This window comes from Erythrolamprus reginae, chromosome 1, assembly GCF_031021105.1.
Source record: "Erythrolamprus reginae isolate rEryReg1 chromosome 1, rEryReg1.hap1, whole genome shotgun sequence".
NCBI lineage: Eukaryota > Metazoa > Chordata > Lepidosauria > Squamata > Dipsadidae > Erythrolamprus > Erythrolamprus reginae.
In genome coordinates, this window is record NC_091950.1 from 131,853,549 (window position 1) to 131,983,247 (window position 129,699).

Consider the following 129,699-nt stretch of genomic DNA (forward strand, 5'->3'; position numbering starts at 1 on the left):
CATAAATCCCGTGTCATACTGTTAAACATGGAGAAAAATGGACAGGGGTAGAAAAGTATTTGTCTATGTGTGAAAGAGAGGGAGCCGTGTGTGTGTGTTTGTGAAAAAGAGAGAGAGGGAGAGAGGGGAGAGAGTGGGGGTAGGAAGACAGAGGGAGAGAAGGAGGAAGGCAAAACTACCACTGGTTTAGATTAGACACTGTCTGTCTTTTTCAGGCATTCCTGGTTATCTCCACCAACCCAGGTAGAAAATTACAATGGGGCAGTCTAGGGGAGAAATGAATAATTAAAGCACGTTTTGATTATTCAAGATGAATTTTCAGCTGGCACACCAAATGAAGTTTCTAGTTGAGGAAAGTCGTTGGGCCATCCAGAGTTTTCAACAGTTTCAAAAATACTACTAAATATCACACCTTCAGGAAGCGGGTAACTTCAAACAGAATAGGACTATGTTTACTTATTCTGAAGTCAATTGATACCCCAAATCCACTATCAATTATCTTCCTTAATTTTCAGTGCATTCCTTCCTATTAATATTCGGTAAGTGTCATGATTTATCTACCATTCATACCTTCCATGGCCTTTCTAAAATTAAATGGTACAGTTATAAATTAAAATTGTATTTTATTAATGTGCTGAATGCATCTCACTTCAGTTCTTTTGAATCTGTTTCAGGTAGATGCTACTATCATCCCAGTTCAGAAGAAGCCCACCATCTAAGGAAATGAAGGCCTACAGACCAGTTGCTCTAATATCTGTAGTTATGAAACCTTTGAAAGGCTAGTCCTGTCCCACTTGAAAACCATCATGGACCCCCTAACCATCAGCTTTTAGATCCCCTGCAATTTTCATCTAGAACAACTGATTATGCTATATGGTTCTATGCTACATTGGGAGTAGTGATTTCTGACAGTCTCAAAATGGGTGAGCAGGGTGGTCGGGCGGTAGGAAAGGCAAGTAGGATGCTTGGCTGCATAGCTAGAGGTATAACAAGCAGGAAGAGGGAGATTGTGATCCCCTTATATAGAGCGCTGGTGAGACCACATTTGGAATACTGTGTTCAGTTCTGGAGACCTCACCTACAAAAAGATATTGACAAAATTGAACGGGTCCAAAGACGGGCTACAAGAATGGTGAAAGGTTTTAAGCATAAAACGTATCAGGAAAGACTTAATGAGCTCAATCTGTATAGTCTGGAGGACAGAAGGAAAAGGGGGGACATGATCGAAACATTTAAATATGTCAAAAGGTTAAATAAGGTTCAGGAGGGAAGTGTTTTTAATAGGAAAGTGAACACAAGAACAAGGGGACACAATCTGAAGTTAGTTGGGGGAAAGATCAAAAGCCACATGGAGATCCTATAGAGTGGTCACCTCCCTTTCTCATTTTTAGTTTAAAGCCTCCCTGATAAGTTTGGGCCAGTCATTTTCCAAAAACATTCTTCCCAGTCTTTGTGAAGTGTAACCTGTCCCTTGCCAAATCCCATCTTGTGGGTAGTACAGTCCATGATCCAGGAATCCAAAGTTTTTCTGGGGTGTTGGCTATTTTTGGCAGCCTGATGTCTGCAAATTTGATGAGTTTCCCTTCCATTCCCTCATTTAAATCATTTACGAAAATATTGAATAGTACTGAGCATAGTTCCCTCTAAGCTGAGCAGTGAGCAATCGCTCACTTAAAAATCATCATCAACTCAGAGTTTTCCAAACCTGCCCAGAAGCCGAGAGGGAAAGAGTGAGAGGGAAGGAGAGAGAGAGGAAGAGAGAGAAACAGATAGAAAAAAGAGAGGAAGGAAAAGAGAAAGAAAAAGAATGGGAGTAAGGAAGAGAGAAAGAAAATCAAAATCTAGTTTGAAACTAGCTCAACTATTTAAATGGCATTTTGATATTGATAGAGTTGCCCTATTATGAGCTCACTGTTATAGACACACAGTACAGTATTTTATTTTGAAATTCTCTGAGGCAAAACAGGGTGGGTTTTTTATTTGTTTGTTTGTTTATTTCTTTCTTTCTTTCTTTGTTTATTTATTTATTTATTATTTCTGTGCCGCCCAGTCCCGAAGGGACTGCCGCTCAGACACTATACTTTTCCACCCACCCCCCCAAAAAAAATTAGAGGGAACACTGGTACTGAACCTAAGAGAGAATCTTGAGGTACTGCACTGCTTATTTCCCTCTAATATGATGTTCTTCCATTAAGACTGCATGTTGAGTTGGTTTTTCAGGCAGTTGCAAATCCATTTAGTGATGATGCTATCCATCCCACATTTTTCTTAACAAAAAGTAGGTTGTAGTCTATTTTATCAAATGTCTTACTGAAATTCTAGTATACTATCTTCATAGCATAATCCACTAATTTAGTCATTTTGATCCTTTTTTCTTTAATTATCCTCCCCCAAATAAAACATTACTCTTAATAAAAGGCAGAAAGACAGAAAGACAAGGAAAAAACAAGCTGCTAACAAAGAACCTGCCCGACATTCATTCCACATTCCTGCCCAATAGAGATAATGAGAAAATGACCATATAGAAAGTGAAAGCCTGACATTTGACACGAGCTGGCAAGTGGATCCCTAGAAAACCCATTCAAGACCAGACATTTTGAAGTTTCCCCATGGCAAAATTTGGCAGCTAACAAAACACAGTAGTAGAATCAGAATAAGCAGCCTCACACTCAAGACGCGACTCAGGACGAAAATCATTTAGCCACAATGGGAATCATTCAAACCCTTTTAGTAACACAAAGCCCATATTGCATAAACCTCAAAATGCCTGCATGTGTAGATGAAAAAATTGGGGACATTAGATTCTTGTCCCCTGGCCGATTGAATGGGAATGGCTGGTTTTTTGTGGGTTTTAGTTTTTATATTTTATATTTAATTAATTGGACCCAAAATGTTATACTGTATATTGTTTTATTATATGTTGTGAGCCACCCCGAGTCCTCGGAGAGGGGCGGCATAAAATTCCAATTAATAAATAAATAATAAATAAATCTCATGCAGGCATGCAGGCACTTGTGTCGGGGGTATGGAGATGCATTCACATCTCAATTTCTGCTGTCAGAACCCTGATCCCAGTCGGACCGAGTGCAACCCACTACTGCATGTGACCTTTGCTACTTGTTGTTATTTTCCAAAGGAATTGTGAAAAATGCTACTCCAAACTTATCCAATTTTAATTCCCTAAACCATCCACTGGACATCCATGTACAGTGATCCCCCGGTTATTGCGTCCCCGACCATTGCGAACAGGCTAATTTGCGATTTTTCAACCCGGAAGTCAAAACACCATCTGCGCATGCGTGCCCTTTTTTCTATGGGCACGCATGCGTAGATGGCGCCGGGCAGATCAGCTGCTGGGCGGCTTCCCTGGGTCTTCCCCCTCTTGCTGGCGGGAGGGCGAGCGGCGGGCATCAGCAAGGAGTTTCCCCACCGCCCACGCAAACTCCTCGCTGCTGCCCGCCCTTCGCCCGCCCACGCCGTTCATTCTCGCCACTTCCCAGCTGAGTCCTGAAGCGAATTCGCTTCAGGACTCAGCTGGAAAGCGGCGAGAGCGAGCGCGAGCGAACGGCTTGTACGCCGCCCGCTCGCGCATCGCCCGCCCACGCCGTTCATTCTCGCCGCTTTCCAGCTGAGTCCTGAAGCGAATTCGCTTCAGGACTCAGCTGGGAAGCGCGAGCGAGCGGCGCCAGCGAACGGCTTGTCCGCCGCCTGCCTGCCCGCTAGCGAGGAGCCGAAGATTGGGGGCAGCGCGGCTGTTTTAAAACATCGCCGCCGGCATGGGGGGCTTGCCAGCACCCCCCGGACCCCCAACCCGGGTTTGGGGGGCTGCTAGGAAGCCCCCCATGCCGGCGGCGATGTTTTAAAACAGCCGCGCGGCTTCCCAATGAGTCCTGAAGACAAACGCGGAAGTTCGCCTTTGACGTTTGTCTTCGGGACTCAGTTGGGAAGCCGCGCAGCTGTTTTAAAACGTCGCTGCCGGCATGGGGGCTTCCTAGCAGCCCCCCAAACCCGGGTTGGGGGTCCGGGGGGTGCTGGCAAGCCCCCCATGCTGGCGGCGATGTTTTAAAACAGCCGCGCCGCCCCCAATCTTCGGCTCCTCGCTAGCGCTGCGGAAGTTAAAACACCATCTGCGCATGCGCAGATGGTGTTTTTACTTCCGCAGCGCTACTTCGCGAAAACCCACTCGTTGCAGGGGGTCCTGGAACGGAACCCTCGCAATGATCGGGGGATCACTGTACATCAATTCGACACTAGCATTCTAGTAAATACTTTGAACATTGCTGATCTAGAAAAATCTTCTGAAATTTGTACAACATTTACTAATACCTCCCCTCCAATATGTATATATTTTTGGAAAGTAAAATTAAGTATGTAATATTTACGGAGTGCATATAAATAAAGAATATCATCAGAGGGAGGACATGGAGTGGGAAGTAAACATTATTATAGTGTTTGGTTCCCACAGTAGCTTTCGTACAGTCAGGAACAGGTTCTGATTTCCTAACACTGTTAAAAGCAAATGTTCACCTATTTATGTAATATGAAGCTGTGAGTTAACTTTAGGTCCATTTTCCAAATGGGGCAATGATTTTGGCATTTGTACTATGACTCAAATATGACTTCTCCTTAGATCATGCAACAATAGAATGGTTGTAAGGTTGATTACAAAACACTTGGCAGTGAAAAGGGGAAGAATTTTATTTCTACTTCCTTTTCAGAATTAGACAAATATGTTTAATGGGCTTGCAAATGAGTCCCAATAATATACAAAGCTTAGCAAACTAAATAATCCTATAACTATATATTCTCAGAAGTAATTATTATTGAAGCATTGTCTATATTAAATATTATATGAATAAACTATATTAAATAATATAAATACAAAAAATTCCCACCCTGTTTGTACACCTGAATATATCATCCCAATTGATATTGTGTGTGTGTGTCTCTCTCTTTCTGTGTTTCCTCCATTATTCTGAAGAGTAGCATGCTACAGTTGTAAAGAATATTTGATGGCAAGCTTATATCGGATGCCTATGTATTTGTCCTGATATTGGGGATAAACCACCTTTCCTAGATATGTTCTGTTTGTCCAAGCTGGAAATATAGAAAATATCTGTTGATTTGTTACCTGATAAAAGAGGTGATCTAAAGCAGGCATTGGGGGGGGGGGGAGAGATATGTCTTCTTCTGAAATTGTTTGCCCTTCAAGGTTAGAGAAGCTCCTAGTGTCATAGCTTACTAACCATTTGAAAACTCCACCTCCCCTGCAAGCTTTTTGGTGTTTGAATAGTGGAGGAAGTAATTAGATCGCAAATGTTGCAAAAAATAATTAGATTGCAAAAGTGAAGTAAAATGTTATTTTGTTATTGTATTGGCCTTGTATTATGTATCTTGTATTTTTATGTTTACAGTTATATTCATTATAAATGGTGTGCCGACATTATATGTTAAACCTATGTTTAAGGTAATTAAATATTGAGCTTTAGACTTAAAAAAAGACTAGATAAAATGAGTGGCTAAAGCAAGTAGCTTAACACTTGCCATGCTTTCTGCTTGAACCTCACTTGCTCTCTAAGCCTTGCCCCATGCTTTGTGTACACAGGTAAGACAACCTGTTTGGTGGGATGTTTTAAAAGAGAGAGAGAGAGAAATTTACTGTCTTGAATTCTTGAAATGTTTGATGGAATCTACAACCCCTTGTCAAAATACAATGCCTTCACTCAATATGCCAAACGTAGTGTCATATCACTGAACACATGATATGGTATTCTTATTGGTTATAGTTTTGGAGAAATTGTTGCAAAGATTCAATGGGCATATCAGTGCTCCACTATTAAAGCAACATTCCTAAGCACTCATTATGATGGTTTAGGAAAGATATCCTCACTATGGCAGGACCAGCAGAAAAAAGCTTTCCCCCCACCATCTTAAGACATTTTGCCATCTTGGGTTTTTTTTAAAAAAAGTTAAAGAGGAACTTTTCCACCCAGAAAAGTCAACTGGACTTTGTTCTACCTTAGTACTGGCCACAGCAGAGCCTCTACCTCTGCAGCTCAGGATACTCTTTTGTGTGGTACTTTTATTTTCCCTGTAATCTGGAAACTTGTTCGACCGGATCTGCTTTACTTCATAATTATTTTCAGAATTTCCCAAAACCTTGACTTCTTGTAGTAGATGTGTATCCAATGTCTATGGAAATTCTCAGTCATCCACTAAGCTTTCTCCATCTCTGAAGTGAAACGTCTTCAAAAAAACCCCCAAGAAAGTCCAGTTGCCTCTTGAAAAAGAGGCAACTTTGGGACATGTACCCAATGCTTTGTCAAAACATTTAAATAGTACTGCTATCCTGGAAGCATTTTCTGACTATTCTTATACATAACTCGAGTGGCCATACGAATGTTCTAAATAAATAAATAAGCTTACCCCCTTGGTGTTGGAAGAGGGGCAACAGTCTGTTGATTTATAATATAGTCTCTAGAGATCAGTAGTAAAATCTACTTAGCATCCCTGCCAGTTTGGAAGCCGTGTGATTTACATTCGCACGCACACTTTGCTTGCCATCATCATGTGTGATTTTTCACCCTCTGCGCATGGATCTTCACCGAACCACTGGCCGCCACCACTACCAGTACACCTGAACTGGGCCAAACCAGTAGCATTCCACTCTTGCTAGAGATTCTATCATGTGAGCATGTTTGCTTAAAGTCAAACTGGGCTCTGCATGCGCCTGTGTTATATTGACCCCAGTGTACGATAACTGATCAGTGCTACCTTTACCGTTAGCAGGGACTCTCTTAAGGCTGCTAATCCAGGCTAGTTTTGCCTTCATTTTCTAAAATGTGCTAAGGGGATGTCTCAATTAACTAGCAATCAAATTAAATCAATCTTTTATTATGGCCACAAGGGCGTCAAATGAAACAGATAATGATGAAAATATAGGAGGCTAAAAAGAAAAGATATTAACACAAATGGGTATATAGAGGCATAAAATTGGGAAATCCAACAATGTATACCTGAACAATGGACAGATGCAGCAAGCATTGGTTGCTGCTCAGTTTCCGGTCACAATTCAAAGTGTTGGTTATGACCTATAAAGCCCTTCATGGCACCGAACCAGATTATCTCAGGGACCGCCTTCTGCTGCATGAATCCCAGTGACCGATTAGGTCCCATAGAGTTGGCCTTCTCCGGGTCCCGTCAACTAAACAATGTTGTTTGGCGGGACCCAGGGGAAGAGCCTTGGGCAGCCCTGGCCCTCTGGAACCAACTCCCCCCAGAGATTAGAATTGCCACCACTCTCCTCACCTTTCATAAGCTTCTTAAAACCCACCTCTGCTGTCAGGCATGGGGGAACTGAGATATTCTTTCCCCCTAGGCCTTTACAATTTACGCATGGTATGTTTGTATGTATGTTTGGTTTTATGATAAGGGTTTTTTTTAGTTGTTTTAGTATTGGATTGTTACATGCTGTTTTTTATCACTGTTGTTAGCCGCCCCAAGGGGCGGCATACAAATCCAATAAATAAACAAACAAACAAATAAATAAATAAATAAATAAGTCATATTTTCTGCCAACAAATTTCTAGGGTAGATGAAAATTGTCCAGGATTCCAAAGACATTCCAATGTTGAAGCATATGGCTCAAATCTAGTGAACCATCTCTTAAGGACTTCTCTAGGGAAAAGATAATATCTGAAGTCAGGCCAGCAAAATGTCAAGATTGTGATAGATATATAACAGACTAGGACCTATCTGAGGGGGGGAAATGTGCTGGAAGGCTCTGGGAACTGAAGTTAGATTGATTTGAAAACCAGTCACCCAAACACATTGTTTAGAGATGCTTGATGGACAGGTCTACTAGTAGTAATTTGAACAGCAAGCTAGAATCAATGCAGCCATTATTTCAATGGGGCTGAGTAAATTTGTTCTGCTATGTGTGCATATGTGAGATCTTCAGCGAGAGGAAACAGCAAAGATCAACCTCTCTGGAAAGTAATGGTTCATTCTTTTCCCTTTTCTTTCCTTTTCAACTTTCTTTGAGGTTTCCGTCCTCCTTACGCAATACTGTAAAACCTTAAATTCTTAGTGAATCAGTGGAGTTCATTCTGGGAAAGAAACCTAGCCAGCGCATGCAGAGGTGGGTTCAGACCAGTTTGGTAGAACTGGAAACAACCCATTGGGGACATCGTGATGATGTCATGGAACCAGTTTGGTCAGTACTGTTGTATGGACACCTCCATCCTTTTTTTTAAAAAAAAAATATTTTTCCTGTTTCTTTTTTCTTCTGCACATGCGCAGAAGCCAAGTTTTTGGCATTGCACATGTGTCGCCATCTTGTTTTTGGCTTTTAAAAAAAAATTGCACCACGCATGCGTATGCACGCAAAGTGCAAGCATACCCATGAGGCATGGCCATGAACAGGGGGAGAAAGCAAACTGGCAGGGAGGTAAGTTAGAACCCACCCCTGAGCACATGTATTCTGGTTAAATCAGGTTACAGAAGAAAAAAGAGGTATGTTATTTAATCTTGGGCATTTGAGGGGTGTAGTGTGGTGCAAAGATAGGGTAGAAAGTCAAAATGGTACTTGCAAGCTGTACAATCAAAGCCCCAGGTCACTTTTTATTTCCATCAAAAAAATTCTCCATTTTTCTCTAGCATAAATCTTAACCATTCTTTGGTCTCTCTGATTATATTCTTTACAGCTATTTTTCTCTATATATATACAATGTATAATGCACAACAGAGAACAGGAAAAAAATAATCACTGGTTTTAGATAAATGACCTTCCCTTCCCTTACATTTACTTTTAATTTCTTTTGCATAGTTTTTCTGTATTGAGCATAGTATTGCTTTATCCAAAAGGAAATAGCATACTCGCTTTGTACGTAGTACTTGACGTTTGTAAAGTATTGACACTTAGAATAAATTGTAATCCCTGATAACACTGCACAAACAAGAAAGAAACATTGTGCAAAGAGACCACAGATACTTTAAAGATACTTCTCAGTCATCACTTTGGTATGAAATCTGTTGATTATGTATGAGGAAGATAATATATATATATGGGGAACTCTAAGAGCAGAATAATTAAACAGGAAATCCTGTTCAGTAATCTGAATCTTTATTCTCATTTTATTCCTTGCTAGTTTCCCTGTCTTTTTTATCATTCTAATAAAAATTGCCTAAGACTAATTATTAATAATTTAAATATACCACTTTCTTCACAATGCTTGGACCCAAAATTCAAGTCCGTGGAAACTCTCAACAAATGCTACTGCCTACTGTCACCTTAAAGAATCCGTTATGCTTATTTTTCTTGCTTCAGTTCACTGATGATTAGTTATGTCTGTTAAGAATTTAATTCAGTTTTGCTGACAGATACATTTAAAACAAGGAAAAAATTACTATGTGCACAATAATGCCAAATATTTCCCAGCATTTCCCCCTCCTCTATTCTGCATATCCAATTTTTGCTTATTACTCTATTGTCATACAAGCAAAAGCTGGTTATTTTTCAACAGAAAAAAAAATGGAGGGCTTGTTTAATTCAACTGAATTTTGGAAAACAAACCTTAACAAAGGATAGACAAAAATTTAAAATAACTCTGTGTGTTCATATAGTCCATATAGTCCATATAGTTTGGTACAAATAATATTTTTTAATTTCCATTAAAGAAGAAAACAATATGTAGTCCAAATATAATTTATGACAATGTGTCAAGTGAAGAAGAAAGTAACAGACTTATGTTTTATAAATATACTAATCAAGTTTACACTCAAATAAAATTAAAGAAAAAGTCTTGGTTGTTAATGGCACTGTTATATCACAATGTAAATGGCTTAAGTTGCAAAAATCTTTGACCCTGAAGATGTGTTCCAGTATAAGTCCAAAAGTTCAGAATACAAAACCACCGGTCCTGGTGATGACTCAGATTGGATCCATCAACATTAGACTTGGAGACATATATTTTCCTTCATTTGTGTAAAATCATTGAACATCATTCCATATTATACTACTCACATTCTCAAAAATGAAATTGTATTAGTGTCCTTGTGATATTTTTTCATCAATACTATTCACATTCAATTATTAACAAACTTATCACCAATTCTCTATTCCTTCTAAAACTTGAGACTTTAATGTGTTCCTCTTTTCAGAAGGTTTTTGATGATAATATGTTAAAATAACATGTTTAGTCATGCTGGCCACATTATCATGGAGACGTTTTCACACAGCGCTGGCTCTTCAGCTTTGAAACAGAGGTGAACACCGCCCCCTAGAGTCAGGAACAACTAGCACATATGTGTGAGGGGAATCTTTACATTTACCTAATATGTTAAAGATCATGGTTTTGAAGTATCATTTCCTTATTGCAATGGTAAAGTTAAGCTTGTGGTGCTTTCATAAAAGATGGATCTATCCATTTCTTGATATTGAGTGGCATCACCAAGATTACTTATGGTGTTCTTCACATCCCCCTAATCATGCTATGGACATATTCTTGGAGAGGGGTGGCATATAAATGCAATAAATGAAAGAAAGACAAAAAGGAATGAAGGAAGGAAGGAAGGAAGGAAGGAAGGAAGGAAGGAAGGAAGGAAGGAAGGAAGGAAGTAAGTTCTGGTAATAATTTTTATGCCAGTTCCTCATGATGTTGCTTTCATCTCATCCAAAGACTTCAGCTAAAACAGTATTTTAGTTTCTTTGTTTTAAAATAGGGTAGACCTGCTTTGCAGTAGATCTGAGCAGGCATGGTGAATTAATGAAGTAGTTGAAGATAGGGCGAGAGGTTGCAATCTGTTCAACTACTTGGAACAGGGCTCCACTATCATTTTGCTCACTCCCATCTTCCATGTCCATGACCCAGACAGGCTATTTTCGAACATAGGTTTAAAACTCAATCAAAAGAAGTGCTAGATGCCTATTCAAAACTTTTTAACAGAGTCAGCATATTGCCCCCGAAATCCGGGTCCTCATTTTACCCACCTCGGAAGGATGGAAGGCTGAGTCAACTTTGAGCTGATGATGAGATTTGAACCGCTGACCTTCAGATCTACCGTCAGCTTCAGTGGCCTGCAGTACAGCACTCTACCTGCTGCACCACCCCGGTTACTCTAAGCACCTACATATAATTGTCCCTATGGCATTAAGGAAAGACTGGTATTTATTTTTCTCTCTGATAATGTTTGGAGGAAAGAAGAAAAAATCAAAGGGATTTTTAACTTTAACTTTCCTTAACTTTTGTCTCATGAAAACATAAGGAAAACTTCACTCTTTGATCTCATTATTGAATCAAAATTGGGCTCAGAGGTGCGAACAGTGAATTCACCCTGGTTTGGAGGAAATTATATCAACACAGCCTTATGGCTGTGCTCTTAGTTACCACTGCCAACTTGTTTTATGAGTGGTATGATGGGTTGGGGACAGGGCCGCCGATAGACCGGTATTACTGGGAGTGGCGTCACGGGCCTGGCCAAATTGGAAAATGGGGGGGGCGGTGCCCGCCAAAAACTCTCCAACCCCGATTGAGACAAACTCTGCCTCTGCGGAGCTTCTCTGACCGCGGCCCGCACCTTCTTCCCACCCCCACGAGGAAAGAAGGCAGGGAGGCCGGCAGACAGGCAGGGAGCCCCGATGGCAGCCGTGGAAGGAGGAATGACCGCGGGGTTGGCTCGGCCCTCCGGAAGCCAAGCTGCGCTGCTGGGGAAGCAGAATTGGGGAAGCCGGGAGAGGGCTGAGCCCGGCCGGTTTCTCCGCTGGGCTTGTGTCACCCTGAGGATTGCAAGGGCAAGAGAGCCGCGCCTTTCGGCCTCCAGAAGTGCTGGGCCGGGGGTTCAGGGGGGCCATGAACACCGCCCGCCGCCCGGAGCCAATGGCTTCTTTTGGGCTTACTCGAATTCCTGCTGCTGGCGCTGGGAGCAGGTAAGCGCGCGTGGGTGGCTGGGTGGGAAGGGCGAGGCGCAAGGGGGAGGCAAGTGGAGAAGCAGAGAGAGAGAGAAGTGGACCAAAAGAAAGAAAAGGGAAAGAGAGGGAGGGAAAGAGAAATGGAGAGGAAGGAAGGAGGGAGGGAGGGGAGGGAGGGAGAGAAGGAAGGAAGAGAAAGGAGGGTAGAAAGAGAGGGAGAGAGAGAGAGGAGAGAAAGGAAGAGGAGAGATAGAAAGGAAGAGAGAGAAAGAAAGAAAGAGGGATAGAAAGAGAGAGAGAGTGAGAGATGCTCAGTGAGCCTTTCTTTGAAGTTGCCTTTCTTTCTTTCTCTCTTTCTTTCTCTTTCTCTCTTTCTCTCTTGCTCTTTCATTCTTTTTTCTTTCTCTTTCTTTCTTTCTTTCTTTCTCTTGTTTTCTCTCCTTCCTTCCCTCCTTCCATTTCTTTCATTCCCCCTCTCTATTTTTATTTCTCTTTCATTCTCTTTCTTTCTTTCTTTATCTCTTACTTGCTTTCTTTCTTGCTCTTTTCCTCTCTCTCTTTTACCTTCCCTTCCTCTATTTCTTCTTTTCTTTCTCCTTCCTACCTTCTTCCCTCCCTCCCTTCCTTCAGTCCTTCCTCTCTTACTCTCCCCTTTCATAAGTTTCCTTGCTTCCTTCCTCTGTTCCTGTCCCTTCCCCCTTTCTTTCTTTCTTTCTTTCTTTCTTTCTTTCTTTCCTTCCCTCCCTCCATTTCTTGCTTTCCTTTTCTTTCCTCCCTTCTTTCCTCCCTCATTCCCTTCTTTCCCTCCTTCCTCTCTTACTCTCCCCTTTCACACCTTTCCTTGCTTTCTTTGCACCCTTCCTCTGTTCCTGTCCCTTCCCTCTTTCCTTCCTTCCTTCCCACCCTCCGTCCATTCATTCACCCATTCCTCTCTTGATCGCCCCTTTTACCATTCCTCCCTTCCTCCCTCCCTCCCTCCTTCCTTAATAGCTCGCCCTCACCTTTCTTCCCTTCCTTCCAGATGGGAGTGCCCCCTCAAGACACCCGCCTGACTGCTGGTACCCTGCTTTTTCTCTCCCCTCGTCCTTTCCAGCTCCTCACCAGTGGCTGCCGGGTGTGGGATCCCCCTCCCCTTTCCCCTCGCTAGAAAGCACATGGTTTTGTCAACAAGGCCTCTTCCAAGAAGGGAGAAGTGCCAAGGAGCCGTAAATAAGCCTCGCTCTGCCTGACCAATGCCAGGAGGATCTTTCTTTCCCTCGTCGCTCACGCTTCTTTCTTTCTCTTGGACGAGTCCACACAATCGGCTTAACCCAGTTCCTGAAATAGCCTATGGCAGTGCTTCCCAACCTTGACAACTTGAAGATATCTGGACTTCAACTCCCAGAATTCCCCAGCCAGCGTTTGCTGGCTGGAGAATTCTGGGAGTTGAAGTCCAGATATCTTCAAGTTGCCAAGGTTGGGAAACACTGGCCGATGGGACCGCCTCGCTTAGCGTGAAGCGGGAAATGATCCCCGGGGGATGGAGTGGCTTGGCAACTTAAAATAGTTTTAAAATGGCGGGGGGGGCAGACACTTAGGCTGTAGGGGGCCCCAAAATTCCTGATGGTGGCCCTGGTTGGGGATAATGGAATTAGCCTTGTAAAATTATAGTACAGTACTACCTACTGTTGGTGTATGTACTGTAATCACAATGCGCATACAGATATATAACACCAATGGTTTACTTTTCTCCTGTAAGAATTGAATATAGTTCTCCAAATTATGTCACTGCTCAGTGAATTTAAGAGCTGGCTTCACCTTTGGTCATATTGTCAGTGGCAATTAATAGGGCATAGGCATGACAGTCATTGCACTTTAACTAGCTTTATCTTAGAATAAACATTCAATGACTCAAAGTAAATCAGAAGAGTCCATATTAATGGTATTAATGTTATGTTACCATAGGCAACGAATGGTGGGGATATATTTGGGTGGATGTGGCTTTTACTTTGGAATATTTTATTGATTGGTCGATCAATTAATTGCCTTCACACGCAGGTTAATTATTTTACATGCCAATGGGGTTTTTTTTGTTCTTTAACCGATCTAACGGCTGCCTCCAGGTTCAGTTTTCTCAATCTTTTCTTCTGCTTTTTTCCACTAAACCCATTTATTTGTTGGTTTGTTTGCTTTAATAAATTCATATGCTGCCTGTCTCATGGTTCAAGGCAATTCTCTCTGGCTTTTTCTCTTGATTCTATGTCTTTCTGTCTACTGAGTGGGTTGAAATTCATTTCTGGATTGAAAGAAAATGTATTAGCAAAACCCCATTTGATCTTGATGTTCTTTTGCAAAGGCTGGATCATCAAATCTTCCTTTGGAATGCCTCGGTCTTAGCTAGTGAGTGCTGGTGTAGATGCTACAAAGTGCTATGATTTGCATGTTGGCATAAATGTGATAGTACTTTATTTTTCTGAGTATAAGATGTACCTTTTACCCCCTAAAAGAGGAGGATATTTCAGTGCATCTTATACACTGAATTCAGCCATTTTGGCTGTCCCGAAGCCCCACCCATACCTGCCATTTTTGGACAGAGTGTCTGGGAAGCCTGCAGAGAGCTCCTGAGGGGGGTGTTTGGTACAAATGGCCCCATTTTTGTGAAAAACAAGCCATTTTTTGCTCGTTTTTTCACTAAAAGGGGGTGGGCCAAAGGTCTGGGGAGCCTGGAGAGAGTCCTGGGGACTGGGCAAAAATGTCTCCATTTTGTGAAAAAATAGGTGAAAATGGCCCATTTTTCACAAAATGGGGGCATTTTTGCCATTCCCCAACACCCAGGAGCTCCCCGCAGGCTCCCAGACCCTTTGCTGTCCCAATTTTTTGTGGAAATATTTTTGCAAAAAACGGGGCTGCTTTGCTTTCTAATTACCCCATCTAGCACCACTGGGTTGAAGTCCACTAGTCTTAAGGCTGTCACACTTGAAGACCCCTGCGTTAGGGATTAGGGGTGGAAGGCTCTTCAAACTTGGTAAGTTTAAGACTTGTGGTCTTCAACTCCCATTCCTGAGCTAGCATGACTGGAGGAGGAATTCTGGGAGTTGATGTCCACAAGGCTTAAAGCTGTCAAGTTTCATCTTTGTAAAAAGTGTACATGTTTGTAAAAGGTATTCTGCTACACTGATATTTCATTCAATAATATATTACTACACTATTTGGTTCAGAATACTTTTTTCCTTGTTTTCTACCTCTAAAATCTAGGTGCCTCTTAAGTATACTCTGATGCATGTCATATTCTGAAAAATACAGTATATTGTCATCATTGAGGGAAGAATTCCACACCATAAAAAGCAACAAGAAGTTCACATTCTTTCCTTGTTGGCTCTGTGGTAAATTTCCCTTATGTCCTGAACAAGTTGCCTAATTATTAAGTTTTATAGTTCCAGCTCTTTATGGGACACATTCTTAGATTGGTTTGAAAGGTTAGTAATCTTGTTCCAAATTGAACTAAACAGGAATTACCTTGATATTTTTTTAACCTTGCAAGCCATCCAGAGTGAGGTGGGTGGCCATATAAATTAAAAAAATAAAGAAATTCAAAAGTCCTGAAATGATTATACTGATATCTGGGAGAAAAAAAATGCCTCTGTCAAATGTTGTGAAAAAGTCATTAGCAGAATTCAGAAAGCGTTACCTCTGTATGCTATTCTCACCATAAGACAACAAAACCCACCCTGAACCATGTCATTAAACACACATTGCAAGTATAAATATGATTTGTCCATTCTCCAAAATAAGCAATGTTGATGAGACAACACTCTTTTATGACATGCAAGATTGGCTCACTGTAGGGACCCGGACTGATATTGACTTTTCCTGACTCATACTGGGAAAGTGAAACAGGATCCAAACTGGGTGGATCACTGGGATCAGAGATTTAGTCTTCTGGACTCATGCTGGAGCCCATCCTCAAGGAACTTCTGTCTAGCATAATATGTACTTTGGGCTATTCTATATGTGATATTTATATGGTGCCTGGTTGTGTGTGGCCTCTCAGTAGTTGATTGGGGTTTTGAAGGTTGATTATTAAGTCATTGACTGTTGTTTCCTTGTGCTTGCCAAATCCTTGCTTTCTAAGTACTTGATAAGCTGGTGGTGAACATCTAGTCTTCCAAAAGCTTAGAAGACATACAAATCCAGTCCTGGTGACCAATCCAGATTGGATCCTGCAACAGGGACATGTATATTTGCCTTCATTCATGGGAAAATAAAGGTTGTCATGGGTTCTACAAGGTATCAAAGGAATTATATCAGTCTTTGATCTGAAAGGGTTTATTTCAGTCACATAGGATCTACTTTTTATTGCAATAAAAATTAAAAAGAACATGAATACACAAAAAACATTTTTGGGGCAGAAGAGTTCTTCCTCTTGATGTTTAATTTTTTAGCTGATCCCCAAAATTGCATTGATGTTGACTGACAGATTAGAGTTCCTGAAAAGTCAAAGAAGGAAAAAAAACTGATTTCTCTTATTGCTCTGAACCCTATCCAAATGTAGCACATTCCCTATGCCTTAAAAGAACACACAGAACACTTCAATGTGTGAGAATTAATGTTCTGCTGAAAACAATATCTAAAAATTTTGAGTACACTCTATGCAGCGCAGTGTATATGCCAGACAAGGGGCCCTATATTGCTAAGAAATTGGTTCATTTCCTAATCTGTCTGGCCATAAGTGATGAAATACTCCATTGCTTTAGATAAAATATATAGATACAGTTTTTTAAAAACTTGGCAATAGGAGGAAAAGCAGTTGGTGTGTTCATTGTTGCTTGGCATGCAGTACTGGGGTTAAATAACATAAGTTAGTATTGCTCATCTACAGTTAATTCATAGAATCAGACTGATCCCCTGAAATTCTAAGCATTCATTTTAGAAGTGAAATTTGTCCAAAAAACTAAGGCTACTTAATGAACATTTTTTTGAAACTTCTGGAACGAACTGTTCTGAACTTCACCTCCCATAGTAATTGCAATATTTTCGGCTAAAGAAAAGACCTATTTGATCAAAACAATATCTCATCATGCAGTTTAAAAAGTAATTATAAAAATTTAGGTTAGGTTCATGAATACAAAATAAAAACGGCTTTCAACGCTTATAGAAACTAAAATTGTGTTTCCAAGAAAATATTTTCAGAATATTTACTACCCACTTGCTAAGAAAGCTCAGAATTAAACAAGTCTGGCTAATATAAATCTCTTATGCACTAAAATTATAGGGAAAGTTTGCAGAGTACACAAACATTTTTTGAAGTTCGAATACTGGAGTTCGTAAGTCCAATGTTTAAAAGCATTTTTGCCCTGGATCATAAGATTGGAAAAGGGACTTTAAAAATGGAGCAGTTGGCAGCATTCTGAGTGCGGTTGCTTCTTCAAGAGGGCTGAATTGTAGAAAAATGTCCTGATTTATTTTTCTCAGCAGATCTGGCTCATTTTTGAACTCTATTTTTTTTTCTATTCTTGTCTTTTCCCCCCACATTGAATTGAGTCTCAGTGGTGGTTTTGGGGTGTTACCCTATGTAGAAACAAACAGAGAAAGTTCTGAGCCATTTTACAAAATTTTGTTTCAATATTCTATAGAAAGAGAAGGAATGGAAAAGTGGAGTGATTTGCCAAAGGAATTCAAGAGTTTTCTGTTGTAGAAAGTGTCAGATTTATTTATTTATTTGTTTGTTTGTTTGTTTGTTTGTTTGTTTGTTTGTTTGTTTGTTTGTTTTTTTGTTTGTTTGTTTGTTTGTTTGTTTGTTTGTTTGTTTGTTTGTTTGTTTGTTTATTTATTTATTTATTTATTTATTTATTTATTTATTTATTTATTTATTTATTTATTTATTTATTTATTTATTTATTTATTTATTATTTATTTATTTATTTATTTATTTATTTATTTATTTATTTATTTATTTATATGCCGCCCCTTTCCGTGTGCAGGTAGTCCTTATAGTGACCATTCGAAGTTACAATACTACTGAAAAAGTCTTATGACTGTTTTTCACACTTTCAACTTTTGCAGCATCCCCATAGTGATATGATCAACATTTGGACGCTTGGCAACTAACTCATATTTATGATAGTTGCAGTGTCCCAGGGTCACGTGATCATCTTTGGCTCCCTTCTGACAAGGAAAGTCAATGGGGAAGGCAATTGCAGTGGTTCATTTAACAACTTGTAGCAAGAAAGACTTGTCTCTCTTAGCAACAGAGATTTTGGGGTCAGTTGTGGTGGTAAGTCAAGGACTTCCTGTATTGAATAATGAACACATCTTTGCAAACTGCTTCATGGCAGTTTTGGTCAGGGGTGGGTTCTAACTTACCTTGCCAGGGGTTCACTTCCTCCCACTCCATGTGGATGCATGCGCATCGTGTACCACATGGTTGTGCCAGATAGGCACGTGCATATGTGCAGTGCCAAAAATCAGCAAAAAAAGGCCCAAAACAAGATGGTGAAGCATGCACAGTGTCAAGAATTTGGCTTCTGTGCATGTACATGTACAGAAGCAACCCCCCAAAAAAGAAACCTCCCTCAAAAGATGCCACACTGACAGAATTAGTTCTGTGACATCACCACAGGTTTACTACCAGTTGTAAAGAACCAATGCGAATCAGGAGGAACCCACCTCTGGTTCTGTTGTGGTTAGCTCTGGCCTAGCTCCTGCCCCAAGGAATGTGGATGTGCGGGAGACATCCACATGCCGCAGGCCTGTTTTGCTCCCGGTGGAATCTGCTGATGAAGGCTCCTCTGACCAAGAAGGCATGAGTGACAGGGAGGAGGAGAGTTTGGCAGACAGCTCAGAAAGAGATCAATTATCTATCTCCTCCTTGGATTCAGAACAAGAGTTAATGATACAGCCACGCATGCGGAGAGCGATGCATAGACAGCAACAACTGAGAGATTATTATCAAAGAAAATGAGGCCACCTGTGGTTGGGTGGGGCTGTGGTAATTAGTGAGGCTGCTATAAATAGTAGCCTGTGGGTTTGGCCAGTGTGGAGGATTATCTGATCGTTGTGTTTTGTGCCTGTCTTGCTGACTTTGACTTTTTGTGTGTTGATTTTTCTCCACTTTGAAACTAAAGCAGAGCAAAGTGTGTTTCACTTTGTGAAAGGAGAAGGACTGTGAATTGCCTCACAGCTGCAAGCTAAGTATCTAAGAACTGATAAGGGACTTGTACAAATTACCAGGTTGTTTGGAGACGAGTGCTCTTTGTTATACAAAAAGAGAGCTTAGTTTATTTGAATTTCCGTTATAAAGAACATTGTTTTGAATTTTCAAACATGTGCATGTCTGAAATTTGTACCTTTGAATTTTTGGGAGGATTCTACCAGAGAGCCCGACAGAACAGGTTCTGCTACAGATTTTACACGAGAACAAATCTACAGTCCTTTCCTAACTAACAAATACATGGTATTTGTATGCTAACTCAGCGAAGGACTGGAGTCTTCGATGCCCTCCGAGGCTGTCGCAGCTGGTGCATGCGCATCCAGTGGGCGCACATGTACCTGTCGGTATGAGATTTGGCATCTGTGCATGTGCACCAAGCAAAGTCTCACTTGAGGACATATGCGTGAGCGAGATTTCAGTGATTTTTGCTGATTCTTTTGCTTCCAAGCATGCGCAGAAGCAAAAAATCGGCAAAATCTCACTTGTGTGAGCATCTTCATGTGAGATTTCACTTGCTGCACATGCGCAAAAGCCAAATTTCATATGTGCATGTTAGGGACACTCAGCTGTGTGCGCATCCCGAAAATCGCTACCGGAACGTAGCACCTTACCATTCCAGTAGCAGGCCATCACTGTGCTAACTGTATACAAATACAGTTAGTTCTGGCTTTAAAATTACATTTCTTTCAACACATAAACAATATTCTGGGATTGAAGGAACAGCCAAAACAAATAAGAGGGATTTTTGTCAATGTCAGTTAAACAAAATGTCTATTTGTTTAAGTTTTATACCTGTCTCCTTACAAATCTTTCCGAAAAGGGATGTTAATGGATGTTATACCCTCTTGCCTAATGTAAATAGTTAAATGGTCTATCAAGTGATGTACGATAATAATTATAAATGATTAGCGAACAGATTTTCAAATAAATAAATACAACTGAATTGCATTAGCCAGACAGCAATTCAATGGACAAATTCCAAATACCTCATCTGACACCTGATCTTCACTAAGCTCCTCACAATGAACTAGTAGCTCACTAGATATCAAAGGAAACGACTCATTTCACAGGGATCTGCTGAGAACCCAACAGATGTAATTCATTTTGGGCTGCTTCTAAAGTGAACCTCATCAAAGATCTCAGATTCCAAGAGAACCAACCGGGAGTCAGTTTTGTGTGGTGTTCAAGGCACCAGGCTAGAAAATGGGGGAATGTGAGTTCTAATCCTGCTTAAGATATGAAGCCAGTTGAGTGACTTTGCTCCAGACACTCTTTTCTAACCCTAACAAACATAACAAAACCTGCAAAAATGGCTCACTAGGAGTTAACACTGATTTGAAGGCACATTCACACAAAAAGAAATAATATAAGAAAAGTGGCTAACAGTGTAGCATTAGAATCCAAACCTTTTTCTAAAAAATGGAAAAGTTGGAAGACCACTGTAAGGGTTACTTCTCCAGAAAGCCCATTCATGAACTTTTGAATGCTCAGCCAGAAATTGGTTCCTATTTATTTTTCAAATCAAGGAAACAGAGAAGGAGAAAAAGATATAATGGACCACAGAGAAATGCAATCCCAAAGTTCTGCTGATTTTTCCCATAAATCAACAGATTTTTTTTAAAGAACATGTTTTCTGCATTTTTTCAAATATCAGGGATAAAATAATTCTCAGAAGCATACAAAAATAATTGTCCCACACAAAGTTCAGCAATGTCTGAAATTTATTAATATATCTAATGTTAAAATTGGAAAAATAATTTGTCCTACACAATTTACCATATATATATATACTGTACAGCTATTTTCCATTTTTCCAGTCTGATATGATAAGACTAATTTTAATGATTTGATTTTGACTCAACTGGTTATAGATTTCATTGTAACTAACTCATTCCAGTTTTTGAAGTTGCTATATCTGTTTGACTACTCATTATACATCTGCGGTATACTTGTAGTTTGCAACTTTAAAAAAACACCAAGACGATTGTTTTTAAAGATGTTTATATCAGGTCACAGCATACTAGAGGCCTTCCAAGGGTAAGCACCTTCTCCAGGGAAATAAAACATGAAAACCTAAATCCTCATCTCAGATATAAATAGATGCTGAAATATTTTTGTTCCTCTGCATTTTCATTCAAAGGCCAATCAGTTGCCTACAAATGACAGAGGACCAAACTAACAACACATTAGACCAAAACCTTTAGAAGCAAGAAAAAGTGCTCAAAACGTTGTCACAGGAACTTTAACATTCTTCAGCCACCTGCGTAAGTTGTATGATAACAGCTTTTCAGGATACAATCACATTGGATTGTGGTCATGGGACACATTATCAAGCAAATATTTGTTCTTTGAATATGAGTAAGCTAAATGGAACCACTTCCTCAACATTTGCCTTGGGGCAGAGTTGCCATCAGGGATGCCTTAAATGAACTGCTGCTGAAACTTGCTTAGTCCAACTCTCAGTTTTCAGAAATGCCTTTGTAATCCAGAAACTGACACCCATGCGTTCAAGTTCTCTGCTGGTCCTCCTTTATGTGTTTCATGTCATATTGTAACGTCAGTCATGTTGATAAGGCAGAGGTTAAGTAAAGTCTGTTTATTGCACATGTAACAGAGCACCAAATGACACACCAATAGTGCCAATGAATCTCCACCTCAGCCCACAATTATATTTCAGAACAAATCCCCCAGTTCTATGAATTAGATCCTAGCTGATCCTAGCAAGGCAAAGAGGAAAGTCACAATAACCACAAGGCTGCAACACAAGTCCATGGTACCAAAAACCCAAGTATGATCCAAGAGCCCAAAGTTAGAGAGCCAAGAACAAAGTCCTCAAATTAAGTCTGAAATCCAGATCCAAGAAACATGATCCAAGATTCACAAGGCAGGATCCAAGAAAACTGGAAAGCAAAGAGGTGTTCCTGACAAACACATCTTTCCCCAGTGTCCGGCTAAATCAACCTATCCCTTGTGATTAGTGGTGGGGAAGCTTCCTCATGCGTAACCTCACCAACCTCTTATGTGCCTCCCTCTGCTCCACTCTCCAAACCTATGAATTGGGCAAGGTCAGCGGCTGTTCCTCATTGTGACAATCTGTAGCCTGCTGTCACCACTGGCCCTCTATAGCTGATTGTCTCCAGCAAGCAGCTCCTCATCTAGTTGGCTGGTGGCCTGGGACTACATGGACTCTCAGTGCCATTCTTATCAGATAGTCTTGGTTCCAATTCTTCCTCCTTCTCTGAACTGGGATCTGACAGAGCCATCACATACCATCAGACCATTGTCCTTTTTAATACTGTGGGGCAAAGTAAACCATAACATATCTGGAAGCGTCAAAGATGACAGATTTGGGATCGATTGCCAGACCAAACATCTCAATAATCAGATGAACTGTATTGTGGCCATAAAAATATTCAAAGCATGACATTAGTCTTTTACCTAACTTCTTAACTAACATTGAACTGTAGTGAAAGATATATAACTTACAAAGGTTGGCTGAGTAATACCTAATTCTGGGTACAGCAACAAAAGCTGAGAAGCACACATGCTCTCAGAATGTCCACGATAGGATTGATGTAATTGGGAGAAGAAATAATATTGAGGAATAGAAGAAAGAGCTGCAACTAGGAAAATGGTCAGATTAAAAAAAATAAACTGAGTTTGAATGCACTCTGATATGACCTTCCCTAGCTCTCATGAAGATAAAGGAAAGAAGGGGGAATGCCTTCAAACTTGCAAAATTCTATTACTGTAAGCTTATTACAGTAATGTTACAGTAATGTTATTATATTAATATTAAGAGTCATGGTGGCACAGGGGTTAGAATGCAGTATTGCAGGCTAATTCTGCTAACTGCCAGCAGTTTGATTCTCACCGGTTGGAAGTTGATACAGACTCCCATCTTTACAAGATTGGTAAATTGAGGACCCAGATTGTTGGGTAAAAAGCTTATTTAAAAAAAAAATCTGTATTATTTACATTAAGAAAAAAATAAACAACACGACATTTACAGAAGAAAAAAGAAATTACCGTATTTTTCGCTCCATAAGACGCAGTTTTTTTCCTCCCAAAGTAGGATGAAAAATCAGCCCCGTCTTATGGAGCGAAGATGCAGGCAGGGAGGGGGGGGGGAGGCTGCGAACTCGGAAGCGCCATCCCGCCGGCTGGCTGGCTAGCTGCTGCCTGGCCCCCTCCCTCCTGGAGGAGGGTCTCCCTCCGCACCACCAGCGGCGCTCCCCCTGCCAGCCAGCCAGCCAAGCCCCGCGCCCGCCGGAACCGGCTCCTCGCTCTCCCCCCGCCGCCCGCCACGTTTGCAGGAGGTGGGGAGGGTCGGGCGGCCCGCCAAGGCCAGGAGGGATGCCGCTGCCCCCCCTTCCCTCTCTCCGCCCGCCGCTGCGCCTCCTTGATGCCGAGAGGAAATGCCGGCAAAGGCTTTTCTCAGCGGAGGCCGGCGAAGGCGATATTCAATGTCGGGGGCACATGGGCAGTTGCGCGCGCTCCCTATCTCCCTGCTAGCCCACTCGGAATATTCAAAATAAGAAAAGCCTTTGCCGGTGAAGGTTTTTCTTATTTTGAATATTCCGAGTGGGCTAGCAGGGAGATAGGGAGTGTGTGCAACCGCCCGTGTGCCCCCGACATTGAATATCACCTTTGCCGCCGGCCCCGCCTCTCCTACAACCCCCTTGCTGAGAGCCCAGGACGAAAGTGCTCTTGGCAAAGGTGAGGCGGGCAGGGCGTGCGCGCGTCACCGCTGAGAAGAACGGAGAGAGAACGAGAGTGAGTGAGAGCAACAGACAGCAAGATAGTGAGAAAGAGAGAGTGAGAGAAAGGGGGGAGAGAGAGAAAGAGAGAGGGGGAGAGAGAGAAAGAGAGGGAGAGGGGGGAGAGATAGCAAGAGAGGGAGAGAGGGAAAGAGAGAGGGAAAGGGGGGAGAGAAAGAGAGAGGGAGAGGGGGGGAGAGATAGCAAGAGAGGAAGAGAGAGAAAGAGAGAGGGAAAGGGGGAGAGAGGGGGGAGAGAAAGAGAGAGGGAGGGAGAGAGAGGAGATAAAGGAAGAGGAGAGAGAGAAAGGAAGAGAAAGAAAGAAAGAGGGATAGAAAGAGAGAGAGAGTGAGAGGTGCTCAGTGAGCCTTTCTTTGAAGTTGCCTTTCTTTCTTTCTTTCTTTCTTTCTTTTTCTCTCTTGCTCTCTTGCTCTTTCATTCTTTTTTCTTTCTCTTGCTTTCTTTCTTTCTCTTGCTTTCTCTCCTTCCTTTCCTCCTTCCATTTCTTTCATTCCCCCTCTCTATTTTTATTTCTCTTTCATTTTCTTTCTTTCTCTCTCTCTTGCTTTCTTTCTTGCTCTTTTTCTTTCTCTCTTTTACCTTCCCTTCCTCTATTTCTTCTTTTCTTTCTCCTTCCTACCTTCTTCCCTCCCTCCCTCCCTTCAGTCCTTCCTCTCTTACTCTCCCCTTTCATAAGTCTCCTTCCTTCCTTCCTCTGTTCCTGTTCCTTCCCCCTTTCTTTCTTTCTTTCTTTCTTTCTTTCTTTCCTTCCTTCCTTCCTTCCTTTCCTCCCTCCATTTCTTGCTTTCCTTTTCCTTCCTCCCTTCTTTCCTCCCTCACTCCCTTCTTTCACTCCTTCCTCTCTTCCTCTCCCCTTTTTGGCTCAAAATATTTTTTTTCTATTTTCTTCCTCTAAAATCTAGGTGCGTCTTATCAGCAGGTGCGTCTTATAGAGCGAAAAATACGGTACATAAGATTACATAATTACATACATACACTCAAGACAAAATAAAGCATTATGCTTTATACATGAGTTGTTTTTGATATCAGAACTTAGTAGTTGCACCTGCTAAATTGCCGGATAATTGGTTTTTGCAGCTTATTCATTTATAACAATTTTTCCCTATTTATTAATATACATAAATCTCGTTAGTTTATTAGTATCCATTTCTATGTGATTACTTTCATTCCCTCTATATTTTTCCATGGTATAATGGTGGCACAGGGGTTAGAATGCAGTATTGCAGGCTAATTCTGCTAACTGCCAGCAGTTTGATTCTCACCGGTTCGAAGTTGACACAGACTCCCATCTTTCCAAGATTGGTAAAATGAGAACCCAGATTGTTGGGGGGGGGGGGGGGTAATAGACTGACTGTGTAAAAAGCTTAGATAGGGCTGTAAAGCACTGTGAAGCTGTAAACAAGTCTAAATGCTATTGCTATTAATATGCATGTCTTAGCAATAATACTTATATACCACTGCATAGTAGTTTATAGACTCTGGGTAGTTCACAGAGTCAGTACATTGTTCCCAACAATCTGGGTCCTCATTTTACCAATCTTGGATGGATGGAAAGTTGAATCCATCTTGAGCCTTTTCAAGGTTGAACTCTTGGCTGTGGGCAGAGTTAGCCTGCAATACTGCATTTTAGCCACTATGCCACCCTTGCTTTGTTTTCCTTTTATGGTATAAGTGGAAAGGCTACTATTTCCCTTCCATCCAGTCTTATATTCACTCATACTACTACTACTGTTCCCATATCAGGAAGAATTACTTTTATTAAATTGGGTAAAAGTAATCTTACGGTGTGATTTCTTCCATTTTAGTTTTCTAGAAAGGATAGCTTTTCAGCACTCACAAGCAAAACGGAAGACCTGAGAGGTTTAGATAAATATTGAGATTTGTAATAATGTCAAATATAAAGTTTAGGAAAAGAATTAACATTGAGGTTTTGTTTTTGTTTTATTTTTTAAAAAAACACTTTAAGAGCAGCTACAGAGGATTAAGAATGATCAGTGAGCATATTACTTTGACTAATGGGAAATAGGACCAAAAAGAAAGAAAGAAAGAAAGAAAGGAAAGAAAGAAAGAAAGAAAGAAAGAAAGAAAGAAAGAAAGAAAGAAAAAGAAATGGAACAATGGAAAAAGAAAAGAATACCTCATGAATTGGAGGATTTCATATTTAATTGTTTTGTCATGGTATAAATAGTCATTGGCTTACAACTGGGACCATAAAATTTGCCATTAAGTACAGTCATCAAGTTAGACATCAGGTGAGTCTGTAGAGATTCTCAGTCATCCAGGTCATGGTTGTCCCCAGAGGGCCTTTTTCAGGAGGCAACTGGATTTTCTTGGGGGGGGGGGGGGTGTTTCTTTTGAAGATGTTTTGCTTCTCATCTTCTTCAGCTCTGACAGATAAGCCCTCCAAGGGTTTCAACAACCCTTCAGACCTTTAGCTATGCAGTTTAGGATGAACACCCTTTGAATGGTGTGAGAGTAGGAATGAATTTCCAGAGGAAAAATGGCAGGCTATAGGAACCAGGAGCAAGGACACAGATAAACCTCCGAGTACTTCAACGACCCTGTAAAAAGGATGCAGATTACTAGCTGTCTGCAAGGAATATAAATCCTTCCATACCCCACCATCCTGTCAGAGCTGAAGAAGCATTTTGGATGAGAAGCGAAACATCTTCAAAAGGAAAAACAAGAAAGTCCAGTTGCCTCCTGAAAAAAGTACACCTTTGGGGCATCATGCGAGCGCACCCAATTTTAATTTTAATTTTTTGCCACAATCATTAAGCGAGACATCACATGACTATGTCTTGTTTTCTTCCTCTGCCAGTGTCCCTGTTAACTTTGCTCAATAGAATCTTGCTGGGAAAGTCACAAATGGCACTCGTGCAAACCTGGAATGCTGCAATTGTTGTAAATGTGAGCCAAGTACCTGGATTACAATCACATGCCCACAGGGGAATCTGTGACAGTCAAAAGTGCAAGGGCCTACTTGTAAGACACCTTTTTCAATGCTGACATAACTTTGAATAGTCACTAAATGAATGTTTATAGCAATAGTATTTAGACTTATATACCACTTCACAGTGGCTTACGGTCCTCTCTAATCAGTTTACAGAGAGTAATAATATTGCCCCCAACAATCTGAGTCCTCATTTTACCAACCTTGGAAGCGTAAAAGGCTGAGTCAACCTTACAAGTTGAGGGCAACTTATACAGGAATTAAGATAGATCAAGGCATTAATTAAAAGCAAATTGTTCTACCATCTATGGTCAAAGGCAGTTGAATCCAATTCAGCTCTTTCCCCCTCCCTACATAAATAGCTATTTATACACCCTTTAGCCTTTCTACATACCAGGCCCTGTTGTGGAAAACATTTGAACGACTGTAACCCAGAGCTCATAAAGTTTTTTGATAAACCACAGAAAAAGCAGAAGGAAGGGAACGCAAACTTTACCTTGAAGTGTCCTTCGGAAGATTTGTACAAGATTGGAAGTTCTGGAGGGGAGGGGGAGTTGCAATGCAGAAAATGAAAAAGAGCTTTGCTTTCCATGAAAGTTCTCATTGTATCTTCCTGTTCAAAAATATTGATTTATGGACTTCCCAAATGTGGGCCCTGTGGTTTGCAATTTGCTTCAGACGATAAACAAGAGATTACAGATTAATAGATGGGTGGCCTCCTCAGAAGAAAAAAATACTTCAATGTTGACACTACTTTTTATTTGGGTCAGCACTAGCTGCGCTACATTCCTCCAGCCAAATATGATTAGGATAGTTTTCTAAAGATAGGGTTAGAATGTACCTCCCAGATTGGCAGGTGCTTTTTGCATTTTTTCTACTTTTAATGGACTTTTCGAGCAGTGGTCTTATAGAATTGCATAGATGCTGGAGTCATCCCCATGTGTAGGACTTTGTACAGGTTATAGTGTGTAATAATAATAATAATAATAATAATAATAATAATAATAATAATAATAACAACAACAACAACAACAACAACAACAACAACAACAACACCAGAGTTGGAAGGGACCTTGGAGGTCTTCTAGTCCAACCCACTGCTTAGGCACGAAACCCTACACTACTTCAGACAAATGGTTATCCAAAATCTTCTTTAAAACTTCCAGTGTTGCAGCATTCACAACTTCTGGAGGCAAGCTGTTCCACTGGTAATTGTTCTAACTGTCAGGAAATTTCTCCTTAGTTCTATGTTACTTCTTTCCTTATGTAGTTCCCACCCATTGCTTCTTGTCCTACCCTCAGATGCTTTGGAGAATAGGTTGACTCCCTCTTCTTTGTGGCAACCCCTGAGATACTGGAACACTGCTATCATGGTCCTTCTTTTCATTAAACTAGACATACCCAGTTCCTGCAACTTTCTTCATATATTTTAGCCTCCAGTTCCCTAATCATAATTTGTTGCTCTTCTCTGAACTCTGTACTCTTTTAGCTTAGGCACTCTGAGATGATACAGGGGGAGTAACCTTTAAGTAAGTAAGTAACGTAAGTAAGCAAGAAAGTAAGCAAGCAAGCAAGCAAGCACAAGCAAACAAACAAACATACAAATATGTTATGTACAGGTTATATAGAAGTGATGGCAAACCTATGGCACATATGCCACAGGAGGCACTCTCCATCTGAGAGAATGCAAGGCATTGGCCTATGTCAGCTCCAGCACTCATGTGCATACTGACCAGCTGATTTTCAGCTTTCCAGAGGGAAGGGGAGGTCATTTTCACCTTCACCAGGCTTCAGGAAAGCCTCTGGAGCCTGAGGAGGGTGAAAATTGGTCTGCTGATAGTTCATTTACTAACTTCCAATTGGGCCATTGGGTCTGTTTTTCCCATCCGCAGGCTCTGGAGGCTTTTTCTCAACACCCATTTAATGAAACCAAAGGTGCTTTTTCTTCAGCTTCTTGGATGAGAAGCGAAACGTCTTCAAGGAAAAAATGAAGAAATTCCAGTTGCCTTTTGAAAAAGCACCTTTGGGACCACCATGATCTGGATGACTGAGAATCTCCATAGACATTTAGTGACACAATGGTCCCAATCAAGCCAAAATGCACTATTTTTAACTCACTAATTTCAGTGAAAGAAATCTAGATAGGTGCTTTCAAATGCACTATCTTTGATGAATTATTATTTTTTCACTTGCTTTTATTAAAAAGACAGGGATGATATTTATGAAGTACAGAAAGACAATATCAAGGGCAAGTTGATCTTTTGTAGATGCACTCAATAACCAAGGGAGTAATACAGATAGTCCTTGTCATTCAGCCTTCATTGCAACTTACAATGGTGCTGAAATGGGTGTACTGAATGAGTGGTACTTATAACCAGTCCTTGTAGTTGCAGCCATTTGTAGGATATTCTGCAAGCATTTTTTTTTCTTTGCAAAGAATTCCTAGCTGAGGTTGGGCCTAGGACTGGACAGAAAAAAAAGAGAGAGAAAGTTTGCTTTTGACTTGTTTTTCCTTTCTCACAGTGCAAAGGTGTCCCCAGATGGCCCAGACCAGGGGTAGGCAAAGTTGGCTCTTCTATGACTTGTGGACTTCAACTCCCAGAATTCCTGGGCCAATCACACTAGCTCAGGAATTCTGGGAATTGGAGTCCACATGTCATAGAAGAGCCAACTTTGCCTACCCCTGGCTCAGACCATGGCAAAAAAGGACATTTTGGCATATTCAAAAAAAGGCTGTTTTGGTCTCTCCCCATCCCCTTCTTCACAATGCAAAGATATCCCATACAAGCCAGCAGCCAGACTGGCCATACCTTGTCAGCAGTAGGAAAAAGAAGATGATGGAAAAGGAAGCAGGGGGTCAAAGGGCATAGATGAGGGCAGTGGGGGGAGGAGGTGCAGCACTCCTGAGGTCATAAGTGAGGGTGGACTTTCAAGCACCTTCAGGAAAGCTTTGCTGGCTGCAGAAGAAATGAGCCAAGGTATGCGAGGCCTGAAGGTAAGTAGTAGAGCAGTTCCACTTCTTTTCATTTCTGAACTTCCAGTTGGCCCATTGGGCCATTTTCACTGTCCCCAGCCTTCAGGAAGTTTTCCTAAACCCTGGGGAGAATAAAAAACAGTCCAACGGGTCTACTGGTAGTCCAGAGGCTTCAGTGAAGCCTGTGTTCATGTGTGGGAAGCAGCAGGTGGGGTACACATGTGCAGGACATTGCATTATTGGTGTGGGCACATGTGCACATGCTATTGTGTGCGTGCGCACTCTTTTGGCACCCAAGACGAAAAAGGTTCACCATCACTGCTGTAGAGACACTGCAATAGCTACAAATTTTTGAATGAGTTAGGTGCTCTTGTAAATTCAAATAGTCGCTGAATAAATGGTTGTAAGTTGAGGACTATCCATGTTGTATGAAAGAACAAAACCCCATAATAGTCATTGAGGGATGAACATCCTGTCACATGATTTCACTAGTTTAGAAACATTAGAGGCAAATTTCAAAGGGTTTTTTGAAGGCACTTGGACCTTTTTTCCCCCTTGAGGAAAACGTTTGTTTGTTTGTTTATTTGTTTGTTTGTTTGTTTGTTTGTTTGTTTGTTTGTTTGTTTGTTTGTTCGTCCGTTCATTCTTTCATTCATTCATTCAATCGATTTTTTAATGCCACCATTCTGCTTAGACTCAGGGCAGCTTACAACATGTTACCAATAGCACTTTTTCACAGAGCCAGCATATTGCCCCCACAATCCGGGTCCTCATTTTACCCACCTCGGAAGGATGGAAGACTGAGTCAACCTTGAGCCGGTAATGAGATTTGAACCGCTGACCTGCAGATCTAGCAGTCAGCTTTAGTGGCCTGCAGTATTGCACTCTATCCACTGCACCACCTCGGCTCATCCAATTTCCTTCCTCATCCAAGAAACTTCATCCGTTTTTGGATGAGAAGCAAAACAGTCCAGCTGCTTTTGGGGAAAAGCACCTGTAGGACAACTATGTCCTGGATAACTGAGAATCTCCACAGACCTTAGAATCCATCCATCATGATAAAAAATGTGCATATATCGAACACCACTGAAATTGAACACTCTATATGTTACTTAAGTTTATTAGTTGACTTGCCTGTCCCTTTTCTTTCATTTTTTCTTTCTTTTTTTTCTTTGTATGTTCGGTTTGATTAAATTGTTTTTATATGTAGAAACTTAATAAAGATTTTTTTAAAATTAAAAAAAGAATTCATCATGATAGAAGATAGCATTACAGGTCAAAGGCAATTTGCCACCTACTAATGATTTGTGGAGAACGTAAGTGAAATTTCAACATTCTTCTACTCACTGGTTGTAGGAGAACCTATGCTGAAAAAAAGGGCTTATGATCTTACACATAATAGGCAAAAACAATTTTCTATTTGCATACCTTATTCTTTTATATTAGTCATTATAATACTTGAGAGCCAAAATTAGCTTATATTTTCAGCTGCATGTTCTTCCCAAAGATTGATGTTTATTATGAATTGGCAAAGAGGTTATAGGATTTTTTTTCTGACAAGGAACAAAATTGACATCTGTAGATCCTCAATTAGCCACAATAGATAGCCGTAAACGGGAAATGGAACAGGGAGTGAGTTAAATGGAACAGGGAGTGAGTTAAATCAAGCAATTTAGGCTTACATCGTTCTTGTTGTATGGAGATTATATAGAATCAAGATTTTAAAGATTTTTCTGATTACCTCTACAAAAATGTGATTTACATTCAGAGTATGAGGAAGTAATTTGTTTTGAGTATTGTGGATTTTATTCATCAGCTTTTATAGTTATTAAATAACTTTACCAAGAATAATTATTACAGGTCACTGGACTTGTGCCCTTCTATAGACCAGCAGTTGAAAAAAACAGTGCTAAATCTCAAGCATCTAAAAGAAAATGGTAGTAATTAAAAAATAATAATTGCCTTACATCCCATCTCCTAAATGGAAATTCTTTTAAGGAAGTACTTTGAGTAAAAGTAGAAACAACATATAATCCTCAAAGGAATATATTTTTGCAATGGTAACAATTCAGCATTAAAATTATTTATAATTTTACCAGGTGACTCTGGGATAAATAATAATAATTTCAAAATTCAGCCAGGCTCATGGAAATCATAATCTCTAACAGTTTCTCAATATTTGACTATCAGAAAATTAAAAAATAAGACATCCTCCCAAAATAACCCTTGCTCTGAAAATAAATCCTTTCCCCCAAAATAAGCCTTCCCTGGAAATATTTAAACGCACGCGCAGCCAGTCCCTGTCCTTTCCTCTGGCTAGGGCAGTGTTTCCCAACCTTGGCAACTTGAAGATATCTGGACTTCAACTCCCAGAATTCAACTCCCAGCATTCGCTGGCTGGGGAATTCTGGGAGTTGAAGTCCAAATATCTTCAAGTTGCCAAGATTGAGAAACACTGGGCTAGGGTTAGGGAGAAAGAGCTGGAAATCAGATAAGACAGCAAGGGGAGCCCTGTCTTGCTCCACACATCCCAAAATAATAAGACCTCCCAAAAAAATAAGGCCAAGCGCTTATTTCCCCGTTCAAAAAATATAAGACAGGGTCTTATTTTCAAGGAAACATGGTACACATATGTGTGCGCACCTGAGCATTGCTTGTGAAAATTGAGCTATGAGCACATGTGTGCTGGCCTGCTGCTCTCCCTCCACCCCCCACCCCCCAGGACACCAAAGCTTGGGGACGGCTAGGCTAGAATATCTGCTCCATCACAGATTACATATGTTGTTATCAGTTGACTGGAGTAATCTTCAAGAACTTCCAGTTTTCCATTTAAAGGCATTCGTTTAGTGATCATTCAGAGTTAGACATAAGAGACTTTTGACCATTTTCACACTTATGACCACTGCACCATCCCCATGGTTACATGATCAAAACTTGGGTGCTTTCTGTTGGATCCTTACAAGAATCAACTGCAGACTCTCTGAGTAAGTAACGGATCTTTTTATTAGAACAGCAAGTAACGGTTTACAGCAAAGGAACAAGACAACAACAACATGGCCGTGCCTGGCAGCTATATATATCCCGGGCTGCCAGGCTGAGCCAACCAATCACCTTCCAGTATTTTCCCGCCAAAGGAATAGGGGGCAGGTACAAGGCCTAACTGTCCTCTGGACACAACACTTTCCAACTAGCTCATATTTAAAATGTCCACAAAGTCATGGGCAGGCAAAAATCCCGGAACTTCTTTATTAACAGGCAGGAACAACAATGGAACAGCAAGAGCACAAGAAAGTAACTAGCAGAAGCCGCATCATGACAGCTCTATTATTTATTTGTTTATTTATTTGTTTGTTTGTTTGTTTGTTTGTTTGTTTATTTAATTTTTATGCCGCCCTTCTCCTTAGACTCAGGGCGGCTTACAACATGTTAGCAATAGCACTTTTTTAACAGAGCTAGGCTATTGCCCCCACAATCCGGGTCCTCATTTTACCCACCTCGTAAGGAGCTGTCAGACACAGCAACCAATGATCACCTTGCCTGCTCACAAGCCAATCAGTGCAACGCTGGCTGTTGCCAGAACGCAATATTTATGATAGTTGCATTGTCCTTGGGTATTAGATTATCTTTTGTGACCTTCTGACAAGAGTGAACCCAGATTTACTTTGCGACCATGTTACTAACTTAATAACTGCAACAATTCACTTAATAACTATGACAAGAAAGATTGTAAAATATGGCAAAATTCACTTAACATCTGCCTCATTTTAGCAACATAAATTTGGGGCCCAGTTGTAGTCATAAGTCAAGGAACTACCTGATAATATCATATAGCATGGTAGTCTGCTCAAACAGGGAGAACATAACTGATTTGGTGGACAAACAGAGGTAATCCGTGAGTTTTTCCCATTCCCAACTATCTTTCAAATTACTCTTCTATAGTACAGGATACTAGTCTATCTGATTTGTGCTGAAAAAACATTCTAGATGACTCTTACCTGTCACCTGGTGGTAATTTGAGGTTTTGCAGCATAGATCTAACTACTCTCATTTTGTCTGAAGGAGATTCAACGGCAATAGTGTAATTGTTTGTTGGTTGGTTGTTATAGCTATCTGGAAGGGGAAATTACAAAGAATAAATTATTCCTGAGAATCTAAAATGGAATGGAGGCTTCGCCTTCCTTAAGATCTTCTCAGATTTGCTCCTTGAGACACAGAGGATAAAAGCTCAGTTAATGAGGAGATGAAGGGAATCAAATGGGTTCCCTGAATCTCAGTGAGTAGTGCACACACTTACAAGAGGTTGTAACTAACCTGAGAAGTTCTGGCAAATTCTTCTAATTGAAAACCCAATTTTCTGATGCTGGAAAAGGAATTTGGTTTACATGTAGATTTAACGGAGCCTGAAATTTGCATTGATAAATGGGCTAGTTTATTGAGTTTTGTCCCACTTTATGACCTTTTTGCCATAGTTGTTAACTGAATTACTGTGGTTGCTAAGTGAATCACGTGGCAGTTAAGCAAAATTTAGCTTCCTCTATTGACTTTGCTTGTCAGAAGCTGGTTGGGAAGGTTACAAATGGTGATCACATAACCCAGGGAATGTGCAACCATCATAAATTCCTGCCAGTTGCCAAGTGCTTGAATTTTGATCACGTGACCATGGAGAAATGGAAATGGTCAGAAGCAACCATAAGTCATATTTTCAGTGCTTTTGTCACTTTGAAACAGAGGTGAAATACTCCCAGTTCACTTGTGCCTGTCAGTCATCAGAGAGCTGGTCGCGAAGGCAGAATGAGGCTCCGCCTATCTGCCCAGATGCTGCCATTTGGGTTCTTTTACCCTCTGCACATGCGCAATGCATTCTGTGCATGTGCAGAGGGTAAAATAACCCAAATTGCAGCATCCGGGTGGGTGGCTGGAGCCTCACATTGCCTTGATGTCTGATTCTTCGACAATCAGCAAAGGGCTGCCCATCACCAGCACTACCATTGTGCACCTAGAAGCTGGCGCATACATGCGGGTGGTGCGTGAGCAAGTGCACATTGGCATGAGATTCAGCTTCTGTGCATGTGCAGAAAGCCAAATCTTGCATGAGGATGCTCACATGTGTGAGATTTCAGCCATTTTCACCTAATCCTTTCCTTGTGCGCATACACAGAAGCAAAAAAAAACCCGGCAAAAATCATTGAAATCCCACACAGGTGAGCATCTTCACCTGAGATTGATTTATTTATTATTAGAGTTGAACGGGACCTTAGAGGTCATCAAGTTCAACCCCCTGCTCAAGCAGGAAACCCTACACCTCCCCAGGCAGATGGCAATCCAATCTCCTCTTGAAAACTTCCAGAGTTGAGGTGTTCACAACCTCTGCTGGCAGGCCTTTCCAGATAGATAGATAGATAGATAGATAGATAGATAGATAGATAGATAGATAGATAGATAGATAGATAGATGGGTGGGTGGGTGGGTGGGTGGGTGGGTGGGTGGGTGGGTGGGTGGGTGGGTGGGTGGGTGGGTGGGTGGATGGATGGATGGATGGATGGATGGATGGACGGACGGACGGACGGACGGACAGACAGACAGACCCACAATTTTGGGGACAAGTAGCATTTTTTAAACACATAGAAAGCTTAGCACAGTAAACTTACTTCAAAAGGGAGCAAGAGAACCTGAACATAGAGTTTATTTGACAAACATCAAATTAGGTGGGGTGTCTTCATGCTGTTACTTTTGTCATTAATTTTCTGCAGCATTCAAAATAGGAGTCAAGCCTCATGATTTATAATCTCTTGTAGTGCCACCCAACCATCACTAAAGCTGTCGTCGTTTGTGATTTATTGCAACAGAAATGCCTCGGTGATACTATAACATACTGCAAATCGCTAATGAGGAAATGCCCCAGATTGCAGCATGGATTGACTTTTAAAATCAAACCCTAGACATCTCACTTCACTGGGGAAGGAGCATATGCTGTAAGCTCGCATGCCTATATAAATTAATCTTGTTTCCAGATGAATATTAAGTTGGAGACATTTTGATGATGCTTTTGGTTCACAGCTTTATGTGGGGCATCTCCAAGCAGACGCACTCATCTATATGGCAATATCTATCCCTGATTTGTTTTCTTCTGTTCAAATGAGATTCTCTCTCTCTTTTCATGGTATATGTATGTATGTATGTATGTATGTATGTATGTATGTATGTATGTATGTATTTATTTATTTATTTATTTATTTATTTATTAATTAGATTTGTATGCAGCCCCTCTCTGCATACTCGGGGTGGCTCACAGCAACAACAAAACAATGCACAACAAATCTAATAATTTAAAAAACACTTAAAAAAACCCATTATTAAAAGCAAACATACACACAACCATACCATGCATAAACTGTATAGGCCTGGGGGAGATGTCTCAATTCCCCCATGCCTGATGGCAGAGATGGGTTTTAAGGAGTTTGCGAAAGGCAAGGAGGGTGGGGGCAGTTCTAATCTCCGGGGGGAGCTGGTTCCAGAGGGTCAGGGCTGCCACAGAGAAGGCTCCTCCCCTGGGACCCGCCAGAAGACATTGTTTAGTCGACGGGACCCGGAGAAGGCCAACTCTGTGGGACCTAACTGGTCGCTGGGATTCGTGCGGCAGAAGGCGGTCCTGGAGATATTCTGATCTGATGCCATGAAGGGCTTTATAGGTCATAACCAACACTTTGAATTGTGACCGGAAACTGATCGGCAACCAATTCAGACTGTGGAGTGTTGTGTCACATGGGCATACCTGGGGAAGCTCATGATTGCTCTCGCAGCTGCATTCTGCACGATCTGAGGTTTCCGAACACTTTTTAAAGGTAGCCCCATGTAGAGAGCATTACAGTAGTCGAACCTCGAGGTGATGAGGGCATGAGAGACTGTGAGCAGTGAGTCCCGGTCCAGATATTGTGAGTATGGCAGCATTTGCCTCCATGCTTAATTTTATGAGTGACAAAGGAATGTCTGAATGAGAAGCTTAAGAAACATAAAGTGAATAATTTGCAATGTTTTTTCCCAATGATATAAATATCTTTAGCTTAGTGTAAATTGCACTCTTTTCTTTTTTCTTCTCTTTACAACATTTTTTAATCAAGGTATAATGAAAATGAAAGGATGACGCTGTAGGTTTCTGGGGGGTATTGACCACTCTGGTAAGTTGCTATGAATCAGCTGCAGAAAGAAAGCAACTTGTAGTTAATAAATAAATGTTGGCAGGTTGGCTGAAAGAACAGGATTGTGCATTGGAGCTGTGCACATGTCTTGATAACTACATTCTTCATTTACTGCTGTATAAATTACAAAAAAATAACCCAAACAAACAAACAAACCCACAAACAAATCCACAAAGAAAAACAGAATCCAGCAACCACAAAATACTGCAGGATTTAGCATTTAGCATTTAGACTTATATACCGCTTCACAGTGCTTTACAGCCCTCTCCAAGTGGATTACAGAGAGTAAGTATATTGCCCCCAACAATCTGGGTCCTCATTTTACCCACCTCAGAAGGATGGAAGGCTGACTCAACCTTGAGCCTACTGAGATTCAATCTGACAAACTGCTTGAAGCTGGTGATCAGCAGAAGTAGCTTGCAGTGCTGATCACCAGCTGCTATATAAGAGAGGGGGAGATTGCACTCATGTGAAATCAAGAAGATTTCATTGAAGATATAGCATGTTTGTGTACAGATCATATAAATCTGTTCACATGGTTTTTTTTTCTTTCAGTAGGGGTACATTGGGAAAGAAATGTCTTACAATTCTACTTAAAATATTTTTTGAGATACATGCAAGGGGATAAACAGAACAGAGCAATAGAAGCTAGATCTGCCTCCATTTCCAGTGCAAGGTGCTACCATTTGGGTTGTCATCAGCCCTAGAACATTTACCAAGGTCCTAGCTGCACTGGAGACACATCTTAGGTCTATAGCTATATGCCTCCAGTGCTATTTAGATGACATTTTGGTACAGGCTTCGTCTTATACATCAGCCCTTCATCATCTACAGTTGGTAGCATCTACTGTACTTTCCAATAGCACGGTTTTGCTATTAATATGGAAATGAGATGTTTGGTTCCATCTAGATCCATTCAACAGTCACAGATTCAAAACACATTGAGTTAGTTTCATGGATTCTCCATAAACCTTCAGTTTCCCTGGACATTCTTTCATCTTTCTTGAGTAAAATGATATCTTGCTTAGATATTGTTCCATGGGCACGGTTACACTCCAGGAAACTACAATGGTTCTTACTCCTACATCAAAAAGCTGGGCAAGGATCTTCCAAGCTAAAGGTGTCACTTGCATCAAAGGTAAAGCATCGATCAGGTTCCTCCCTGCTTGTTAATATGCATCTGGTGAGCTTCTCCAGCCATTTTGGTTGGTTCCATCTTCTTGCCTCCAGATACAGTTATAGTGACTACAAACGCCAGTCTGCCTGGATGGGGAGCCCACATAGAAGGGAATATTGCCCAGGATCACTGGGGTCCCAAAGTTAACATCTGCCTCATCAACCTCCTGGAACTAAGAGCTATTTTTCTTGCTCTCGAATATTTTGCCAGTCAGCTGAGGGGACAACATATCCTTTTGCTCACTGATAACATAGTGGCTAAGATGCATATTAACAAGCAGGGAGGAACCTGATCGAAAGCCTTGAGGCATGAGATGCTTCAGCTATGTTTTGGGCAGAAAAATATCTTCTATCTATTGAGGCTGACTACATTTCAGGGAAAGATACCACTAAGGCAGACTTCTTGGTGGTTAAGCCACCAAGAAGTAGACCAAATGGAATGGCGTTTACATCCAGAGGTCTTCAGGTGGGTTGCACGTAGATTGGAGCAACCACTAATTGACTTGTTTGCCATCCCACAGAACAACCAGCTGCCGTTTGTCTATTCTCGCTTCCCTTCAAGGCGAGCAGAAGTGACCACGCTCTTTGAACATTATGGCTGCTAGTACTTCTCTACCCTTCCCTCCTTTCCCTTTGTTGTCTAAGGTAGTTTGCAAGGTGATTCTGCATGCTTCCAAGCTTATTTTGATCGCTCTGCAATGGCTGCACAGGGTGTGGCTCGCAGACCTAATTTATTTTATTTTATTTTATTTTATTATTTTATTTTATTTTATTTTATTATTTTATTTTATTTTATTTTATTTTATTTTATTTTATTTTATTTTATTTTATTTTATTTTATTGTTTTGTTTTGTTTTGTTTTGTTTTGTTTTATTTTATTTTATTTTATTTTATTTTATTTTTATTTTTTAAAATTGTTTATTTATTCATTCATTCATTCATTCATTCATTCATTATTTATTTATTTGATTTGTATGCCGTCCCTCTCACAGCATGCATGTCTCTGTCATGTATGCTGCCACTCAGACTACCAACGCAGCAGGATCTTCTCAGCCAGGGGGAGACACTTTATCCAAAGGTTCACTGGTTACAGCTACCCGCTTGGCAGTTGAGTGGGAGGCCCTTCTATACCAACAGTATGACACAGACATAGTGGACGTCATAGAAGCATCCAGGATGCCCTTTCCCTACCATGCCACATGGAATTTTTTTTTCAAATTGGTGTCTGTCTGAGGGTCTCTCGCCCTTTTGCATACCTATACCAAAACTACTCCTTTTTCTTAAACTTGGGTTAGACAAGGGGCTATTGCCACGGACCTTTCAGAGACAAGCGGTGGTGTTATCTTCAGTGTTGTCTTGCGAACACTTTAAATCCTTAGCACATTCCCCACGGTTTCCCATTTCCTTAAAGGGGCATCTAATATCAAGCCACCCCATTATCCACCATTTTCCACCTGGGATTTGCCATTTGTTTTGGAGTCTCTCACAGGGCCGCCTTATGAATCCTTACACAAGGCTTCCTTGTCACTCTTAACACACAAGATTGTATTTTTGGTAGCTATTACCTCCACTAGGCGTGTATCAGAGTTGGCCTCCCTTTCCATTAGGCAGGATTTATGTATTTTCCATTCTGATAGGTAGTTCTTCATTTGGACCCTTCATTTACTCCCAAAATTAATTCCATTTTCAAGAATTAGTGTTACCTTTTTTTTGTGCGAATCCCACAAACCAATTAGAAAAGAAGTGGCACTTTTTAGACTTCCGAAGAGCCATTACTTGGGCAGGACAGCTCCTTTTCGGAAAACAGAGGCCTTTTTTATTATGTATGGTCCACAACCTAGAGGTCTGAAGGCTTCAGCTTCTAAAATTAGCAGATAGATAACAGCTACCATAAATCATGCATACACCTTAAAGGGCAGCCCTCTTCCTTTAAACCTCACGGCTCATTCCACTCATAGGACTTCCACTTCAGCAGCTTAGTCCACTCAGGCCTTCCTAGAGGAGATCTGCATCTACCTGGGCCTCCCCAACTCAATTTATTTGTCATTACAGAATTGACACCTTTACTTCAGCAGATTGGCATTTGGTCTCCGGGTTCTGCAACAGGTACAATCACATACCTCCTAGAGGTTCAGTGGGATACACATTTTCCCACCCTAGGGACTTTATAATAGCTTTGTTATGTCCCTATCTGAAGGCTGACTCCAAGTATCACAGAGAAAGGGCGTTGACTTACATGAACGCCCCTTCTCATAACTTGTAGTCAGCCTTCAGTCCCACCCTCTATTATTATGAGGAATTGTGTTACTCTTACCATTCCATGTTCATTTTAGTTCTGCATTTTTATTCAATGAAACACCAGGGGTTTTTGCTCGTTATTCAGCAGTCAGTGTATCATTTATCATATCCTTGGTGTGAGTTCTTTCAGTAATTTTTTCCCCAGGAATCTTTCTTTCCAGCTGGAGATATTACATGGTGGGCGGATATGTATATCATGCTATTTTGATTGACAGGCTCAGTCCTCAGTGTGATTGGACAAGGAAAACCCTATCTGAAGGCTGACTCCAACTTACGAGAAGGGGCATTCAGGCAAGTCAACACCTATTCTATTCTATTTATTCTATTTATTCTATTTATTCTCTGACTAGAGACTCTATTTATTTTTATGGATTTTTGGTGGTCTCTGAATATGGTTGGTTGCTTCTAGGTGTTTCATTACTCAACATCATCGGTGTCAAACTCATGACCTCATGTTGCCGTCACATGATGTATCATGATGTTTTCCCCCTATGCAGAGCTGAGGTGGATGTGGCCTATGCATGACACATCCGACCTGTGGGCCCCCAGTTTGACACCACTGCTCAATAGTGTGAGCAGTGGGGGGTTGCTGCATGTTAACCCCAACCCACCTCCAGTAATGCTATTCACAATCTAATAATTTTTTGTGGCCTATAACTACTTTTATGTAAAATCCTACATACAAAATTATCAATGAAGCCATTTTCATGTAGTGGTTAAGGCACCAGTTTATAGGCTACTGGGGAGACCATGAGTTCTAGTCCTGCTATAGATACAAAAGCCAGCTGTCTGGCTTTGAGCCAGTCATTCTCTTTCATCTCTATGAGACAGGCAAGGGCCAATCACCTCTGAAATCTTGCCAAGGAAACTGCAAAGTCTTTCCTAGGGAGTTGCCAAGAGTGAAAATAGGACTTGAATGCCTCAAAAACAAAACATTATTTATCAATAACGTATATGGCTACAGACAGTGGCTGCTTTCTTTAATAATCTAAAACAGGAACAAGAATTTATGCCATAAATACCTATGAAGACCCATTCATTTCCCTTTATATCAAAGAGTCATGAATTATACAATTTCATTAATTGTATAAAAATAAGAAGACTTCCACAAGTGGAGCTTGACTCCTGTAACTTCATAGATATATCAATGAGGTAATAAGCCCTATCTGTTATCCCCATTTCGAAGAACAGTTTTTGAAAGTTTATCAATACTTAGGTTTTATACTTTAGCTGATTGTGGTTCGTCTTCAATAAGCTCAATGGAACCTGTTATTTTAAGCATATACAAATAGGTAGATCTAGAAGATATAAGAGCCAAACAATTAATCCTTTGGATTTCCACACATTTTTGTGCAAAAGAAAACAAATGAAGAAAAAACACTGTGCACCATTCAAAAAGATATAGGTACAAAAATCTATCTCAAACTTGATTTGCAGCTTCAGAGTAAAATAAGATATTTTCATCTACATTGCACTACAGACCAAAAAACCTTTCCTGCCAAGACTAAGTAAAAAATGAATGTGGTAAATGGCAGAGTTATGAGTACTCATTATACTGGCTATGAACTGTGACCTCAACATAAGAGTGTCTCTATTGTCCCCAGGGATAAAATACAATGAACAGAATGTTCCTTGAAAGTAATTCTTACGATATAGCCAATATTAGCTGGCAACAGAGATCTACAATAGGTCATATGGAGCCTGCTGGTGCCTCCAATGTATGTTGGATTTCATTTTCAATATCCTCTGCTAGTATGGCCTCTTATCTGAAGAACATTTGTTAAGGGTGACCTTAAAAACAAAGTCCACTGACATGAACAACAACAAGAAATCAACAGAGTAAATATATGCCCCCTTCCTGTTTATCTCGATAATAGCAGATTATACCTCAGCAGCATCAGAAACTGAAAAGCATGTTGACAAAAAGAGAAACGGAGACCTTGCTTTTGAAATATGCCTTTAATTAATCAAAGCAAAAGAAGCTGAAGAAGTCCAAGTCATACAATCCATCCTTCATTTTATATTTATTTTTCTTTTTACTGCAAATAAATAAGTGAGCACAGTAAAGGACAGTCAAAGGGGGACAGACTGAGAAATCTGTAGAATAGGAGTGTCCAACTTTGGCAACTTTTAAGACTTGTGGACTTCAACTCCCAGAATTCCCTAGCCAGCAAAATTCTGAGAGGTAAAGTCTACAAGTTTTTAAGTTTCCAAAGTTACACATGTAGAAAGTAAGGCAAAGTGGTAGATTATAATAGTAGTTAGAGTACATTTCTTCTTTCAATCCAAAGCTTTCCTTCTTTTAACTTCTGTTTCCGATAGCCCTCAGAGCTTTTCTGACCCGTTCCAATGCCTTCTCTTGCTGGGGCAGTTGCGTGGTGTTTTCTTTGTTTTCACTGTATTCTTCTGAGGAGCTTTGCCCACCACATCCAAACTTCAGACAGTCACAGCGTTCGATATGGATGTACCTGTATTTCTTTCTGATCCCATCAGCGCACAGCAGCGTAATTTCTTTCTTGGCTGTCTTTGACTCTCTGCAGCAGCTGCACTTATGTGTCATGGAATTAGCTTCAGGAGAGTATCTGTTTTTATAATGCAAAATGAAGAAAGAGTTACATTTGCTCATGTCACGTGTAATTTTAAAGAGGGTGCTTTTCTTGAAGATCGGGGCTGTGATATTACAAAACCCCTACCATAAGAGAAGAAAAAATTCCACTGCTTATTTTCCAGGAACTTATACTATGTCCTCCAGAATATCCAGCCAAGGTACAATGCCCTTTAAATATTGTACCAAGTTTTAAAATTAAGGTAGAAAAACCCAGGCTATTTTGTTTCGGAGAATTAAAAGAACCAAAGTAACTCAAGTCTGTCTGAGCATGGGGGAAATAAGTTGAATCTTCTATACTATTCACTATTTGGCCTAATCTACAAGTTTACCTTATTATATTCCTAACAATAGCATTTCTTAAAATCCATCAGAAAACATGGCCACAGAAGGCTGGGTCCAGAAATTCATCCATTGAAGTGAATATATGGAAGATTACTGCTTTATCTATAAGTAAAGTAGAAGATTATGACTTTATCTATAAATAAAGTAGAAAAATGTGGGATGAACAGCAACACCACCAGATGGATTCAAAACTGGCTAACCAACTGCACTCGACATGTAGTGCTCAATGGAATCTACATGGGGGGATGTATGCAGTGGAGAACCTCAAGGTTCTGTTTTAGACCCAGTACTCAGATTTGCAGATGACACCAAACTGGCAGGAGTAGCCAACACTCCAGAAGATAGGCACAAAATACAGAAGGATCTTGACAAACCTGAACAATGGGCGCTATCTAACAAAATGAAATTCAATGAAAAAAGTAAGGTTCTACATTTAGGCAAGAAAAACAAAGCACATTACTGCATTCAGTTTTGGTCACCACAATGCAAAAAGGATGTTGAGACTCTAGAAAAAGTGCAGAGAAGAGCAACAAAGATGATTAGGGAACTGGATGCTAAAACATATGAAGAATGGTTGCAGGAACTGGGCATGGCTAGTTTAATGAAAAGAAGGACCAGGGAAGACATGATAGCAGTGTTCCAATATCTCCTCAAAGAAGGAATTTTCCAAAGCACCTGATAGTAGAACAAGAACCAATGGGTGGATGTTGAACAAGGAGAGAAGCAATTTAGAACTAAGGAGAAATTTCCTGACAGTTAGAACAATTAATCAGTGGAACAGCTTGTCTCCAGAAGTTGTGAATGCTCCAACATTGGAAGTTTTTAAGAAGATGTTGGATAACCATCTGTCTGAAGTACAGTAGTGTAGGGTTTCCTGCCTAGGCAGGGGATTGGACTAGAAGACTTCCAAGGTCCCTTTCAACTCTATTGTTATTATTATTATTATTATCTTTTCTTTTTCCCTAGGACATGTATTACTGAAACCTGGCTGGGCCCGGAGGGAGGTGTTCCTCTCTCTGAAATTTGCCCAGCCGGGTTTCAGATATGGCATCAACCTCGACCCCAGGGGAGGGGGGGAGGAGTGGCTATTGTAGCCAGGGAGAGCCTTTGCCTGCGTAGACTCATTGCTCCAGAAATTGCGGGTTGCGAGTCTCTCTTGATGAAGTTGGACTTAGGAGTTCAGGTGGGCTTATTTCTCACGTACCTGCCTCCCAGCTGCGTGTCAAAAGCCCTGCCTGTGCTACTCGAGGAGGTAGCCGGGTTGGCGGTAGAGTCCCCCAGACTCATTGTCTTGGGGGACTTCAACCTGCCGTCACTCGGCGAAACCTCTGGGTTGGCACAGGAGTTCATGGCCACCATGAGAGCCGTGGACCTGACTCAAGTAGTTCAGGGTCCGACTCACGAGGGAGGGCACGCACCTGACATGGTATTCCTTTCCGAGCTGCCTTTGTCATGGTCAGACCATTTTCTACTACGGCTTGACTTCCTGGCTCCAATCCTCCCCCGCAGGGAGGCAGAACCAATGAAGATGTTCCGCCCCAGGCGCCTGATGGACCCAGAGGGCTTTCAGACGGCGCTTGGGGTTATTCCAGAGGCACTCGTCCACAGTTCGGCGGAGTCTCTCGCGGAGGCCTGGAACAGGGCTGCGGCGGGGGCTCTTGACCGGATTGCGCCTTTGCGACCTCTCCGTGGCGCTAGACCCCGTAGAGCCCCATGGTTCAACGAGGAGCTCCGGGAGTTGAAACGCCAAAAGAGACGTCTAGAGAAGCGATGGAGGAAGAGTAGGTCTGAATCCGATCGAACACTTGTAAGAGCTTTTATTAAGACTTACAAAGTGGCGCTCAAGGCGGCAAGATGCGCGTACCATGCCACCTTGATTGCATCAGCGGAATCCCGCCCGGCCGCTCTGTTTAGGGTGACCCGCTCCCTTCTCAACCAGGGGGGAGTTGGGGAGCCCTTACAGAGTAGTGCCGAGGATTTTAACACGTTTTTCGCTGATAAAGTCGCTCGGATCCGGGCCGATCTCGACTCCAATTGTAAAACAGAGTCGACTGACAATGAGTCAGTCGAGGTGACTGGGGCACGTACTTGTCCATCTGTCTGGGAAGAGTTTGATCTGGTGACACCTGATGAAGTGGACAAGGCCATTGGAGCTGTGAGTTCCGCCACCTGTTTACTGGATCCGTGTCCCTCCTGGTTGGTTTCGGCCAGCAGGGAGGTGACGCGGAGCTGGGCCCAGGAGATTACCAACACTTCCTTGGGGAGGGGAGTTTTTCCATCACTCTATAAAGAAGCGCTCGTGCGCCCCCTCCTCAAGAAGCCTTCCCTGGACCCAGCTGTGCTTAACAACTATCGTCCAGTCTCCAACCTTCCCTTTATGGGGAAGGTTGTCGAGAAGGTGGTGGCACTCCAGCTCCAGCGGTCCTTGGAAGAAGCCGATTATCTAGGTCCCCAGCAGTCGGGTTTCAGGCCCGGTTACAGCACGGAAACCGCTTTGGTCGCGTTGATGGATGATCTCTGGCAGGCCCGGGACAGGGGTTTATCCTCTGTCCTGGTGCTCCTTGACCTCTCAGCGGCTTTCGATACCATCGACCATGGTATCCTTCTGCGCCGGCTGGAGGGGTTGGGAGTGGGAGGCACTATTCTTCAGTGGTTCTCCTCCTACCTCTCTGGCCGGTCGCAGTCGGTGTTAGTGGGGGGTCAGAGGTCGACTCCTAGGTTTCTCCCTTGTGGGGTGCCTCAGGGGTCGGTCCTCTCCCCCCTGCTATTCAACATCTACATGAAACCGCTGGGTGAGATCATCCAAGGACATGGGGTGAGGTATCATCAATATGCGGATGATACCCAGCTCTACATCTCCACCCCATGCCCAGTCAACGAAGCGGCGGAAGTGATGTGCCGGTGCCTGGAGGCTGTTGGGGCCTGGATGGGTGTCAACAGACTCAAACTCAACCCGGATAAGATGGAGTGGCTGTGGGTTTTGCCTCCCAAGGACAATTCCATCTGTCCGTCCATTACCCTGGAGGGGGGAACTATTGACCCCCTCAGAGAGGGTCCGCAACTTGGGCGTCCTCCTCGATCCACAGCTCACATTAGAAAAACATCTCTCAGCTGTGGCGAGGGGGGCGTTTGCCCAGGTCCGCCTGGTGCACCAGTTGCGGCTCTATCTGGACCGGGACTCACTGCTCACAGTCACTCATGCCCTCATCACCTCGAGGTTCGACTACTGTAATGCTCTCTACATGGGGCTACCCTTGAAAAGTGTTCGGAAACTTCAGATCGTGCAGAATGCAGCTGCGAGAGCAGTCATGGGCTTACCTAGGTATGCCCATGTTTCTCCATCACTCCGCAGTCTGCATTGGCTGCCGATCAATTTCCGGTCACAATTCAAAGTGTTGGTTATGACCTTTAAAGCCCTTCATGGCATTGGACCAGAATATCTCCGAGACCGCCTACTGCCGCACGAATCCCAGCGACCGATTAGGTCCCACAGAGTGGGCCTTCTCCGGGTCCCGTCAACTAAACAATGTCGGTTGGCGGGCCCCAGGGGAAGAGCCTTCTCTGTGGCGGCACCGGCCCTCTGGAACCAACTCCCCCCAGAGATTAGGATTGCCCCTACTCTTCCTGCCTTCCGTAAACTCCTTAAAACCCACCTTTGTCGTCAGGCATGGGGGAATTGAAACATCGCCCCCTGGGCATGTTTAATTTATATATGGTATGCGTGTGTGTATGTCTGTTAGTATATGGGGTCTTTTAAATCTTTAAACATTTTAAAATTGTTAGTTTATTATGATTTGTTGTTACATGTTGTGAGCCGCCCCGAGTCTTCGGAGAGGGGCGGCATACAAATCGAATAAATAATAATAATAATAATAATAATAATAATAATAATAATAATAAGATTTTATGAAAATGTTCCTCCAAATAGCAGGTGATTCTGCAGAAGAGGTGGGCTGAGCCAAGAGACAAGGGTTAAGGAAAAAGGACAGTGAGAAATTCTAGCAGAAGGATTTTCTCTGAGAAGACATCTTCATCACAAAGTCTTGTAAATTCTCCTTCAGTAAATCTTCCAAAATTTATCTTTATTAATTTGGAAGGAACAATGAGAGGATGGAATCTTTAAATAGTCCATATTATTAAATAATTAATTTAATTCATATAACAATAGCAGTTGTACCTTTGACAACTAATATTTAAGATTGTTTCTCAGGAGAAAGATCTCACGTTCAATGTTATCCATTTTTAAAAATATCTGAAGTTTTATTTTTATTCTTTTACTACAATCCATACCTTCAACTTGATTTTCCAAGGAAAACCAAATTGCATCTTTGGCAACAGCCCTAAAGCTTATTCCCTACAATTCAGTTTTAATACTTTCAAGGTTTTCAATTGCCCATAATAATCTATAAATTAGGAATTTGCCTATTATAATCTATTTTCCTATCATTCTTCCAAGTGGAAACCATTCATTATCCTATTTCATTTATCAAAATCATTTGTTTCCCAACTTTATCACTGGATGGTCTTTCATAGCTGGGAATTTTAAAAAAGATAATTTAATAACATTGAACATTATTAGAAATCTGGAGTTGTCTTGCACTCAGTGGATTTTAGCATTTTACATACATTGAAAAAGTTCCACATCTTCCTTCACACTGAGTCACAGGAACTTGTTCCTCTGAACGGCAGCCATCGTAATTGATGTAGTCCATTGTTTGAGTGGCAGAGCATGATGGGGTATCTGACATCAATATACCTATCAAGCAAGAGGAATAAAAAGACTGTCATTCAAATACATGCATAAATTTCAAGCTTTTTGCTCTCCTGGATGGAGCGTTCAGCATATAATTTGTGAGAAATATCTACCATATTTTTCAGAGTATAAGATGCACCCTTTTTCCTCCTAAAGAGGGTGGAAATGTAGCCATTTTTGCTGTCCCAAAGCCCCAACCCCGCATCCCGTTTTTTTGAAAAATGGGTCCATTTTTCGCAAAAAATTGGGTGGACAAAGAGTCTGGGAAGCCTGCAAAGAGCTCCTGGATTATTTTTTTGGGGGGGAGACAAAAATGCCTGCATTTTTGTGAAAAATGGGATGGGTTTTGCCTATTCTTTTCACAAAAATGAGGTGGCAAAGGGTCTGGGAAGCCTGCAGAGAGCTCCTGGGGACTGGGGGAAGGTAAAAATGCCCCCATTTTGTGAAAAAATGGGTGAAACATGCCTGTTTTTCACAAAAATGGGAGCATTTTTGCCATCCCCCAGCATCCAGGAGATCTCTGCAGGCTTCCCAGACCATTTGTCCACCCCATTTCCCCCCCAAAAAAGGGCAAAAAATGGCCCGTTTTTCACAAAAATGGGTGTGGTTTTGCCTTCTAATTACCAAGCATGATTGGAGGAGGGATTCTGGGAGTTGAAATCTACTAGTCTTAAAGCTGTCAATTTTGAAGACCCCTGGGTTAGGGGTTAGAGATGCAAGGGTCTTCAAACTTGGCAAGTTTAAGACTTGTGGACTTCAACTCCCATTTTTGAGCTACCATGTCTGGAGAAGGAATTCTGAGAGTTGAAATCCATAAGTCTTAAAGCTGTCAAGTTTGAAGATTGTAAAAAGTGTACATGGTTGTAAAAAGTATACGTTTGTAAAAAGTATTCTGCTACACTGGTATTTTATTAAATAATATATTACTACACCATTTGATTCAGAATACTTTTTTGCTTGTTTTCCACCTGTAAAATCTAGGTGCATCTTATCCTCCGGTGTCTCTTATACTCCAAAAATTTGTATACCAAATACAGTAATTTGGTTCAGTATCTGAATGAGAAAGAATGCCCATGAAATTCTCAAAACCAAATATTTTAGATAGGAAAATTAAACTATTGTCAACCTTTCTAGCAAAATGGGTGAGTCCTTTTTCAAAGTTAATTTTTTGGATAGAATTTTCAAATGGAGATACTTCTATTAGTTTTAAATTGGGAAGTTATAAAAAGTTATAAACAAATAAAGAGAGATAATTTTACTGTGCATTATCTGAACATAAATGCCATATTACTAAAAAGACAATAGTTAAAACAGCTGCACAAATAAATAAACCAAAAATTATATTAATAATTTATAATACATTATATATTAATATAATCCATATATTGCTATCAAGCTCACTGAAAAAAATAGTTTGACGGTTAAAATAAGAACTTTTCCTATTTCCTCTGCCAGGTGAACAGTCCTATAATCTAGCAGGTAGATAATAGCTTCCTTTCTTCCAGGCATGTTCCTGGAAAGAACTAGGAGCTAGGAAAACTTTCTGTTTCCTCAACATTTTTAGTGGGATTTTCACCTCTTCCAAAAAATCAAGGAAAATTAAAGAAACTCCTTAATAAACATTTAAGAATGCCATATTGCAACATTTGCAGAGCTCTAAACTTTTATTATCTAGACCCAATAATTATTTAAGTCACACAAATATAACCTATGGATATTTTCATGTTTGCTAGCTGTTATTTTTAACATGGTTCATTAATCAAGCAAATAGAAAAGTAATAATTTGCTAGAGTACAAGTGGATGAACATATCCCAAATAAATATTTATTGATATAATTTAATTGCTCCTCCCCCTTCCTCATTATATATAGACTAATTTCTTAGAATGGAAGTGTATAGAATTTTATAATACTTACATGTCTTACAACAGCCATTAGGCAAAAGTACAATGGTGCCCTGCAAATAAAATAATAAGATAACAACAACACGTTATGAACTAGAACTGCAAATTGTACTGAAATAATTGCTCTGATGTTCTGCAATGTAATACCCACCATGCTTCCTAGGAATTATGGGATTTGTAGTTTACAATGTTGCATGGGACAAATAGGGAGGGGAACGATCTTTCCTCTACCTTATTTTTTACATGAAGAACAATGTGCTAATCATGAGCACGCTGCAAATTCTTTTACTCCATAAGTTCTTTGAAGGAAGAATTACTTCCTTCCATAGTTGAACTACAAACATGTTTGCATTTGTCTATTCTGTATTGCTCCTTCTGTGATTACCGTGCAGCCTAAAAACATATCCACATTGCTCAGTTGCCTTGCCACCAGAACAGGTCATGATCCATTTTTGAACAGCAGAATTGGATGATATCTGTCTGAAATGTTCCAGAAGTCGGAGCATTCTTTAAATAATATTAATAACAACAGCAACAAAAACAGCAGCAGCAGCAACAATAATATCCTTTTGGTATAATATTAGATTGTCAGTTTTCTTTCTCTTCAAATTATATCTATTTCTTTCAACATCAACAGCCTTGAAAAATGAAAAATGTTTGGAACATTGTGGTAATATGTGGGAATGACCATGCTTAAGATGTGAGTTTTACTCCTATCTCTCAAGATCATTCCCATATACCATTGCATCTATTTAAAGTTTAAATGAACATTTATAGTAGTTTCCTTCTTTAAAAAAAAGTACAACAAATTTAAATGTTGTTTATCTCTCGTGAGATAGATCTGTTTCTCAAAGGGGAAGAAAGGCCTAAAACCTTTTTTTACATACTTCTTTTACTGAAATTCTAGAAGAATTATTTCATTTTCCCTCTCATTTTCTCCTTTCACTGGCAATTATAAGTGCTGAGTGTCTTATCTTACACACTGGGCTGAACGTACAGGATGGGACACCCTCTTGGAGATGGATAGTGACAGGAGAAGCTGCAAGCCACTCCCCTACCAAAGGGCAGACCAGGAAGTATAAACTCATAGAACCTCTGAGAATGAACTCTTGAAACCTCTGACCTTTCATCTTATGGGTTGTGCTGTAATACCACAATGTGAATTAAAATATTTAAGAATAATTCATTGTTGTATTTAAATTATAAACTTTTCCGTCCTGAACCATCTTTGTTTGCTCATTTTTCAGTATTAATTTCTACATTGTTCTACCAATCCACATAAAATCTACTAGATTCAGCTCTTGCTTCTACCCTATTCCATCTGAATCAAATAAAAGTGGAGTTTCCCCCCCCACAACATTATATGTGTAGGTTCAACTTTTAACTCACAGGTTGGCATCTGTTCTCATCAAACATTGGGCACTTAATCACAGAGGTAGAAGAAACCAGCTGTTTATGAATCATTGTACAGCTATAAATAGTACAGTTGTCTTTGGGATCATTCCGACTTTCACCAGGCTGTTGGGAAGAAGGAAATAAGTTCAGGACTAAATAGGTTCCATTTGTTAAAAAACTTTCTTCTCACAAAGAGCAGAATAGACATTCAATAGAAGCATCCTCTCAGTGGAAATTAACTAACATGATAAACCCTTTCCTTACAAATTGTGCCACTCATATTTAATAATAATAATAATAATAATTATTATTATTATTATTATTATTATTATTATTATTATTATTATTATTTATTGGATTTGTATGCTGCCCCTCTCCTGAGACCTGAGAAGCTATAGAACAGGGATGGACAATTCAATTTTTCCCAAGGGCCACATGAAAAGCTAGGACTTGTGTGCAGGGCCAAATCAATAGGGCTGTGAGATGAAGAGGTAAAGGGTGAACTCATTAAATCTGCAGACAACGCCAAGCTGGCAGGAATAGTCAACAATCTAGAAGATAGACTCAAGATACAGAAGGAACTAGAGAGACTTCAACATTGGGGCCTATATAGCAAAATGAAATTCAGTGGTGAGTAAAGTAAGGTTCTAACATTTAGGCAAGAAAACCCAAATGCACAGGTATAGAAAAGGTGTAAACTGGCTCATTAGTAGTAACTGTGAGAAGGATCTTGAAGTCCTAGTGGTCAATCACTTAAATATGAACCAGCAGTGGACTGCAGCTGCCAAAAAAGACATCACAGTTCTAGGCTGCATAAACAGAGGGATAGGATCGAAATCATGTGAAGTGTTAATACCATTTTATAGTGCCTTGGTAAGGCCAAACTTGGAATGTTGCATCCAGTTTTGGCCACCATGATAGAAAAAAGTTATTGAGACTCTAGAAAAAGTGCAGAGGAGAGACCAAGCAAGGAAGCTCCTTTGTCAGTACCAGAAGAATGGAGAAAATTAGGGAAATTTAAAAATATGTAAAGGGGTGAAGTTTTTCAACTTTTGATTTATAAGACACATATATTTTCTTATTTGCATTCTAACCTTTACTCAATTTTTCTCACCCCTATTTAATTGAAATTTGTGTGCCTCAAGTCTCCATTATTTTTCTGACAATTTCCATCAAGACTAACCCTATTGATGCTTGTAGGCACAATTGAAAAACCCACGCAGGACCTCACCCCCTCAATCTACAATAGTGAACTAGACAAAATAAATTTAAAAAATAGATATGAATATGCCTAAACCCATTTCTTATATGTGGAAAAAAATAGATATGAATATTACCATAGCCATTTCTTACATCATTTTTGCATTCATTCTGTACTATAACAACTATAAACTCAATGGGCATGCAATAGTGGGTTTTGGGTTTTTTTCATTTGTGCTTAATCTGAATGCATATCCTCTGGAGAAATTTCACAAAGATGCTGAGATATTGTAAGGATAGTAGATTAAGGATAATCACAATAAGGTGCTGGTGCAAGAGATGAATTTTCCAATTTTTTTGCAAATTTTTCCACATTCTAGCCTGTAGCAATGCCAAGAAAATCATTACTACCCAAATTTAATTATGAAAAAATAAACTTACTTTTAAAATGACCATGTTATTTTCTATTGTTCTTATAACACAACTTGTCTGCACGCATGTTGCACAGCAGTCGCCAAGTTGTACAACAGGAGAATAGCCCTACAGAGAAAGAGATATACAATGGTGATGTTCAGATAGGACTTTAAAACTGTTTAATAAAACCAAAGGACCCTGTTCAAATTCCTGACAGCCATCCTTTATTCAGTGCTCTGTTCTGAGGTTGGCAATGTGATCCTTCCAGATGGAGCTTTATCTAACTAGAATAATCCATTAATGCTAACTGGTTATTCAGTTGCTCTACTCTGTGCTCAAGACTGACAGAGATACCTGTAGAGCAGGTCAAGCTACCTGCAGCCTGGAAAGTACATTGTGACTTATTTTCTCAATATCTTTGCTTAAGAATATCCTAAAAGGCAGAAATACAGGGCCAATCAAGGAAGATCAATTGGTCCTCTGAGATCAGTAGTTATCTCCTAGCTGAGTAGATTTTTTTTTCTCCAAAGGGTGGAATTTTCAGCAAACGTGTTGTCCATGGATACCATGCCACATACAATTCTTACCAGAGAATCTCTGGGGCTTTTCTGTAGAGTGTTGTGTGGTTTTTGCATCTGGGCCAAAAAGGCCCAGGTAAGTTCTGGGCTTATCTTCGATGTCATAGTCTTGGAAATGAGTTTGAAATTATTAGGTTAATAAAAAGCTCTGGTGATTTCAACAGCTCTATAATCTTGGTTGGGTAGGGCAGTCTATGAAAAAGCAGCCAGCAAGATGGGTATGGAATGACACAAGATTTCTGATCCAGGGCAGTGATTAGGCAAACTCCTATTTGCTTTCCCCCAAATTTCTATGCATGTGGCTGGGCATTGAGACTAAGGGGATTGGGTTCCTGGCAAGGCAGCTTGAGGTCCTTGGCACTGTTGTGTATGGCAGGGAGTTTTTTCTAGGACAAGCTCTAATTCAGTTCTTGGGTGAAAAATATCATAAAGAAGGCACAATGTCCCTGAGCCAGTTTGTGACCAAATGCATTCATTGTCACAAATAGTTATTAGAATTAGCTATTGCTTAATTTGAAATCTAATTCTAGATATTTGGGGCGGCAATTCCCGTAGTTCCAGGTGATCACAGTAATATGATTGATGAGATTGTCATACAACCTCTACTTGCCTTCCCTCCTCCATTCAACCACTTTGCTACCAGGATTTCTACTTCCTTCTTCTCAGCATTTGGGGCCTATCAACAATGTTCAATTCTCCTTTTTAAAACTGTTTTGGATTTCTTTTTCCACCTTGGGTTTTTCCCTTTTCTTAATGATATTTTGTTCTTTATGGTTGGGCCAAGATACTTTGCCTGCTAAAGACAAAGGATGAAAATCTCTCTGTTCCAGTTGTATGCATAGGCTGATTGTTTTGAAAATAACATAATAATCTTGCTTGATTATTAGCTGCCGAATGAGAGCATTCAATCCATCTGTGGACAATGGGCTAGCTTGGATGAGGAGACATCTGTTCTGTCTTCAGTGCTGTTCTCAGTTTAGCACTTCCACTGTCAGAAATAGCTATTTCACTCTATCTAATAGTGGAGCTTGTCCTTCACTGGGAACGTAGCACACAAAATTATCAAACACAATGAACACAAATCTGTTAATGAATACTTCAGCTTCAACCACAATGATAGACAAGTACACAATAGATACAAACTCAAGGTAAACTGCTTCAAACTTGGTTGAAGAAAATATGACTTCAATAATGGAGTGGTCAATGCCTGGAATGTACTACTTGATTCTGTTGTTACATCTTAAAACCCTCTTAACCTTACAGTGTCTACTGTTGACCTCACCCCATTCCTAAGGGGCATGCATAAGTGAACTAGCATGCCTACTGTCCTTGTCCTACAGTCTCAATTTTTTGGTATCCATTTACTATGTTCATATTTATGTTTATACTATACCTGTTATCTTAGACATGTTTGACAAATAACAACAACAACATCAACAACAACAACAAGATAAAGGTCCAGATAAAGAAGAATAAAATTGAACAGATGAACATGTTGAGACCCGGTACCCACAGCTCTGGAGACTTTCCATCTTTATCTCTGAATGCAGCAGCGCTAAGCAAAGCTGATGAACAATCTGAGCTCTTGATCAAATTGCTAGTGGCAACTGTGGTTAAAGGGGATTTTACACAGGTTCATCTTGTATACAAATTTCCCTTGTTGACCAGGAGGTCCTTCTAACAGTAGCTCCCAGTGAGCTGACCCATACCATTCAGAGTGCTGGGTGTCATTTATAAAGCTGTACAAGAGACGCAGCACAACCAGGATGTGCCTGTCTCCAACTGTTTCTGCTTGCCCACTGAGAACTAACATGTCCCTTCAATCAGAAAACTTGAAAGTTGTGTTTTTTGCTGATATAGCACTTGCTTTATGAGACAGTGTCCCCCTGGGTGATCAAAGGTATCTCCAGCCCTCTTGTAGTAGTAGTAGTAATAGTAGTAGTAGTAGTAATAGTAATAATAGTAATAATAATAATAATAATGATGATGATGATGTCACAAATTAGGTTACAGGGAACAGTTTTTCCACAATCTTGCTTGACCTCTTGTTTTCCCATATATTGCTTTGTCTGCTTATATAAGTGGAACTACTTACCTGCTGGCATTTCACATTACATGGGATATCCTTACATTCTATAATATTCAGAAGAGTGATGCTGTCTTGTTGATTTGTGCATTTACACTTTTCGCACTTGTTTCCTAAGACTTCTGAACCAGGCTGGAACAAAGCAAGGGGATTCATTCATTAGCAAAGAATAAGATAAAGCAGATCTAATGCGATATCTTTGTTACAAAATTATTGAAACATTGATTTGAGAAAGGCCACTGGGGATTAGAGAATTTGCTTCAATTTTGGAATTTATTACATGGATTCTTAAACCTCTAACTCTTCGTTTCTATTCTTGCTGTTTGTCTACTTTACTATTCCCTTGTAATGATATTTGAGAATAACCTTCAGGATGGGAAAAGAGATAGTGTCTAGTTAAGTGAAGAGGGGAAAGAGGCACCATCACATGATGCCACCATAATGAAGCGAGATTGACACCCCTGCCTTAGTGGCTTAAAAATCAGAGAAAGAAACTTAGTTGGATGGTCAAAAGTTCAGCTTGTAGTTTGTACTTCAGATTTGCATGAGTCTGTTAATGTAGCCTTACCATAAAGTAGAATTAACTCATCTAATCATGTTTCCTATCTGGTTTACCCAGAAGGCTGATATCCCATTACTATTAACCCATTTATATTTTTGCCTCATTTTATTTTTTCTATAATGCATGTTTAGGCAAGAATTGAGGATTCCTGAACATCTTTGTAGGCCTCTCAATCCCATTCTCATGACTGGTACTCCCTCTTCACATCACAAATCAGTCATGGTAGCACTCTACAGCCATATCCTCTACTTTATTTCTACAATTTTCTAATGAGGCTTATATATGCCCTTTTGCTAACCCAACTCTTCATTGCTCTTCCTCTCTTTTTTTGTCACTTGCACATCCTAGCATTGTTGAAAACATTGTTCTGATCAGCCATTTGAGTCTGCAGAATCATATGTCTCACTTTAAAGCATATTGTGCTTCCCATTGATTTTGTCAATAAACCTTTGCTTTGAAGACAACAGTTTTTCACTGCTTCCCAATCCTCCATCCCAAAGCCAGGGATGGTTTGGTTCAGCTTACTGCTAAACTAGCAAACATTATATATTTGAAAATAAGACTGCACAACAGCAATTTCTCCCAACTGACCAGCACAATAGTTCCAGCATAATGTGTTGAGGAGAATTTTCCAGTCTGTGGGCCACAGACCCAAAAGTCTTGGTCTAGACAGAAACAAATTCTGCTGTGCTCAATGCAACCTGATCACTTATAAACATGCATGGGGTTTTCTATAGGATCAATTTCAATAGAATTTATTTCTAAGTAGATATGTACTTTGTATATGCTGAAAGATCTAAGTGCAGTAATAAAACTGTATGTAGGTTGGTTCTAAAAGCAGGTTCACTGACTGTGTGGGACCCTGGTTATCCCAAAATGCCTTAGACCAGGGTGTATACAGTAGGTGTGTTCCCTGAGGTCAGTCTTCTACAACTCTTTCCTTGGTTTTGCTATTTTCCCTGACATGATGCTCATTAACTTTCCGTTATTACTCATTCCTGTTATTTAACCTTTATAAATAAGGTTTGATTAAATTAAAAAAAATATCCCTCTTAAGAAAAAAAGGAAAACATTACCTGATATTCATTACCATCCTTCACACACACTTTTTTAGGATCTAGAAAAAATAATTGTTTAAAAATCTTTGTCAATACTTTAGGCTCTCTGCTTAAAAGTAACTGTATATTATATTTGATATACTAGTATTTTCTTTACTATGTAATGTTAAGTAAAGTAACAACACATTTTCTCATCTTTTCTCTCAAATTATGGCATTTACTCATGCCTACTAAATATATTTTTATTGATCGATTAATTGATTGATTGATTGATTGATTGATTCTAAACAACTCTGAACTGTGGAGCACCTTATGAATGTAGAATCTGTGGTAATCTAAATAGTTTGTTTTACAGTCACCAGTGATTCCAACATGGTCAGTGGTGGGAGAGTTGGGGAGGTATATGCAAACCAAGATCTTCATTCCTAATTATCAGTCACTTCCATAGAATGTTCTACTGAACTTTACATGAACTCAAGGTGAATAGGGATTATAGATCTTATTATGTATTGTTCAAATTAATGCATAAAAACAAGGATGTATGGGCAAGAAATAAGACAAATTTATAGATATGGAACGATTTAAAAAAAAAAATCAGTGAGCAAGATATTATGCAGTTCATTGCAAAGCACCTGTATTCTAAACTTGATTTGCTTGAAGCTGATATGTGTTAGGTGATAAAATAAATATTTTGAGAAACAATTTCCATTGATAATAACTGGACATAATTCTAACATAACACATTTAGGATCCAAGTCTCAAGCTGAATTTTCCAAAGCTATATATTTATCCCTCCAAAGTTAGTTAAAAGAGACTTACGGCATTGATAAAAAGGACAGCAGTGTCCTTCAGTAGTGTTAGCAACAGCTATGAATCCTGGATCACATTGAGGAGGCTTGGTCGTACATTGAGTGGTGTTGCACACTATGATGGAGAAAGAAAAAAAATCAACTTCCACACTGGCAAATTATCCCTTTTCTTCCAACCATAATCTATTGCAGAATAAAGCAACTGCATTCTTGGAAATTCTTTATTTTTAGAGACTCTGTTAGCTATTTCAAAGTTAGCTTAATCATATCAAAATAGACAGGTTAATGATGGAAAATTAAGGATAAAGAGAAAACAGAATATTATTTAACATGTGACTTATTTTATAAATGGTTAGAAAACAGAAGTAGTAGTTAGTAAATTTATAATTAAGGATGATTAATAAAATAGAGGTAAATGTATATATATAGAGAGAAGTAAAATAGAGGTAAATGTATATGTATAAATAAGCATAACACTATAAACAATATTATCATTGGATTATACTTTCTTGCAGATTAAATTATATAGAGTGATTAGAAGTTAAAATTATATTGTATATATTATGAGAATAATGGCTATAATTATGGTGTGCAATATTATGCATATTCAGAAGAGATTTGATATAGACAGTACACTGTCATTGCAGAAATGGATAACGCGGTATAACAAAGGAAAATGTATAATAAATTAGTCTAAACTAGTCTCCCTTAATTTTCATATTCAGCAAAAATACATGTGACATATATATATATATATATATATATATATATATATATATATATATATATATATATATATATATATATATACATATGTTTTCGTAGATTTTCATGGGTATATGTATGTAGATTGTTCTGAGTTCGGGTTTCAGCCCGATGATGGTGAATGTGATTTCACCGAAACGTCGCATAGACATGCAAAATATTACATGGGGCAAAACCCGAACTCAGGACAATCTACACACGCGCGCGCGCACACACACACACACAGATATATATATATATATATATATATATATATATATATATATATATATATATATATGACGGTCTTGGTATATTCGGGTTTCTTCCCGTGTAGGATTTGGAAATTTCTGGCGACGATTCGACGAGGTCTCACTCGTCATCTTCAGGCTGGTGTTTCTGTCCTTGTTCTCAGGCGAACACGGACAGAAACACCAGCCTGAAGATGACGAGTGAGACCTTGTCAAAACGTCGCCAGAAATTTCCGAATCCTACATGGGAAGAAACCCGAATATACCAAGACCGTCATACCTGTACCCGTGAAAATCTACGAAAACAAACAAATATATATATATATATATATATATATATATATATATATATATATATATAAATATTGTATTTTATGGAGTATAAGAAGCACTTTCTCCTCCTAAAAGAGGGTGAAAATTTGGGTGCGTCTTATATACAGAATGTAGCCACCCCCCCCTCCCCGCCATACTCTTTGGCCTCTGCCTCCCAGTGCAGTAAACAGGTAGCAGCCTGATTAGCACAAGCAAGTGATTGTCGGCCTCCGAACCATCAGCTATTTCAGGCTGCAGACAGGACTAGTCTATGGCAATCCCTGAAACTATTGGCTGCTTGTGCTAATCAGGCTGACTGAAACTGAAACTGAAACTGAAATGGGCTGTTTGTTATTTGCTGAAAGGAGACAAATTATTGGGAGGTAGAAGCAGAGGCAGATTTTTATTTTCTTGTGCTAATCAGCCTGCCCTGAAACTAAAACTGGGTGTTTGCTCTTTGCTGCTTGCTGCAAGCAGCTAATTCAATAACTATAAATGCCTATAGAATGTTCAAATTATTAGATTTATTTTTTTTTAGATTGCTTTATTATTGTTCTAGATGACTTAACAAAATGAAGAATATTTTAAAAAAAATAAATGCTTGATCTGAAGAGGCCTAGTACTATTGTATGTTCTTTTAAGTAGCAGGGGATAACATATACTTCCAGAAAGCCATATCAATATTAACAGCATCTATACAAGTATAGTCTGAAATGTAACGGTGTCCTATTGTAGTATGAAGATAAGGCAGCTGAGTTATACCCTGGCTAAGTCATGTTTGGAAGAGATCTATTCAAATAATTGGGAGGAGTTAGTGTGACTACACTTAAGAAAACTTTTTGGCATTAATACTGCCATCATGTACATTTATCCAATTCTTTGCTATTTCTATGGGTCAGGCACACATGTATAGAAATACACTGCAAACAGTGCAAAACATCTGTACTGTTTGATATTTGCTGCAAGGAGGCAAATTGCTGCGAAGCAGAGGGAGATTTTTTTTCTTCTTGTTTTCCTCCCCAAAAGCTAGGTGCATCTTGTACTTTGGAGTGTCTTATACTCCAAAAAATATGGTAAATGGTGCAAATGGTGGCACAATGGTTAGAATGCAGTACTACATGCTAATTCACTGCTCACTCCAGGAGTTTGAATCTGAGTGGCTCAGGGTTTAGTCAGACTTCCATCCTTCTGAGGTCAGTAAAATGAGGGCCCAGATTGTTGGGGGCAATATGCTGACTATGTAAACCACTTAGAGGGGGCTGTAAAGCACTATGAAGTGGTATATAAAACTAAGTGCTATTGAAATTGCTAAATGTACAGGGTATAGGTCACACAGTATAACTATCATTGGCATATGGTACCTACATGGACATACTCACCACATACAATGTCCGAACAGCATTTGTCATCAGGATTAACTTGGATGACCTTCTGATATCCTTCTCCTTCACATTGTACTTCATGATCTGGTACTGGACACTTGTGAGGTTCACAGATAATGCCATTTCCACCTTCCAAGCAAATACAGTCTTTGCAGTCAAACATAAAGCTCTCCCCATACTGTCAATGACAAATAGTAACTGGTTAATAGTGTAAGAACCCACAGAATATTAAGGAGCATGAACCTGCTCCCATCTACATGCACCATTGAAGGACTATCATAAATGTTACAGGAATGTCTAGGAGTTAACAGAAGGAATTACTCAACTCATTGTGTAAGGGCATTGGCAGATAAAAAGCTATAAATGGCAGCTCCATTCACTTGACAGCAGTTTAGAACCCTTTTTATACATGATGCACATAAAAAGAGCTGAAATTTGGGGGTTATTATTTATTTACTAAATTTATATGTCACCTATCTCACTACTCAAGGTGACTTTGGGCAACATATAAATTGCATACAATTTGCCATCACCATATTGAATTTAGTAATCTAATAATAATAATAATTATTATAAAAATATTATAAATTTTACAGGAATTTCAATGAGTCAACAGATATTATTATAATCCTATCTGTTGACTCATTAAAATTCCTGTAAAATTTATAATAAACCTTAATATATTATTGCTATAGTTGTCATCATCAATTGAGTTTGTTTTGTTTGATTGATTGTTTCAAAGTCTTGCCACTCATATAATAATGGTGATTTTCATATAAAACAATTAGGTTCTGTTAAGCAAATGTCAGTGCATCCCTGATCAAGCTACCCTTCTCAAATTCTTCATCACATAGCTTTATTAGCATCTACAAGTGGATGAAAGTATAACCTAAAATGAAGCTGATAAGAAAATTAAGTCAAAATTCTATCTTAAAGCAAACCAGTTGGAGAAAATATAGAGTTCATTGTCAAACTCATGCATAAGAAGCAGACATGTTACTTACCTCTCTGGGAATGTTGTCTGGTCCAACACATCCTAAAAACAAAGGTATCTCCGTTATTGTTAAGATAATTTCTATTGTTTAAATTGTATGACTAAGAACAATAGAAATGTAATTTTATGAATGCCAACTGAGAAGGAAACTCCATTGAATTCAATGAGACTTACTCCCAGATGTAAGCATATATTGGACTACATCCTAAGTATATTTGAGAAAAAGAAGAGTCAGAACCCAAACTTACCACAAGTTTCCACACATACATCTATAGCAGGGTCATAAAGTGTTGTCCCATCAGGACAGAAGCACCCTTCCATTAGTTGTGTCTGGCTTTGTCCTGTTGAGCTACAACAGAAAAAGGTAAAATAATCAACAATTATTCACATATCTAACAAAAACGTACAGCTTTAATTAAAGGTGTTTGGGACATATAGAAGGGCAAGTGTAGAATCTGTCAAGTGTTGCTTCCCAGAATCATAGGTCAACTCAGAGGGCAGGAAGGAATGGGTGTCTTATACTAAATGACTTCCCCAATAAATGTGTAAATTGTATGGTATGCATTCATAGATCATATAATTCAGTTTTCTCCTGAATCTGAAGAGTCTTCCTTTAGTTATTTTTTCACATTTATATGGCTGCTCATTTCACTCAAAAACTGAGCTCTGGGTTTCTTCTAACAGGCTAGGAACCCTGCTATCTAAGGTGACATACAGGCATATTATATTAAACAACACTGCAAAAATAATCACATTTGAATAATTCTGAGTCTGGAATGTCAGAAAATGAATTACCCTGATTTGCAAGTTTCTTCTACAGCAGGACCACATGCCTTGTATACTTTGTTGGATGGGCAGTTAATGGCTGGAGGAAAAAAGGAGGGAGGATACAGATGAAGATGATACAATGGATGAATCATAACACCTTCCAAAATAAATTGTGGCAAAGCTTATCAGATTTTACATTCTTTGGGATTGCCTTTGGATACCACATTTGAGAAATAATATGATTTTTATGTTCATGCTACAAATAACAACCCAAGATTCATTCATGAGCTAGGAGATAAGATTAAGCTAAGGAGGAAGGTACTGCTGTGTTAGCCCTTAAAAGCAGGAGAAGGGAGAAGATGGTAGAAAGAGGTTAATTGGCCTATACTTCTTCCTTCCTGGGCCTTTTCCACCCCTCTCTCTTTTTTATATACACTTTTAATTAAATGTTTTAAAGAGAATATAAAAATGAACATAAACTGATACAGAATGAAGAGAACAAAAGAAGAGAGAAAAAATAGAATTATGAACAAAAAGGATACAAAGAAACAGGAAGAAGCTTCTGATTTCCTTTGCAAGTATCATAACGAAGTTATCTTCTGCTCTATGATTACAGAAAAAGCTCACTTTTTTCTACTATCCAATTTTTCTTTTTACCTTTTCTCTTCTCTTGATGGGATGAGAATTTCACATAGGATACTACTTCTGGTGTATTAAGTGACCTAATTTCTCCTGCATAGGCTACCCACATTAGGAGAATGAGTAACTGGGTATATTGGGAAGGACTCAGGGGAAGGAGAGAGAAATGGAGAGTGACCTGTTCCCATTCTCCAAAATCCCATTTTTTTTTCATTCATCTGCTATTTCTTTGCTGTTAACATGAACATTCCAATTGTTGATACACCTTCTACAACTTTATCTCTAGAGCATTTTCATCCACAGATTGACCACATTTCAAGAAAAAGAATAGTCTCCAACAATAAAAAATACAAACACCTAAATAAAGTAAGATGTTTCAAATTACTGTACACAATTTCACTGATGTTCTCCCACTAAAATGGGAGAGGTTATTTGAAAAGGCATCTCCTGTAGTTCCAGTTCCAGAGAAATTTTTGAAATAGAGACACTTACGACATGCTCCCTCGGTATGTCCTCTCCAGTCAATGCAAATCCCTTGATCTGCACAGGTTGCTGCATAAATTTGAAGACTTGCACATTCCATAAGTTGGTTGGGCATTCTGCAGCTATCAAATACGCAGGCCTCATAGTAGCTTTTGACATCAACAACATCATGACATTTCTGAAATAAACTGAATAAATATATATACATAAATATATATAAGTATGAGGTCATGGATAGCATAGGAGCATTTCTTCAAGGTAAATGTTCAACCTTCAGATACCTTACATAAAGACAGTTAACATTCTACTAAACTGGCAGGAAAAATAATGTAAGCTTTTACAGCCAAATTTAGAAACTATCCAGTTTGGGCAACTTAGAATGTAGCAAAGAGTTAGAATGTTCTGTAACACCTTGCTGATCTAGCTAAACCTCTACTGATACCCATAACAAGTCAGCTGACCATTATATGACTGTCAAAAAGCTCTAGATGTTCCACACCATGACACTATAGTGGGATGATGTCAATTTAAGAGAGAAAATGCCGTTTTTATTACAGGACAGATAATGACAAGACCATTTCATGAATGATTTGAGGGTGTGATGTGGGGAATGTTACTAGATCAAACTGGAAAGTTATTAATGATAGATAGATAGATAGATAGATAGATAGATAGGTAGGTAGGTAGGTAGGTAGGTAGGTAGGTAGGTAGGTAGGTAGGTAGGTGGGCAGGGGGATGGACAGACAGACAGACGGGGAGGGGAAGGGCATGGTTGACAGAATGTCCCAGAATGACAAATATAGACACACTACAAGCTTATAAAATAAAATTACTCAGCAGAGCAGGCTATTGGTGAAAAATCAAATCATGTGTATAAAATCAAATGTGAATTTAATGTACAGATTATTTACCTTTCTTGTAGAAGCTTACATAACTGAGATGGCTTGCAGGTGGGATTAATTGTAGGTGGGGATGGGGGCATATGTTCACAGTGTGGCTTTTCTGGATCATAAATAATCCAGTCATCTGCCATTATTTCACAAGAAGGTATAACAGTCCCATTGCGTAACATACAGTCATCTTGGATATCGTTGTTGCATTTTCCTAAATTGGAGTGACAAAGGAACCACACAAAAAATCATACTTACATTTCCATCATACTATTTGATGTAGAATAATTCGCTATCTAAATTTGTAATAACAGTAATATGCAAAGGTCAGCAATCACCTTTACACTGTCAATAAACAATACCAAGAATAAAAAGAAGTGGGAAACCATACAAAGTCATACAGCTGAATACCAAAAACTTTTGTACTTTCCTTATGCATACAGTACTTGATCTTTATATTGTATGTCAACAATCCTCAGTGTTGAAAAAAAATCAATGACATGCAAAATTATTATTACATAATTTATATATGTTAGAATTGGCCATTTGTATGTTGTTGTTGTTGTTGTTGTTGTTATTATTATTTTATTATTTATTAGATTTGTATGCTGCCCCTCTCCGAAGACTCGGGGTGGCTCACAACAGTAATAAAAACAATATAGCAGTGGAACAAATCTAATATTAAAAAACATATAAAACCCTATCATTATTTTAAAAACCAAACAGCACATTCATACCAAACATAAAACAAAGTATAAAAAAGCCTGGGGGAAAGGTGTCTCAACTCCCCCATGCCTGGCGGTATAAGTGAGTCTTGAGTAGTTTACGAAAGACAAGGAGGGTGGGGGCAGTTCTAATCTCCGGGGGGAGTTGGTTCCACCACAGAGAAGGCTCTTCCCCTGGGGCCCACCAAACGACATTGTTTAGTCGACGGAACCCAGAGAAGGCCAACTCTGTGGGACATCTTATGTTGGAATGTCTACCTCATACGTTCCAGGTATCTTTGCAATTATCTACTTTACAGTGTTTATTTTAGAAACATAAGTATAGTCATTCTTACCACACTGTCCCTGAGTATTGTTGGCAAAAGTGGAGTAGGGCATCCGGATTGTAAAGGCCAGGCCATTGTATGTTACATTAATCTTCAATCTAGATAGTTCCACCACATGGTTTATACCAGCCTTGTAAACCTTCAGGCTATATTTTTCATAAGGTAAAGCCACTGCCACATGATTCACAGTCACCTAATGTTCAAGAAGCCAGAAAAAAAATACAATTAAATAGGAACTGTGGTTATAATGAGGTTATGCTATACCTAAGACAATTTTATATATAGGCAGACAAGCAGACAAATAGACAGACCCTGGAATAACCTCAAAACATAATTTTGTCAACTAGCCTGGGAATCCCATAATATAACTAAGCTCATTAATTACACAAAATAAAAATACACTTTCAACATTTATTGTCTAAAGCAGTGTTTCCCAACCTTGGCAACTTGAAGATATTTGGACTTCAACTCCCAGAATTCCCCAGCCAGCGAATGCTGGCTGGGGAATTCTGGGAGTTGAAGTCCAGGTATCTTCAAGTTGCCAAGGTTGGGAAACACTGGTCTAAAGCCATCATCCCAGCCTGAGGTAGACTAATGGTTCTCATCAGTTTCAATTATTAGTGGGGAAAGGTCTATTTGCTTTGCCTGAAACAGGTATAAAATTCTCAACACTAAATGAATTATTGGAATGAGTTGGCACTAAAGGGGTATTAAGGTATGAACTGTGAATGGCTTGTAATTACTAAGGTCATGCTTTCTTTTAAGAAACTAAAGTTGAAGCAGAGGAAAAGGGTTAAAAAAGAGAAAAATGCTGCTTTTAAATGAGAAGCCTTGACTTAGCTAGACTTCTTTACTCCATTGAGGAATGGGGGGGGGGGGTTGTACTTTTGGTTATTAGTAGGCCACGATTTAAAACTGATTTTATTCTTTCTGAAAATAATGACATTTTGGTAACAGCAACATGACAAGGTCATAATAACATAGAAATAGTGGGATAGTTTTGTTTTTAATGTTGCTATAACTAAGCACAGTACAGAACATTAACATGTTACATCAGAATTAAAATAGTTCACACAATTTAAGATCATAAATGAAATACATAACCTCAGTAACCTGATTGGCCCACATGCTTTGATGCAATCATTGAAGTCTATATCTAAATATCTGCAGAAGGAATAAATGCTTAAACCACCTCCACAAAGGCCCATCCAAAGAAAAAAAAATTAGCAACATTTCCAATTTTGATAGATCAGACATCAAGCATATTCTTGCTTGAAACTGAATTTGAAGAACTGACACTAGATATAATAGGTGGGATATGAAGTATTTTTCCTCTCTAATACTGTGATACGAGTATTTTACTACAAAGAGATGGTAGCTAGCCATAACTCAATAAAATGACTGTGTCAAATATAATTGTGCTGCAAGCAGATTTTCCTTAAAGCCAGATGTGCCTCTGTGAAGGGTCACTGAAATAACACCAGCAACTTAAAATGGTCCCATGGACCATAGCTAACATTAGTTGATCCCATATGATGGGGTGTGAAACTGACAGCCTGCAGACTGGATGTGCCACATGCAGGCCATGCCCCCCTCTCTGCAAAGGTTAAAAAGTCCCAATATGTCACATGACATGATCAACCCTTGCCATATGACATGACTAATATTAGACCAAGGCTCGAAAGCTGGTTTCATTATGTATTATTTGTGGAAATAATAGATCATGGCTAATTTGAGACCAAACTCCACAAGTTTCTTCCTATTCTTTCTGAGACTAGGGGAGCCATAAGTTTTCTTTATTTGTAAAATCGGAGGAGAGCAGAACAACTTATTTTAATTGGAAAATAAGTTATTTCAGAAAGGAAGCCAATAGAATATTGCCAGCAAGCTAAGTTTATATTGCACTGACGCTTGTAACTGAACATCAGATACCCTCCCATAAACAGCTACAGTTGCCAAATTTAAACAAACTTGGCTAGTGTGTCAGCCAAAGAGATAAACAATGGACTTACATACTATTAAAACTTGATTTGGGCACCCTGCATCTTCCTAAGAAGTCATATTTGTCTGCACAAATCCTTCAATCCTTGAATTTCTAGCTGGTTTAAATTTCAAGGCAGTGTAAACCTTATTATCAGGTCCAAAGGCTTAACAAAAAGCTTTTCTCAAAGTGTCTGAGTGAATGGATGGTTATTATCTCAAAATGGAATAATTGCTGGTATTTATTTAGGTGCTGCTAATCCACTTTGCTTATCAAGTTTTGAATCCATTTTTAAGTTGATGAAGAACATTGCTAGGTTCTTTGTTATACATTAAACTTTTGGAAGTTTGTTCTTTTGTCTTTTCCGCAGCCCTCCTCTCTCTGCTTTAAATGAAAGTACAAGTATAAATTCTATTATAATGAAATCCATGAAGTCAGCTGGTAGACATTGTCTGAATTATGCCAGCAAGTAAGGATTTTTCTTACTTGCTGGCAAGTAAGAAAAAGCCACAGAGTTGCCTGAAAGAGATAGGAGAGATAAGCTATTCTTCTTGAAGAATGAGAAAAATGTGGCTGCCTTCAACCATCTTCCCTCCTTCCAAACTATGGACATGGCCACCTGACCAAAAATAACACAGATGTTCCACCACATAGATATTGTAGAACTTCAGGCTACCCATCATCAATATTAGGGTTTATGGAGGAAAGCACACATACGCATGTGCACATCACAAACACACACATATTTCTTCGAAGATAAAATGTTTTTTTGGACCCAGTTTTTTTTCACCTGAGGTGAAAGCTGGAGATATTAAAATTGGACCATTAATATGAATAATCTGTAAATAATCTATTGAAATAACTGTGAGAAGTATTGTAGTATACTCTGCATGATACGTGTCCGCTATGGCTGTCTGCTACTGGCCATATGCAGGGTTGCCAGAGTAAAGTCTCAGCTGAAACTGGGTAAGTAAAGTTTTGCTAGTCATAACCATTACTTACAATTTTGTACTGAAATGTAAACCATTTTACACATACCTCTACTTTCAAAGGTACCAGTTTGACTGTTTTGAGTTGCACTTCCTGGGACTCATGCTTTACAGTGAGAGTACGGGTGCAAGAGACAGATTGCGATGGATCACAGTGGTAGTTATCGATGTACACTCCGAAGTTGTAGATGGTTTGAATAATCTCTTCCATTAGGACATAGGTACAATTTCCCTGGTAACTGTAGTAGAGGCCATCAAATGTCATGTAATGTGGGTCTCCCCAGCCAGTGCAATAGCCTTCAGAATGACAATAGAGTTGGTTATTTGTTGGGCACTCCTATAAATAACTAAAAGAAACGGCAGGGGTTCCTAATAGATTTTGAGAATAAATTAGTCTAGAAAATCTAGAAAAGGTTGTCAAGTAACCTGGAATAAAACATTGTCATTCTTCATTTGCACAAATGGGATATTGAAATTATTGGGCAAATTTGGAGGCTAAAAACCCCTGAGTGGACAATTCTTTGAAATTTCTCCAGAAGAAAGAGAAATTCTCACATTGCTTCTCAAGTACAGAATTATCTCCGAGGATAGACAGAAGCATTTCAGTGGAAAAAGCACTTCTTTTCATTTTTTTTTTATTTTGATGTTTGTTTTTAAGCAATTGCTTGATAATAAGAACATGATGGGGGAAAGTATTTTTATTTTGTTTGAATTGGTTAGATGTTCTAATCTAAGGTTTCATTAAGTTTATTTATTTACCTATCTGAATGTATTTTTTTCACAAGAATACATTTATCTGCATCTGTTCTTTAAAAGATTGTTATTTGTTTGCTTCAAAGGTGCCACCATTTAGTTAATTTATGCCAAATAGAACTTTTTCATTCATTAGGTACTTTATGTATTATTTTACTAATTGTATCTGTTCTATCCATGACATGAGAAGTTCCTCCCAGCAGGAATTGCATGCATGAAATGGTATCTGAAAGTATTACTAGTACTCTCCCCTCCCCAATTATTTTAGATATTTATTTCAGAGTGCTTTTGAGTTAGTCCTGATTCTGGGTGACTGCCTAGACAAGTTCCTGAAGTATTCTTGGTAAGATTTTGGAAGTGAGTTCCCATTGCCTTCTTCCTAGGGCTGAAAGAGGATGAATGGTGCAAAGTCACTCAGCTGGTTTTATGGCTCAAGCATTACTAGAACTAGTAGCGGACCCCACCCTGTACGAATGGGATCGGCGATCTGGTATGACTTTTTGGTGGGTTCTGGAAGCTGGTGGGGCATGCGCAGAAGCAAATAAAGGCAAAAATCGCAAAAATCTCACCCATGTGAGCATTATCGTGCAAGATTTCACTCCGGGCACATGCACAGAAGTGAAATCCCATGCAGGGACGCGTGCACACCTGTCGGGGTCACGTACGGAGCCCTTCACTGACTAGAAATCTTAGTCTCCTGCCTATTGCCTTAAACACTACGCAAATTGGCTTTCTTATTATAAGTTTCCTTCAGTTTAATTGTCTACTCAATATTATTTTAGCCCTCCAGTGTTTCTGCATGCCAATTTTCTATAACCAGGAAATATTCTTACTGTCAAAGGAATGGATGTTGATTTCTTGTTGTTTGAACATTGATCAATCTATTTCCTTGCTCTTTTTTAGAGAATGCCTTTCTTTATATTTTTATCACATCATCTCCTGAAATTGATCCCTGAATCTCTTCACTCCAGGTTCAATTCATAGGAATTATCAGATCTTTCCAGTATTATAGTACCATATTTTGGGAGTATAAGATTTGTTTGTTTGTTTGCTTGCTTATCTATCTATCTATCTATCTATCTATCTATCTATCTATCTATCTATCTATCTATCTGTCTATCTATCTACAGTCATACCTCATCTTACGAACCTAATTGGTTCCAGGGGGAGGTTCGTAAGACGAAAGGTTCGTAAGACGAAACATTGTTTCCCATAGGAAACAATGTAAAGTCAATTAATCCGTGCAACCAAAAAAAAACCCCACAAAAAAAACCGCTGCAGCCCGGCTGTGACCTTTTAAAACAGCCGCGCGGCTTCCCAGCCGTCTCCCGAAGCCGAACGCCAAACCCAAACTTCCGCATTTGGCGTTCGGAGGCTGCTGGAAAGCCGCGCGGCTGTTTTAAAAGGTCACAGCTGGGCTGGGGGGTTTGTGGGAAGCCCCCCAGCCCGGCTGTCACCTTTTAAAACAGCCACGCGGCTTCCCAGCAGCCTCCGAACGCCAAACCCGGAAGTTCGGGTTTGGCGTTCGTAACACGAAAAAAGTTCGCAAGAAGAGGCAAATTTTTTCTGAACCCCGGGTTCATATCTTGAGTTGTTCATAAGACGAGGGGTTCGTATCTTGAGGTACCACTGTATCTATTAGATTTATATGCTGCCCCTCTCCGTAGACTCAGGGCGGCTTATAGCAATAATAAAAACAATGTATAACAAATCTAATATTTAAAATATCTAAAAACCCCTTATTTAAAAAGCAAGACATACACACAAACATACCACGCATAAACTATATAGGCCTGGGGGAGATGTCTCAATTCTTCCATGCCTGATGGCAGAGGTGGGTTTTGAGGAGTTTGTGAAAGGCAAAGAGGGTGGGGGCAATCCTAATCTCTGGGGGGAGTTGGTTCCAGAAAGTCGGGGCCGCCACAGAAAAGGCTCTTCCCCTGGGTGCCGCCAGACGACATTGTTTAGTCGACAGGACCCTGAGAAGGCCAACTCTGTGGTACCTGACCGGTCGCTGGGATTCGTGTGGCAGAAGGTGGTCTCGGAGATGGGCGGACGGACAGACAGACAGACTGACAGACAGACAGATAGATAGAATGTACTCACAATCACATTCCCAATGCGGGCAGCATCCATTTTCATCCAGTACCTCTATAGGAGCAAGCCCATTGGCACACGTGGGCTTTGTTGTATTCTCGCATTTGACAGGGCGCCTCTCCCATTGGTTATCCGTAATACACACCAACTCAGTGCAATTACATATCCCCCCACTTTCTCCTGGCTGCACCTGAGACAACAGAGAAAAAAAATGTATCACATTTTATCATCCTGACCAAACATGTAATATATAAATGGACTAGAGGAACTAACTTAACAGAAAAACAGAGTTGGAAGGGACCTTGGAGATCCTCTAGTCCAACCTCCTACCCAAGCAGGAGACCCTGTACCATTTCAGAGAAAGGGTTGTCCAATCTCTTCTTAAAAACGTCCAGTGTTGGAGCACTCACAACTTCTGGATTCAAGCCATTTCACTTATTATTCTATTCCCATTCAACACCTGCCTTTGTTGGATTGATAACTATCTTCTATTGTACCACAAACCATTTTTACGAATCTCAAAGCTATGCACTAGTACAGGGGTGTCAAATTACAGATCTCAAAGTTATGCACTAGTATAGGGGTGTCAAATTCAAGGTTGGGGGGGCCAGATCCTGCCCATGGGGTAATTAGATCTGGCCCACAGAGCTGCTCTGGAAACAGCAAAGGACTGGCCCCTGTGCCGCTGCCAGTGAAAACAGAGCCTGCGAGGGCCGCATGCAGCCTTCCTGAGCTCCATTTTCACTGGCAGAGGTTGTAGGACGCTGTTGCAGCCAAAAACAGAGCTCGGGAATCCTATTTTACTGGCAGAGCACTCAGGCCACTGGAGGCACCCCCGACACAAGTGACATTGAGCAGGCCACGCCCACCCCAGTCCACTGAGGTCAAACACAACCCTGATACAATTGAGTTTGACACCCCTGCACTAGTATGTTGAATTTTAATGTCTTCTGGTAATACAATACCAGATATGATGGCTTTGCGTGTGACATTAGATAAGATTTAACTATGCTTTAACTGAAACCGTATAGGACAATGATGGTGAACCTATGGAATGGGTGCCACAGGTGGCACGCGGAGCCATATCTGTTGGCGCATGAGCCGTTGCTTAGTTCGGCTCCAACCTGCATGTGTGTGCTGGCCAGCTGATTTTTGGCTCACACAGAGGCTCTGGGAGGGCGTTTTTGGCTTCCAGAGAGCCTCCAGGAGAATGGGAGATAACATTTTCGCTCTCCCCAGACTCCAGGGGAGCCTTTGGAGTCTGGGGAGAGTGAAACACTTGCCTACTAGGCTGACCAGAAGTTGGGAAACAGGCTGTTTCCAGCCTCCAGAGGGCATCCAGGGGCACGGGATGCTGTTTTTGCCCTCTCTAGTCATTGAATGTGGGTGTGGGCACTCACGCATGAGCGATAGCATGCACACAGGCTGTTTTGGCACCCAAGGAAAAAATAGTTCACCATCGCTAGTATAGGAAATTGGAATGAGTTCTTACGAAAAAAAGCATTTTTCCTATTTTGGTTAATGTAAGAATTAGTCAAGGAAAATAATTTGACTCTCTCCAATTTGAGGGAAAGGAATGCACATCAGATGCTAGACTAGGAGGGAAGAAACCAGGCATCAGTATCGGGTTGTGACCAGTAGAGATAAGGACGGCGCACTCGTAGTAGAAATTGAGCTGTGTAGGCAGGTTTGTTTTTGCTGCGAGCGCTTGCATGCGCCCCAGCAAGATTTTGCTTCTGCACATGTGCAAGAAGAAAATTTTCACAAGTGCATGTGAAATTTTGGTGATTTTTTTTTACTTCTGTGCATGCACAGAAGCAAAAAATATCACTGAAATCTCATGTGCGCATTCCTTCATGATATTTTGCAGCTTAATCAGGAATCCACCGCTGCCTGGCATGGTAGTTCACTGGATGCGTCTGGAGATATTTAGCCATCCAGATCATGGTTGGAAAAGAGGGTCAAAGAGGCCACCTACATTAAGATTGAACAGCTCTGTCATAACAGTGGGGGATGGATACCACACCCCCATCTCCTGTTTACAACACAGTCCTTTCAGCAGTTCCAAGAAGGTTCCACACCCATTTTCACTATTCACATAGCTCCAAATCTCCAAGTGGCCTCAATGACACTCAGCAAAAGTGCTAGATGATTGCAAGGAATATGGATCCTTTGATCCTCCATCATTTAGTTGGAACTGAAGAAGCTTCCAGGATGAGAAGCAAAACTTCTTCGGGGGGGGAACAAAGTCCAGGTGCCTTTTGAAAAAGCGTCTTTGGACCAAATTCACTGGAAGATTTGGGACCAGTTGCATTCTCTTAGTTCAATCTCTCAGGAAGAAAAAGAACAAAACAAAACAGGAGCCAGTGCTAAATATATCACCTTGAACCAGCACCAACTATATCCTACCTCCTAAATAAAATAGTCCGGTTTAAATCTACTAAAAAAAAATAATGTCTTCTAGCTTTGTTGGACTAAAACTCCCAAGATCCTCATCCAGCAAGCCCAAAACTTGATAATCAAAGTGAAAATTCCAGTGACATCTACCATAGTTTTAGCTACATTTTCCCAATAAATACAATAAAATGGACCTAAGTCATCTTATGTTTATGATTGCATGATCATAATTAATTTTGTACATTTTGCTTCACTTTAAAAAAAAAAAGGCCTGATACCATAGATTTCGATTGAAAATTCTGGTACAAAATTAATTCTGACTTGCCCAAAAATTTTGAAAACATAATTTTCTAAGGCATATTTTGGAGATAATTTTCTCTTTCAAATAACAAATTCTGCTTTTTATGCATCCAAAGATATTTAGCAGGTATAGATGTCATCTGAGCATGGCAGACATAAGGATACTCCAATTTCCATGCATACTTATGAATATGTAAATAAATAGAAAAAGAATTACTAACAATTTTATCTCCTTCCTTACAGGGTTCTACCGTAATCTTTCCAGTCGTTGGAATTGGAGGCGTTTGTGTGTCTATGGAGATGGTGGTAGAAGTAGGTATTGTAGTGGGAGAAGATGGAGTGGTGGTAATTGTGGTAGTGGTGGTTTCAATAGTAGAGGGGGTAGTAGGAGTAGGTGTTGGAGTGGTAGTAGATGGAGTGGTGGTAATTGTGGTAGTAGTGCTTTCAGTAGTGGAAGTGGTGGTAGGAGTAGATGTAGGAGTGGGAGTAGATGGAGTGGTGGTAATTGTGGTAGTAGTACTTCCAGTAGTGGAAGTGGTGGTAGGAGTAGGTGTTGGAGTGGGAGTAGGAGTGGTGGTAATTGTGGTAGTAGTGCTTTCAATTGTAGATGGAGTGGTAGGTGTTGGAGTGGGAGTGGTGGTAATTGTGGTAGTAGTGCTTTCAGTAGTAGATGGGGTGGTAGAAGTAGGTGTTGGGGTGGGAGTGGTAGTAATTGTGGTAGTAGTGCTTTCAGTAGTAGAGGGGGTAGTAGGAGTAGGTGTAGGAGTAGGAGTAGATGGAGTGGTGGTAATTGTGGTAGTAGTGCTTTCAGTAGTAGATGGAGTGGTAGGTGTTGGAGTGGGAGTGGTAGTAATTGTGGTAGTAGTGCTTTCAGTAGTAGAGGGGGTAGTAGGAGTAGGTGTAGGAGTAGTAGTAGATGGAGTGGTGGTAATTGTGGTAGTAGTGGTTTCAGTACTAGATGGAGTGGTAGGTGTTGGAGTGGGAGTGGTGGTAATTGTGGTAGTAGTGCTTTCAGTAGTAGAGGGGGTAGTAGGAGTAGGTGTAGGAGTAGTAGTAGATGGAGTGGTGGTAATTGTGGTAGTAGTGCTTTCAGTAGTAGATGGGGTGGTAGAAGTAGGTGTGGGAGTGGGAGTAATTGTGGTAGTAGTGCTTTCAGTAGTAGAGGGGGTAGTAGGAGTAGGTGTTGGAGTAGTAGTAGATGGAGTGGTGGTAATTGTGGTAGTAGTGCTTTCAGTAGTAGATGGAGTGGTAGGTGTTGGAGTGGGAGTGGTAGTAATTGTGGTAGTAGTACTTTCAGTAGTAGAGGGGGTAGTAGGAGTAGGTGTAGGAGTAGTAGTAGATGGAGTGGTGGTGATTGTGGTAGTAGTGGTTTCAGTACTAGATGGAGTGGTAGGTGTTGGAGTGGGAGTGGTGGTAATTGTGGTAGTAGTGCTTTCAGTAGTAGAGGGGGTAGTAGGAGTAGGTGTTGGAGTGGTAGTAGATGGAGTGGTAGTAATTGTGGTAGTAGTGCTTTCAGTAGTAGATGGGGTGGTAGAAGTAGGTGTTGGAGTGGGAGTGGTGGTAATTGTGGTAGTAGTGCTTTCAGTTGTGGAGGTGATGGTGGGAGTAGGGGTGGGAGTAGTAGTAGATGGAGTGGTGGTAATTGTGGTAGTAGTGCTTTCAGTAGTAGATGGAGTGGTAGGTGTTGGAGTGGGAGTGGTGGTAATTGGGGTAGTAGTGCCTTCAGTTGTGGAGGTGATGGTGGGAGTAGGGGTGGGAGTAGTAGTAGATGGAGTGGTGGTAATTGTGGTAGTACTGCTTTCAGTAGTAGATGGAGTGGTAGGTGTTGGAGTGGGAGTGGTGGTAATTGTGGTAGTAGTGCTTTCAGTAGTAGAGGGGGTAGTAGGAGTAGGTGTAGGAGTAGTAGTAGATGGAGTGGTGGTAATTGTGGTAGTAGTGCTTTCAGTAGTAGATGGGGTGGTAGAAGTAGGTGTTGGAGTGGGAGTGGGAGTAATTGTGGTAGTAGTGCTTTCAGTAGTAGATGGAGTGGTAGGTGTTGGAGTGGGAGTGGTAGTAATTGTGGTAGTAGTGCTTTCAGTAGTAGAGGGGGTAGTAGGAGTAGGTGTAGGAGTAGGAGTAGATGGAGTGGTGGTAATTGTGGTAGTAGTGGTTTCAGTACTAGATGGAGTGGTAGGTGTTGGAGTGGGAGTGGTGGTAATTGTGGTAGTAGTGCTTTCAGTAGTAGAGGGGGTAGTAGGAGTAGGTGTTGGAGTGGTAGTAGATGGAGTGGTAGTAATTGTGGTAGTAGTGCTTTCAGTAGTAGATGGGGTGGTAGAAGTAGGTGTTGGAGTGGGAGTGGTGGTAATTGTGGTAGTAGTGCTTTCAGTTGTGGAGGTGATGGTGGGAGTAGGGGTGGGAGTAGTAGTAGATGGAGTGGTGGTAATTGTGGTAGTAGTGCTTTCAGTAGTAGATGGAGTGGTAGGTGTTGGAGTGGGAGTGGTGGTAATTGGGGTAGTAGTGCCTTCAGTTGTGGAGGTGATGGTGGGAGTAGGGGTGGGAGTAGTAGTAGATGGAGTGGTGGTAATTGTGGTAGTACTGCTTTCAGTAGTAGATGGAGTGGTAGGTGTTGGAGTGGGAGTGGTGGTAATTGTGGTAGTAGTGCTTTCAGTAGTAGAGGGGGTAGTAGGAGTAGGTGTTGGAGTGGTAGTAGATGGAGTGGTGGTTATTATGGTAGTAGTGATTTCGGTAGTAGAAGGGGTGGTAGGAGTAGGAGTGGGTGTGGGAGTAGATGGAGTGGTGGTGATTGTTGTAGTAGTGCTTTGGGGAGTGGTGGGAAAACACTCCACCGGACAGCAGACGTTGATTTCGTAATCGAGACAGACTGGTGCAGGAATTGCAGGTCCAGGAACCTGATCTTTGTTTTTGCAAATAAGCCCAATGGAGACATCGCAGGTCACTTTCTGTTGCAAGTCCTCGAAAGACCACCCTTCAAAATTCTTCGCTCGGCATGATATGTTTTCTGGCTTGTCACAGATGCTTATGTTGTGCAGTTTGATGTTTTCATAGGTTTCATTGTCTCCACCATCAGGACCAATTTGTGGCTTAGTCACAGAAATCCATCCAGACCACTTACATTCTTGGTCTATACAAGATGCTGTAAGGGAAGAGTGACAGAAACAGGAAGAATTCCTATTGTGAGAGCAGTACTAGATCAATAGCTCAAGCTATGATATGTTGTTATAAAATAACAAATGTTAGAATTAAAGGAGTTCTTGTATTTGGATCAGGATTTCTTTCTTTGCTGGTTTGCTCATGAATATCCTTTAGGACAGGAGTGAATAAATTTTAGGACTTGTGGACTTCAACTCTCAGAATTCCTGAGCCAGCTGGGTTAGGAATTCTGGGAGTTGAAGTCTTCATACTTGTTTTTCTGTTCTGCTCCTCTAATCTGTTTTGTTTTGTTTTTAATAGAAATTTCTCCACATCCGAATCCAATTTTAGTCTACTGTATTCTCCTTCAGTGTGATTTACGACCCACAGAAAATACCTGAAAATCCAGAATATTAGTCGGATGTCAATCCAAACGACAAATAATGTAATTGACAGAAATTAGTTTGTCTGTTTACATGTATCTTTTCTAAATCCCTCACTCTGTAAAATAAATTAGGCTTGTTCTCCAATTCACAACCACTATTTTTTGTTTGTCCTTGTTTATTAGGAGGGTGTCTAATTGGTTGATTGGTTATGTGAGCACTGCAATAAACCTTAGTGTTATTGGGAGGTAGAAAGGAAGGAGTAGTATATAATAGGCATGTGGAGTAACAGTTTTATATTATTTAGTGCAGATGTGTTGATGGAAGTGGCATTGGAGGAAGGCTAAAATGTTGATGGTACAAGGGTAATTAGAATGGAAAAGGGTTGCTATATAAAAGTTGAAGTTGTGTTTACATTTTCTGATATGGAAACAATATTAGCCTTGTGCTATCAAATGCTTTTCTCTAAATAATGCATTTATTCTTGAACATAGAATAACTTTCTTTCACTGAATGTATTTATTTTGATAAGCCCTTAGCACTGGGGTAAATTTTCTACAATAACACTGGTCATTTTCTTGTTTTATCTTGTGATATCAACAACATTCAATCTGTGCAATGTTAGTTTTGCTCAGTTTGTTAATGCTAGAGCCACCATTGATTCTACACCACCAATCATTAGTAGTAGTAGTAGTAGTAGTAGTAGTAGTAGTAGTAGTATTTAGATTTGTATGCCACCCTTCTCCGAAGACTCGGGGCGGCTCACAGGGTACAAAAGCAACACAACAAATCTAATTAATTAAAAGTTACTACTATACAATCACCCTAAAGTGCTCTGCGTACCAAGCCTGCCTTCTCCAAACCAAGCAGGAGTATAGAACCTTGCTCAAACTTAGATTTCCGTTTACTCAATTTCTATCATTCAATTGTTTTCAGGATTACCCACAGAGAGAGGTCTCCAAAGAAATCAACATAATAGATGTACCTGCATAATTGATCTATTAAAATCTCCATGACTTCAAAATGGAAAATAAACTGGATGTCTATTTCCTTTAATTCCTTTTACTAACAGCCCCACAAATTATTAGCATGATTATCTGAATATTTCCTGACCTGTTCCTTTAAAACAAAAAATGATGAACTAAACATGTTTGTACTTACTTGTACCTATTGTAGAAGTACCTGAAATGGGGGGAAAAAAGAATAGTACATGAGTCCCTTTTAATGAAAGGATTGTGTTTATGCTGCTAAATTTATGAGATTAGATTAGATTAGATTTATTGGATTTATATGCCGCCCCTCTCCGCAAACTCGGGGCGACTCACAACAATAATAAAAAACAGTACATAATAAAAATCCAATGCCCACCAATCTAATTACAATTTAAAATTAGTAATTTCCTAAAACAATCCCAATATATATAAAAAAACAGGCACACAGTCAATCAATCAACAACACAACATGGGCAAGGGGGAGGTGTTTTAGTTCCCCCATGCCTGACGGCAGAGGTGGGTCTTAAGGAGTTTACGAAAGGCAAGGAGGGTGGGGGCAATCCTAATCTCATGGGGTAGCTTGTTCCAGAGGGTCGGGGCCCCCACAGAGAAGGCTTTCCCTTATGACCTTTCACACATTCCTTTTATTACTTACCTGTAGTTGAAACTGTTGTGGAAGAGACTGAAATGGAGAAAGAAGAATAGTAAATCTTGGTTGGTTCATCTTACGAATTTAAAGAAAATTGGCAAAGTTTCCACACTGCATATAGCTCAACATGGCATTCTTAACCAAATTTCTATACAAGTTTATTATCTTCCAGGGCAATAAAAGAATTATTAACACTGGAAGCTTACCTGGGATGGTAGTAGAGGTGGTGATGGTAGAAGTAATAGTGGTGGAAGCGGTTGTAGGAGTTGAGCATCCATCATATTTAATTTCCATGGTGCCATTGAGTGTGCATATTAGGTACATACAGTGTTCAGTTTTGTTGACAACAATTTCTCCCACTTCATACTCTTTGCCATCATAAATACAACACTCTGTGGAAAAAGATATTAATAAAGTTCAGACAGAAGGAATTTCACAACATGAGAACTGAACAACTGTTTTCTTGGAGTGCTAGGAGAAAGTTGAGAAAAGAAACTAACAGAGTTGGTTTTTTTACAAGCCAGCCTGATTCTTAGGAGCTTTGATCCCAAACTTTTAAAGTCTTAAATGTCTTAATGTATACCTTTAATTGCAAGTGAACTGGTAACTAGCACAGCTACTGTCTTATTTTATGGTTTGATCTTTTACAGCCAGTTACAACAGGAGTGAAATGTGCCCGGTTTGCTCATACCTATCAGTCATCGGAGAACTAGTCACAAAGGGAGGGTGAGGCTCCGCCCACCTACCCAGACACCGCCATTTGGGTTCTTTTACCCTCTGCGCATGCGCAAAGCATTCTCTGTATGCACAGAGAGCAAAAGAACCCAAATCGTACTGCCAGGGTGGGTGGATGGAACCTCATACTCCATTCACGACCGGCTCTCCGACAACTGATAGGCATGAGCAAACCAGGAGCATTTCAACCCTGAATTACACCCTGAGTTGCCATATTTGACCAGCTATACCTTCTAAAGAATCTTTAAGGGCAAGCCTTAGTGAAGAGTATTATAATAATTTAATCAATAAGTCACAAGATTTAGTCAAAATGTTGCAGACCTGTTCATAATGATATACCAGTTTGAAAAAGAGAGAGAGAGATGATCTGAGCAACAAGTAGCAAAGCTGAATGGAAGGATGTGTCTAAATTAACTTGGTGTTGGAGAAAAAATAAAAAAATATGATGCAAAAAATAATTATATATCCATTCCTTCAGAGAAATATAATCTGGCTGGTGAGGAAGTCTTATTCTTCAGAAAGAATACTTCTTCTTATCCAGTTTTAACATCAAATTCTACAGGTTTCAGAGTCAGACATTATTTCAAAATATGAATAGCCACTTTAGTGGGGCTGAGAATAAGATGGCCAACTGGATATCATCAACCTATAGACGGAGGTGGGCTGCTAAGGTGGAACAATGATGTGTGCTCGCCCCCATGGCTCTGAGTGCTAGTGGAGTCCAGCGCAATTATGCTATTGAACCTGGGCAGGTAGTGAAATTGCGCACGGACACCGTTCCACCTTAGCAGCCCACCTCTGCCTATAAACATTGTACCCTATAGCCCTGGATTACTTCTCCCAGAAATGTTAATCAGTGTAGAAATCTCATAGATCTTTTAACAAACTACATAGAGCATCAATGACATTGAACAGACTCTTTCACATCTACATTCTGAATAGTTACAAGTCAGTATCCATGATAGGCAATGAATAATAGTGAAAGCTCCTGAGAGAGTTGTGAGAACCAAAGGGTACACATTATGCCTACCTAGGTTTTTGAACAAAAATTTAAAAGTTGGCTAAGCTGTTTGAGGGCCATAAACTCCAGAGGTTTCCTCCATAAACTTTAATTCTTGTGCTATGAATCATTCTGTCACCTTGCCCAAAATGGGAATTTGAGACAGTTTGGTCATTTATAGAATTCAGAATCTTAAAGTTGAAAGAGGCCATAGAATCTAACATCCACACTGCTTGGTTTAGGAATTTAATTTCAAAGCATTCCCAAGTGATTCTGCCTACACTCTGTATTTAAACATCCAGTAAACATGAGCTGATTATTTTTCTTGGTGTACTGTTGTCATGTTTTTGAAAAGACTTTTTCATCACTACTGCTTGCTTCAAGCAAGTTGAAAATCCTCAGGCTGTTGTTACTCTTTTGACTAAAATAGTTTGGTAAGGTTCAACAAACACACTGGCAGTTGGCTTTGGTTTTTCAAAAGTTCCATCCTCATTCTCTGATATAATAAACTAAATAGGATCTCATAATAATGGATGAGAGATAAATATTGTCATCACATTTGACACTGGAAAGGTAGAATCCATATTACAAAAGACATAAGAGATGTTATCTGAGAAACCTTGGCAAAATGTTCCAAAATCTGCCCCAATATAAATAAGCCCCAAGAAGTTGTATATATCTTCACAAGATTCTAAGCAATCAATTTATAAATTGAAAAATATAATTTATAGCTGCCAGCATTATTTCATAGTGGACTTAATCAACTCTATTATGTGTCTTATTGGATTCAGTTTGTATATACACCTTTCTTCTTTTTCTTTTTTAATAAAAAAATATTTATTTACACAAACAAGCATTAAACAAACATTTAAAAATATTGGATACTTGTAACCACCCTCTTTTGTCATTCTATTCAATAATATTTCCATAACAATAAATACCATTATTTTAAAAAGTATGTTACTTTTTGATCTTACATAAGCATCTCTTTTTTATCTTACATAAGTATGCTTATGGGGAATGTATATCCACCTTTCAACTATCTCAGGTCTATATTAAAAGTTTCTCTCTAGCCCAATGAACCATTATGGCTATGTACATTGACAGAGAACTATACAAAACATTGTATTCTGAAGGATTAGAACTGTAGGATTGCTGGAGATATATATGTATGCCCCTAAATGTATAGCTACTGTGACTTCATTCATCTTTCCTTAAATATACCATAGGTAGAAAAAAGTTACAAAATAAAGCTGATATTCTTAATATTTGAAATTTTGAAATTTTAAAACAAACAACTCAAATCATGACTTGCTCTTGCAAGAGAGATATATGGAAGCTATCTGGGTTTTGTACAGGAAAAACATACCATTTCTAGGTTCGCACTTCACATTTCCTGATGACTCGCAGTAGCTGAAAGTTATTTGGAGGAAAACAAACAAAATATTTTTTAAGTTTTATTTATTTAGCAATATTAAACTTTAATATTAAACTTTTGTTAAGTTCTTGCAGCCTGACTATAATCAGTCTGCAATTGTGTTTGCAGTGCCTTGGATTCATAATGAAACTCTAATAATAAATGTAATTTGCTCACATAATTTTACAGGACAGGAAGTTAACACTGGCAGGAATAGATATGAGAATAAAATGGAGTCAGGTCTACAGTAGGTGAACTTCTATAACTTCTATGAGACCAATATTCTGGGTATCCATCTGTAAATGGAAATACCAGACCTAACCTAATCAGAAATTAATGCCAAATTAATGCCAACCCAGGTCATTTGTGATCCTTCCTTTTCAGATGTATAAGCAACTTTTCCCAATTTTGGCTACTTTTAGATATGTGGAATTCAACTCCTAGGAATCTCAGCAATGGCTATGCTGGTAGTCAAAGTCAAAATTGGGAAACACTGTTCCTTAGGGCTTGTTTTTTTTATTACCACCATCTTTTTTTTTTTATCATGTGGCAAAAAACTTTGGCCAAAACTGGGTAGTATTTTCTCACTAAAAGGAAGGAAGGAAGGAAGGAAGGAAGGAAGGAAGGAAGGAAGGAAGGAAGGAAGGAAGGAGAGAGGTGCCTTGCTGACATTTTCTTTTTGTAACAGCATACACAGGGGTTTTTTTTTGCCAGTTGCAGGTATGTGGGGGGGGGGTCAGGGGAATGCAGTGGGGTAGTGAAAATGGAGTTCCACACAGAGCACCCAATTTGCACTGAAAGATGTTGAAAGAAAACGCAGTAGAGAAAAGACAACAAGAGATCAGATGTTTCCCTTACTGGGGTCATTCAATTCATGAAGCTGCCTTGCACAGAGGCGTAAGCCACGCCCACAGTGTGGTAGTAAAAAATTTGGTAGCCCTTCACGGGGTGTGTGTGTGTGTGTAAGGAAGCATAGACATTAGTGATAGGTTGGTACCAATTTGCCCCAGTTCAGGCGAACCATTAGCGGATGCATATAGAGGCTCCGCCCACCCGCCCAGATATCATCACTGATGATTTGTGCATGCGTGCATCTCTGAACCAATAGCAAAGGTAAGTGAAACACATTAATGATAGGCATGACTTGCTACTATTCTTATTCTTCTCCATGTAGCTTGGTTCCAACTTACTGGATACCAGTTCGTTTTTGGTAGCCAAAAGAACTTTTCCCACTACTTGCTTTATCCATAGTATGGTATTTTTGCCTAATTTATTGGGTCATCATTAAAAAAATGATGCATATAGAGCACTATGGAACTTATTTTAAAAAAATGCAAGTCAGTAAACTCATTTTCTTCCCTCAAATGAATTTACTGACTTTTGGAGGAAGTAGCAGGTGGAAGGGAGAGTATGCAAGTTTCCATTCTCATCACTTCTAACTTTTCACCCTTTTCAATGTGTTCTATCCTAAAAATGATTTCTAATTTAGAATGTTGTTCTCGTCACACACTCACGCACAAAACCAACAGTTTGAAACTGAATAGTTTCTATAACAATATTTGTTCAAATGTGTTGTGTGTTTTTTTTTCATTTCTTCCTCCATTCGTGTCACATTTTTACATACCAAGAGTGGCACAGTTCTCGGGGTTCATAGTTGGGGATGGGACTTCCAGGTGGGTAATAAGTATCATTATAGTAGCAACCACATGCTTCCTTTGTTCCACATAATTTGGTCTCCTCGTTGTAAACTGGATATTCTGGAGGACATCGTGGGTAGCAACCTATTGTCCAAAAAGATACATTTTGTAAAATGGCAGCTATCATCTGTCTGTGCCATAGAATCATTGCATGAAAGAGACATGATCAAAAGGCTTGATTAAAAAACAACACCTTAGAAACATAGAAGATTGATGGCAGAAAAAGACCTCATGGTCCATCTAGTCTGCCCTTATTATATTTTCTGTATTTTATCTTAGGATGGATATATGTTTATCCCAGGCATGTTTACATTCAGTTAACTCAATCTGTATAGTCTGGAGGACAGAAGGAAAAGGGGGGACATGTTCGAAACATTTAAATATATTAAAGGGTTAAATAAGGTCCAGGAGGGAAGTGTTTTTAATAGGAAAGTGAACACAAGAACAAGGGGACACAATCTGAAGTTAGATGCGGGAAAGATCAAAAGCAACATGAGAAAATATTATTTTACTGAAAGAGTAGTAGATCCTTGGAACAAACTTCCAGCAGACGTGGTAGATAAATCCACAGTAACTGAATTTAAACATGCCTGGGATAAACATATATCCATCCTAAGATAAAATACAGAAAATAGTATAAGGGCAGACTAGATGGACCAGGAGGTCTTTTTCTGCCATCAGACTTCTATGTTTCTATCTTTCTATGTTACATTCAGTTACATCTGCTGGAAGTTTGTTCCAAGCATCTACTACTCTTTCAGTAAAATAATATTTTCTCATGTTGCTTTTGATCTTTCCCCCAACTAACTTCAGATTGTGCCACTTGTTTTTGTGTATTAAAAACACTTCCCTCCTGAACCTTATTTAACCCTTTAAGATATTTAAATGTTTCGATCATGTCCCTCTTTTCCCTTCTGTCCTCCAGACTATACAGATTGAGTTCATTAAGTCTTTCTTGATAAAGTTTTATGTTTAAGATCTTCCACCATTTTTGCAGCCCGTCTTTGGACCCGTTCAATTTTATCAATATCTTTTTGTAGGTGAGTTCCCCAGAACTGGACACAGTATTCCAAATGTGGTCTCACCAGCTCTTCATATAGCGGGATCACAATCTCCCTCTTCCTGCTTGTTATACCTTAGCTATGCAGCCAAGCATCCTACTTGCTTTCCCTACCGCCTGACTGCACTGTTCAACCATTTCAAGACTGTCAGAAATCACTACCCCTAAATGCCCTAGGCATTTAACATTCTTCATTCTGATGAAGCAAAAGCTAAGATTCATTAAATTAATCAGAAAGAAGGATGTTTCCTAAACTCCAACCCAAATGCCAGGAAGGGCCTCAGTGGCACTATCCCATTTTGGGTCCAAAAATAAACAAGCAGTATAGCAATATACTAGTCTAATAGCACTTAGACTTATATACTTCTTTATAGTGCTTTACAACCCTCTCTAAGTAGTTTACAGAGTCAGAATAATGCCCCCAACAATCTGGGTCCTCATTTTACCGGCCTCAGAAGAATCGAAGGCTAAGTCAACCTTGAGCCTGGTGAGATTTCACCTGCCAAATTGCAGGCAGCCAGTAGGCAGCAGAAGTAGCCTGCAATATTGCACTCTAAGCAGTGCATCTTGGTGGCTCATAAATAGTTTTCCTACCAAAGTGGATCAGCTCATTGAATGACTTTTATTTTATGTTTGTTTATTGGCCACCCAGCTGAATGACCCAACCACATTCCCCCAACTCCTTATTGGATTAACAAACAATCTTTGAAGAACAAATCCACAACAAATTGACAGGTCTTTTACCTTCTAAAAATGGCACTGAAAAGTTGGTGGTGACTTGATTGAGGATTTTGCAAGTTAAAATATCACGTCCGCAAGGCTCATAGTGCCACTCACATACCTCTTCATTGGGATTGTAGTATTCACAAAAGATTGCTTTAAAAAGAAAGGTCCACATTTGAAAAGAAGCATAATTGTTCCCCAATTCCTATGTAAGATAACTCTATGTGACATCACAGTAATTATTGAATAACACTACAGGTATGTATCCTATAGATATAGAGCCGAGGTATCATATATAGATATCCTACACTGCCTATCTAACGTTATCTATATTTTGGGGGGTATCTCATAAAAATACAATAAATAAATTACGCAGAGACTGTTCATGCAACATTTTATAAAATCAAAATTGACTTGTCTATAATTAATTAATTTTTTTAAAAACCTGCAAAGATTTAGGGCTTGGAAAACATTCTTAGCAGAGAGTAACAATGAAAGATCTTGCAAGCAGGTAAGAGATGGTAACATCATTAGCGCCTGCTTAGGGCTGGATAGAAACATTTGGAGCAAATTAGAGCAATAAAAAAACCTGCAATTACAGAGCTTGGAAAACATTCTTAGCAGAGAGTAACAATGGGAGCTTGCAAGTGGTAAGAGCTGGGAACATCGTAAGCACCAAATTAGGGCTGGAAGGAAACTTACTTGGAGCAAGTTAATGAAAAAAACTCTGCAAAGACTTAGAGCTTGGAAAACATTATTTGCAGACAGTAACAATGAAAGAACCTGCAAGATAAGCAGGCCCTGGTTAGGGCTGGGGGAAAAAGCTTCGAAAAAAGCTACATAAGATGCAACTGAATTTTCAGCCTCTTTTAGGGAGGGAAAAGGTGCGTCTTATACTCTGAAAAATATGGTAACTTTAGCTAAATTAAAGACTTGTGAAAGATTATAGTCTCGTGTCTCTACATCATCATCCTTTGGGATAACTGGATACTGTACGCTTATCCTGGAACTTCAATAGTTTGACTGGAATGCTTACGGCATATATCTGGAGTTCTCCAGTGGATGCATGCATCAGCTTTGACACATTCATGTGCATAGGCAGCAACTGCAGTACAGAAGCATTCACAGTCCCCTCCACTATCACAGGCACAGGCATCATGTACACAGGCTTCGTAGTATGGCTCTGGATTCACCTATTGAAAAATTACAGAATCGCAGCATGTGGATATTTGCATGATTGCATTTTCCTCTGAACAGGGAAGAGCACGATGATCATCTAGTTATCCAAGAGAGGTCTACATGCAATGAATGAATGAGATTCTTGCCTGTTGGAAGTACTTAGCCTGGCAGGGTCTTAAACATTTAATTTTATTTAACATTGCTCTCTTAGGCAAGGAAACTGTATTTTTACTTAAAGTTTGCTTTCCTTACATAGCTAAACATTGCATTCTGTAATCTATTGTATTTAAGCAAAGCAGTCTATGTGGAACCTAATATGGAATTATTTGATCAATAATTCCTGCCCTAATGGACTGGAATAAAACTAAGCACCATAATTTTCCCTTCCCCGATTATCATAGTTCAATAATGATTAAAGGTAAAGGTTCCCCTCACATATCTGTACATCCCTGACTCTAGGGGGCAGTGCTCATGTTCGTTACAAAGCCAAAAAGCCAGTGCTGAATGAGGATGTCTCCATGGTCATGTGGCTGGCATCACTAAATGCCAAAGGCACCCAGAATGCTAGTACCTTCCAAACAAAGGTGGTCCCTATTTTTCTACTTGCATTTTTTATGTGCTTTCAGACTGCTAGGCTGGCAGAAGCTAAGGCAAGTAATAGGAGCTCACTCCATTACGTGGCGCTAAGGATTCGAACTGCTGAATTGCCAACTTTTCTAATTGACAAACACAGCTTCTTAGCCACTGAACCATCACATCCTTAATGTATAAATGTTCCATAACGGTTACTACAATGTAATTAAAATCTATATTTAAAATGACAATATATTAGAAAATATATAGAGAGAGTATGTCATTGCATCTCTAAATTTGAATCTAGTGAAAGTGTTCAGAATACATATTTAAATATGCATTGAAATGACATTTTAAAAAATTAATATTGCAAATTAATGTCGAAGCAAGAATGAAAAGATTCATAAATTAACATTTCCAAAATAGATACAGGGCAGCTATTGTTCAGATGTACAGCACATGGACACAGTCTGAGGCTCTCCTGTGACAGTGGTTTATTTTATTTTAAAGAACACTACGTCAAAGCATTCTCTAATATGGTGTTTTTCAACCTTGGCAATTTTACAATGTGTGGACTTCAATATCCAGAATTCCTTGACCAGCATTTGGGGATTCTGGGAGATGAAGTGGACACATCTTAAAGTTGCCAGTGCCGTAACAACTCAAAACCAAGCCAGACCGAAACTACTCACCTTGTGATGACATAATTTAAAAACATCACTTTTGATAAGGCTACATTCTTTCTCTGCCCAAGCTTTCCGATGTGGCTTCTCTAAACAAGGCTCAATGACTACATCTACATCAGGACAAGCTGGATCCTTTTTCCACGAATTTCCAAATGCCAAGGCGCTGACTGTATCTTGAGCCATACTCCTGGTTGTAAAGTCATTGCTGGCTTTGTCATCAAAGTTGCCACATAAACCACAGACTTTCCCCTAAAAGGAAGAAAAACATTTCATCAAAGCTAAAAGGAATTGGAATAATTTACTGACCTAGTTCAATATTTCTACCATGATTCATGGTGGAAATACAGTTAGTCCTCAACTTACAAGTATTTGTTTAGTGACCATTCAAAATTACAACAGCAAATTACAAAATGTGACTTGTGAGTGGTTTACACATTTACAATGATGGCGGTATCCCCATGGTCATGTGAATTTGGATGTTTGGCATGTATTTAAGATGGTTGCCATGTTCCAAGGTTATGTGTTCATCTTCTGCGACCTTCTGACAAGCAAAGACAATGGGGGAAGCCAGATTCACTTTGTGACCATGTTACCAATTTAACAATTCCAATAATTCACTTAACAATCGGGGGCAAGAAAGGTTGTAAAATTAAGCAAAACATATTAACAACTGTCTGCTTTAGCAATGGAAATTTTGAGCTCAGTTGTGATCCTAAATCTGGAATTACCTGTATTATGTCTAGGGTTCCAGAGGGCAGGAAGAGGAAACAAAGTTAGTATTTTTAGAAAACTGGGACAGAGTCCACTGCTTCTTTTGTATGCACTATTCCATATGACAGTTTGTGTACATAAACTCCATATATAAGAAGAAAGCAAACATAGGTGTGTAAAGGGGGAAAGGTCTGTTTACTTTTGAAGTTAAATCAGATTCCATTTTTAAAATTCACGGCATTCCACTGTTGTTATAGTTACTTAAAATAATCATTACCAAGTAAACAAGAAATATCTTCACACTACACACTAAAATAATTACAAACAGGTATGTATCACAAGCATGGAAAAAGAAGTTTACTGTAAATAAATAAGGGGAAAGCATTAAGTAAATCTGCATTAAGCATTTCAGATGTTTGCCTTGGGCTGGATCCAGTAAAAGCTTTGTTCTATTTTCCCAAGGCTTAGCTTAACTGGAAAGGAAAATATTTGCCTCTTCCTCCCATTTATTCTATATATTTAAATCCTACTTAAACATTATTCAGTGAGTTCTCCTGGATGGGTTCTATAAGGTCTTCTGCATATTGCATTCATCTACATTTATCAAGAAATAATTATATACATAGAGATAAATAGCATCTATTAATACTGTAAGAAAATATTTTTAATATATTCATCTATCAGTAACATAAAAATGTTGTGTGTAACGTGTTCAAGAAGCACTGACTTTATGATAGGGCATCAGCTTGATGAAAATAGTTGTCTTCTTATCCCAGATGACCATCACTCCGTTGCTGGCTTCAATTACTGTATACAACCCAACTGTTCCACGAATCCAATATGCTATAGAGCTGTGGTTAGTCCACTCAATTTTTTCGATGTGTTTTTCTTGCAGTTTCAACTCTGTGGTCTAAAAGGCAAAAATACAATGGAAGCTTTGTGATGAAAACAGAAGTTGGCATTTTAGAGTCCCTCCCACTCGGTACACTCCAAAAACAGTGGATTGACACTGTGGATTAACACATTTATTATGGATTTGGTTTAGGTTTATGCTTTTTGGAATACAACCCATTTCAGCCATGGGTGGGGTAGAATTAATAAGCGGTCATCAATATAACCCTCCTTGTATCGGAATGAATGTGCTATAGTAGACAAACTGATTATAAAAATAATAATAATAAAGGCAGAATTTTAAAAATAAATTTAAATTTGTTGTAATGCTTTGTTGTTTTTTAATTAAAAGCACAAGATGATCAATCCTCAACTTTCAATGAGTTCTAAGCCTAGCAGATTTAAATTGCATATGGCATGTTACTTAATGTCAGTCTTGAAAAAATGGAGTTGAACCCAATTTTTTCAAGACTTCAAAGCATGTCGTCTGGCGGGACCCAGGGGAAGAGCCTTCTCTGTGGGGGGCCCAACCCTCTGGAACCAGCTCCCCCCTGAGATTAGGATTGCCCCCACCCTCCCTGCCTTTCGTAAACTCCTTAAGACCCACCTTTGCCGTCAGGCATGGGGGAACTAAAACACCTCCCCCTTGCCCATGTTGTTTTGTTGATTGATTGACTGTGTGCCTGTTTTTTATATATACTGTTTTTATGAGATTATTAATTTAAATTGTAACTGGATGGGTGGGCATTGGATTTGGTATTGTGTACTGTACTGTTTTTTATTATTGTTGTGAGCCGCCCCGAGTTTGCGGAGAGGGGCGGCATATAAATCCAATAAACCTAACCTAACCTCTAATTTCTTTGGTGTAGGGAAGATTATTTTCATACAACTCTTCTCAGGCATATTCACCTCTGGACTTGATACATACCCCTAGAAACAATTTAATGGCCTTGGAGCAGGTAACTCCTGTTGTTCCACAAGGAACGTTCTCGGTGATCACACTAAATGTTCCTTGCTGGTTGTCACAGTAATCCTAGTGGACATAGACAAAAAAAAAGAGTGTCAAGATTAAGCAAAATCAAGTAAAATAATGTTTCACATTTCACTCACATAGAAACTCTGGGTACTCTGCAGTTAATCATTCCTTTATGTTTATGAGAACATTCATATTCTAAACCACTTACTAACCAACTTCCCCCACCCACCCACCCACCCACCCACCCAAAAACATTTAATGAGCTTGTCTTTAAAAATATCATATTTTATTTGGCTTAAAATTATTCTCTTGGTACCAATGTGGTCCTATACTGTCATGTGGTCATAATCACATGCATGATGAGGCAAAGTAATTGATCAACCATTCAGATAAGTTTAATTCAAAGAATTGTAACCCAGGAAACACTTTATTATTGGCATAATATTTGAAATTATCAGAAGATAAAATCAACAAATATGAAGATTGTAAAATGCAAACCCCAAAGAGTGAACTCCTCCAACTTTTAAAACACCAACACTGCAGTTCCAGATCTCCAAAATATTTTGTGATTCGGTTGAAACAACAGAATAGATTGTAAGATTGTAACAGATTGTAATACATTGTAAGATTTGAGTCAAATTGTTTCAGTTGCAATTTAATTTCACTTAAATGTAATAACATCCATATCAGGAAGTCAAATGGACACTATCTTAAAGAAGTTACCCCACTAGGATCAAGATTTGGCAAGAAATAGACAAACCAGACCAGCATATCTTACCCATTAGGAATTCCTGTTTTTAAATGATTAAACAGGATTTTAAAGGATTTAATAAGATTGGCAAAGTCTTTTTTATTTCATTAGAAAGTGCATTGAGCGAGAGTGCCTCTCACTAGTAAAGATACCATCAATACTGAATGAAATAAATTTCAGAAACTATCCAAAGAGTTGTTAAGTTGTTAATATTTTAATTCAGTATCATGGGGTTCAATACACACCAGACTTTTTGAAATTTAGTAAAATAATTATGTGCAAAAAAAATTCATCTTAATGCAATTACTTAGTTGCCTGCTGGATAAGAATATTCCATGGAATGGAATTCTGATGGATATTCATGAAATAAAATTGACAGTCATTTCAAATGTATAATTTGGGTTACTGCAAAACTTGGTACTAGTAATTGAATATTACCTGAGAAGCCACATATTCACAGTGACCATCAAAGTCATAGAATTTTCCATCAAAGGTGATGAAATGGCCACTGCCATAAATGGTACATGTCCCATGACATGCTTTGTTGGTGCATTTCCAGCTCCCTTTCTGGCAGGTGCTAGATAGTATCACAGAGAAAGAGAGAGAGGAAGGGTGGGAGGGAGGGAAGAAGACAGTAAGACCAGAGCTATCTCTCAGTGTAATGCTTTAAAGGTTCGGAGCAAAGTATTAATGATGTGAAATAAGAAATGACTATTATCTATTATCTTTCTACTTTGTACATAGAAAATCCTACCATGTGTTGCAGTCAACGTTTATTGTTTCTCCATTGGGATAAAACTCTTGGTTATGAATACACGGGCAATCATCTTCTTCTACACAATTCCCTTGGCCGTCATCAATCAAGCCATCAGGGCAAAAACATCCTGAGATACAGTCAGTCTGAAACTATAAGAAAGAAGGATAATATCCACATGACTGTTTAATAGCAACCTTAATATGATTTAGCCAATAAAAATTTGTATGCCTTACTTGTGTTCCTATATTTTGGGACAGACAAATCACACACGAGTGCACTATTTAAAGTGCACCGCCAACATGGAATCAGTATGGACTAAAGTTACATATGGAGTTGTGGCTGAGAATTTTTCAATTATTTGAAATATGCTTGGGAAGAAATTGTGTTCTCATTTCTACAGGGACATATTTATCTCCTCTCAAAAAATGGAAGAATTCTGTATATGTTTGGTAGAGCCCTTGCTTTTAAATATGAAATGGCCAGTGACTTTATTTCTTGTATCAAAATGGTAACAAACAGAATGCCATGTTGACACATTAAGCATTGGCTTGGTTCATCTCAGTATTCTTTCAGTGGAATTCACTAAAGATAATAGCCCCCCCCCCCAAAAAAAAGCAAAGCAAAAGAAAGACATACGTGATCGGTACCCAGCGTTTGACAGCTAAGTCGTATTGGTGTTTGGTAAGACCAAGAATCATAGTTGTTGCAATCAAAATATGTCTTATTGGATGGACATTCTGAAAAGTAAATAAAGAACTTTGAAGAAAATCTCTTGAATTCAGTCCCATAGTAATAGATAAATAAAAACTCACACACACCCCCAAAAAAACCCTAAGGAATCTGGAATGCTTTGCATCTCATGATTCTTGATAAATGTATTGTTTATTTTATGTTCACTGAGAGCATATGCACCAATGACAAACTCCTTGTGTGTCAATCACACTTGACCAATAAAGAATTCCATTCCATTCCACTCCATTCCATCCCATCCCATTCCATTCTATTCTATTCTATTTTTTTTTTAATGTCACACTGTTGATTGAATACCATACACATAGAAAATGCTCTTGTTAAAATTCTTGTATCACTTTAAGGTAGAATTGCCCTGCAATGACTGAACAAACTAGTCCATAAAATTGAACTGATACCATGGATTGCAGAGCTGTGGTGATGCAATGGTTAGAATGCAGTTTGGCAGTTTGATTCCCACTGGCTCAAGCTTGACTCAGCCTTTCATCTTCTAAGGTAGGTAAAATGAGGATCCAGATTGCTGAAGTGGCAATATGCTGACTCTGTAAGCCGCTTAGAGAAGGCTGTAAAGCACTATGAAGTAGTATGTAAACCTAAATGCTATTGCTATTGCATGAGCCTGACTCCAGTTTGGGACACTGGAATAATGATGGCAGTGCAGGACTCGCAGGAATTTTTTTTCTTCTTTATAAGGAAAGCTATAGTCTGATTAGATTAGTCTGCTCCGTGTGAGTGCACCTCATGGCCACGTGTGCATTATAATTATGCGCACATGTGCAGTGCCGAAAAAGCAACAAAAAAAATATCCCCCAAAAAGCTGAAAACAAGATGGTGACACATGCACAGTGCCAGAAATTCAGCTTCTGTACATGCTCAGAAGAAAAAGAAATTTTTAAATTTTTAAATTTAAAAAAATGGTGGTGGCCATAGACCGGCACTGACTGAATTGACAGCCAGAGGGTCACTAATAGTTTGGGTAAACCAGTCCGCCCTATGAGGAACCCACCTCTGTTGTAAACAGATCAGTGTTTTTCAACCAGTGTGCCGCGGCACACTAGTGTGCCATGACACATGGTCAGGTGTGCCATGGGGAAATTAAACTTGACTCCCCAAACTACGGCCCGCATGCTGGATACGGCCCACATAGGCCATTTATCCGGCCCGCCGCCAGCACTTCCATCCAAACATAAACATTCCCCTCACTATCCCTCCAGCTATCAGTGACAGGAAGAGTGAAGGCACAAGGAATGCTCACTGACCAATCACCTTTTAGGATTCTTCCTGACCATTAGTGATGAACCAATAGCAGGCCGCCTCTCATCCACACCCAGGAAGGTCCCCGCGTGGGCTGCCGCACACTTGTCATTGTGTGGCTGTGCCAAGTAGTTGAAGCTGCTACTCCTCCCCATGGTCCCAATTTCTAATCCTGGTCAGGACTGGAGGTAAATGTTGCCACCACTAGATGAAGCCTCAGCCTCAGCTGGTTATGTCTGTCCTGATAGTGTATATTATTAACTATATGTATAATATGTACTGTGTTAGAGTGCCATTTTGTGTCATTTTGGTTGGTGGTGTGCCCCAGGATTTTGTAAATGTAAAAAATGTGCCGCAGCTCAAAAAAGGTTGAAAATCACTGAAATAGATAATAATAACAATAACAGCAGCAACAACCTTACTCAGAACTGCCTACATACTCAAACATTACGTTAACATTAACCTCTTAGGTTCCTGGTTAACCTGAATTGTTAAGTTCAAGCTGAGAATCAAATTGTTGTTGTTGTTGTTGTTATTATTATTATTATTATTATTAGTAGTAGTAGTAGTAGTAGTAGTATTAACGACAAGAACCAGAACAACAGCAATAATAATAATGAAAAGGTAATATGTTTAGGAGGAAGTGCTTTTATGTTAAAGTCATGTCAAAAAGAAATTGTTAAAACAGTGAGTCATTCAACACATACGTATTTATTATTAAAATACAAAGGTTGATACCTACTGTGAGGGCGTATATCCACTGTTATACAGTGAAATCTTCCATTTCTGCAAACACTAGAAGAAGCAAAAAAAAAAAGAGAGGAAAAAATGCAATTATAAAACAGTAGCAATAAAATTTTTACAAATGAATTGCATTTTTTATACTTTTAATGGAAGTGTATTACAGTGATTTCTTGAATCCCTGAATGGTATACCACTGATACACAATACAATAAGAGAAGGGGTGGCGCAGCAGGTAGAGTGCTGTACTGCAGGCCACTGAAGCTGATTGTAGATCTGTAGGTCAGCGGTTCAAATCTCATCACAGGCTCAAGGTTGACTCAGCCTTCCATCCTTCCGAGGTGGGTAAAATGAGGACCCGGATTGTGGGGGCAATAGGCTGGCTCTGTTAAAAAGTGCTATTGCTAACATGTTGTAAGCCACCCTGAGTCTAAGGAGAAGGGCGGCATAAAAATCAAATAAATGAATGAATAACTGAATGAATGAATACATACATACATACATACATACATACATACATACATACATACATACATACAAGCAGTCAAACTAGAAATGCCAGTAATTTGATAAGGACTGCCACATACTTTCATATGGTTATGATAATGTTTTAAATGTATAACATTCTTGTCAACATTCCTTCATTTTCACAGATCAACCTTTTAAAATAAATGGTAATAAAAGCATAATTAATACTATAGCTATGGTATTACTCTGAACCTTGAATCCTATCCCTTCTTCCTTTGGAGTATACACCAGTGAAATACTATCCAGGTAGTCATCGATTTACAACAGTTTGATTAGTGATCATTCAAAGTTACAACGGCATTGAAAACAGTGACGTATGACTGTTTTTCACACTTATGACCATTGCAACATCCCCACGGTCATGTGATTCACAGTCAGATGCTTGACTGATTAATATTTATGATGGTTGTAGTACCCTGGAGTGATGTGATCTTCTTTTGCAATCTTAGAAACATAGAAGTCTGACGGTGGAAAAAGACCTCATGGTCCATCTCGTCTGCCCTTATACTATTTTCTGTATTTTATCTTAGGATGGATATATGTTTATCCCAGGCATGTTTAAATTCAGTTACTGTGGATTTATCTACCACGTCTGCTGGAAGTTTGTTCCAAGGATCTACTACTGTTTCAGTAAAATAATATTTTCTCATATTGCTTTTGATCTTTCCCCCAACTAACTTCAGATTGTGTCCCCTTGTTCTTGTGTTCACTTTCCTATTAAAAACACTTCCCTCCTGGACCTTATTTAACCCTTTAATATATTTAAATGTTTCGATCATGTCCCCCCTTTTCCTTCTGTCCTCCAGACTATACAGATTGAGTTCATTAAGTCTTTCCTGATACGTTTTATGCTTAAGACCTTCCACCATTCTTGTAGCCCCTCTTTGGACCTGTTCAATTTTGTCAATATCTTTTTGTAGGTGAGATCTCCAGAACTGGACACAGTATTCCAAATTTGGTCTCACCAGCATTCTATATAGCGGGATCATAATCTCCCTCTTCCTGCTTGTTATACCTCTAGTATACCTCTTCTGACAAGCAAAGCCAATGGAAAAACCAGATTCACTTGACTGTGTTACTAATTTAACATCTGCAATGATTTACTTAACCAATGTAGCAATATAGCAAGAAAAATCGTAAAAGGAAGCAAAACTCACTTAACAAATTTCTCACTCAGCAACATAAATTTTGGGCTCAATGGTTATCCAAAGAAAAGGACATACTTTTAAATAGACATTTCATGGGTATAAGGTTGCACTTGCAATATATGTGTTTTATGGCCACCCTTACTGGAGAAGTGTAGTGATTCTCAACATGTACTACTTAATTAGTTCCATCTGTTGATGACTCAGAGAAAGAACATCCTACTGAATTGTACCAAATGACTAACTCAGTTCCCTGAAATGCACTGCTGAATTCTCCATCCAGGTTAAAACTGCAAAGGTAACTCAGCACTTGAGGTTCTCTTGTGCTGAATGCCTATCTTCTCATCAACCTGGAAGAGAGGAATCAGTCTTCACAACATACCAGCGCTTGTCGTCCTTCATGACAGACTCTCCAGGTTGTGCATAAAAGTCTTTATAATGACAGGAGCAATCAGATATAGACACGCAGATGCCTTTCTCATTCACATAGGTATTGTCAGGGCAGCCACAGCCATCGACCGGACTGAAACCTGCCAAGCAGTACTTATCTCCTTCAGAAAGAGAACGGCAGGACTGTTGGCATGTGGTTAGATTGTAGTGGAAAACCTGATTGGCTGGGCAAGAAGTTACTTCTTTGTCTGAATTAAAGGGAGAAAATAATACATTCATAAATAAGTATCCAAGGTCCATTGTATATGGCTTCAGCATTCTTTTATGCTACTTTTCCATCTACCAGTGTTTCTGAAGCATTGTTTAAGACTTATTGTATCGTTATTGTAAACCACTCAGAATCATTTGGTAGAGTAGGGCAGCTACAGAAATTAAATAGAAAATAGATAGATGATAGATAGATAGATAGATAGATAGATAGATAGATAGATAGATAGATAGATGATAGACAAAATTGACTTCTAATAAAAGCATCACTCCAACATATAAAGGCAGGAAAATAGATTATGTGATTTAAAACTTTATGAAGTTCTTCTGAATGTGTTAGGCATGATCCCATGAATTGCTATAAATAATATACCTCAGTACTCCCCCCTCAAATGCAATTTATCTAGATACAGTGATACCTCGATTAGCACGGTCTCGATTAGTGCGAAACGCTGCAACGCGGTTTTTCAAAAAATATTAATTAAAAAATACTCCACGGTTTTTTTGCTATACCACGGTTTTTCCCACCCGATGACGTCATACGTCATCACCAAGAGTCACTTCTCTGTCTCTTTCTCTTTCTTTCCTGTCACTATGCTTCAATCATTTTCTCATTTCTCTTTTTTCTCCCCTTTTTTCTATCATTTCTCTCTCTCTTTCTTCCTCTCTCACACTCTCTTCCTCCCTTCTCTCTCCCCCCCTCCACTTGCCCACAAGAAGAAAAAAATCAACCTCTGCCGGGCAGCTCCCCTTGTGCCCCCACTTTGTGCCTGCCTCTTTTGGGGATTTCTTTTTCTTTTCTTTTTTGCGCTGGCAGCGGGAGCTGTTGGGGAGGGCTCTGCCGGGAAGGCCTCTCAGCTGCAGAGCCGAATGGGGGCGGAGGCAACAGCGGAGCCCGGCGCTGGGGCCATGCGAGGCTGTTCATCCAGGGGGGCGTGGACTGGCAAGTCGCCCTCCTTTCTCTCTCTCAAGATCGCTTGCCGCTTGCCGCTTGCCTATTGCAGCGAAGGAGGCGAAGCAAGGCTCCAAGCTGCAAAGCGGCAAGCGGCAAGCGATCTTGGAGTTTCCCCTTTGCCTGGGCGGCAGGAAGACCAAGGGAAGTTTCCTTCAGCCGCCCAACACCTGATCCGCTCCGCAGCGCGGCAGCAGCGAGGAGCCGAAGATGGGGTTTCCCCTTTGCCTTTACCCCATCTTCGGCTCCTCGCTGCTTCCGTGCTGCGGAGCAGATCAGCTGTTGGGCGGCTGAAGGAAACTTCCCTTGGTCTTCCCCGCCGCCCACACGCAAACTCCACCATCTGCGCATGTGCGGCCATGAAAAAAATGGCGCACATGCGCAGATGGTGGTTTTTACTTCCGCATGCGGTATAACGCGGAAATCGGTTAGCGCGGGAGGTCTTGGAACGTAACCCCCGCGCTAACCGAGAGATCACTGTATGCCATATTTTAGGACTAGATTAAGACCAATTGAGGCCCTACACAAGTGATGGCGAACCTTTTTTCCCTTGGGTGCCGAAAATGTATGTGCATACACTATTGAGCCTGTGAGAGTGCCCACACCCATAAATCAATGCCTGGGGAGGGCAAAATTTGCCTCCCCTGCCCCCCTGCCCTCCTGGAAGCCCTCTGGCATGGGTGTCACAGTTGGCACACAGAGCCATTTCCCAACTTCTAGTGGGCCCGGTAGGCCCATTTTTCATCCTCCCTAGGCTCCAGACTCTTCCCTGGAGCCTGGGAAGGACAAAAACGTCCTCCCCCATCCCCCCAGAGGCCCACCGGAAGCCAAAAATCCCTTCCCAGAGACTCTGTGTGAGCCAAAAATCAGCTGACCAGCACGCACATGTGTGCTAGAGCTGAGCTAGGGTAACGTCTCATGTGCCAGCAGATATGGCTCTTCGTGCCACCTGTGGCACCCGTGTCATAGGTTCACCATAACTGCCCTACACCATGGCGAAGCTTTTTTTCTTCAGGTGCCAAAAGCATGCACATGTCTACTATTGCATGCACACATGTGCCCAAACCCATAATTCAATGCTCCCACATGCCCAATCCCCCTGTGCATTTGCATGTGACCCCTCTGTGCTGCCCCATTCGCTGCACATGCCTCCTGTTGCCCTGTTTCCTAATTCTGGTGGGCCTAATAGGCCCGCTTTTTGCCCTTCCCACTCTCCAGATGCTTTCTGGGGATTCTGGGGTGGGCAAAAATACCCTCCCTCGCCCTTCTGGAGACTGAAAATGCCCTTCTCAAGCCTCTGTGCAAGTCAAAAATCAGCTGACTGGCGTGCATATGGATGCTGGAGCTTTGCTAGGGCAACTGCTTGTGTGCCAGCAGATATGACTCCGTGTTCCACCTGTGGCACGCATGCCATAGGTTCGCCATCACAGCCCTACACAGATCCACAGTGGTGCCCCTTCCATTAACAAAAAAGTCATTAATATTCAGTAAGTGATGAAAATTAAAATCAAATATGGCAAGGGAAGAACTAAAGGTATGATAGCTAGGGTAAGAAATTCTGTGGGCTTCCCTTGGAGCCCTAAGCACATGCTTATTTTGCTTAATTGTTAACCCAGGGCTGCCTTCTTCTTCTTCTTTTTAAAGATACTGATATCAAGGGATTAAGGTTAGAGAAACCATGTAAATACTTACTGCAGACCACATTTCTCCAGCCCCACAACATGACTCCTTTGGAAGCACAGTCTCTTGCATAAGATGATAGGGCAGCACACAAACATTGTTCATTGGAATTACAATTGCAGGTATCATACTTGCAACGCTGAAACAAATAGCAATCAGGGAACAGTCAGCCAAGATTAATAAAGAGGAGTCAATGGATGAAGAACTGGCACTTGAGAATAGCTATTGACAGAATGTAGCACTCTATTCCACAATTGCAATGGAAGCAGAGGTGGGTTCCTCCTTGTTCGGACTAGTTCTATTAAACTAGTAGTAACTTGGCAGCTTGGATCACTGGAACCGGCAGTGACCCAGGCCCACCACGCCCCTGAACCAGCTCTCTTGGTGGTGCCATAGGCACCGCCATCTTGGTTTTCCCTTTTGAGCACATGCAAAAGATGTTTTTTTTGCTTCTGTCATGCACAGAAGCTGTTTTTTAAGCACTGCATGTGTATGTGCGGTGTGAAATGTGTGTATGCCAGCTTGGCACATCAAGGAGTGAATTGGCAGTGAAGAAAACCAGAACCCACCCCTGAATGGAAGTGTAGTTACACAATAAGAGACCCACTTTAGGAATGGTTCAAATTGTGATGGAAGAATAATACAGAGTGAGAAACTCATATTAGGAATGGCCTGTTTTCCCACTCAATCTGCTGTCTTCCATATGAACTGAGATTCCAGCTCCCAAAATGCCTGACTAGAGTCACATCTAGAACAATATTGGCTGCTTTAAGATTGGTAGACATCATTCCCAGAATCCTATGGGGCTGAAATACACCAATCATAAAGGTATTGAGACTGAAAAACACTGATCTACGGAATTTACATAAGGGAGGTCTGGTATACATGAATTGTTCTTTTTCTCTTTCTTTCAAAATCTAAGCTGTACCAAAGTAGTTCCAATCATTTTTTTCACTTATTATTATTATTATTATTATTATTATTATTATTATTATTATTTATTAAATTTGTATGCCACCCCTCTCTGTAGACTCGGGACGGCATACAAATTTAATAAATATTGGAGTATACTACTCCCATTTTTAAAAAATGTGTTTTTAAAAGCTGAAAATAGACTGTGTTGTCTGTTGTCTCCCAGGGCAAACCACCTAAAGGAAAGCTACTGCCTTGGTTAAAGATTAGAACTTGGCTGCAGTGCTATATTGGAGCTCAAATACATGCATAAACACTAAAAATAAATTTTATTGCCATTTGAGTATGCCTGAAGCCACGTTCTCAAAAGAAATATGCTTGGTAAACCATCAAGAAAGCCTTAGGTTTTAGGTGATTTAAATTAACTCTAAAATATCGAATGATGAACAAGATCTCAAAAGTCATACCTTATAATAATCCATTGGCTCAATCACCGAATGACATCTGGCAAAAGGACTTTCTGCACTTTTCAATAAAGAGCACCAGTATTCAGCATATTTTTCTATACCAGAGAGAGCAATAGCATTTGGTTACCAGCTTTTTAATGTTTTTCTGTTTCTCATATGATGTTATGGCAGTATTCTAGTATTTAGGCTATTTTGATCACCTTACAGTAAAGCAGTGCTTCTCAAATGGTGGGGCGCGCCCCCTGAAGGGGGGCTCATAGCGATGTTGGGGGCGCGCATGACCCCAAGGAATGTGCTTCTTTTTCCACAAGGGAGTAGGATGCACACCCTACTTGACACTTGTCCCGGTACCTCCATTGTATTCTCTGACGTCATTTCCAGGGCAGCCAATTCTAAAGAAAACGTCTCCTGAGTTCAAACTTCTCAAATTCATGAGACTTTTCTTTTAGAACAGGCTGCTTGGACGCAAGGTCATGGAACACGACAGAAGTACCGGTAGAAATGTCAGGTAGGACATGCATCTTGTGGTGGCGTGCAATTTGGGGGTAGAGGGGCAGGCGGGCCGAGCTGTGAGATGCATGTTGGTGGATAGTTGGGGGGGAATGTTTACTTCTTCCTAGACGAGGGGCCCAACAGAAAATAATTGAGAAGCACTGCAGTAAAGCAAAGCATAATAGGCATCTTAAGTATTGCATACATACTATAGCTTCTATATTGAAGCAGCTATGCAACTCTATGCAATGGAATCCATTAAACAATGGATATTGTTGGCTACCAGATCATTAGAGGACTATACTTCCTCTGTAGGTTTAATCTCCCAAGTTTTTACTTGTTTGGGAGTAGAAAGCATCATCAGAAGAAAAACATATTCGGTAGGAAGCATTAAGCCAAACTGGCATCCATTTTCATAACAGTAATTGGCAAAATGGAAATGTTCTCTATCTTCAACAACTCGTGGGTTGTTTTGTTTTTCTGAGACTTCTAAAAAGAGAGGTTCAAAGTTGCTGCTAATACTCCTTTGAAAGCCTTTGGGTTAGCACAGATATATGCAATGCATGCGTACTGTTTGCAATTAGGACCAGACTTGTAGACAGGCTATTAATTATCTTGATGTTAGTGGATTTGGGAATGCGTTGACAAAGACCACTAACATCCTTACCATTCTCAAGACTCAGAGAGCAAGGGTGTTCCAACTTATCTTCCATATCATTACAGCTAGCTTGTGCTTTCCAGGAGTTGGCAAAGGAAGCTCCTGTTGCTTCAACCACTCCACCGGATGTTTTTAAATCATCATATTCTATTCCATTGTAATCTCCACAAAGTCCTGTTAATAAAAACAACCGTTGAATGTATTTTACTTGAATGAAACTTGTTTTTGTAAGATCTTCTAACTTATTTATTTATTTATTCATTCATTCATTCATTCATTCATTCATTCATTTATTTATTTATTTATTGGATTTGTATGCCGCCCCTCTCCAGAGACTCAGGGCGGCTAACAACAATAATAAAGCAGTGTACAATAGTAGTCTGATGTTAGAAATAATTAAAAGCCCATTAATATCAAAAACCAAACATACATACATACATACAATGCATAGGATTGTAAAGGCCTAGGGGGAAGAGGGTCTCAATTCCCCCATGCCTGATGGCAGAGGTGGGTTTTAAGCAGCTTACAAAAGGCAAGGAGGGTGGGGGCAATTCTAATCTTTGGGGGGAGTTGGTTCCAGAGGGCCGGGGCTGCCACAGAGAAGGCTCTTCCCCTGGGTACCACCAAGCGACATTCTTTAGTTGACAGGACCCGGAGAAGATCCACTCTGTGGGACCTAACTGGTCGCTGGGATTCGTGCAGCAGAAGGCGGTCCCTGAGATAATCTGGTCTGATGCCATGAAGGGCTTTATAGGTCATAACCAACACTTTGAATTATGATCGGAAACTGATCGGCAACCAATGCAGACTGCGGAGTGTTGGTGTAACATGGGCATATTTGGGGAAGCCCATGACTGCTCTCGCAGCTGCATTTTGCACGATCTGAAGTTTCCAAACATTTTTCAAAGGTAGCCCCACGTAGAGAGCGTTACAGTAGTCGAGTTTCGAGGTGATGAGGACATGAGTGACTGTGAGCAGTGACTCCCGGTCCAAGTAGGGTCGCAACTGGTGCCCAAGGTGAACCTGGGCAAACGCCCCCCTTGCCACAGCTGAAAGATGTTTCTCTAATGTGAGCTGTGGGTCGAGGAGGATGCCCAAGTTGCGGACCTTCTCTGAGGGGGTCAATAATTCTCCCCCTCAGGGTAATGGACGGACAGATGGAATTGACCTTGGGAGGTAAGACCCACAGCCACTCCGTCTTGTCTGGGTAATTGTAATTATTAATAGCAATAGCATTTAGACTTGTATACCAACCCATAGTGTTTTATAGTTTACAAAGTCAGCATATCACCCCCAACAGTTTTACTGATCTCAGAAGGAAGGAAGTCTAAGTCAATCTTGAACCTCATCAGGATGTGAGCAGCAGTCAGCTTGTAATACTGCATTCTAACCACTGAGCCACCATGGCTGTATAAATTTCAATTCCCCATAACAGTAATTCTAATCAAAACCAACATGAACATTACTAGCTAATATTAATGTTTTGTTCTGTTTTACATCAGTTCTTACTTATGTCAATGGAACTGATTGTATCATTGCAAAAAAGTTAATTTCTGAGGTGACTCTTTTTAGTCAGAATGATAAATAAAGGAATAGGATTACACAGAAAAATGTACAGTATCTAACACTGATTTTTTTTAGGCCTCCTCATGTTAGAGTTTTGAATCAGCACTATTAAACACTCCACAGTAGGTTTATTTAACATGAGAACCCATCATTGTGCGATTCTTTCACATATAGAGACATAAAATGGATAAACATCTAATTGAATAAACGTACAAAAATCTTAAAGATTGAGAAATGCACTGTAAGGTGAAAGAGTCTCAAAATAAATTAATAGTTTGGCTGGTATTCCATTCCACTAGTCCAAAGTTGGATAGAAGAAATTCATTTGAAATTTTCACATTTCCTCTAATGGTAGATAAAAGTTTGACATACCTTGGAGAGTTCCCTTGGAAGAATCCTCCATAATGAGAAACAGTTGCATCACTGGGGCCAGTTGGATCTGCATCTTTAGCCCATAATTTGTGTGCACAACAGTATAGAATGACGATGGCTGAAAAACTGAGAAACTACCTGGAAAAACAAAGTTAAAATCTAGTCATTATCTGTGAAATGTAATCAATTTGTCCTCTATCTTTAATGTGAGAGGGAAGGGAATAATAGTCAACTTGGATGTCTTTCTCCAGGAAAGTAAGAATAGTTAACTGGTATGTTGATGTTGTTTCTTATGGGGAAGAGGTTGGAAAAGATAATTAAAAATGAAAGAATCGTGAATTATAAGACATTATTAAGCTCATTACTCTCAGGGATAAGTACCTACTGAATTTATCAGGAAATATATATTAACCTCCCTTTTCAATGCTTCTTTTATTGCATTATTTCAGACCTGGGCAAGGGGCGGGCCTCCCACTGTCTGTGACCGGCCTGCCCACTATCTGTGACTGGTCCGCGGAGGTTGGGGTTTGCTCCAGTGCGAGGATGAAAGAGCTCACCGCGTCTGCCGGGACTCTTCCAGTTCCTGCTATTCTGATGAATCATGAGGAAAGCAGGAACCAGAGGGGTCCTGGCAGACGCGGTGAGCTCTTTCATCCTCGCACTGGAGCGGACCCCGACCTTCTACCAAGAGCGGACGAGCACAGAAACCACACAAACACTCCAGTGCAGTGACTATGGTGCACCGTGTTGCCCTAAAGCAAACAATTAGGGGTCTGTAAAGTGGGTCTGGGTGTTTATGTCAGGCCAGGGTCTGGGTCTTTACAGTATTGGGTAGAACTGAGTTAATTATATTAGTCCAGCCCTCTAAAACCATCCCAATTTCTCATGCGGCCCCATGGCAAAATTAATTGCCCACCCCTATATTATTTGACGGCATCCCACATGTCAATGATCCTTTTGTTCTTAACTTGTTTAATACCTTAAAGCCCAAATAGAAGGCTGTCTAGACCAATCTAGGCAATGCTGGGATATGTAGAACCAATGGTTCCCTTCTTTACCTGTTCTGTATGGCAAATGGATCTCCAGGTCATTCAGTAATATAGTGCCATCTGATTTGAAAACTACAACCTGTGTGAGAGAAAATACAGCCTATTATGTCAGTACAATTTTATGGGGATCCTTAAAAGAGAACATAATCTTAAATGAATATGAATAATCTGTGAAGTGTTGAAGAGAAATCATTCTTCTGTATTTAGAACCATAGAAACGAAACAATAACATTCTTCAGATAGGTATCCAATCCAATGGATTAGGAGAAATTGAGAAATGTTTAATCAACATGGTCAAATCTGAGCAACAGAACACATGACCCCGAGCAAAAATATTTTTGGACTGGAGGACAATATCTGCAAGTTCAGTTTCTGAAAAAAAACTAGGATATTTTTAAAGTATACTGCTCAATAAAATAAAGTGAACACTCAGATAACACATCCTAGATCTGAATGAATTAAATATTCTCATTAAATACTTGTTGTTTAAGTGTTCCCTTTATTTTTTTGAGCAGTGTATATGAATGATATACAGTATAATATACATTTTAGAGATGATAGTTTTGTCTGGTTATATGCCAATTTATATTCAAATTTCTAGAATATATTAAAATTATATAAGCAACATGGTGGCCTAGTGGTGAAGCCACTCGCCTCCCACTTGGAAGGCTGAGTGTTCAATTCTAGATAGAGGCAGATGTGTCTCTCCTAAGGTGCAAAGAAAAAAAATATTTGCTGTGAACTCCACATAGTGGTCAGGAAGGGCATCCACCCAGTGTACATTCAGCTCCATCCAGTTGCTCCAACTCTAACTCTTAGTTGGGGGAAAGATCAAAAGCAACATGAGAAAATATTATTTTACTGAAAGAGTAGTAGATCCTTGGAACAAACTTCCAGCAGACGTGGTTGGTAAATCCACAGTCACTGAATTTAAACATGCCTGGGATAAACATATATCCATCCTAAGATAAAATACAAAAAATAGTATAAGGGCAGACTAGATGGATCATGAGGTCTTTTTCTGCCTTCAGTCTTCTGTGTTTCTATGTTCCTACCCTAAATTAGGAATTGCAGGGTTGTAAAAAGGGAGTTTTATTTAAATGGAGAAACAGATATCAAATGAAATAAAAGGCATTGTAGCTTGAATGAACAGGCTGATAATAACTATACCATCATCATTTTTATTAAACTTACATTCTTCCTGTTGTCGGCGAGTAGCACTACTGTCTTTAGGCATGTCTGCTTCTCTGAAGAAGTGCATGGACCCAATTCTCCCAAAAGGACATGTGTGTCATTTTTAGTGGTCTGTACATATGAAAGAACAAATACAATTAAATACAATTATCTATTAAACAAAAAGTGCTGTGCATCTTATACTCCGAAAAATGCGGTAGATTAGACATGGACTAGAATTCTAGTCCATTAAAAAGAGAAAACTGTCCCTAATTAAATGTTCTTGTTTTTATAACTATGGGAGAAGTGGATGAATTACATCATTTGCTATATGCATCCAAAGGACCCTATAACCATTAAACCCAATTAAATGCCACTGAAAAAGTTATGTTAATTTGGAATGATCATTGGTTTATTCTATAGATTTCTCCATTAAGCCTTTGGGGTTGTGCCAAATATCTTTTGCTGATAGCTTTATATTGTTCTATAGAATTGGTTTATTTTTTTAAATGTTTGTTGTGTGTTTTATTCCAATTATTTCAATTCAGTAAACCATTTGGTTATTTCTGTACTAAAATATACTGTTGTGATGACAATAATGATATCAGAAATTTCTTTTGTAGCTAAAGAAAATATGGCAAGCTTTATTGCACATGTTCTATGTTTTTTAGATAAAAGGTTGGGAGCATTGCTATTTCTACAGAAGGAACATTCAAAATTAACATAACTTGGTACTCAGTGGTTTTTAAATAGATTTAATGATTTTAGGGTCTTTGGGATGTATGAAGTACATGATATAATTCATCCACTTCTCCCGTAGCTATCAAAACAAGCATATTTCTCAGCAAGTGAAAGAAAGGTTCAAATTGGATTTAAAATGCTATGGAGTTGACTTTGTTAAAATGAATTACAATGAACATATTGTTGCTAAGAATTATAAAACTTTATTGAGATTGAATTTGGAAAATGAATATGTAAAACACTACTGTATATGATTCAGTGAGCAAGGAATTTGGGATATAGTGTGATGCTTGAACAATGGGAAAATATATGGATGAAGGGTTTAAAATTTACATTAAATTGTAATCTAAAAGAGAAATGTTATAAGATGATGCATCATTGGTGTTTAACACTAGAATGTACGTCAAATGAATGTTGGAAGTGTAAAAATAAAGCGACTTTTTATCATCTATGGTAGACATATGATAAAGCAAAAATATTTTGGAATATGATTCATATTTTAATACAGAAAATTATGAAAATGGAGATACCATAACTTTTCCTTTTGGGAAAAGAACCGGAGGGGAAAAATGGAACTTTGTCATTATATACAGCAGCAGGACTATTGTATGAGCAAAAATGGAAGGACACTTCAATTCCTATTATGGATGAATGATTGCAGAGGTTGACGGGGTTAGCTGAAATGGCAATACCTACTACTTTGATTAAAAAAAAGATACAGTAGGTATTTTTGTTTCCACTTTGGGAATCACTTTTGAACTTTGTGCTTGATGTGGAAAAGAATGAAACTCTGACTTTGGGTATATAGATTAGATTGATGGATCTTTATAGAAAATGACTTGTTCATACTAATATGGAAAAGCAAAAAGCTGTGATCTGTTGTTAATGCCTTATTCTACTGTAATAAGAGAGTCGGGAGTCAATGCTTCTTTTTCTTTCTTTTGTTCCCTATCTTTCCTCATTTTTCTCACTTTTCCCTCCCCAATCTTTCTTCTTCTATTTACTTTTGTATTTTGTATTTTATAATACTTTATTGCTTAATAAAAATGTATAAACAAACCCCCTTCCCAAAACCCCCCAAGCACGTTTGTAATATTCAATACATCAGGTTCACCTCCAAAGAGCAGTATTTCACACACATACCTTACTCAAGACATAGTAACAGTCTCCATGGAAGGTATATTTCTTCCCATCAAAAGTGGTTATGTGGGATCCACCCTCCAAAGCACAAGTACTTGGACATGGTAACGCCTCGCACCTCCATCTCCCTGATTGACAAATGCTGCAAATAGACAAATGGGGTATACAAATTAAGAATTTGTACTGGAAATATGTGTATTTAGAATATTCCACTGAATGGGTTTTTTTGGAAGTATGACTGCTTGTATTTTCCCTACAAAATAATCATATGGATTTTGTTTTTTTGTTTTTTATAAACTGAAGAAGCCATTAAATCATGGGTGTCAAACTTGTGTCATCACAGTGGTATCACATGATGTACCATGACATTTTCCCCTTTGCTAAACCAGGTGTAAGCCTAGCTAGTGCGTGACACATCTGGCCCACAGACCATGAGTTTGACAGCCATGCATTAAAGCCTGGATAATGACTTTGCAGTTACAGATGAAATTGGAGGCTATATTGTCAGCTGTAAGAAAGCAGGAAGCAAGGTAGTTCAAATGAACACGGTTTACTGCATGCTAACACTCTACAAGAATCTGGACTACTAAGATCAAAGCAAATTGGTGGTAGATAAGAATCAATAAAATTCAAAGTATGCGGGACCTAGATCTCTTATGGGCATGAAGAAACGCTTGACCCACTCCCATGGGGATGAATCTGGTAATCTCCAACAAATACATTCACTTTTCTTTAGGGTTATTTTCTGATCCTAGGTATTTAACTTTCCTTATACCACATAAATGAAAGTTTTCTTAATATTGACTTTGCATGTTTACTCAGTGTAAAATAATACAGTGGTACCTCTACTTATGAACTTAATTCGTTCCATGACCAAGTTCTTAAGTAGAAAACTTTGTAAGAAGAAGCAATTTTTCCCATAGGAAAATGTAAATAGGAATAAGAATACCCATAGGAATCAACGTAAAAGCCAATAATGTGTGCAATTGTGGAAATCACAATTGCACACATTATCACAATTGCACACAAATCACAGGGCAGGTGGAGGCTCTGTTTCCTCCCAGGAGACTCCTAAAGAAGCCCCACAGAGACTTCTCCCTGCCTTTTCCGGTTACAGTTTCAGAGGCTTGGGTTCGTAAGTGGAAAATGGTTCTTGAGAAGAGGCAAAAAAATATTGAACATCCAGTTCTTATCTAGAAAAGTTTGTAAGTAGAGGCATTCTTAGGTAGAGGTATATGATATATAAACCTTGTCCTCATTTTGACATAACAATGATTGGGTTACTCTAAAAATTATTATAAGTGTTAATAGGGAAATTATATTGGCATTCTTACCACTCTTCACACTCATTGGCAATTTGCTGACCAGGGGAGTATATTTTTCCATGAAGTTTACAGTGGCATTGGCTTGTTAATACACATCCATTCCCTGTGATATCATCATATATTGTGCCTGTAATAGTGAAAGAAGAGATTATTAATAATGCATGACAACCAAAATTGCTATTAAAGGGCAAAAAAAGAAAATTCCATTTAATTAAACTACGTTAAACAACACATTACCAATATAAGGAGAATTTCCTAGCTAATTACTACATTTCATTGAAGAGTATGAGTAATAGATTAATGGCAGAAGTGAACAAGCTTTGCAAAGTCTTGTAATGTTCTTAGCATAATTTCTTGAGGTCCTAATTTGAGATGTTTTCTTCGAACATTCTGTTCAGGTCATATTCAAAAACAAACTGTCCCATTAGCCTGATAATGGGATTAAAAAGGAAAAAGGAAACAGACTCCAAAGAAAAAAGCGGGGTGGGTCAAAAGGCCCGCTCATTTTTGACTCTGAGCCGATCCACTGCATCAGGCATCTGAATAATTATCCCCAAGAAAATGTAGAATTCAATTATAATTTTAAAAAGTTTGCCTGCTTTTTTTCTGAGCTTACTAAATGATAGTAATGATAGGAGATCATCACTTTCGCTTAACGCTGAATAATTTTTGTTCATTTCTAATATTGCTACATCAACATTTCTTGAAGGGAAATTACATTTTTTTCACATATATTTTTCTCAGAGTTAAATCTCAGTGAATATACTACTACTTACTGGTATGCTTGTTACTGCAATGAGCACTAATAGTTCACTTACTATTGAAATAAGCACCTATAATTATGACAAAGGACTAATCAACCTGGCCTCAACTATTCAACTTAGTAGAGATTTAAGTTTGAATTTCCCACCCAACCCTTTATGCATTAAAATTGTTACCGTTGGGGCAAAAACAGCCATCCATATAGTGCTCTTCACATAGGTTGCTAATCTCTGGGTGCGAGCAGGTGTCCATACAGGGAGAACCACTTTCCAGGTAAATCATATTTTTGGGACATGACCTCGCTAAAAGAATAAGGCAATGATTAAGAAACATACTTTGTATTTCATGGACAAAAGTCCATTTACCTATGAGGAAAAACACACAACAGAATTGCATTATGGGGAACTATGTTCTTTAAAACCATTGTGTGCTGATTATACCACGTTGTCTGTAAATCCAAATGATTTGCACTGAATCTTGGGCTGCAGTGAGGAGAATAGGTTTGAAAATGAAGATATGAATGATCAAGGTAATTGTTTTCCCCACTGAAATAGAGGTAGCAACTGATTACTTTATGCACAAAAATGGAAGGACACTTTGATTCCCACAATGGATGAATGGTTGCAAAAATTGATGGAGTTAGCAGAGATGGCTAAATTGACTTCTTTGATTAAAGAAAAAAACAGAATTACTTTTGTTTCTACTTGGAAAACACTTTTGGACTTTGTATTTTAGGTGAAAAAACTTTTAAAAGTTTGAAACTTTGATTTTGGTTTGACCAATTAGATAGGTTTATTGTTATTGAAATGGTTAATTTATATTGCAATATAAAGATAAGAAGTATTGATGCTATTATCTTATTCTACTGCACCAAAAGGAGTTGGAAGACAATGCTTTTATTTGTTTATCTATCTATCTATCTATCTATCTATCTATCTATCTATCTATCTATCTATCAATCTATAAATAATAGAAAAGGGAAATGGGGGAAGCAATTATTAGTTATACACAAATGGCAAAAAGAAAACCACAAGCAAGGTGATGAATGTGTATATCACAGCAAGCTTTATTTCTAAAGATTGTAGAAAGTAGCAAAAATAAAGTGTGCAAATTGTAGCAGAAACGTTGTGGGTAATATCTAATCTGCTGTGAAGAATGACAAAAGCAAAATGGGCTATGTATAAGAGCACTGTATAAGTTATAGGAAAATCTATTCGGTGAATAAGGAAAGATATAAAAGTAAATTTAATGAAGTGGGAATGAGACTTAAGCATGCCTGGTAAAACAAGAAGAGACAGGATCAAGAATGAAAGAATAGCAAATGAATGTAGACTGAATACAAAATAAGTGACCAATAGGAAAGAAATCTATTAAGGTGGTTTGAGCATATGGAAAAAATGAATGTGGATCAAACCACAAAACAAAAGGATGGCAATATAGTAAAAAGACAGAGAGTTGAGAAATTTGTATTTAAAGTGGGGAAAGGGCAGAGTTGTATACATCAAAATGTAACTAATTTAATGTTTTATGGGTGTGATGAAAACAAGGCTGGTTTGCAAGAATTTAATTCTTGAGTGGGATAGCCAACATGCATTACTATAAATTAGATACATGTACACCTTTGCTTTCCTTTTTCATGCTGTTACTTTCTTTGATTACTATTTTGTTCTTTTTTTATGCTTTGAATAATTTGGCCAGAAATATCATGGTGGATATGGATTGGTGGATGGATGGATGGATAACCAACTCCATACCCAGGCAGATGAAATAATATATCGGTATCCTTTGTGAAAGTTTTCACATTTTTAAATGTTATTAATGTAATATGCTGCCCTGAGCCCTCAGGGAGTTGGTGGCATATAAATTCAAATAATTAAATTAAATTATTAAATATAAGACCACTGATGGCTGGTTTTTGTTTTTTGTTTATAGTCAGTTGACAATTTACAAAGAAGTTTATGGAGAGGGGCGGCATACAAATCTAATAAATTATTTTTTATTATTATTATTATTATTATTATTATTATTATTATTATTATTATTATTATTATTACTACTACTACTACTACTACTACTACTACTACTACTACTACTACATTGGTTGACTTCTCCTGCATTTCAAAGGGTTTTAATTTTCCTTATTTTGTTTTTACACTTTTTGTGGGTCAGATTAGTTCCCAAGAAACCGATTCTTTATGGGAATGGACTGAAATAAATAATCAATGATGGGGGATATTAAGGAGAAACATATTTGGGATAAAAGATGGAGGATTTTCGGGGACATTTTGACATAAAATAAAGGAGTCGCAGTAGCCACAACTGCACTCTGTTAATTTTTTTTCAACTTCATTTTGCTCTAGATGCTGCCCAGACTCACACTGTTCAAGTTAGGCAGCCTTATAAATCCAATCAATCAATCAATCAATCAATCAATCAATCAATCTGATCTAAGCCAGTTTGCTACTTACGGCAGAGCTGAGGGGTCCTCCAATTCTGAGGTCTGCCACCAGCATGAGAACACTGTCGTGAATATTCAGAGATGGTGCTGCAGGCACAGAAAGAGTCCTTTCCATCTTGACAAGCACATCTGTCCTGCATACAAGCCTGGACATACAGTTCTAGATTCAGGCGATTCTGGCAGTCTGCAAATGCTGGTGAAGTTAGGAGACTTTCACATTCTTCACGCTTGAAAGGGAAGAAAACAAAGAATAGGTGTCTCCCTTACATTGCCTTTCCAATGATAATGATGATGATGATGATGATGATGATGATGATGATGATGATGATAATAATAATAATAATAATAATAATAATAATAATAATAATAATAATAATAATAATAATAATAGAATTTATCAAACCTGTAAAACCAAAATTGTGCGTTCAGGTTTTAGGGTTGTGAACTATGAGCCATTGCTCTCAATAAAATCTGCTCTGGAGCCCAAACAGCCAGGATTAGAGGCTGATCTAAGGTGTACCCTATGTGGCCTAGAGTAGAGCTCTTGCTTCACAATCAGGAGATTGTGAGTTTGATCCTAGGTGGAGGCAGATGTAGGAACCTCTGCTTTGGCAACAGGTTGGACTAGATCAGTGATGGCAAACCTTTTTTTCCTCTGGTGCAGAAAGAGTGTGTGTGTGTGCTATCGCTCATGTGGGAGTGCCCACACCCATAATTCAATGCTTGGGGAGGACGAAAACAGCTTCTCCACCCCCACCCCCGAAGGCCCTTTGGAGGCTGGAAATGGCCTGTTTCACAATTTCTGGTGGGCCCAGTAGGCTTGTGTTTTGCCCTCCCCAGGCTCCAAAGGCTTCCCTGGAGCTGGGTAGAGGGTAAAAATGCCCTCTCCCATCTTCCCAGAGGCTCTCTGGAAGTGAAAAACACCCTCTCAGAGCCTCTGTGCAAGCCAAAAATCAGTTGACCGGCACACAAACACATTGGAGCTAAGCTAGGACAACGGCTCACGTGCCAGCAGATATGGCTCCACGTGCCACTTGTGGCACCCATGCCATAAGTTCGCCATCACTGGACTAGATGATCTACAAGGTCACTTCCAACTCTGTTAATCTGTTAAATCTGATCTCTCCATATTTCTAAGAATCCATGATGGTTTGAGAACTTACATGCTGCTTGCACAGTTCAATAGGCTTTGTCTCATCAGGGTCTACACATTTTGTTCCGGGCTTATTAACTTTTTGTAGGTTTCCAAAAGTGATTGAGTTGTAGCTTAATCCTATTAGAAACAACAAAGGTGTATTTAAACAATCTCATTTTTATCTTATGTTTCTTAGCATCCTGATAAGCGAAAGGAACCATATATGATAAATCAGCTAACTATAGAGGAATGCACGTTGTGGTGTTATGGATACCACAAAATGTATTTTGAGAAGGAAGACAGATGATCAATAGAAATGCTGAAAAAAATGTTTTCCTGTACATTAAATAAATTAGGTTACAAAACATTCTAGTTTTGTATCTAGTTTTGCTTGCAAACCATGATTTCTTATTCTACAATACATTCAGCTGGAACGGGCTGTTAAAATCTTTTATAGTTGGTGCTCATATACTTAAAGATCTGTTTGGATGTGCTTTTTTTCTCATTCCATTTTCATGGAAGAATGCATGAACCTGAGAATTTAACATAGATTGAGTGGAAGTAATACATACAGTTGGTAAAGTGAATTCCATTGCCCTTGAGTTCCCCTAACCATATTAAAAACAGATTTAATTAAACAGTGGACAATATTATATTAAATAGTAAATCAGGTTCTGCTAACTTAGTTTAATGAACTCATAATTTAGTTAAAATTTAGAATATAAGTCATTGTACATTCTCATTTACAAACTAATTTGCCTGGAAAAAAATAAGGTATTGCATGTGTGATTTAAACTATAATTTGACTGTCAGTTCTGCATTTAAATCATGTTCCCCAGTTTGTAGTAGAATGCTTTCTGTACTATTGCTCTACTTACCATCTGAGATGAATTCATTGTAGATACTTTGTCCATTATAATCTCCACAAAGGCCACAAGTATAATTGTTGAATTTAGAGTCAAGCTCAATCTACATTGAGGAAATAAAATCAGAGTATTTTGATTGATGGTAGTGATTCAGTATCTCAAGCATATTTCTTTCTCTTTTTTTAATATGCTGAGATCCTTTAGCAAGATTGCTTAAAATAATGTACAATCATTTCACAGTTATGATCATTGCAGCTTCATCCATGGTCGTGTGATTTACATTTGAATGCTTGAAACTGGTTCGTATTTATGACCGTTACTGTGTCCCAAGGTTGTATGATTCTCTTTTGTCACATTTTGACCAGCAAAGTTAATGGGAAAGCCAGATTCACTTAACAACCATGTTACTAATTTAACAATTGCAGTGATTCACATTAACAAATGTGGCAAGAAAAGTCATAAAATGGGAGTAACTCACTTAACAAATTTCTCATAACCTAAATTCTGGACTCAATTGTAATCATAAGTCAAGGACTACCTTTATGAATGCTGATTTTCCTAAAGCAATTCTCTGATACAGAACAGGATATTTTGCAACAGGACAGATTTCTAATGCTAACTCTTTATCTGAATAATCTGATGTATGAAAATGCCTTACAAGCTATGCTGGCTCAAATTGTATTCAGCATAGCCTAAAGGTAACCAGTAGGATAGAATTATTGTAAAACCTATCATAGGTACTAGGGGAAAAAAACACGGAGTATCCGAGTATGAGCTATAGTGGTATAGTGGTTAGAGTGCAGTACTGCAGATGACTTCTGCTGACTGCAAGCAGTTTAAATCTCACCACTGGCTCAAGGTTGACTCAACCTTCCATTCTTCCAAGATCAGTAAAACAAGGACCCAGATTGTTAGGAGCAATATGCTGACTCTATAAACCAGTGATTTTCAACCTTTTTTGAGCCGCGGCACATTTTTTACATTTACAAAATCCTGGGCACACCACCAACCAAAATGACACAAAATGGCACTCTAACACAGTACATATTATACATGTAGTTAATAATATACACCATCAGGATAGACATAGCCAGCTGAGGCTGAGGCTTCATCTAGTGGTGGCAACATTTACTTCCAGTCCTGACCAGGATTAGAAATTGGGACCATGGGGAGGAGTAGCAGCTTCAACTACTCGGCACAGCCACACAATGACAAGTGTGCGGCAGCCCAAGCGGGGACCTTCCTGGTGTGGATGAGAGGCAGCCTGCTATTGGTTTATCGCTAATGGTCAGGAAGAATTCTAGAAGGAGATTGGTCAGTGAGCGTTCCTTGTGCCTCCACTCTTCCTGCCGCTGATAGCTGGAGGGATTGTGAGGGGAAGGTTTATGTTTGGATGGAGGTGGCTGGCGGTGGGCTGGATAAATGGCCTATGCGGGCCATATCCAGCACACGGGGATAGTTTGGGAAGTCATGTTTAATTTCCCCACGGCACACCTGACCATGGGTCATGGCACACTAGTGTGCTGCAGCACACTGGTTGAAAAACACCGTTATAAACCACTTAGAGAGGGCTGTAAAAGCACTGCAAGTCTAAGTGCAATTGCTATCCATTGCCTGTGTAATATATATATCAGCCAGAAGTTGACATCATACCATCAAAGCATCTGCTTGGTTCCATATCAGAATTAGGCCCACTTTTGCATAGACTTTAGTATATATATTGTTCATCTCAATCAGGACTCCAGAACCATAATATGGAGTTTTTACTCTGTAGAGAAGGACGACATAAAAGTACATACATTTGTTTCAATTGCAATGGACAACTAAAGCATTAGAAGTCAATCACAGACACATAAGTCTTCACAGAAGCTGACATATGATGTTACAGTATCTGTGAGTTCATCCATGTCTGCAGAGGTATCTTCAAAAATATTCCAGTCCGTGCAGTCAAAGTAAGCCTGTAGCTTTAACTTCTCTTCAAGTTTTCATTGATTTAATTGTTGGTTTTGTGGCTTTAAATCTTTGTCTGTAAGCAGGTACAAGATGAATCATGCAATGATCAGAGTGGCTCACAGATGCTCATGGTAAGGACCGATAAGCATCTTTTCGTGTTGTGTAGCAGTGGTCTAAAGTATTCTTGCCTCTGGTGGACAATTGACATGCTGAAAATATTTTGGAAGCGCTTTCCTTAAGTTACCTTTATCAAAATTACCTAGAACAATGGGCAATGAATCTGGATATTTGGCTTCAGTTTCCATAATCAGATCAGCTAGAGTTCGTAAAGCCTTGTTTACATGGCTGTTGGAGGGATATACACCACAATTAGTAGAAATGATGTGAACTCAGGTGGAGAATAAACAGGTTTGCAGTTAATAGGTTTTCCCTGTGCTATGCTGAGCAGGATCTTATATAAAGGTTTCCTAGTCAATTGCAGTATTTGCCGCAAAGTAAAATATTAGTCAACCCTAGAATAATGGAACAGGTCATATTACAGGAAAAGGGAAATATTAAGATTCATTAAGAGAATGAATATGTTTTCTTAAACCAATTACCCAACATTTACCATGGTTTTAAAATTCAATAATCTGGTCAGGAATGTAAAATGCTAATTAAAGAAGAAAAGCTACCAACACTTATCTCACCTATGCTACAGGAGAAAAACAATTAAAGCTTCTATACCAGTATATGGAACCAGTATATCTACTGACTAGTCTAGCCTTCTAATGCTTCTAATCTTCCCGCTTTATATACAGCATGAATTTGGATGGATCTCTAGTAATGATCATTCAATTTTAAGTCAAAATCCCTTAATAATATAGGAAAATGTAGATATTGTCAGATTGGAGTGTTTGTAGCATATAGAAATTCAATGCTGTTGCTTGAAGGTTACACATGGAATTCTAGTAAAGTTCAGTGTAAAGAGAGCCTATGCAATGGATTAATATAGACATAATTTCTCTTTCAGTATAACCTCTTTCTCTCTATATCAGTTGCATTTTTATAAGTTGACATTATATTGTTTAATTAACAAGTGTTCTAAAAGTCAACAAGTGAAGCTAGTATAAAACAATGAGTAACTGAATGTGGAAGGTAATTGGGTGAAATGTGACCAGATGAAAAGTTGAAAAATATTTTTCTCCTCTAGATTGAGAATGAAATTGCTGACAACAATATTGAAGCATATTAAAGTTCAACAGTCCAAGATCTGGCTTCATTATTAGGCTCTACACTGTTTAATAGTAACAGAGGTGTGCAAGCCTTAGAAGTAGTGACTAAAACTTGTATTGCCTCAAGATGTTTTTCCCAAACAATCATGCCAAATTCAGTCCAAATTTTTGCTTTAGTTGAAAACTGGTGATTATCTGTGTAAGTATAGACTCCCTGAAGTCATTTCACATCTCTTATTCTAACTTATTTTGTAGTTACTTCAAACTTTGATCAAAGCAACATTTCTTTTGAAAATGTAGCTTAAGTTTCTACACAACATAGTTTCAGAATGTTTTGGGGCCCTAGCTTCTTCTATATTAAAGCTTCTACAGTGAAATTTTTGTGAAAGATTTTCAGAATTCAAAGCTTGCATGCTTGGCAACATAGCCACATCAGAGGAACTTACATGCGCTCATCTACTGTAACCATCTTGTGTGTGAGGTAAATAGCAACATCTTTGATTGTAACAAGAACATATTGGATATTAGGGTGACCTTGATCACTCTGTTCACGCTGGATATGAACAGAGAACTCTTTATAGCTTTCTCGGCAGTCTGAAGCAAAGTTGTAATCACAGACCCCAGGAAATTGATAAAAATCTCCATCAAAAGTTTTGAAATGGTTGTTTCCCCAGGTGCTGCAGACAAAGTGGCCATGGTTAGATTTTCTTACTGAAAAGACAAAAATGTAATGACAAATAACCATTAAGGACTATTATGAAACAAAAAAAACCATTTAAACAACTTTAGAATGGGGAAAGCTTGCCAGTATTAAATGTTTGACTGAAATTGTTGTTCTGCACACCAGAACAACTAGGACAAAGGACAGCTTTTTCCTGAATGCCAGCACCCTGGTAAACAACTAATTCCCACAACACTGTCAAATTATTTACTAAGACTGTTTTACTATTATTCTTCTCATTCTTCCTAGTTCCTATCTCTTCCCACTTATGACTATAACCATGTTGTTTGTATCTGTTTTATTTCTTTCCTAGTACGATTTGATTGCTTATTAGTAACCTATAACTATCATATCTTATGATTCTTGATGAATGTATTTGTTAATGTACACTGAGAGCATATGCACCAAAGACAAATTCCTTGTGTGTCCAATCACACTTGGCCAATAAAGAATTTTATTCTGTTCTAAATTTTAGCATTTTATATTACCATTTTTGATTGCATCATCTCAAAAAATATGTGCCCAAAGAGCACGGAAAAGAGGCACAAATATTGGCCTTTTTGTAGTATAACAAGATCTTTGCACTATGGGAAGCAGAAGGAGAGTGTTACCTATTAATGTGAGTAATTAATGGACTTGGATGGTAGTGCAATACTGAAGCATTTAAAACAAAATTGCTACCACTTATATCAAATAGGATATAATTTTTAATTAAAAATTGTAATTCAAAATAAAAAAAGTTACAGATTTGAGTTATATTCATTAACAGAAGGAATATTTAGATAAGTCTTGCTGTATTTGCAGGACCTTAGCATTAGAAGATTATGAAGAAATCAGAATCGGTATCCCAGTGCTGAAATGAACATTATAGTACCGCAAAATGATACCCTCCCTACTAGTATTGTTAATATTATGTTTATTATGATCACTGACCAGAATTGAACAAGATAATAGCAGATGGAACAAAATTAAACAAAATAATTTATATCACTAACGCAGTTAAAGTGCATCTGGTTTAACAAATTCTGTAGTAAATATTGATCACTGAATCTTACTAGCCAGATTAACAATCACTCTACATAGAATAAATGCTTAGATACTTCATTAAATAAGACGTGGTAAGATGCACTTTGCATCTTATAGATACATAGATTCAATAAACTCTGTGACAAATACCATAAGCCAAAATCTACTATGCCTTAATATTGGCAATATATTCATTCATATCATGCAGAATATTCTCTTGTTACAAACACCCAATACCTTCCATATTTTCCAAGCACTATGACAGGGGTCCCCAATCTTGGCAACTTTAAGACTTGCGGACTTCAACTCCCAGAATTCTCGAGTCAGCATAGTTGGCTGGAAAATTCTGGAAGTTGAAGTCCACAAGTCTTAAAGTTGCCAAGATTGAAGTCCTCTGCCCTACATAATCATTGAAGAATTTGAAAGCCTGTCTGATATGCATTCTAGCAATCTTTGAGTGCTCTTTAGGCTGCCCATTAACCACTTCTGTAGCATATTTGTTAAACCACTTACCTGTTTTAATTTCACTTGCATAGCAAAGTACCAACCCTAGCAAAAACAGGCTGGTAACCTCTGGCCCCATGGTGGCTACAAGTGCAAGGCAAGAACCAATCTACAACCTTCCTTTATATAATGCCCATTGGCTCTATCCATCCCACCAGAAGGGAGGAGGAGGGGTCAGGTGTTTGTACAATGTTTGTTAACTTTCAGAAAGTAAACAGACCTGAATTTTTCATTGTAATACCTGTAATCTAACATTCAGGAAATAGAATAATATTTTTTTTATTTATTGGTTCAGTTATCATGCAATTACCCTTTTTATGGCCTTTTTATATTTTATTTCTCAGAAGGATGCTGGATTTTCTTTCATAGCACCCAAGCTTAATTTAATGCATCTCTTAATTGTAGGAAATAGATGCTCAATGTAAGAATAATTTATTTAAGAATAGCATGTGAACCTAGAAACACATTTTTTTTTTTCTGAATAAGAACTAGTTATATTTCTCAAATGCTAAGATTTAGCCTTTGGAACAGGATTGTTGTTATCAGAAAATTAAGACACCAACATTGTTTATTGATTAGCAATATTAGTATAATGGTAGATCCAAAGAACATATACTAATTCCATGCATCTGAAAAGAGGTTAATTTATTATTAAAACGCCATACTCATAGAGCCATTAATCTCATTTTGCATGACTATTTTCTTCCAAGTTAGGGGGAAGCATTCTTTGAAAGCTTCAGAAACTTTGAAAGTGGCACTGTGGAATGTCCCTCAAAGAAATAAACTGCATTTATACACTCAAGTCTTTTGGTTTGCTTCTAGATAGATGCTGGCACAGAACTGAAGAAAAATAGGATTTAATTCTAAATAGGATATCATGTACTTGTGCCAGCAGCTATGAAAAAAGAACATTCTCAGCTTTCATACTGGCAAAATAACATCTTTATTCTCTTTTGTTAAAGTATACAAGAGATTCATCTCAAGTTCTCCCAGAAGTTTTGAACAATCAAAGGGCAAGGAGATCCTCCACTAGGTCCTGCATTTCCAGAATTACACTCTTAGATCTAACCCAGGGATGGCATTCATTTTTTTTTACTACCGGTTCTGTGGGTGTGGCATGGCGTGGCTTGGTGGGCATGGCTTGGTGGGCATGGCAGGGGGAGGATACTGTAAAATCCCCATTCCCATCCCACTCCAGGGGAAGGATACTGTAAAATTTCCATTCTCTCCCAATCAGCTGGGATTCAGGGGGCAGAGAATAGATGGGGGCCAGTCAGAGGGGGCATTTTCGGAGAGGGGCGGCATACAAATCTAATAAATTATTATTATTATTATTATTATTATTAAATTGTTATTATTATTGGTTCTCCGAACTACTCAAAATTTCTGCTACCGGTTCTCCAGAACTGGTCAGAACCTACTGAAACCCACCTCTGATCTAACCTTACTGTACTAATTGATCTCTTTCAGAATTGTAGCACTTCAGATGGAAGAAGAATGGTCTCCTTTAATTAAAGAAAAAATAAGTTAGGGAGCCTCTTCTACTCACAAAACCATCTTGAACAATTAGTAATCTGGCATTGGCAGGATTCATAATGATAAAAGCCACCAGGAGGAGACTAATATCTGTTTCAAAAAACTGTTTCCTATGGTACCATTTTATACAATGAAAAGTTGAAGTGAAGGGGATCAACAAAAAGGCGGCAGAATTTATGAGGGCATCCGACTTTACTTTACAGTATTTGCTAGCGCTTACATAACGCTATTTAAGGTATCTACACTGGCCTTTTAAAAATCTGAGGGATTAGTGGTTCACCTGATGCATTTCCACATTTCATAATTACGAGTTTTCTTTTTCTTGTTCTCAGGGGCAGGATTCTGTCATTTTAGACTGAGCTTATTAACCTTTAGAGGAAGAGAAGCAGCTTTCTTCATCAATGCTTAGTGGCAATTGAGAAGAAGCATGTTTTTAACATTAAATAAACTTTCCCATGTCAGATCAGCTGATCTCTAAACCTATTTGTTTAAAGAAGAATTTTAAAAAGTAAGGTGGTAGAGTCTGCCCATTAGCTCTACTGAAGCACAGCATGTCTAGAAATTGATTCTGGGTTGATTTTATTGCTTCCACACTTGGTACTCTCACCTAAGCAGTTTCCTCTACTCCTAACCTCAAAGAAAAGTGAGATCCTAACCTCAAAAAAAAGTGAGATTAATAAATGAAGTCCAGTGACTTATCTCAACACAGGCATTTGTTTCTGGACAGGAACACAACAATGGATACAGAATTTAAAAAAAAAACATTTACCAGATGCAGGTTTTTTCCTATTAATTTAACAAATGTTTTAATTTTTTATATTACTCCAAATCTGTTTTGAATCCTCTGCAATTCTAAGCTGCTGAAATAAGACTGGTGCCAGAATTTTATACTCTTGATCAAAGTTTCTTCTGGTTCCAATTTGTAGGGAAATATGCCGTTTCCAATTTTTCTATGTTTAAATAATAACATGTAACACACTTATAGGTTCAAGTTAAAGACCATGTCAATCCATCATTTTATTTTTTCATAACAAGCAACTATATATCTCTGGGGAAATTTCTCAGTAGAAGATATTCTTCTACCATCATTGTTCTTCTGCAACTGGTATTTGGACTGCTGCTTTTTCCAGTATGTTGGTAACATTGTAATTTCAAATCTCATAGGCCATAATAGAGTGATCCTCCATGAATTCATCCAATCCCTTTGTAATTTCATTCAAGGTAATAATCATTGAGGAGGATGTGGTGGCTCAGTGGCTAAGAAGCTGAGCTTGTCAATCAGAAGGTCGGCTGTTCAGCGGTTCGAATCCCTAGTGCCATGTGAGTGAGTTCCCATCACTTGTCCCAGCTTCTGCCAACCTAGCAGTTTGAAAGCGCATAAAAATGCAAGTAGAAAAATAGGGACCATCTTGGTGGGAAGGTAACATCATTCTATGCACCTTTGGCATTTAGTCATGCTGGCCATATGACCACGGAATCATCATCAGACAGCACTGGCTCATTGGCTTAGAAATGGAAATGAGCACCACCCTGGGAACGACTAGCAGGTATGTGTGAGAGAAACCTTTACCTTTACCTTTAATGATCATTGCCACATCTTGTGGGACTCAATTCTATGCTCATTGTGCAGAAGTACTTCATTTTCTTAATTCAAAGGGAAGGGAAGGGAATCCAAACCCCACCTTTCCTGGCCCATTCCCTCCTAAACACTCCCCCAATTCATGCTACCCAACCCAAACTTCTTATACATCCCCATGCACTGCCACCAACTCATTGCTTGCATATCTGCAGATCATTGGGGAGGGGCCCAGCATCTGGAGTTGGCCCACCCACCCTAGGGAAGGGGAGGGTTAGGGTTATTAGGGAATGGGAGGGGAGGGGCCCGGCATGTGGACTTGGCCCACCCACCCTAGGGAAGGGGAGGGTTAGGGTTATTAGGGAAGGGGAGGGGCCCGGCATCTGGACTTGGCCCACCCACCCTAAGGAAGGGGAGGGTTAGGGAAGGGAAGGGTTAGGGTTCATAGGGAAGTGTTAGGGTTAGGGTTATTAGCTATGGCACCTGTTGCACACCCCATGCACTTTGTCCAATCCATATCATCCTACCCCCACACAATGTCTCTGACCTGAACAGCACCTCTCATATACTTTCAAACATCGCCAAACATTCACTACATACACACATGCACACACTCCATACAGAGTTGGGTTCCTCCTGGTTTGGACTGAGTCTATAGAACCGGTAACTTGGTGGCCTGGGTCACTGGAACTGGCAGCAACCCAGGCCTGCCGTGCCCCTGAGCCAGTTCTCTCGGCAGCACCATAGCTGCTGGTATCTTCTTTTTTGCTTATTCGCATGTACATAAACTTTGTTTTAGCATTGTGCATGTGCCCATGCATCGCATCCCTGAGTGAACTGGCAGTGAAGAAAACTGGAATCCACCACTGACACCATACCTAACTCAGAGGGCATCTCTCAAAGCTCCCAGAAATCTCCATGCATCCTTCCTGATCCATGCTACTTCCTTCTCATATACCTTACTTGATCCATGTGGCTTCCCTACACGTATTATTACTAACATTTCCTGACCTGTGCAGCTCCTCTTTCATACCCCATATACAATCCATCGTTTGCATCCAGCACATTTCCCTTCAAAGAGAGCAGTCCTTTATTTGGCTACTGGTCTTGAACTTGCAACTTCCTGCTGGCTTGTCCATTGACTTTCTCCTGGCGAGATGACCCCCAGCAAAGTAAATGGGGAAGAAAAGGGAAGGAAAAAAGGAAAGAAGGAAAGAAGGGAGGGAAGAAGGAAGGTTCCAGAATGCATAAACAGAGGGATAGAATCAAGATCACATGAAGCCTTAATACCACTTGATAATGCCTTGGTAAGGCCACACCTGGAATACTGCATCCAGTTTTGGTCGCCACGATGTAAGAAAGATGTGGAGACTCTAGAAAGAGTGCAAAGAAGAGCAACAAACATTATTAGGGGACTTGAGATTAAAATATATGAATAACAGCTGCAGGAACTGGGTATGCCTAGTTTAATGAAAAGAAGGACTAGGAGTGACATGATAGTAGTGTTCTCATACTGTATCTCAGATTGCCACAAAGAAGAGTTTCAGTTCACCAGTGGGGCGCTACTGATTCAGGTGATCCAGTCTGAACTTAGATGAACCCACACTTGCATACAAGTGCACTACTCAAAAAATAATAATAAAGGGAACACTTAAACAACACAATATAACTCCAAGTAAATCAAACTTCTGTGAAATCAAACTGTCCACTTAGGAAGCAACACTGATTGACAATCAATTTCACATGCTGTTGTGCACATTCAACTTAGTACAGAACAAAGTATTCAATGAGAATGTTTCATTCATTCAGATCTAGGATGTGTTATTTGAGTATTCACTTTATTATTATTTTTTTGAGCAGTATAGTTTGGAATCTGAAATGACTGACAGATTGAATTTCTGAAGGCATTCAATTTCTTCAGCAAATTTATTGGAGTTATGGACAAAATATCTATCAAAGCTTGAGGAAAATGTCATCCTACTCACAGTCAGGCCATAGGGACCCCTACACAATGACTTAATGGGGAGTTACAGAGGTGAAGAGAGACGCAAAGATTGGAGAACTGCCCATTGCCCAGGAACATCTCACAGCGAGAGGACCATATTACAGTACCAAAGAGGGACCTATTATTGATATCATTAGCTGTATTACTGATATCATTAGCTGTATTACTGATATCATTAGCTGTATTACTGATATCATTAGCTGTATTCTTCACTAGGTGTTTGGGTGAAACCACATTTTGGCAATCTGATATGAGATGGCTGATTCAATGTCTTGTAGTATTTCCTCTTAAAGGCCACCTTTAAGACTTTATAACTATAAAGTGATTTTTTTTTTCAAAGTATCTTTCAAAAGAAAGCCTTTCTTACAATTTGGAGGCTTTTGATTTGCTTACCTTCCAGCAAATAAGAAAGTTTTACCAGTCAAATAGTGGCGCCATTTTATTTTTGGCTTTTGCACATGCTTGGTTTTCAGCACTGTGTGAATGCGCTCACATGAGGATGCATACAGTGCAAGAGGAAGCAAACTGGGGGTAAGTTAAGTTAGACCCCACCCTTGATTAAGTGGTAATTGAGATTTAATTCCACTGAATTTTATCTGTTGGGGAAAGAATGACAACTAAACAAACATCCTTTATTTAGTAAGAACCTTTACAAATACTTCCTCCAATTCTTAAATCTGTGCTCATCATAGTTTTGCGATTATGGTGTCTATTGTTACAGAACAAGAAGTCTGGAGCTAAGCAAATGACCTATTACGCTTATTAAGAGGAAAGGAAGGAGGAAAGCATCTTAATTATTAGTAGCGATAATACAGACTTGTATAAGGAATCAACCAAAGAGCTGCCTCATTCAAGGAAGAATGAGGCTGTATTATTTTTCTCTTACGAATGCAGAATATTTAGTGTAGAATTAAACCTCTTTTTACATGCACTCAGATTTCAGTTAGAGTCAATTATTACTACAGCCCTGGGAAATTCCCAGAGAATTGGTTTAAGTGTCCAAACATTAATTGAATGTAATGGGTTTATAAGTTGAATTTTTGCCTTGGAATGCAGCATTACTGTCTTCATTTGCATTATTGTTTATTTGTATTAAAAGCAACATAATGCCAGTTCTCTTTTTTCCCCCACTTTCCCCACCAAAATATTCATAGCTTCCTTCTTAGTCTCAAGATGCTTTTTGTATTAGTTTGATAGAATTTCTTAGCTAATTTAATGGTGAGGTTTTCCCCATACAAGATGCTGATGGAATGTGGAGTGGATGCTGTTATATATCACCCTTTATGGGAATATTTGTCCTTACTTTTGAAAAATCATAACCAGTACACATAAAATATGGCATTAAAAGATCAAGATTAAAACATGTTAACTTACAGCAATCCCACCCCAACTCTTCTCTTTGTGAGCCACCCCGAGTCTTCGGAGAAGGGCGGCATACATATCTAAATAATAATAATAATAATAATAATAATAATAATAATAATAATAACAACAACAACAAGAAGAAGAAGAAGAAGAACTTCTTCTCCTTCTCCTTCTCCTTCTCCTTCTCCTTCTCCTTCTCCTTCTCCTTCTCCTTCTTCTTCTTCTTCTTCTTCTTCTTCTTCTTCTTCTCTAGTCTGTTCTTCAAATCTAAAGAACTTAGAAAATTGCGCCAAAGTTTCCAGAGATTAAATTCACATCATTTTACTTCATCAGTAGTTTAAAGTTTAGTATGTCAACTTCTAAGAAAAGGTTTTTTGAGAGCACTTCATAATTTAAAAAATCACTAAATACAATCCTGACACAATTAAAGAAACACAATGATTAAAGTAATGACTTGGATGAAGGGATAGATGGGGAACTCATCAAATTTGCATATGACACCAAACTGGTAGGAATAGCCAACTCTCCAGAAGATAGGCTCAATATACAGAAGGATCTTGATAGATTTGAACATTGGGCACTATTAAAAAAATGAAATTCAATGATGAAAAAAGTGAAGTTCTATTTTTAGGCAAGAAAAACAAAATGTACAGGTACAGTATATGTGGTACCTTGCACAACAGGAGCAACTGTGAGAGGGATCTTGGAGTCCTAGTGGACAAATCATTTAAATATGAGACAGCAGTGTGCAGTAGCTACCAAAAAAGCAAACACAGTTCTAGGCTGCATTAACAGATTGATAGAATAAAGATCATGTGAAGTGTTAATACCACTTTACAATGCCTAGGTAAAGCCACACTTGGAATACTGCATTAATTTTTGGTTGCCACAATGTAAAAAGAATGTTGAGATTCTAGAAAGAATGCAGAGAAGAGCAACAAAGATGATTAGGTGTCTGGGGGCTAAAACATATAAAGATCAATTTCAGTAGTCTAGTGCATCTAGTTTAATGAAAAGGAGGACTGGGGGAGACATGATAACAGTGTTCCAATATCTCAGGGGTTGCCACAAAGAAGGAGTCAACCTATTCTCCAAACCACCTGAGGGTAGAACAAGAAGCAATGGTGGAAACTACTGTATTTTTCGGAGTATAAGACGCACCGGAGTATAAGATACAATTTAGTTTTTGGGGAGGAAAACAGGGGGGGAAATCTGCCTACTCCTGCCTATTCATCGGATTAATGTCCTTATTCTGGTCAGTTTCAGCACATTATTTTATTTCCTGGTTAGGGCTTTAAAAAACCTTATTTGGAGGGAGTAACAATGAAAGAGCTTGCAAGCTGGTAAGAGCTGGAAATACCATTAGCACCTGGTTAGGGCTGGAAAGAAATATTTGGAGCAAATAGAGCAATGAAAAAAACTGCAAAGACTTAGGGCTTGGAAAACATTCTTCATACAGAGTAACAATGAAAACACCTGCAAGGTAAGAGCTGGGAAGATAGTTAGTACCTAGTTACTTTGAAGAAAGCTACATTCAAAGTATAAGACGCACCCACATTTTCAGCCTCTTTTAGGAAGGAAAAAGCTGTGTCTTATACTCTGAAAAATATGGTAATCATGGAGAGAAGCAACTTAGAACAACAGAACAATTAGCTTGCCTCCAGAAGTTGTCAATGCTCCAATATTGGAGGTTTTTAAGAAGAAGTTGGATAACTCTTTGTCTGACAGAAGCAACTTGGAACTAGAAACATAGAAACATAGAAGATTGAGGGCAGAAAAAGACCTCATGGTCCATCTTTTCTGTCCTTATACTATTTTTCTGAGAGCACTCAACGTTGTGACAATGAAACAGTAAAGCCAACAGACTGTGTAACTTTTCCCCCCCCCTAAGTGGCAATATTTAAAAGTTCAATACATGACTTCATTACAATGCCTAAAACAACAAAAAACATCTTTTGTCTTGTGCCAGAAACAATCAAGACAATTCCAGTTCTGGGTTGGATCCAGTAGTTTGAATAAACTTGCTGCCTAGTGTAGACAAGAATAAAAATAAGTCTTCAGGCACACTTCTCCTATGTAAGTGGATACATTTTTCTTTTTCTTTGTTGAACCCATAAATTCACTTTATTTATACTATAATATGGTATAATAAGATAATAATAATAACCTATAAAAATATGAGGCCAGGCCAGAGCCTCGGGAGATAATAACTTCATCACATTATAAAGTCAATTGTTTTATTTTAGTCATTGAGCAGATTGGGATAACATAATAGAATAAGATTAATGAAATAAGGTCAATAACATAAAACATAAAAGGATATAGAGTCAAATTGAATGGAGTCAATTTGAACTGTTCCTAGCTAGATTCTGATGGATTTTGCCAGCTATTAGACAAAATGAGGCCACATCGTAAGACAGTATATCACTCTGATCAGCTAAAAGATAGCTGAG

General features: G+C 39.3%; 1 protein-coding gene across 1 annotated transcript; it reads right to left on the reverse strand.

The window, feature by feature from the left end:
- Positions 1-42,419: 42,419 nt before the first annotated feature.
- Positions 42,420-120,843, reverse strand: MUC2 (mucin 2, oligomeric mucus/gel-forming). The gene is made up of 48 exons (XM_070765192.1): positions 120,774-120,843; positions 118,960-119,224; positions 117,000-117,114; positions 115,359-115,449; positions 114,509-114,618; positions 113,356-113,572; positions 111,064-111,189; positions 110,135-110,252; positions 108,804-108,942; positions 106,941-107,051; positions 105,756-105,825; positions 104,698-104,835; positions 102,769-102,933; positions 101,610-101,704; positions 100,243-100,369; positions 97,324-97,579; positions 95,270-95,322; positions 93,160-93,260; positions 92,521-92,672; positions 92,205-92,343; positions 90,968-91,072; positions 89,876-90,058; positions 88,444-88,686; positions 87,036-87,192; positions 86,021-86,152; positions 84,144-84,300; positions 82,472-82,515; positions 79,574-79,759; positions 79,374-79,400; positions 78,888-78,908; positions 74,436-77,347; positions 71,527-71,707; positions 68,717-68,964; positions 65,707-65,890; positions 64,668-64,860; positions 63,766-63,944; positions 62,662-62,731; positions 62,115-62,215; positions 61,877-61,908; positions 60,870-61,050; positions 58,194-58,298; positions 57,393-57,433; positions 55,764-55,886; positions 53,118-53,216; positions 51,471-51,599; positions 50,095-50,134; positions 48,052-48,181; positions 42,420-43,057 (listed from the first exon to the last, which is right to left on the reverse strand). Exons 1-48 carry the CDS (start codon positions 120,841-120,843, stop codon positions 42,778-42,780), a joined length of 9,141 nt encoding a protein of 3,046 aa, XP_070621293.1. The 3' UTR covers positions 42,420-42,777.
- Between the last annotated feature and the right edge of the window lie 8,856 nt (positions 120,844-129,699).

What these genes read in the sequence shown, in the direction of transcription:
- MUC2 (XM_070765192.1), bottom strand. Translation starts at nt 120,843, where the DNA reads ATGGGGCCAGAGGTTACCAGCCTGTTTTTGCTAGGGTTGGTACTTTGC. An exon ending in TCGCCGACAACAGGAAGAAT is followed by an intron (nt 105,826 to 106,940) that starts GTAAGTTTAATA and finishes TCTCTCACACAG; the next exon opens with GTTGTAGTTTTCAAATCAGA. An exon ending in ACATACCGAGGGAGCATGTC is followed by an intron (nt 62,732 to 63,765) that starts GTAAGTGTCTCT and finishes TTTTTCCTCCAG; the next exon opens with CCATTAACTGCCCATCCAAC.